Source organism: Cibotium barometz, chromosome 39 (assembly GCF_041138505.1).
Source record: "Cibotium barometz isolate CiBa-2024 chromosome 39, ASM4113850v1, whole genome shotgun sequence".
Lineage (NCBI taxonomy): Eukaryota > Viridiplantae > Streptophyta > Polypodiopsida > Cyatheales > Cibotiaceae > Cibotium > Cibotium barometz.
The window spans coordinates 33,880,045-34,024,223 of NC_141084.1; the positions used below are offsets into that span (position 1 = coordinate 33,880,045).

At 42.7% G+C, this 144,179-nt stretch overlaps 2 protein-coding genes across 4 annotated transcripts; both read left to right on the top strand.

Moving 5' to 3' along the window:
* The first annotated feature begins 5,033 nt into the window (after positions 1–5,033).
* On the top strand, positions 5,034–65,072 carry LOC147616011 (putative transcription factor PosF21). Of its 2 annotated transcripts, none has more exons than XM_086778639.1 (4): positions 5,034–6,341; positions 6,523–6,655; positions 6,841–6,925; positions 8,144–12,266. In XM_086778639.1, the coding sequence occupies exons 1-4, from the start codon at positions 5,461–5,463 to the stop codon at positions 8,230–8,232; spliced, it is 1,188 nt and encodes a 395-aa protein (XP_086634765.1). In that variant the 5' UTR covers positions 5,034–5,460; the 3' UTR covers positions 8,233–12,266. The 2 variants fall into 2 exon arrangements, with proteins under 2 accessions (XP_086634765.1, XP_086634764.1); XM_086778638.1 differs by lacking the exon at positions 8,144–12,266 and adding an exon at positions 64,512–65,072 and having other exon boundaries at positions 5,040–6,341.
* Positions 65,073–129,587: 64,515 nt separating this feature from the next.
* Positions 129,588–133,279, top strand: LOC147616012 (uncharacterized). 2 transcript variants are annotated; one of them, XM_086778634.1, is made up of 4 exons: positions 129,588–129,961; positions 130,993–132,303; positions 132,569–132,688; positions 132,857–133,279. In XM_086778634.1, the coding sequence occupies exons 2-4, from the start codon at positions 131,417–131,419 to the stop codon at positions 132,861–132,863; spliced, it is 1,014 nt and encodes a 337-aa protein (XP_086634760.1). In that variant the 5' UTR covers positions 129,588–129,961; positions 130,993–131,416; the 3' UTR covers positions 132,864–133,279. The 2 variants fall into 2 exon arrangements, with proteins under 2 accessions (XP_086634760.1, XP_086634759.1); XM_086778633.1 differs by having other exon boundaries at positions 129,591–129,961; positions 132,569–132,699.
* The last annotated feature ends 10,900 nt before the right edge of the window (positions 133,280–144,179 follow it).

Sequence of the window (144,179 nt, forward strand, 5' to 3'; positions counted from 1 at the left end):
TCCTAGCACAAGTTCTTGCACATGGAAGGAAAAGGGTCCATCTACAACTTTCCATACATGGATGGACTTGCACCACTCAAACCACCACAAAGATGTGTCCTACACATAGAAGGAAAAGGGCCCGTCTATAACTTTCCATACATTGACAAACCTGCACCACTCACACCACCACAAAGATGTGTCCTACACATGGAAGGAAAAGGGCCCATCTATAACTTTACATACATTGATGCATATGTCGGTTGTTTCAGCTCATCATCCTCACCCTAATAACCAATAAGCAAAGGACTCTTGGTCTTTAGCCTTAATGAAGGCCCCAATTTTCTCCAATAGAAAGGTCTCTATGCCATGGTCAAATACTTCCATGGCCACCACAAGGTGATCTTCAACAAAGACATGCCATGTATACTGGATTCTAGAAATCCTTTGATATCATGCGGTGATCGTCATTGGCTTTCCCCGCGTCATTATGTCCTTATACAAGACCAATAATATCTCGCAGTAATTCGATCATTGAATTTTCTGGTACATCCTTAGGACCAATGCATGTTGGTAAGTCTCACCCCCATGTCGGGCCTTGTCTAGTACTTTCCAATTCTTTATGGGCCCAAAGTCAGTATAAAATCCTTGTTAAAGAGGTGCCACAATAACGTGATAAATGGCAAGAGCCGAAGAAAGCACAAAAATAAGAGTTAAAGAAAGCAGACAAATAAGAGTCAAAGAAAGCAGACAAATAAGAGTCAAAGAAAGCAGTGTGTTGGAGTTTTCCATGGAAGGAAAGCACAAAAATAAGAGTTAAAGAAAGTAGACAAATAAGAGTTAAAGAAAGCAGACAAATAAGAGTTAAAGAAAGCAGACAAATAAGAGTCAAAGAAAGCAGACAAATAAGAGTCAAAGAAAGCAGACAAATAAGAGTCAAAGAAAGCAGACAAATAAGAGTCAAAGAAAGCAGTGTGTTGGAGTTTTCCATGGAAGGAGCTTCTACGTGGGCACCTCTATGTACACAACACCTATAATATACACACGAGCTCTGCATTTAGTAGAACACATTTAGCAAGCATAGGCACTCACATCTTAAGCATCTCCACTAAGCCTTATCATTGAAACTCAGATCTTAAGCATCTCCACTAAGCCTTATCATTGAAACTCAGAGATACATTTCTTGTTGAGATATTGAGGTCAACTGATAGGGATATCGAGCTCATACGCACCAACATCTCAAGCATATACACTAAGCCTCATCAATAGTCATAGGTACATTTCTAGTTGAGATATCTAGCTCAACTAATACAAATATAAATGACATGCAAGGATGACACCTCTCCACATGCCATTAAAATGATTAGTGAGATTACAATTAATATGCTGCTAGTGGCTTACAGGTTGTATGAACGCCACTTTGGTACTAAAGTTATGGCATAACTATAGTGCCAACTTATACAGTCAGGGGTTCACACTATGGACCTTATGTGTTTGAGTTGTTGAGTACTTTCCCTTATAGTATGTACTCTTATCTTTATGTTATGGCATAACTATAACACTAGCTCATATAGTCAGGTTCACACTATGGACCCTATGTGTTTAAGTTGAGTACTTTCCCTTATAGTATGTACTCTTATCTTTATGTTATGGTTGTAGAGAAGTGAAGAAGATAGTGGAAAAAATCAACCATCCATCTCTCCGTTACGTGCTTGTCTACTCTTATCGTTATGTTATGGTTGTAGAGAAGTGAAGAAGATAGTGGAAAAAATCAACCATCCATCTCTTCGTTACGTGCTTGTCTACTCTTGCATGTTTGTGTGAAGAAGTTTGCTTGTAAGGAGCTCAAGATCACCCTCTTCCCATGGTATCAGAGTCCCAATTTTTATAATGAGCTCAATTAGTAAGCAAAGGAAGTGGTACTACATGGATAAGGGTAACTCTATCTCTTGCCCTTTAATTTGGCAAAGGAAATCTTTGCAGGTAGTTGTTGTTAGTAGTTAAAGAACAACAACTGGCACAACAAGAGGGCACATTACTATATCTTAGGGAGCCCTATGTGTATACTGTGTTTGATGTTCGAAGGACTACATTATCGTTATTTTGGCCATCCAGAGTCATTTCAGAGTCTATTTTGAATGGGCTTAAAAAAGACTATGATCAATTTTGGATATCTATCAAAAGTTGAGAAAGTTTAAAGGAAGAGATTGAGGTGCAGGTTGATATAAAAACAAGAATCATGGACAACAACAACGAGATTCCAAATCACAAATAGGTGAAAGAGGCCACTCTAGAAGCCTTCTACACAAACACATGTAGAGGTAGATGTAAATCTTTATCAAGAGGCCGAGGTGTAGGCTGGTATAGAGACAAGAATCATGGACACCAACAACAAGATTCTAATTCACAAATAGGTGGAAGAGGCCACTCCAGAGGCAGGGGAAGATAGAGAGGCCAAGGTGGATGGTGAAGAAATTATAGTCGAAAGTAATATTATAGTAGTAAACAAAGGCTTGAGTATTGTCATACCAAAGATAATGTTGCTGATTTGTTTACTAAGCCTCTTCCTCGACCTACCTTGGATTATCTTCTTCAGCACGTTGGCGTTGGTCCTCCCATCTGGACCTGAAGAGGAGGTGTTGGATAGGTGTCATCTCCAGATGGTGTCACGCTAGTGGCACACTCTTTAGCCTCTAGGCATTTTTGGGATTTATAGCATTCATTTCCATTTTTTCCTATTTACACACTTTTTTGGGTGGAGGAACTTTCCTATATATATGAGGCATTGTAGTTCATTTCTAATCAAGTTGGCTAGTGGTTCATTGATGAGTTCTTGAGTACATTGTCTCTTCTCTCATCTCTTCTTTCTCACATTGTTTTCATTTAACCTTAGGATGTACTTTTTCCACCTTCTTATGGTAGTATAATAGCATCATGGCAATGTGTCACAACCGATTGAAACTTTGTAAGTGAAAAAAATTCCACAACCCTACTTGTGGTGGCGACTCGTGCCAAAGGTGACTCATTAAGTGATGATAGCAGTAGACTATAGATCTCACAATTGACTCTCTAGGAGGTGTAGTTGGAATTCTCCATTGGCAAGTTTGGAAGCATGATTGATTTTTGTCGCATGTATTGAACATTCTTGGGTATTCTAGACGTGAAATATGGCTAAAATTATATTACAAAACATTGGAAATGCCTCTAGTTGCTGCTGCTAAAATTAGGGATTCCCATCAAAAGTGATGGCAAGGGGTGTACTCATCATAGAAGGCAAGCCTGTTAAAAAAGGAAGCGATCGACTAATGGTGGGACGTGTGAACCTTTGGAGGGTAGAGTTCATTATAGGGCTAGAGGCTAGATGCCCACCTATGCCATTGACATGGTTGGTGAGATTATGGTTGATATTTGTCACCAATGGCTCTTATCTTTATGTTATGGTTATCAAGAAGGAAAGAAGATGGACATTGTATGTTTTAGTAGAAGAGTACTTTCCCTTATAGTATGTACTCTTATCCTTATGTTAAGTTTGTTGTAACATAATAAACAACCTAGACTAGTGGCCAAGGTTCTTGCCTATGCAAACGTGAACATAAGTTCCTTATATACAAGTAACTTTGACATTAAGTAATTCAAGCATTCCCCATTGTGAATTAAGTCTTGTGAGCTCTTTATTCTCATATCTCTTATCTTGTTAATTTTGTTTGCTTCCTTCTAATCTCTTCTCTTGTTGGATTTGATTCAATGCATCCTTGTTGATGATGGTAGCTTGCATGTAGGAGAGTGGCTTGAGGCTAGTCTTTGCTTCGAGATCTTCTCTTCCTCCTGTTGAGAGTAGTTAGGTAGCCATAGGAGAGATGACCATCTCTTGCCTCCATCTAGGTTGCATGAGCTCTCTCTTTTCACCCTAGTAGCTTAGGATCTTCTTGGAAGACGACATCAAACCGAAGCTAACACACCGGCACAAGAATGTTGCTTTAAGGCATTTTTAGATAGCATAAATTGACCAAACAACATGAAACTTTTTTAAAGCATATTGGATATAGGGTGTGGTGAAGTGTCCTCAATGACGACTTTTGATCCATTCAATTGTGCATTTAAGCAAGGTTAGAGAGCTTAACAAAGGGCTATTCCTACTATCAATTCATTTTTGAGATCCCCTCAAATAAAAGGTCGTTCAAAATGGATTTCTAGTTAGTTTTCATGTAAAAACATTTACATGTCAATAGTAGAATGGTTGAGATTCCCACTTCAACCAATCTCCTTTCATCCTTAAATTGGCAATCTACTTATAATAAAGTGGCAACCCCACCTCATCCTTTGAAATTTGATTTTTATCCTTGCAAAAAGATAGCTTGGATTTGGTATGATGGTGGGTTTCAATTGAGTCCTTTATCATGTATAATACCCACATGTAGTTGGGTTTTATTTTCGTTCAATTCTTGGATGTACTTTTTTCACCTTCTCATGGTAGTATAATACCCACATGTAGTCCTTTATCATGTATAATACCCACATTCATGTAGTTGGGTTTTATTTTCGTTCAATCCTTGGATGTACTTTTTCCACCTTCTCATGGTAGTATAATAGCATCGTGGCACAACCGGTTGAATACTTTGTAAACGAAAAAAACTTCCACAACCCTACCTGTGGGGGGGATTCGTGCCAAAGGTGACTCATTTAGTGATGGTAGCAGTAGACTATATACAGGTCTCAATTGACTCTCTAGGAGGTGTAGTTGGAATTCTCCATTGGCAAGTCTGGAAGACTGTCAAAAGTGATGGTGGCAGAGGGGTACTTGTCACCAAAGGCAAACCTGTAAAAAAGGAAGCGATCGACTAGTGGCGGGACGTGTGAACCTTTGGAGGGTAGAGTTCATTGTAGGGCTAGAGGCTAGATGCCCACCTATAAGATGGGTGATCTGACATGTGCCACGTGGCACACTATAAATGATTACAAACCTCTCTCGAGTTTGACTTTGGGTCATTAATATGCAAGTTGCAACACGTCCAATGAAGTGTCTTCCTTTTGTAGGGGTTAAAACCATTATTAAATTAGTTGGGGTCTATGCGAGGATGAGCATTGATGGGCATGGCAATATGCATGCATGATGGTGGGGAGGTTTTTGGGACTTCATTGAATGTTCTGTCATGTCTGTTGTGACGTCTTGCCAGAGAAGAAAGGAGCTCACATCATTGCACAGGAAAAACTGAGAAAGATCTTTTGATGAACATGGGGATGGGCTTTGATCTGCAATGCAGCTCTGTCCAGCGTTACAAGAAGCTTGGAGAGCGAGGTATGGAGAACTGTACCCCCGGAATCTCATCTCGCCATAGCTGACCAAGCTTCCTCCTTCTCCTGCATCGGGTTTGTCTTCGTGCTTACCTGTGTTTTTGGCCATTCTCCCGTCTGTTCTTTGATCTTCCACAAGCATTCACATGTAAAGCACAGCGTCCTCTCAAACCCTAGTGGAGCAGAAGAATGGAAGGTCTTGGCGAGGGTTATGAAGCCTTCGTAGAACGGCTGCAGTCAGATTTTGCAGTTTCCAAAAGCTCTGCGCAGAATGGTAACCCTAACCCTAGCATTAACCATAGCCATAGCCATAACTCCAACCCTAACGTTAAGGTTGGCGCAAAGCTGAACCGCAGTGCATTCCCCTCACATCTGCCTCCTTCCCATTTGCCACATCCAAAGTATGTAGGTTATCCATCTCCTGCAAACGCTTTTACTGTAAAAAAAGAGGAGTCTTCTTCCTCTTCGGAGTCCTCAATCAGGGGTGGGCGTGCCCTCGTTGATGTGGCCAAGGATGAGAAAGCTTCAGCTTTAGGGTTTCCTGGCATATCCCGCACCTTCAGCTCTGACCTGAACGAGGTATCAGATGTCCCTTACCACCACAGAGGCCATCGTCGAACCCAGTCTGAAATTGCTTTCCGCTTGCCAGATGATATCGCATTTGATTATGAACCAGGATTTCTGGAGTCTTCAGCAGAGGCAGATGAGCTAGGAGACGACTTCCTTTCGATGTTGGACTTAGAAAAAATGAATCTGTCCTCTCCATTAATGGCTTTGCCTGCAATGAAGACTGTTGGCAATATCAACCACTTGCCTGCTGCTCCACACCATGCTCGGAGTTTCTCAGTGGACCAAATGCTGGCAGGATTCAACAGTAATGAGGATGCATTTGGTTATTCGGAAGAGACTGTGGTAGAACGACCAAGGCACAGGCATTCTCATAGCTATTCTATGGATGGCTCTACAGCTTTTCCTAAGGAAGCTGGATCGTCTTCATCTGAAACATCTAAAACGGTCTCTGCTAACAAGCTGGCAGAACTTGCTCTGATTGACCCGAAGCGAGCTAAGAGGTTTGTCTGTCTGCAGATCATGCTAGCTTTTAAAGATTGTACTCTTTGTTTGAGAACGACTACATCAGTGATAGACTGTTTTGAGCTTTTTTTGGTTGTAAATGGTGTAATCAAGTAAGCAGCCTCATTGGAGTTGTGCAAATATACCCAAGGACTGATAGAAAGGGCATGGTTTGAATAGGATATTAGCAAACAGGCAGTCAGCGGCTCGCTCGAAGGAGCGCAAAATGCGATATATTGCAGAGCTAGAGCGCAAGGTTCAGACTCTTCAGACGGAGGCTACTACTCTCTCAGCGCAACTCACTCTTATGCAGGTGGTGGTTATGGTTTTTCTTCCACAATGCTTTGAGTCATTGAGCACACTTCTGAATACTAGTGTTTGCCTATGGGTCTTCCTGGAAGCTAAAGCATTCAGCTATGGCGTTGAGGCAACTTGTGCAAACATTTCCTGTACTACTGGGCTTGACGTTAGCTTTTTTTGTTTTGTTTGGTTTGACAGAATGATACCACAGTATTGACAGCAGAGAACGGTGAATTGAAGTTTCAGTTGCAAAGTCTGGAACAGCAGACACATTTAAGCAACGGTAAAAATGTCATTTGTTTTTTGCCCAGTTTTGCACTGATAAGTACACATAGCAGGTGGGATCTTACAAATGTAGGTGGCCCCTTTAATGCTGGGCCTGCCTTTGTCCAGTGTTCTCTAGCTTGCTGTCTTCTGTGTTTGCCATTGAGGAGGCTGTGCATGCACATGGCGGAACATAGATGCTGCTGCCTGAAAGCATGGTTGTCCTTGCATGCTTTTGTCTCGTGTCCCAAGCTCCATTCTATGTTTTGAGTTGACACATCCTCTCCTTGGCATGTAGTTTACATGTCACGTAGCTGAATTTTGGAAGGGTAATGAATCAGCAAACTAATTGTGGCGACAAATTGGGAGACAGAAGCAAGCAATTTACATACTATAGTTCCATTGATGAGGATGAGGTGGCTGAAGCCACAAGCCGAACGATGCTTGGAGTCTGCTGCAACAAGGGCTGTTATTTACTTTTGAGAAATGCACAAGTCAAGTCTGTGACTGTAGTGCCACATGCATCAATACTTCTCAGTTCCTAATGTTGAAATGGGAGTTGGACTAGAGCAGAGCAATGGTAGCAGAGATAAGTCTCTGTGTATCTTCTTGCTTTATTGCATTCAGGTTGTCAATTCAGCAGCCCAACTTGCAGCAGAGCAATGGGCTGTTTGGCTCCTTTCTCCAGCTTTCTGTGACTCCATAGAGAGGTTTTTTGATTTCTGCACAGTAAAACCTTGTACTTCTCTTTGGTTTCTGTCAGTAAAGCAAGCACTCAAAAAGGGGGAGGGGGGACTGGTTTTTGGATCAATGGGCGTGTCCTCTGTGCACTTTCTCAACTCTTAAGTCAGTAGTTTGCGATGATGTGTTGTTAAAATGGATTGGGTGCTTTCTTTCGCTATCAAATTGTTGATTTGCTTGCATTTCCTAAGGCTTTTTATATTGATATCAGATCAGTTGTTGGTGGCTTCCTCTCTCAGCTAGGTTGAATCAGATTTCTAAAACAGATTTGAAGGGGTGGCCTGCTCTGGTTCCGTTTGTCATGTTGCATTCTAGAATGTATTTTGCCATTCATCTTTGTGGTTTATGGTACACCTGCAATTTCAAACATTTAAGGTTATGATAATACCCAATCCATGCTAATGCTCAGGTAATTGACTAAGTATAGTTCAGTGCTGCCAGAGTGCTTTGTTACAAGCGGCCTTTTTCCATTCAACACCATCTTTGCTTGTTTTAGGAGATGTTGCTGTCCATGTTGCGGCATCAAGACTCCCAGGTGCGAAGACCAAATCGCCAAAGATCAGCAGACGTGAGTGGTGCAGTTAGCTTAAGGTCAGCACATGCAAGTCATTGGACTAGCCCAGCAAAGCTACACTTAAGTTGATTGGATGGCTGATTGCAGGCTGGAAGTTGGCACAGGAGGCTTAGGTGGAGTCTTTCTGTCAGTTTTGCATTTAGGAGGCTGGAAGACCATTTAGAGCCATAGGAATACGCAGCGGATATGAGACAAACTGCTGAGAGCATAACGTAGCAAGACACCATGAAGAGGATGAGCAAACGCAAGAGAACCACCAGCCTGAAAAACGCAGAGCTGTGTGGAGAAAAGCAAACGCAAAAGAGAGAGAGTGAAGCTGTATGAACTCTGCACTATATACAAGATCTGGTACAATACCCAATACATGAGGTGTGGGGGGCAGCCCTTCTATATATATGGTCCAGGGCTGCTGGTCGGCCAGCCCAAAACAGGCCGACAGCAGCCAGATGTCCACGACCAGCAAAAAACGGTAAAACCACCAGTCGGCCATAAAAAACGCAGTCGGCCAGAATATGCAGGTCGGCCAGGACATAATCAGGCGGCCAGAACTGACAACCCCCCCACGACGAGAACTAGGGAAAAAATACGGGGAGATGGGGAAAAATGAAAAAAGGTGCAGGGTGGGCACACCCACAACAAAGGCCCTTTGTGAGATAATGTACAGACAGGAGATGACTGCTAACACCCCCTCTCAGCTCCTGGATGTGGAACCAACCCCAGTGAGTTGGAGTGCTGCCGGAGCATATCCTTAGGTAGAGACTTTGTGAAGAGGTCCTTCGCATTGTCCTCCGTCGAACAAAACTCTAGCAAGATGTCATCAGCAAAAAAACTTGTCACCAACAAAGTGACTCTGGATGACCGTGGGTTCCGCTAGTGGAAACCCAATCTCGCCAAGTAACCTCTGCAACCTCACCACCTCGCAAGCAGTACCACAAGCAGCCTGGTACTCTGCCTCTGTAGACGACAAGGCAATAGTTGGCTGCCACTTGCTGCTCCATGAAACAGCTCCTGAGCCAAGGGTAAAACCATAGCCTGATGTAAATCTCCTCGTGTCTCGAGCTCCTCCCCCATATGAGTTACTCCAACCGCGGAGGCTGACTCCATCCGGCGTTCCCCCTCTAGTATCATAGCAGAGTCGAAGATCCTTCGTACGTTGCAGGAACTGCAAGATCCGCAATCCTGCATCCCAATGAGTCTTCAAAGGCATATGCAGAAATGAGCTCAACAGCCCCACCGGAAGCTCAAGTCCAATCTGGTGTTCAGCAACCAAATCAATGAACCAAACTGCTTCTGAAACAAAGAGGCATTAACCTGCTCACAAGGATCATCAACTGTAACTTTGGTATGCCAAGTCCTGGAACCTGCTGAAGACCATACAAGGCCTTCCTGAACCTAGAAACCACTCCCTCTGAACTTGGAACCTCAAAGCCTGGAGATTGCTCAACAATGAATATCCACCTCCACCTGCAAGTCACCATCTTCCACTTGCTTGGCTTTCCTACCAGTTCCTTGGGAAAGAGCTTCCTCAACTGTAAGAGGCTCTTCGTCCCGAATGAAACGAGACATCAAAGCATAGTTTACCTGTAAAGGCTCCTCTGATTAACGAACGCAAGAACTGGAATGTTCTTGCCTACTGCTACCAACATCTGGCAAGCCATCCACCATCTGGTCTCAGAAAGCTTGCTGCAACGTATCCACATTTAAGTGGTCACGACGAAACTGCCACATCACCTAATTGAGAACCTGTAAGAGAGAGTGCTGAGAGTTTGTAAATCCTATTCTCCACTCCACCTTCCCATACAACGTGGCCTGTCGCTTTGTCTTGGAAAGCAACAAAATGCTCCTCAAATTCCACCCGTGCACTAGGCTTGCAAACCTCATGCACTGACAATAGACGAAATCCAAGAGATGGGACAAAAAGAACTTGGGAGGAATGCTTCCCCCCTCTGCCATCGGGAACGATCTCTAACTTGCCCTCACTGTGAATAGGGGTAGTGGACTCGTCACCAATCAAGATGTGACCTGCGTGCCTCCGAAGATCTTGTAATAACTCCCGAGAAGGAGTTGTGTGGCTAGAAGCATCACTGTCTAGAGTCCAGTCCTCAGTGTTCCTAGCGGTGAGTCCAACCGCCTCTGTCCAATAATGGCCTTTCTTGCCGCAATTGTTACAGGTCCTCTTTGCCTTCAAGGTGTCACAATCCACGTCGGGCTCCCGCTCGGAAGACTTCTCTTGGGAAGACTTTCCTTTGCCCTTATTGCGGCCTTGCGACCGTTGGCCAGTCAAGGCCTCATAACCTCCTCCCTGGGGAGGGTTCGAAAAAATGCTCTTCTTGTTCCAAGACCATAGGCTCAGCACCATCCGCTAGCCAGTGAAGGCCTCAGAAATCCCACCCTGTGGAGGGTTCGAAAAACGCTCTTCCTGGTCCAAGACCATAGGCACAAGCTCATCCCATGTGATGGTGTTGAGCCTGCCACCGGTGACCAAAGAGGAGTCGAAAGCTGAGTACTGAGAGGTCAGATGAGACATCAATGTGATGGCCATGTCCTCTGAAGATATCTCCTTCCTAGCCTGAAGAACCTCCTGCCGAAGAGCCTGCAACTTGTTGATGTGCTCCCGCATCGTCGAAGACTTTGCAGGATCCATCATCTGCATCTGCACTTCCAAGGAGATCCGCGTCATGGGTGGTACCCTGTTATACAGAGAATGTTGCCAAATCCCTTTGGTCAGTGTCATATGTTTGATATGATTAATCACTTGTGGTGTGCAATTAAGGAAGATGAAAGAACGCACATGGGCATTGACACGATCCCACAACTATGCCTGAGCCTCCCGTTCTTTCTGAGTATAGGGTAACAACTCCCCGTCCTCCAACTTCGGTCGTGGAACACCAACCACAATGAAATCAGCGAAGTCATAAGTCTCCAATACAGACTCCATCATTACCTTCCGTATGCCGTAGTTGGTCCCGTCCAATTTTCGATCCACAGGGAACGTGGGGAGAGTAGGGATCTTCACGTGCTTCTCGGCCATCTCAAGCAAGTCTACCATCTTGGGGGGGTTACTTTGGTCTTGTGAAGGGAGGGGGAAAAAAAATGAAGAAGAGGCTGCAACTAATATGCAAGGTGGCTGTCCAACGGTGATGGCCGCCTTCTACCCAATCTCCAAGTCCCGAACAACGCAAGAGATCTCCAATCAGCACCAAAAAACCAGCAGTCCTGCAAGCTCTTCAAATCTCCCGCAAGCTCCAAGGTTGTTGCTAAGTTTTAGCAATGGTGGAAACAGCCTTGTGCAAATTATGGTTTGAAGATACAAACCACCACCCTAATTTAGCAGATATCATGCACCTCATCATGGATAAGATTTGGGTTTCCTCCCTCCCATGACCTTAGAGATCTGGGTATCTATATCAGTGCTCCACCCTTGTGAAATTTTCAATGTAATGTGTACAAATTGGGTTGATAAGGAACACCTCTGCACCTTCTTCTCCCCCACCCCCCTCTAACACACACACACACACACAAACTTTACATATGAGAGTGTATTGTCATGATTCGCTCGCTTTTCTGGTTTGCTCGACGAAACCCGCTCGCCTTCTCGTATAACTCAAATTGAAGACATCCACTTAGTCTAGGTCATCGGCCAAATTCACACCATTGAGCACCTCATTCATACGAGTGTCCATTACATGGAACGTCCGGAGAGCCATAGGTAAACTCCCTAGCTTTAATCTATTATTAAGCTGAAAATTAAATAGCTAATGAATCCCTATTAAAACTCATAGAGCACTGCACTAGGGCCGTTGCTCGGAAACCCCCCAAGTGGCTTCGTATTCATTATTGATCTTTTGAAGAGGTACAAGGCTCGATGGGTTCTCTATACCATGTGTTTTGCAGGCCCGGTGGGGGACTTTAAATCATAGTTATTGGAAACAGAACAAGGGGCTTGAAATGGGGAAACTCCATGTTAGCAAGGGAAACATTTCTTAAAACTTTTCCCAACTATTTCTTCAGGTGGAAAACATTTCCTTAATCGAAATGCATTTCAGGCTGCAAGCAAAGGGGGCTCAATTTAGCACCTAGATGCAAAAATAACTTTTCCTTTCTAGATGAACAGCTCAACTTGAGTTACAAAAAGTAATTGCCTTTCCTTTTTTTCAAAAAGGAGAAATATATTAAAAGATTTATGTACAACTTGGCAACTCCTAAAACAATGGGACTACCCTTAGAAAGCTTAAGTTGCTAGGTTTTAAAGGTAAGTTGTCGAGATACCGGACAAGCCAAAAAAAACATAGCTAAGCACAAAAGGCCTATCAGATTAATAGATTTTCTTTTGGGAAACATCAAGATTAACACTAGTTGAGTAATCGAGCCACAAAAGTGGCTGAAGGCTGATTTATGAATTTTGACGTCCATAAAAGGAAAAGATGCTCATTCAAGGTACCCAAGATCCCAAGCACTGCGAGACCACTTTGCGTCTAGTGCGAAGGCTCACATTCGATCCTCACCAAATTAGCACAAAGACTTGCAAACCAAGTTCTGCTTGATCCAAGACATTTTGCTTTTTTTTTTCCCCGAAAAAAAGATCTCTCTATTAGTTTTATGAAAAAACCTGAAAAGAAACTTGTGGATAACCAAGTTTTGCGTAATTCTAGCTAGGTTGAAATACAAGCACATATCCTCTAAAAGAGGGGGAAGGATACTCCCCTCCATGGCTAGCCGCTCTCAGAGGGAACTACCTTATAGAGAGAGAAAGGAAAGGAAATGAAAGCTGTATTAACGTCTACTAGAGGCCGAACTCGACCTATGAGACAAATCAATGTACAACTGTCAATGTCCTCTGGATGTCCAGAAAAAAAAAAAAGGACAAAATGAACATGAAATAAACTATGAAAGTGCTGAGCTAGTGGGTGGGTGTGATGGATGGAGCACTACTGCTAGAGGCTCAGTATGCAACCTATATGCGTAGGGTATACAAGAATGCAATGCAGATCTGTCTAGCTCCAACCAGTACCATAATGGGGGTGTAATATGTGATACATAGGCGATGGCGAGGCAAAAATACCTCGGAGCATGATCTTCGAGTGTGAGTGTAAGTGAGCTAGCTGCTCTTGGATATGGTGCTAATGTCGAGCCCGTATCTCTGTGATCTCCCTCTGATGTAGTCTGGGAGTCTGGTGCTCTCGGTCTCCGTCTGGCTCGGAGGTCCGGTCTGATAATGGTTTCCCAAGCAACTCTAGCCCTGGTGTGTGCATTTCCATTAGGCGCCCATGTAGCTCTCGCCTGAAGAGTACCGCTATACCTCAGATCCTCTCAATGTGCTCTGCCGTGTGGTCCCCCTGTGTGTAGACTCCCACTGATAACCCTCTACTTTGGGTAGCCCCCTCTCTGGGCTCTAGTGTGTCTCTGTAAGTAGTATGATGTCCCGTCCCTCCATGACCTCCTCCATCCTCCCAGTATGTGTCCAAAGTGCTCCATTGCAGTTCCAAACTGCTATGTGTATCTGTGAATTTGGATCCTCCATGGCCGATGTCCCATAGGCCGCTTGGCGCTAATCGGTGGCCTTGCCATCGATGATGACACGATCATCGCGATAGAATGGTCTCTTGCTCTCTTTCTAGGCCTATAGGACTCTCGGCATACATGTTTTCCTATGTTCTATCTGCATCCTTGTAAGGTCGTCATCTAAATAGATGGGATCTCCCTGTAATCCTTGTAGAATCAACCTCTTCCTCATGAAGGTGGCCCTTTCCGTCTTCCCTGCAAACTGTAGGATGAGGGCTCGCTTGCGTGTTGAGTCTTTCCCGGCTCTCCATGCTTTGGTGAAGGGGGGAGGGTCCTCTTCCCTGTAGCCGAGCTTCGTGCATAGAAGCTGTCCATCTTTCTCGGGAGTGGAGTTGGGTGACTTGGTTATACCTGTGACTCGAATGTTGAGGCGGTGGGCTTGCCTCATCTTCTCCTCTTCAATGGTGGTGTGAATGATTTGGTGTTCTTCCCTTTGAGTCTCCTCCCTCACCTCTTTATAGGTGTTCTTCACCACTTCAACCCATCCTGATTGCTTGGCTTCGAGTTTCCCCTCCATGTCTTTTGTGATCTCCTTGGAGATCTCTTCTTTGATGGCTGTGAGAGTGTTGCCATTGATCTCCCCTTCTTCCTTCTCGGTGTTCTTGACGGCTACCAGTTCCACTTTCAATGCACTCACCTCCTCCTTGAGTGCCGTGTTCTCTTGTTCAAGTTCCGTGACCCGTACTTCGAGGGCCATGATGTGCCGGTGTAACTTGTTCTCCACCTCATTGAGGTTGGAATCGAATGTCTTCTTGTTTTCCTTGATTAGTGCCTTCATTGCCGTCTCGAGGGCCTCGAGCTTCTCTTGGAGTCTCGGAGCCATTCTTCGAGATTACTCTGCAGTGCTTCCCACAGGCAGGCAAAGAGGAGCGAGAGGGGGATTGCAGGAGAGAGAAAGAGAGTATTTCTGGCAGCGCAAGCAGGCCAACACAATGTGAGCACAGCAACTCCAGGCGTAGCACAAGGGGTGTGCAGTGCAAGCAGGGCAGTTCGGGTGGGGATAGGCGTAGCACAGCGTGGACAGGGCAGCGCTAGGCGCAGCACAGCCAGGGTGCGTAGCGCGAGTAGAGCAAGACCACCAGCGCGAGCAGGGCAGGGCCACCAGTGCGTAGCGCGAGCAAGGAGAGCTTGCGTGACGTCACGTCATGGACCAGACGGCTTTCGTGAGCCAGGCAAGATCACCAGCGCGAGCAGCGAGAGGGTAGGACCACTAGCGCGTAGCGCGAGCAGGGAGAGCTTGTGCGACGTCATGCCATGGACCAAACGGCTTTTCGTGAGCAGGGCAGAACCACTAGCGCGTAGCAGGAGCAAGGCAGAACCACCAGTGCGTAGCGCGAGCGGCGAGCAAGGTTGGACGCCAGCGCGGAGAGAGAGAGAGAGAGAGAGAGAGAGAGAGAGAGAGAGAGAGAGAGAGAGAGAGAGAGAGAGAGAGAGAGCGTCTACTAAAGAGTTTTGTGAACTTAACTCTCTAGGTGGAGGAATTTATCCCAAAGAGTTTTGTGAACTTAGCTACACTGCAAATAATGACCATTGTTCTTTTTTGGACCTTAAGATTTCTCAATCTTGTGTTGGTTTAGATGTAGATATATATGAGAAACGTTTACAACTGGAGTATTCTAACTTAAATATCATAAGAATGCATATTGAAACACTTAAACATGGCCACAGCCTTAACATATATCCATCATCACTTTGCATGAAAACATAAAAGCTGGACAAAACATCCACAAATGCTGAAAATGGAGCTTGCACGTGTGACACCGCATAGAGGCCGGAATGGGCCAACCCCCCCCTTGGAGTATTTTATTACCCAAGGAGAATAATATCATGCACAAGCTTTGAGGGCCTTACTCTCCCCACGGGAGATGCCGGATTATCCATATACAAATGCCATAACACAGCCCAACACGAGGCAACCAAGCCGGAACATATGCTGTCACCAATTGGCCGACCATTTGGTCCATCTCCAGTTTTTGCGTCTCGTTCACTTGAGGCCAGGCCGGTGTCTCATGTGAAGAGGCCAGTATTTTGCTGACATGGACGGGAGCCAGACTGGTGCCACCCGTGTGTTAGCAGGATGGTGTCGTATGGACGGGAGCCAGACCAGTGCCACCCGTGTATGACCTGGACTGTGTTCGACCCATGGGATTGTCACGCCATGGAAGAGCCAGTATTCGTGCCGTGTTTTGCCTATGGGACAGTCACACCATAGGGAGACTCGTGCCTGGAACTGTGTCTTACCCTATGGGACTGTCACTCCATAGGAAGACCAGGTTTTTATGTTTTTATGTCGTGCCAGTTTTGTGCCGACAGATATTTTGTACTTGTTCCATGAACGGTAGATATGTCCATGTTACTATTTGCACATGCACACATATTTTGCATGTTTGAAACTGTTTTCGCATGACATGTATTTGTGTGTTTGCCTGCTTGACGTGTTACTTACTGAGCGGGGACGCCTGCCAGTGAGTCGTGAAGTCTGCTCTGTATTCTGACGAGTCTTGGTGCATGTGAACAGGTGGTAAGTATGTTACACATGTTGTTTTTAATATTTTATTCTAACCCCTTTGTTTTATAAGGTTAAGTGTTCACATTCATTTAAATGTGGGCACCACTTTGGGCACCCACTTAGGGGCCAAGGTGGGGAGCCCCACTTTAAGTGAGTGTGGGGGTGGGCATGGTCACCTACCCAAACTCCCCACCCACATGCAAGCGTGGAGTAAACTCCACTATGATTTTATTAAAAAAAAAGCTCCCTCCTTCAAGCGTAAAAAAAAAAAACCAATCGCTTCTTGCGTTTGTTCATCACCCGGCGATCATCCCTTTCGGCGCATGATATCTCACAGCAGGCGACTTCTATTGCTTCTCTTCAGGCTGCGCCTATCACGTTCATGAGGCTGCACGTATCCTCCAACAGGCGGCTGCCTCCTCTGCACAGCAGCTGCACTTCCTCCCATACAGGTGGCTGCGCCTGTTTTCCTGCAGGCTGCTTTGCCTACACAAAGGCGGCTGCTACCACCTGAAGGCTACACTTCAGCTCTGCTACAGCCGGCTGCTCCTCCAGGCTATCTCCTCTTCAGGCTACAGCCAGGCGACAGTACCTGCAGGCTGCCCATCCTCTACCAGCTGCACCTCCCCATGCTCCCCTGCAGGCGACTGGCTACTATTCATGCTTTTCTACTGTCTATGCAAACTGCTGGCTGCACATGAATTCCTACAAGGCGACTGTGCACTCCATCTCCAATAAGGCAGGAGGCTGTGTGCTCTAACTCCAGCAAACTGCTCATTCTCCCCACGTTGCAGCCAGGCATCTCCTCCCTTGCAAGTGGATGCTTCTTCTCTCACAGCAGGCGGCTGTACCCTTTGTGGTAGTGCTTGTCTTGATAGTTCTACACGAGGCAACTATTTCTTCAACAAGGGTGGCTTCAAATTCTACACAAATACCACAAGTATTGGTTTTCTTTCAACCATCTACAAGTAAGTGAATTTCAGATTTCAATAGAGTATTTTATGTTTAAATCTGATAAGGGATTCATTCCGCTGGGCGAACACCTGTTCGGTGCCGGGTTGTCCAAGCTATATTGGCGAACCTCGGTCCAAAGGTGCTGAGATCGGGAGAGCCAGGCGTTAGTACGAGAGCGCCTGTCTGTGCGTGGTCTCGGAACACCAGTGAGGCGCTCTCCGCGGAGTCCAGTGAAAGCACAGGACCGCAGAGATTGGACCACACTAGTGGTCGTACTGCTTCGAGCTTCTACATCAAGTTTCGACCTCGAGCCTACTTGTTTGGTACTGTTTTCATATGTACATGGACATTATCTGGTTCTTGGAACCCATGGAGCATTGTATTCATTAAATACTCCCAATAAATATATCATATATTGAGGGGGGGGTCGGCCCGTTCCGGCCCCAGTGCTGGTGTCCATCGTTCCATTTCATTTCATTTCAATTTCAAGTTGTATTAAGTTGTCCATTTCAAATTTGTGGTTTTAAAGTTGTGCTATTAAGCGTGTGGGTGTCCAACGGAGTCTTTCCCACTTGACGGGATCGGTTTCATTGGTATTCGAGCACGGTTGTTTCCCTCTTCCTAGTGGGGAAACCAACCTGTGTACTGGACATCCCGCTTTTAGCAAATGTAAAACACAATGGACAGCCAAGGCAACCCTTTGGAAGTGCCGAATTCGAGGGGTCCATCTAGTGCTTCTCGTGGGTCTGATGCCCTGCGTGGTAGGCACAAGCCCCTTGAAAGGGTTCTTGATAGTGAATCAAAGGGTCAACTGTCTCCAGGAAAGACAGTTATGCTTGAACAAGAGCCTGATGCTATGAGGGCTGAAATGGAACATATGAGAAAACTTTTGCAGGCTCAAGAGCAAGAGTTAAAGTTTCTGCATGAAGATCCCCATCTGCAAAGTGCTATTGAAGCCAGGAAGGCTGATGCTATGGTAGATGTAACTTTCAAATCAATGGCTCGCGAAGTGGGCAAGAAACCAAGGGAGTTGGCACTTGCCTACCTCCTCCGCAAAGGTGATATCAAAGAGGGGGATGACGGAGAGCTGAAATTCAGAAATCCACCTCATTTGAAGCATGGAGATCCCGCATCCCAAAGGCTGAAATCTTTTATGCAAAAGGAAGAGGTGACTGTCACCTCTCGACATGCATCTTCTCCCCAAGGCACTAAGCCTGATAGATATATGTATGCCAGTGCTCATGGAGGGCATGAAAGTCACATGCATGCAAGAAATGTATCTCATAGTGACAGGTCTACTTCCAGTAAAATTTTGCCTTCTGAGTTGTCTCATGGAGAGACCATGCCATATGCAGGTAAGTCACATACATCTGAGTTTCGAGTTCGTGGAGCACATGCCACCGTGCCCCATGAAGCTTCTATGACGGCCCATGGAGCCCATGCAGACAGGGCTACCCCGTTGGATAAGGGGAAAAGAAAAAGAGAAGACCATGAGCCTCATGCCAGGAAGCTCAAGGAATTCAAAGCAGGTGACAAATCTGTTAAATTTGATGCTTTTCATGGTGAACATGATGCTTCTAAGGTGTTAGCATTTGTGGCACAGTTCGACATTGCTTTTAGCGATGAGGATTTCACAGAAAAGTCAAAGGTGCGCCATGCTAGCATGTTTTTGAAAGGGACTGCTGCTCATTGGTGGATCGCTGAAAAGATCACCAAGGATCCCATTTCTACTTGGAAGGAATTCAAGGATAGATTTTATGCTCAATTCTTGCCACCTAATGCAGTGCAAACTCTCACTCAAAAGTGGGACAGGTTGGAGCAAAAAGATAATGAGAGTGTGCAACAGTATGTTAACAAATTCTGGAAAGTGTTGCTGGAAGTGACTCCCTTTATGCAAATCACTGAAGATGAAAGAAAGAGGAAGTTTCGTTCTGGACTGCAACCAGTATATAGATCGGGTATTGAATTGCATCCGAAACATACCTTGCAACAACTCACAGCTTCTGCTCTTGCTACGGAGCAATTGGTGCTGAAGATTAAGCAGGATCAAGGAGGTTCCAAGGGGAAAGACAAGGCTGTCCCAAATCAGCAAAAGGACAACCACCTAAAAAGAACTTCCGGGAGCCTTACAAGGGTGGTAAAGCTGAAAATAACACATCTGAAGAACAGGGCCCAAGAAAGAACAAATTCGGCTTAACTCCGGAGCAAAGAGAGCAATATGCCAAGGATGGAAAATGCTTTTCTTGTGGTAGCAAAGACCACATGTTTCGGCAATGCCCAGATCGCAAACCAAAGCACGAGGACAAGCACACCAAAGCAAATGTTCATGCAGTTCCTGATGTGCAAGGTAATACAGGTCATGATGCAAAAGAGCGTATGGTTTGCAAAGCTTGGGGGCAAATCAAGGATCAGCCCGCACTCTTCATGTTTGATGACTGTGCAACTGACAATTTCATCTCTATGCAAATGGCAGCTGCATTGGGTCATAGTAACCAGAAACGGCGTTTCCGCTGATGGAGAGAAACCTGAATTAGGGTTTAGAGTTCATTCATGGGAGACATACACAGAGAAGCAAGGGAGAGAGAGAGAGTTGTGGGGATAAGTCAACTCATGAAAAGCATGAGTGTGTGACTCCCCTATCACACATGTATATTGCACTAGTACACATAGTGCACTTAGTACATTAAAAGTACTAAGTGTACTATGTACTATAACTTATGGGCTTGTACACACTATAAGGGTGGGCATAACGCCTTTACCCCAACAACCTCCCACTTAAAGGCAAAGTGCCCTTAAGTAAAGGAAAAGAAAAAATCAGCATGTACATGATAATATACAAGGCCATATCAAGGCTGAAAATGGCCTCATCCAATGCCCATCAAGTGTCTGCAATGAGCAAACCGCTCCGGAGGCAAACTCTTCGTCAACAGATCAGCCGGGTTGTCATCCGTATGAATCTTAACAAGCTGAATTTGCTTGTTCTCTATCACCTCTCTGATGAAGTGATACTTCACATCCACATGCTTCGTCTTTGCATGAAAGACAGGGTTCTTTGCCAACTGTATGGCACTCTGACTGTCACAATGCAACAATGGAATATCCCCTGTATAGCCCAAATCAACCACTAACCGAGATAGCCATAATGCCTCCTTGCAAGCCTCTGTGGCTGCAATATACTCGGCCTCTGTAGTAGATAAGGCAATGCACTTCTGCATCCTGGATATCCATGACACAGCACCTCCTGTGAATGTAAATACATAACCGGTAGTAGACTTCCGGTTATCTGGATGACCGGCATAATCCGAATCCGTGTAACCATGCACTAATGCATCCTGTTTGCCAAAGCAAATGCACAAATCCTGTGTGCCCTTCAGGTATCTCATGACACCTTTCACTGCTTCCCAATGCTTCTTGCCAGGGTTGGCCATGTATCTAGAAACCACTCCCACTGCAAATGCAATGTCCGGCCTAGTAGCAACCATGGCATACATGAGACTGCCACAAGCTGAAGCATACGGAATCTTGGCCATATTAGCCCTGTCACTATCCGACTGTGGGCTGTCCATAGCACTGAGTTTCACATATGGAGGCAAAGGAGTACTAGCTTTCTTCCCCCCGTCCATATTGAACCTCTGCAAGACTTTGCCAATGTATTCCTTCTGAGACAAATACAACACATGCTGATTTCTGTCCCGAAGTATCCGCATACCCAAGATGTGATTTGCATCACCCAGATCCTTCATATCAAAGGTCTCATGCAGCCTCTGCTTCAAGGCATCCATCTCTTTACGAGATTTCCCGGCAATCAACATATCATCAACATACAAAATGAGAATCAAGAGACTGCCATCCAAAGCTTTCTTGGTGTACAAGCAGTGATCTATGTCACTTCTCCTGAATTTCTGTGATTTCATGAATGTATCAAATTTATGATACCATTCCCTTGGTGCCTGTTTGAGCCCATAAAGACTCTTTTTTAGCTTGCATACAAGCTTCTCCTTTCCACTCACTGCATAACCCTCTGGCTGCTGCATATATATCTCCTCATGGAGATCACCGTGAAGAAAAGCAGTCTTCACATCCATCTGAATCAAGTCCAGATCATCATGCGCAACCAAAGCCAACACAGCTCTAAGTGTGGTCATTTTGACCACTGGAGAGAAGATCTCATCAAAGTCCACACCATATTCGTGCTTGAAGCCCTTAGCCACTAACCTGGCTTTGTATCTTGGCTTTGCATCTGGTGCAACTTTGAGCCTGTAAACCCACTTGCATGGCAAAACCTTCTTGCCTGCAGGCAAAGGCACCAATTTCCATGTTCCATTTTTATGCAGAGAATCCATCTCTGACTTCATGGCACGCTCCCATAGAGCCTTGTCTGCCCTCTGTAAAGCCTCTTTGTAACATGAGGGCTCCCCACAGTCAGTTAGCATCAAATAGTCAACCCCTGGAACAAACCTGTCAGGGACTCTGGAGGGTCTAGTGGACCTCCGTACCCAATGACCATCATTTGCAGGTTGCTGTCCAGCCTGCATATCACCCATTGGTGGCTCCTGTTCCATGCCATAAGGCTGAAATATCATGCCCGGTATGTCCTCCAACTGTGGTATATCCATAGGGATATCTTCTGCCATGTCTGGCTGTCCATTTGGACCATTTTCAGCACCATTTAAGGGCTGGTTTTCCTGCTGTAATGGCTGATTTACAGCCCTTTGTTGTTGTCCATGATGTCCATCATCATCAAAGATGACTCTGCCAGGCTCCTGTTGCCTTGCAGGCTCCTTATACATGCATGTTTCATCAAAAATGACATCATTGCTGCGTATGATCTTTCTATTTATGGGATCCCAAAGTCTATACCCCATTTCACCTCTGTCACCATATCCTAGGAATATGCATTTATGAGACTTAGGATCAAGTTTGGTGCGCATTTCCCTGCGTATGTGCACGTACGCAACGCAACCAAACACTCTCAAGTGCTTGTATGACGGAGGCTTCCCTGTCCATACTTCTTCTGGCACTTTCCCACCAAGCCTCGTGTTAGGTGACCTGTTTATAAGGTGAACGGCTGTCATAACAGCTTCAGCCCAAAAACCATGAGGTAATGCAGCATGTGACAACATAGAACGGACCTTCTCCTGAATGGTCCTGTTCATCCTCTTTGCTGTCCCGTTTTGTGGAGGATCATAAGGAGTAGAGAGCTCCCTCTTGATGCCTTTAGCATCACAAAAGTCCTGAAACTGTTTGGACATGTACTCTCCACCATTGTCGGAACGCAAAGCCTTCAGTGTTTTGCCAGTTTGATTCTCAACAAGAGCAACAAACTTCTCAAACACTGAGAATGTATCACTCTTCAAGCGAAGAGGATAGACCCACACCTTGCGTGTGGCATCATCTATAAAAGACACAAAATATTTTGCCCCTCCCAAAGAAAGCTGAGGCATCTCACATACATCTGTATGCACAAGCTCTAACTGAGCATCTTTCTGTCCAAGAGCTTTCTTGTGGGGGCACTGTAGTTGCCTACCATATATACAATGCTCACAAAACTGAAAACTTGAAAACTTGAGAGAAGGCAAGTAACCCAAACGAGACAATTGCTCCATTCCCTTGACACTCATGTGTCCCAACCGGCTATGCCACATAGAGATTTCCGGCAGCTCGGTTGCATTTACATTAGCATGGTGACAAACACCTGCATGCATAAAGTAAAGAGTGTCCACCTTAGAGCCTCTGGCAACAACCAGTGAGCCCTTACTAATCTTCCACTTTCCACTACCAAATGTGGTAACATAATCAGCATCATCAAGCTGTCCAGTAGAAAGTAGATTCTTCTTGATCTCAGGCACATGCCTGACATCATGGAGCATAAAGCTGTGAGCCATCTGAAAATACAAGCCTCACATCAACTGGTATCAGAGCCCTGGTCTCTCCAGATTCTTCTTGAGTGCTGATTTCTGTCATTCCTTGCCCAGCCAGTAGGCGTGGGCTGGCTCAGCTGTTGCCCAGCCAGCAGCGTGGGCTGCCCCAGCTGCCCAGCAGCCAAGCGATGACTGCCCAGCAGCCAGGCGGGCTGCACAGCAGCCACGAGCGAGGAGGTCAGCACACGGCGCAGGCAAACGGCGCAGGCGAACACTGAAGCAAGGCGCTGGTGGCCAAAGAAGCGAGTCGGCTCAGCAGCGAACGCAAGCGTGTAGAAGGCGCACGGCGAAGCAAAGCATAAGCAGCTACGTGAGCGACTCTAATCAGCAAGGCGCTAGGCGAATACGTCAGGCGGGCGTTAAGCGCTAGGCGAAACTGGAGGGTGTGAGCGTGGAACGAACACGCGTGAGCAACGGGGGGCACCTACTTCCGACTTCAGGCGCCTACAACAACTGAAGCGCAAGGACAGTCAACGCAGCAGCAGCCACTTTTTTGCATCTGAGCGTGGAGCGAAGACGCGTTGGGCAGCACTTCTTGATCTTCATCGCTGCGCTCTCGGCCATTTGCTGCTGCAGACTCGTCAGGCTCGCTATGGTCCCTCCTTCCTTCGCATTCTGCCATTGCCCGCAACAGTCACCTGTGTAAAGGCGCCTCTCTTGAGCCCGACTACAAAGGTTTGCATGAACAGCAGCATCAGCATCAAGCATCAGCACCAAATTCATCAACCCGCCTGCAAATCAGAGAAAAATCCAGAAAATTCAGAGGTATTTTGCTTCAATTTTGGATTTTCCTTGTCAAATCAAGCAATTGAGCAGGTACAGGTGCCCAAATTGCTCAATTTTGAGCAAAATTAGCAAAATTGGGTGACATTGGTCACAATCAGGATAAATTTGCAGGAAATTGGTCAAATCAGGATCAATTTGCAGGAAATTGGATGTCGAAATTTGGGGCTTTTGATGTAATTGTGCAATTAAGCACTCATACATGCTGTATGATGTGAAAAATCGCACATTTGGGCAAAATCGCAGCAAATTGCAGCAAATTGCAGTGCAAATCAAGGGGCTTTTGTGCCGATTTGGTTGATTTGCATGCAGGCAATCGCATTTGATGCTGTGGTTAATGTGCTGATGCCTTACAAGCACTCAATGTGCCTGTAAATCAAGGGGCTTTCCTGTATTTGATGTATATGTGGCCAGGGGGAAGCATCGTGAACACTCTGGATGCCTTCATGTGCGTCAATGTACCATGCATGATCAGAAATTGATCTCAAATCAAGGGGCTTTTCAAGTTTGTATGCTTGTTGAGCTTGGCAAAGCAGCAGGCAAAACATTTATGCCTTGAATCCTCAGAAATCAGCTTGCAGTCAAGGGGCTTTTGCCCAATTTCTGTTCGGGACTGTTTTATGCAGTGTACAGGACTGTAAAAGTCTGATTTTCACTCATTTGGACAGCCAGGAGAGCATTTATTGCTATTGTACCTGTTGGTACAGATTTGGCACAGCTTTGTGCATGTTTTGGCATGGCTGTACACTGTTTTGAGTGATCAAAAGGTTCAAATTCAGCTGCTGAAATTAGCGGTACAGGTTTGGTACATCATTGGTGAGCACTTGGTACTGCTGTACAGTACTTTGGAAGGGCAAAAGAGCACATTTAAGGTGCTGTCCAAAATCTGCAGCAACCAGATTTTGGTGTTTTCATCACATAAAGTGGGAGAAAAGTTGCTTTCTTGCTTCCGCAGTGGGAGATAAAGCTTGGGAGAACATTTGTGAGCACTTTGTGTGCTTTGGGTGCAGTGTTTGCACATTTGCAGGGAGTCAGGCATTACAGGTTGCATTTTGCTATGGCAACCACAGGTGAGAGCTCTTCATTGCCTCACATCAAGAAGCTTGAAGGCTCGCATAACTATGATATTTGGCAAACCCAGTGCTACAATGTGTTGCTTCAGAAAAAGCAGCACAAGCCTATCAAAGAAAGGGGTGTGATGCCCGCTTCTCTTACGGCTGAAGAGTGGGAAGATATGGATGAGCTGGCAAGATCTACTATCATGTTATCTGTGTCAGACTCATTACTTTTCAGCATTCGTGAAGAGAAGACAGCTTGGGGAATGTGTCAGAGATTGCAGGACTTGTATGCCCAACAAAGTGCCTCAAGCAAAGTGTATTGGTTGAAGAAACTCATAGGTCTTCAGATGAAGGAAGGGGCTTCTATGACAGCCCATCTCAATGAGTTTAATGGGATTGTCAGCCAAGTCATTAATCAAAAGTTGGCAATGGACGATGAGTTCAAAGCCACTTTTTTGTTATGCACTTTGCCAGAGAGTTGGGACACATTCAGGACAGCCACTAGCAATTCGCATGCTATGCTGTCATATGCAGATGTTGAGGGTGCTCTTCTTCAAGAAGAGATGAACAGGAAAAACAACTCTGTTGGAAAGTCCAATGCAATGAATGCACGTGGGAGATCCCAGCAAAGGGGGAAAAGCCAAGAAAGGGGAAGGAGCAAGTCTCGCTCCAAAAAGGATTTGGAATGCCATTATTGTGGCAAGAAGGGACACATTAAAAAGCAATGCTACAAATGGAAAAATGATCAGAAAGAAAAGGGAAAAGGCAAAGACAAAGAGAAGGATGAAGCCAAAGATGTAAAGCCAAAGGGCAAAAGTGGAGTCAAGATCGAAGAAATCAATGTGTCACATGCAGGTGGCAGTGAGGATGAGGTCCTCTTTACGTCTTCACTTGATGCCCATTCACTTCTTACAGGTGGTCATGGTATGCACTCATGGATCATTGATTCAGGTGCCTCCTTTCATGTCACAGGTTGCAGAGACTTGTTTGTCAGGTATACTGCTGGCAATGAAGGAGTGGTTTATTTGGGTGATAACCATGCATGCAAAATTCTTGGCAGAGGTGATGTGAGGCTTGTATTTTCAGATGGCTCACAGCTTATGCTCCATGATGTCAGGCATGTGCCTGAGATCAAGAAGAATCTGCTTTCTACTGGACAGCTTGATGATGCTGATTATGTTACCACATTTGGTAGTGGAAAGTGGAAGATTAGTAAGGGCTCACTGGTTGTTGCCAGAGGCTCTAAGGTGGACACTCTTTACTTTATGCATGCAGGTGTTTGTCACCATGCTAATGTAAATGCAACCGAGTTTAAGGCGCAGGCAAACGGCGCAGGCGAACACTGAAGCAAGGCGCTGGTGGCCAAAGAAGCGAGTCGGCTCAGCAGCGAACGCAAGCGTGTAAACGGCGCAGGCGAACACTGAAGCAAGGCGCTGGTGGCCAAAGATTAGAGTCGCTCACGTAGCTGCTTATGCTTTGCTTCGCCGTGCGCCTTCTACACGCTTGCGTTCGCTGCTGAGCCGACTCGCTTCTTTGGCCACCAGCGCCTTGCTTCAGTGTTCGCCTGCGCCGTTTGCCTGCGCCGTGTGCTGACCTCCTCGCTCGTGGCTGCTGTGCAGCCCGCCTGGCTGCTGGGCAGTCATCGCTTGGCTGCTGGGCAGCTGGGGCAGCCCACGCTGCTGGCTGGGCAACAGCTGAGCCAGCCCACGCCTACTGGCTGGGCAAGGAATGACAGAAATCAGCACTCAAGAAGAATCTGGAGAGACCAGGGCTCTGATACCAGTTGATGGAGAGAAACCTGAATTAGGGTTTAGAGTTCATTCATGGGAGACATACACAGAGAAGCAAGGGAGAGAGAGAGAGTTGTGGGGATAAGTCAACTCATGAAAAGCATGAGTGTGTGACTCCCCTATCACACATGTATATTGCACTAGTACACATAGTGCACTTAGTACATTAAAAGTACTAAGTGTACTATGTACTATAACTTATGGGCTTGTACACACTATAAGGGTGGGCATAACGCCTTTACCCCAACATCCGCCCCTTGGAAACGGTTCGGCCGTTTCTGGAAACGGCAGACCGGCGGAAACGCCGTTTCCGTACATTTTTTTTTTTTTTTTTTTTGCAGGCTAATTGTTCACCCTCTTCTGTGAACCCTGCGCCTATCACCACAAGGGCCCAAGGCTCAAGGCCAAGGCCCTAAGGCTCAAGGCCAAGGCCCTAAGGCTCAAGCCTTTGCCCCCACAAGGCCCCAAGGCTTGTACTCTGCAGCCAGCAGCCTGCTCTCCAGTCTTACAGGTGGCTGCCAGGCAGCCCATTCTTCAAGGCTTCAAGGCTCAAGCCCAAGCCTCCAAGGGCAAGTATTCTCGAGGGCAAGTGCTTTCAAGTCTCACTATGCCTACAGATCCCTATTGGCAGTATGCAACAAAAGGGGATGGATATGTCGGAGGTGGGGGTTCCCGCAAGTGGAAATGTTTTTTGCATCTCTATGCATGTTTTTTGCATCTCTTGACATAAGTTTATTTAATAGGATGTCTCTATGCATGTTTTTTACATGTCTAAAATAAATTCAAAAGAAACTCCGTTTCTTGCCGTTTCCGACCTCGCGGAAACTCGGAAACACCGTTTCTAACCCGGTCCGAACCGACCGTTTCTGCCGGTCCAGGTTACTATGCATTGGGTATTGAGGTTGAAAACATGGGACCTCAGATTGAAGCCGAAGCTGCATTTATTGGTAAAGAGGTGCAGGTTACCCCTTTGATAGGGAAGTTGCGTATCCATATCCAGGGCTACCTTGACAATGAGCATTTCTTAGTTGCTCCACTGAATGGATGTGATGTATTGTTGGGCAAGCCGTGGCACCATAGGCTTGAGCCCCGCAAAGACTACAAGTCCAATATGATTTCTTTTATGCATAAAGGCCGCATGTATTTTATTGATGCTGGCAAAGAAGGGGATTCCATCCCAGTTGTATCACACATCCAAATTAATAAAGCAATGAAAAAGAGTCTTTCAGCTTACTTGGTTTTTGTGCGTGATAGTCTTGTGCCAAATCATCAAAATGTGGATGCTATGTCTAATGATAGGCTGAATTTTCTTAATGCATTCAACGACTGTTTTGCTGACTCATTGCCAGGTGAATTACCTCCCCAAAGGCCCGAAGATCACCGCATAGATCTTGTGCCAGGTAGTTCTCCTCCTAACAAACCCGCATACCGAGTGAGTGCTGCACAACAAGAAGAAATCATGAAGTAGGTAAACGAGCTTTTAGAGAAAGGTTTGGTTCAGCCCAGTTCCTCACCTTACTGCTCTCCTGTGCTTCTTGTTCAAAAGAAGGACGGATCATTCCGTATGTGTGTAGACTATAGAGCTTTGAACAAGCTTACCATCAAGAACAGATTCCCAATTCCGTGAATTGATGATATCTTGGATAAGCTCGATGGTTCGGCTTGCTTTAGCAGACTTGATTTGAAGAGTGGTTATCACCAGATACGCGTGGTACCACAAGATGTCCATAAGACTGCATTCAGGACAGCCTTCGGATTATATGAATTCTTGGTAATGCCTTTTGGTCTCACCAATGCTCTTGCTACTTTTAATCGTATGATGGATAGGATATTCCGACCCCATCGCAAGTTTACAGGAGTCTTCTTTGATGATATCTTGGTTTTCTCCAAGAATGAACAGGAACACAGAACTCATTTGGTCACAGTGTTCGAAGAGTTGCGGAAGCATAAACTTTTCGTCAATGCCAAGAAAAGTGAGTTTTTCCTTTCAGAGATCCATTATCTGGGACATATTGTATCCAAGGATGGAGTTACAATGGATCTTGCAAAGATAGAGACTATTCGGAATTGGCCCGAATTGCAAAACGTACATCAAGTACGTAGTTTTCTGGGATTATGTTCGTACTACAGGCGTTTCATAAGGCATTTTGCTATGATTGCCACTCCTCTACATGATCTTACGAAGAAGAAAACTGCTTTCAAATGGACTTCCAAGGAACAGGATGCTTTCTTGCAGCTCAAGCATGCGATCATATGTGGTCCAGTATTGATTGTTCCTGACTTGCACAAGTCATTCGTGGTTGAATGTGATGCTTGTGGTGATTGCATAGGAGCTGTCCTAAATCAAGAAGGGCATGCAGTTGCATACGAGAGTCGTCGTTTGCATGATGCTGAGCTTCATATGGATATCTATGAGAAAGAGCTCTTGGCTGTAATTCACGCCTTAAAGATTTGGAAACATTATCTTCTTGGGGCTGAATTTGTAGTCAAGACAGATCATCAAAGCTTGAGATACTTTCTATCTCAAACCAAACTTTCAGAGAAGCAGATGAGAATGGCAAACTTTCTTTCCATGTTTCATTTTCAGATTGTGCATACTCCAGGAAAGAAAAATGTGGTGGCCGATGCACTATCTAGGAGGCCTTATGTTGCTGCAGTCTCAGTGGCCTCTCATGGAGATCTATCTGCTATGAGAGATTTGTATCATTTGGATGCTGATTTTTGCCATATATGGACTGATTTGATGGCTGGTCATTCACATGCCTCTTATGTTATCAACGAGGGTTATCTTATGAAGGATAATTGCCTATGTGTTGTGAAGGATTTGCGTCCAAAGGTTATGGACGAATGTCACGCTCCACCATATGCTGGTCATAGAGGTATTATGCCTACTACTCGCATGATTCAGAGGTATTTCTTTTGGCCAAGCATGCGTAAAGACATTGAGGCTTATGTGCGTGCATGTATTACTTGCCAAAAGGTGAAATTTGACAGGCAAAAGCCTCCAGGTTTGCTTCAGCCATTGCCTATTCCCTCGCAACCTTGGGAAAGTATCACGATGGATTTTATTATGGACTTGCCTAGATCCCAGCATGGGAATGATGCTATTTGGACTATTGTGGACAGGTTTAGCAAGCAAGCTCACTTCTTGCCTGTCAAGAAAACCATCAAAGCTGATCATATGGTAAAGCTTTTTCTTGCTAATATTTTCAAGCATCATGGTATGCCTAAATCCATTGTTGGGGATAGAGATCCCAGGACTACAAGCCTATTTTGGAGGGCTTTGTTTGATAATATGGGTACTAAACTTGAGTTTTCATTAGCTTATCATCCCCAAACGGATGGCCAAAGTGAAGCTGCAAATTCAGCCGTGTTGGATTTATTGAAATGTTATGTGGCAGATCAAAAGACTGCATGGGAGAAGTATCTTCCACTTGTTGAGTTTGCCTACAACAATACGATCCATGCTTCCACGGGAAAGGCTCCGTTTGAGATTATTTATGGCAGAGTCGTCTTGCCACCCATCCTTCGTATAAAGGATGAGATTTTTGCAGCTGATGAATATGTTCGTGACTTGGATGTTGCCTTTGGTCAGGTGCGGACAGCCATTGCAAGATCTCAGGATAAGCATAAAATGGCTACTGGCAAGCATTGAAGGGACATGGAAGTCAAAGAAGGTGATTGGGTATTGCTGAAATTTGAGAAGGCTAGGCTTCATAAGAGGCCAGGACGAGAAGGATCATATCCTAAGCTTTCTCCTCGCTATTATGGACCCTTCAAGGTGATTCACAAGATCAATGAAGTGTCCTACAGGCTTGCTTTACCTAGTCATTGGAAGATTCACAATGCTTTTCATGTGAGTCTATTTCGGAAATATGTGGGGCCAGATCCTGATGAGCCTCACAGAAGATCCGCCAGAGATTGAAGAGCTTGAGGAGATCCTCCAGCCAGAACAGATTGTTTTTCACAAGGAGAGAAAGCTACCTGCAGGAAAGCTTTCCAGGAGATACCTTGTGAAGTTTAAGAATTATTTGCCTATTGATGCCAAGTGGGTAAATGAGGATTATTTTGCAGATTATTAATAGTTATTGCAGGCATATCTTGAGGCTTTTCAGTTGAGGTCAACTCTTTAGAAGCCCGGGGGGATGTCACCAATTGGCCGACCATTTGGTCCATCTCCAGTTTTTGCGTCTCGTTCACTTGAGGCCAGGCCGGTGTCTCATGTGAAGAGGCCAGTATTTTGCTGACATGGACGGGAGCCAGACTGGTGCCACCCGTGTGTTAGCAGGATGGTGTCGTATGGACGGGAGCCAGACCAGTGCCACCCGTGTATGACCTGGACTGTGTTCGACCCATGGGATTGTCACGCCATGGAAGAGCCAGTATTCGTGCTGTGTTTTGCCTATGGGACTGTCACACCATAGGGAGACTCGTGCTTGGAACTGTGTCTTACCTATGGGACTGTCACTCCATAGGAAGACCAGGTTTTTATGTTTTTATGTCGTGCCAGTTTTGTGCCGACAGATATTTTGTACTTGTTCCATGAACGGGAGATATGTCCATGTTACTATTTGCACATGCACACATATTTTGCATGTTTGAAACTGTTTTCGCATGACATGTATTTGTGTGTTTGCCTGCTTGACGTGTTACTTACTGAGCGGGGACGCCTGCTAGTGAGTCGTGAAGTCTGCTCTGTATTTTGACGAGTCTTGGTGCATGTGAACAGGTGGTAAGTATGTTACACATGTTGTTTTTAATATTTTATTCTAACCCCTTTGTTTTATAAGGTTAAGTGTTCACATTCATTTAAATGTGGGCACCACTTTGGGCACCCACTTAGGGGCCAAGGTGGGGAGCCCCACTTTAAGTGAGTGTGGGGGTGGGCATGGTCACCTACCCAAACTCCCCACCCACATGCAAGCGTGGAGTAAACTCCACTATGATTTTATTAAAAAAAAGGCTCCCTCCTTCAAGCGTAAAAAAAAAACCAATCGCTTCTTGCGTTTGTTCATCACCCGGCGATCATCCCTTTCGGCGCATGATATCTCACAGCAGGCGACTTCTATTGCTTCTCTTCAGGCTGCGCCTATCACGTTCATCAGGCTGCACGTATCCTCCAACAGGCGGCTGCCTCCTCTGCACAGCAGCTGCACTTCCTCCCATACACGTGGCTGCGCCTGTTTTCCTGCAGGCTGCTTTGCCTACACAAAGGCGGCTGCTACCACTTGAAGGCTACACTTCAGCTCTGCTACAGCCGGCTGCTCCTCCAGGCTATCTCCTCTTCAGGCTACAGCCAGGCGACAGTACCTGCAGGCTGCCCATCCTCTACCGGCTGCACCTCCCCATGCTCCCTTGCAGGCGACTGGCTACTATTCATGCTTTTCTACTGTCTATGCAAACTGTTGGCTGCACATGAATTCCTACAAGGCGATTGTGCACTCCATCTCCAATAAGGCAGGAGGCTGTGTGCTCTAACTCCAGCAAACTGCTCATTCTCCCCACGTTGCAGCCAGGCATCTCCTCCCTTGCAAGTGGATGCTTCTTCTCTCACAGCAGACGGCTGTACCCTTTGTGGTGGTGTTTGTCTTGATAGTTCTACACGAGGCAACTATTTCTTCAACAAGGGTGGCTTCAAATTCTACCCAAATACCACAAGTATTGGTTTTCTTTCAACCATCTACAAGTAAGTGAATTTCAGATTTCAATAGAGTATTTTATGTTTAAATCTGATAAGGGATTCATTCCGCTGGGCCAACACCCATTCGGTGCCGGGTTGTCCAAGCTATATTGGCGAACCTCGGTCCAAAGGTGCTGAGATCGGGAGAGCCAGGCGTTAGTACGAGAGCGCCTGTCTGTGCGTGGTCTCGGAACACCAGTGAGGCGCTCTCCGCGGAGTCCAGTGAAAGCATAGGACCGCAGAGATTGGACCACACTAGTGGTCGTACTGCTTCGAGCTTCTACATCAAGTTTTGACCTCGAGCCTACTTGTTTGGTACTGTTTTCATATGTACATGGACATTATCTGGTTCTTGGAACCCATGGAGCATTGTATTCATTAAATACTTCCAATAAATTTATCATATATTGAGGGGGGGGGTCGGCCCGTTCCGGCCCCAGTGCTGGTGTCCATCTTTCCATTTCATTTCATTTCAATTTCAAGTTGTATTAAGTTGTCCATTTCAAATTTGTGGTTTTAAAGTTGTGCTATTAAGCGTGTGGGTGTCCAACGGAGTCTTTCCCACTTGACGGGATCGGTTTCATATGCTGTAGAAATGCCGAGCCAACAACATAATCCATATGTCTCCGTGTGGGTATTGATTCTTTCCCAAAAACCACGGGTCTTCATGCAATAGAGCTGGTACAGCAAGTACAATGCTGCATTCAATCACAGAAGCTGGTAAGCTGGTACAGCCGATACAATGGGTGGTACAGCAAGTACAACAAGTACAAGGATTGGTACAGCCAGTACAATGGTTGGTACAACAGGTACAAAGGTTGGTACAAGTACAATGGCTAGAAATCATAATAAATGATTAAATACCCTTGCCTTTAGTATTTCTTCGTGATGGAAGCCTGCAAAACAGTCCCCAAGAGCCGGTATTCTTCATGGTCAGCCTTCAAGAGAGAGAGAAAGAGAGTAGCCATCATTAGGGCAGCCTGTAACGGTGGTAGAGGCTAGTGTGCAGCAAGAGAGCCTCTCATGAGCTAAAATGGCAAGAGAAGGCTACAATGACAAGTGGAGAGCCACACAATAGCTGAAGTGACAAGTGTGAGGCCACGTGTCTCACTTTGATCCACTTTCTAACAAGTGTCAGGCCACTTGTCTCACTTTGGTGCACTTTCTTGCCACATGTCCCAATCTAAGAGATGGGTCCTTCCATAAACTTTATCTCTAAAAATATCCCAACTGGTAGACATTCTGTCATAGGCACTTTGCCAACTCTTGGTATCTGCTCAATTCCAGATGTAATGACGCGAACAGAATTTCCATCGGAGTTGGGCTAAAAATAGCAACTCTCCTAAATTTTAGGAGTGTGGTCCTTTGTATTCTAGGATAATCCCCCATTCCCAAAGCTTGTACTTTCCAAATATTAAACATCCTGGAGTCCACCAGACCCCTTTCATATTGGGAAATGTCCAGGCTGGTGACATCCTCCCCAGCTTCTTAAAAGTTGTCCGCAACTTTAAGCTTCAGGCCATATATTCAAGATATAATCATGTCCCATGAAGTGGGCGAGACGAGACAGTCTCAAAAATCCAATATAACTGAAGAATCCATGTCCCAAAGAAATGGGTGAGACTAAATAAGTCTCCATAATACCAATATCAAAATCATGTCCCAAAATAAATGGGCGAGAATTCCATGGAAGATATGCTAGACACAGGCACAAGAGCCAATTGCCTCTCAATCACCAATATCAATGAGATAATCATATGCCAATGAAAATCGCCAATGAGGTGCTAAGACACTTAAATAAGTGCCATGCACAAGAAACTAGTGCCTCGCACAGAAACATGTGCTATGCACACAAACTGGTGCCATTCAAGAGCACAAACCATGGTGACAGAAAAGTTGGTTCTCCATAGTTCTGGCAATCCTTTCTCCCAATCCCAACAGTTCCCATGTTCTCCCATACAATCCCAACTCTTATCAACAAGCATGGTGTGGAAACAATGAAACACTCACTCCACAATCGCAACACGAATCCATGTGTATGGTGGAGTGTTCATTGAATTGCCCTCTCACAATCCCAACATGAATCCACATGCATGGTGAGATGAACAATGAATCTCTTGGCCTCTGTATGGGGAGATAGTGATTCTAATATAGCATAAAGATAAATAAATCCATGTCTCAAATAAATGGGCGAGACAAAACAATCCCATAAGTCTAGATATCATAATCCATGTCCCAAGTAAATGGACAAGACAAATCAGTCTCCTGTCAACAAGGCATCGGTCCACATGACCCTTGGCATAGACATAAGTCCCGTGCCAACCAGGCGTCATGTCCACTTTACCACTTGCACTCCGTGTTGGTACTTTGACCACACACCTTGGATGAGAGGTGGGCTCAAGTAACAAGATAAAACAATCACTCGCGCAGGCATAGATAACCTGGTGTTCCATAAGCATTTCTACTACACATAGTTTATAGGCATTTCGGCCACCAACTCACACTACCCTCTCAAGTGCCCATGTTCCCTTCCATCTGCTCTCTATTGTTCCACCCACACATGGTAGAAACAATCTTCATGAGAGCATGTAGGACAAGAGAACACTACACAAGGTATGTTGTGCTCGACACTACCCTCTGAAGTGCCCATGTTCCCTTCCATCTGCTCTCTATTGTTCCACCCACACATGGTAGAAACAATCTTCAAGAGAGCACGTAGGACAAGAGAACACTACACAGGGTATGTGAACCATCAGTTTCATAAGTCCAATGCATCCCAAATAAAGGGAGCCAAAAAGAATAATCCATAAACCTGAGGATAGATCCAAATTCCTAGAAAAGAAGTCCAAGAATCCATAGACCTGTATACCATATCTCTTACCACATACTCTGTGCTAACCACACACCTTGGAGTAGAGGTGGACTTTATCCATAAAAGCATCATATCCGTGAGATATCCAAAGATTTCTTCTCTATAAACTCGGACAGATTCGTCCATAGAAATTGCTTATGAAGCCCAATATCTATATAAATCTCGTCCAAGAAAGAAATCTCCATAGATATAATCCATCCCAATAAAGGGAGCCATAAACAATGTTTCCCTGAAACCATCTCAAGGCAAACAACACCACCTTTCTCCTTGCATGGCTATACAAGGGTTAGTGAACATCAAAAATACTTCATAGTAAATAGCCAAAGCACCAACTTTGCAAACTCAAAGTATACTTAGCTTTTCTTTGCCAGGTTGGTCATGAAGCCAAAAGAAATATCTCCTCACCATATCCTTAAGATATCTCGAGATATATCTCCATATAGCTTGCTTGTAAGCTTGATAATATAATCCACAATATCCATAAGGAAAGAGTGCTAAACGTGTGTATAGAAAGCCAACTCCATACTTCCAAAATAAATTTTGTGAATTCATACATCCGTAGACCAAGCTGTCTATTGCTCATGCTCTTGCTTCATAGGCTATGAAGTGGCTGGCCATGCTTAATAGCAATGATGGTAAGTGTGGTCTCCACTTGAGATCTTTTCTCTTCCTTATTGATAGAAGGAAGCCTCCCCTTCCAAGAAAGCCTATGCTCTGATACCAATGTAACTCGCAGCGGTGCCCGGGGGACTAGGGCCTTTGACACACTTGTTGATATCATCAATGCATATTAAAACACTTAAACATGGTCATAGCCTTAACATATATCCATCATCACTTTGCATGAAACATAAAAGCTGGACAAAACATCCACAAATGCTGAAAATGGAGCTTGCACGTGTGACACCGCATAGAGGCCGGAATGGGCCAACCCCCCCCTTGGAGTATTTTATTACCCAAGGAGAATAATATCATGTACAAGCTTTGAGGGCCATACTCTCCCCACGGAAGATGCCGGATTATCCATATACAAATGCCATAACACAGCCCAACACGAGGCAACCAAGCCGGAACATAGGCTGTAGAAATGCCGAGCCAACAACATAATCCATATACCTCCGTGTGGGTACTCATTCTTCCCCAAAAACCACGGGTCTTCATGCAATAGAGCTAAAATCAGCCCCAAGTTTCCTACAAGTTTCCTACCTATAAGTTTTTGCATCTACAAAATTTCAAATATATACTGTATAAAATATGTAAAAATAACACTAAATGCATAGAATACATGGAAACATCAATTTGAAGCCTGCAGTCTTTGAATCACAAATAACAAAAACCATATAAAATGTGCCCTTGTGTCGTATCATTTAGACGTGGACGGGTTTACTCCCAGCCTACGTACCTATATTTCCTAGAAAGCTCAACAGTTTGCCTTCATAGTCCAGAAGGCTTAGTTTCAGAGTCATTTCATTGTCTCGCCCCTCCGCGGGTGCGACATGATCCTTGGGATTCAGTGGTTCTACTAGTATGCCCCCATTCCTGATTGGAGGCAGGACACGTTCACTATTGTAGAAGGTTTGCCTGAGCCTAGTATCATTCGCAGGGATCGGAGCATTTAGGCTATTCTGCTTATTTCCCACCTTCAAGCCAGTAGAGCTATTAGAAAGGGAGCTGAGTGTGCGATGATCTATGTGTGCCCACGGTAGATAGCGACATTCACCGCGACTCTATTAGAGCCATAGATGCCAAGCCTCCTCTAGCAGTTTCAGGACATCACGTTGAGGGATAATCTTCCACCAAGACCCCCACTCTCTCGTTCTGAAGACCATCGTATCGATTTGGTCCTTGGAGCTAAGCTATCCAGTAAGTTTCCGTATTGTCTTTCCCAGGCATTGGAAGCTGAGTTGGAGACGCAACTTGCTTAGGTCTGGTTTCATCAGGCTTTCATCCTCTCCATTTGTTGCATTGTGTAGAAGAAAGATAAGGCCGCACGTGTCTGTGTGGATTATCGAGCCTTGAATAAGTTGACAATCAAGAATAAGTTCCCCATGCCAAGGATAGAGTACATTCTTGAAAGACTCAACGGTGCTAAGTACTTCACCAAGATTGACCTCAAAAGTGGCTATCATCAAGTCAGAATTTTCGAAGCCGATATCCCAAAGACGGCCTTTCGAACAGAACAAGGGCATTATGAGTTTGTGGTCATGTCTTTTGGTTTGACCAAGCACCGGCGACATTCATCAAGATGATGTTTGGAGTCTTTGCCATACTCATCTGTGTATGTCTTCATTTTTTTGGATGACATTCTTATTTTTTCTGCCACTGCAGAACATAACGAGTAGGATGTGCAGAAGGTGTTGCAGATTTTGTGAGACAACAAACTAGAAATCAAGGCAAAGAAGAGCATAATTGGAGTTCAAGAAGTCCAGTACCTGGGCTACATGATCGGTTTCGACGGCATTTGCCTTGACCCTGAGAAGATAAAGGCAATCCTCGATTCGGATGTTCTGAAGACAGCCCAAGAGATACGATCCTTCGTGGGCTTGAGCCTTGTGCCAAGCATATAGCTCACATATGGATCGGTTTTCTAACCTTGCAGCATCATTGACAGATTTGCTCAAGGGAGTAAAGGCTAGAAGACAAAAAGTTTCAATCAGAGGTAAGGCTTTAGAGGCGTTCTTTGCTCTGCAAAAGGCGACTTCCGAAGCGCCAGTCCTTAAACTCGCAATGTAATATGCGGAAGCTTCGGAGAAGGATCGGTACTTCAAAACTTAGAAATCAGCACTCTTTTCGCGACGGAATTAACGCACAAACTGAAAGGAGATGTGCAGAAAATAGAGAGAGAAGGGGAAACACAGTATTGGGTCCCAATTACCCTCTGTAGGGCCCCCACCACGGATAGTGTATTTGCTTTATTAGAATGATGTAAATCTGAAAACAAATACAGAAACTTGACCTTTTCTTGGCTGGAGAATCCTGCCCTTGACCTTCAGTCCTTCACCCCTTTGCGTTAGCAACCTCTTGGCTGTCCTGGCCCTTGTTTGCTTGGAGCACTTGGTGAATTATGAGATGACTTCAATGATTATTGGCTGGAGTATTTATACTCCCTTTATCATCCAGTCGGCCAGCTTTATGAAGCCTCACGACTAGGTCTTGAGAAATATTGTGTTTTCACACTTATTCAAGCTGCTGGCTTCAATGATTATTGGCTGGAGTATTTATACTCCCTTTATCATCCAGTCGGCCAGCTTTATGAAGCCTCACGACTAGGTCTTGAGAAATATTGTGTTTTCACACTTATTCAAGCTGCTGGCCACTCTGCGCATGCCTGTTGGACAGTGCCAGGCTGCTGGGCACTCAACGCATGGGTGTGGGACTGCCCCCTACACCTGGCCAACCTGCTGGATAGGGCTTTTATCCCTGTCGGCTGCCTGTCCAGAAGCTCTAAAGCTGGCTGACAGCCCTTCTAGCCCATGCCATGGCTGGTGGGCACAGCTTGGGCCCTCTTGGCCCCTTGGGGGTGGTTCTACACCTCCCCCATGCCCACACTAAGGGTGCAACTCTTCGCACTGGGGTAGCCCTATGGGCTGGCCCCATCTCTACATGCAAACCTATATGCCCACAGAGGTCTGGCATCCAGTTGCAAACTAGACACAGAACATCTGACATCATTCCAGAGGGAGACTCACAGCGCGGACTGGCACTGTTTCATGTGCAGGACAGTGCACACCTGACCTTGGACTCATGTGCAGGACAATGCACACCTGACCTCGGACGACTGAGATGGATCCCTGGCTGACTCGTCCCGGACTGGGCTCACATGGGACCAGTTCACCATCCCAGGTCCTTCACCTTCTGTACAGAAATGTCTACGTGGCATGCAAGTGCGGGATGCACGTGACACGCAATCATGAAATGATCCCTTTGAGGCGATCGCTAATGCCAATAATCTCACCATAGGAGGAGTTTTGCAACAAAAAGGAGCGTATTATAGCAGAAAGTTAAAGGATGCAGAAAAAAATATTATGTAGATGACAAAGAGTTGCTAGGGGTTATCACAGCCTTGAAACAGTGGAAACCTTTTCTTTATGGAAGGGAATATACTGTGAAGACAGACCACCAGGCCTTGAAGTGGTTACAAATTATGCCAAGTGCCCAGTGGAGCGATTGATAGGCAGCACCGGTGGAGTCAGTTGTTCCAACAGTTTGGCGGAATGATTGAGTATGTTCTGGGTAAGCACAACCTTGTAGAGTAGACGCTCTGAGTTGTAAAGGTAGTGTTCTGGGTAAGCACAACCCTGTAGAGTAGACGCTCTGAGTTGTAAAGGTAGTATTCAGACAGTATAGGAGTCCACTGGGTTGGAGATACAAGGAAAAGATTTAGACAGTATGAAGACACAGTATATAGATTGTCTAGAATTTGGAACTCCTTGCAGAATGGCCCTTACTCAAAATTTGGTTATTATACCATTCAAGATGGTTGGCTCTATTATACAAGGGTCGACTCTGTGTTTTCAGGGAGAAAAGACCGGCGCTCCTCCATGATGCCCATGATTCACTTGTCGGTGGTCATTGCGGGATCAACAATACTTTGGAGAAGTTAGAAAGATTGTTTTATTGGCCGAAGATGTGCAGGGATGTATACAACTATGTTTCCGCATGTTCCATATGTCAAAAAGTGAAAGTACTCATACCAAACATGCAGGTTGCTTTAGCCATTGTCCATTCCTAAGGGTCCATTTCACTACATTTCGATAGATTTTGTTGGACCCCTTCCCGCATCTACTAGATCTTAGAATACTCAATGTATGGCGATAGTTGACAGATTTAGTAAATTTTGTATGCTTATACCATGCAAGCAGACGGCCACAATAGAAGATATAGCCCCGGCCCTCTCTCTTTGACATTGGTATCCGGTTTGTGGTTTGCCACGAACCATTACTTCAGATCGGGATCCAAAGTTTATAGCTCACTTTTGGCGAGCTGTGTTCGACAACTTTGGTCCCAAATTGCAATTGTCCAATGCATTTCATCCCGAGACTGATGGCCAAACCAAGATGTACAATCAGTTGGCTTTCGATGTGCTTAAAGCATACTGCCATGATCAGAAGTCAAAGTGGGAGCTTCATCTCCTGTTGGTAGAGGCAATTCTCAATGACACACTCATCCAGTGTTGGCAGAACTCCGTATGAGGCAGCCTTTGGACGAAGATTTTCATCCCTTCTTACACGGCTGATCTCTCCTTCCTTGGAAGCCAACAAGACGACATAAACCTTTTCAGCCATCATTGAGTCACTCAAAGAGCGTCTTACCAAAGCTCATGAGATTTTGTCGTATGCCGTGACCCTTTTGTGAGCCCCAATGCGGGACATGTCAGGCACAAGCTACTTAGGTTAGTCTCCCAGCCATAGAGGTCAGTGTCAGGTTAGTCCTCTTAACCCATTGTGGAGAATTCAGTAGGTGTTCATCATGTAGGTGCATGTAGATGTTAGCCATAGGAGTAGTCTGCATTTAAAGCATTTAATTGCACTTCATGTAGTAGGGGCCAGCCCCAAGGCAGCCCCCAACCATGGGTAAGCCTTGCAAGGGGTACTTAGTATCCCTAGCCACCCTATAAGACCAGGCGGCAGCCTATATGGCCTAAGCATGCAGTCGATCAGGTCAAGGAGGGTCTGGACAGCAGTTAGCCAGTGGTAGACTGCTGTCGGCCAGATGTGGCAGCAGTCGGCCAGCAACCCGACCAGCCACACAGCCAAGAGGGCATTAAATGACATTGCATCCAGTCGTGGGCTTCCTCTGCAGGCCGACAGCGTACTAGGGCAGCCGACCAGCTCCTTGCGTCCATATAAAAAGGCAAGCCACAGTCAGACCCACAAATCATCAGATAAAATCAGAGATATGAAGCAAATTCAGTCAAGCATGTGTGCATAGGCTCCAGGCTTTGCGTATTTACAGCCGCTCTTGTGCTTTCAGCCCAAGGCAAAAGAAGCCCAGTCTCTTCAAGAGTGTTCAGCACACCAACCCTTAGTCTTGGGCCGGTGTATCCTCTTCGAAGATAGCTTCAGAGTTGCCTATAGCTTATGCACAGTTCTACCCAGCGTTTGGTTGCTTTATCCTTGCGTTTGGCGGTCCATCAGTCAGTTTGTCCGCTCAGTCTTGTGGACACAGTTCAGCTTGTATTCATTTCTCTAGAAGACAAATACTCCTTTTTTTGAGGGGGGCCTTCAGTGGTGGGTAATTCGGGACCCCATCTGGTGTTGTCTCTGCCAATCTCTTTCAGATTCATGTATGCTATTTTAAAGGATTGCAAAAGACTCACTAAACTCAGGTTTAAAGAAGGCTTCGTTGTTTCACACGGTCCTAGGTCGGCACATGCTACAAGTCCTCAGGCATCCGCAATTGAGAAAATGAGATTTGGACCTCCAAGAACTGCGAGAAGGATGTTGTGGTGCGTGAAAGTTCCCAGCCATTGGGGAGGGGGGTGGATCTTTCAAGGGGGTCAGCAAGCTGTGGGGGATGGCTGAGTCGATGGTGTGGACTATCTGCTCTCTGCCTCAGATCTCAGCGAGTTGCCTATCCAGAGCCTCAGAGGCGGTTCCAAATTAAGTGTTGTCAGAGTCTCTCCTTGTTCGAGGCCGGGGGGGAGCTGCTGAAGAGCCAGCTTGAGGTGCCCCCAAGCTCTCATCAAACTGGCTGCAAATCTGTCCTCAAAAGTGGTGCTCAGGCCTTGGGATTGGGCCTCTATGAAAATCCATTGTACACAAGGAGTTTAGGGGCCGTTAAGTGAGGGGGTCCAAGCTGAAATCTGATCAATCAGAAAAGCCTTCTAGGGCTCACCATTTGGCAGAGGCCTCTAATGATCAAATTGACCAGCAGAGCCCTGCTTTGTACAGCTGGGTCAATGATCTCCAATCCTCCACGAGCCCGCGGCCGAGTATCACCCTCCAAGCCACCTTAGTCCTAGCCGGTCGGCCATCTATCCCGGCCCTCAGAAAATTCCAAATAAATTGTTGAACCTGACCTAGGCATGCCCTAGAAAATCCCTAGCAAGATGTGATGTATCACATGGTGGCAAGTAGCACATGGTTGGCCATGATCACGCGGCCCAGAGAGGGAGAGGCAGGCAGTGCTCGAATACAATAGCTTCTTGCGAATGCTCAGCAGAAGGGGGGCTAGTTGCTGCACGACTGATACGTCAATCCCAACTTGGCATCCGAGGTATCTGATCGGGGTGCCCTTGGGTATTCATTGGAACGACTCAATTGGGCACCAAGCCAGGGTGGCTGAAGATCCCACCCAAAAACCAAGTGACTTGTGCCAGTTGATCTGAGTCGCAGAGGATAAGGTGAAGGTCTCGATGGCGAGGGAAAATCTCTGAAGGTTCCCCTCCTCTCCTGGGATGTAGGCGGCCGTGTCATCTACGAACTTTGATTCGAGAAGATCTAATGGGGGATGTAGACCGTGGAGTCTTGTCTCATGTGCAGAGAGAAAACTACTCATTGCCTTTGCTATGAAGAGGAAGAGGAAAGGGGTGAGGGAGCATCCCTGCCCATCTGATCCGGAAATTGGGACTTGTCCCCCTTGGCCCCTTGGATGAGGACCTGGCTATGAGTTGCTGAAGAAAGGGCAGAGACACCTCTAATCCATTCCGTTGGAAAGCCCATCCTAAGCATGGTTCCCTCCAAGAAAGCCCAATCGAGTTTGTCATAGGCCTTCCGAAAGTCGAGAAGTAGAACTGCCATGTCCTCGCTCTATGAAGCGTGGCTGAAGTTGTTGCTTCCCAGAAGGTGAAGATATTATCCAAGATGCTCGTCCTGGATGAAGCCAGTTTGGGAGATGAGGTTGCAGGTGACGACTGATGGCTGTAAGCATTTCCTAAGAGGGTGATGTGGCGCCACTGGTGAATCTCTAAGCGGTTGTCCCTCAGCATCCTCAGCCAGGCACTTGCCCCGCGGAAGGCCACGAAGTGATATCCGCAGCTCGATGAGAGAGAAAGGGGAGCACAGGAGGGCCTGGAGGGTAGTGGCTACCACCTCTTGTGTATGCTGCCAAACACTCTCCCTCGCTGCCTCCACCTGCGGGGTGAGGGCATGTGCTGAAAGGAGATCTTTGCAGAAATTTGTGGCTATGGCCTGAACTTGGGGGGAACCTACCTCAATGTTATCCTCTCATCCCCTTAATCTCTAAATCCCGCCTTTCGGATGGCGGGGCCCTACAGTGTCAAAGAAATCACGGGTGACCCTGTCTCCTGCTTGTGTCAAAAGGAGGCCCCTGGCATGGTACCGATATTCCACCCTCCTCTCCTCGATTGCACGGATCTCCGTGCGGGTGGCCTTAAATTGGCCGTGGGCTGTGTAGCATGCAATAGGTTGACCGTTGTAACATGCAACAAAGCCTTCTTTAAACCTGTGAGTTTATGCAGTCCACTTTACTTAAGAGAGAAGAGTACATGCGGAATCTATGTATCATTTGCCTTTTCCCAAAGACTCTACCATGGATTGATGACGCTTAGCAAACAAGTTATGGGTTGTCTTCTTCTTTTCTCTCTCCTTCTGTCAAGACATAATTCCCTTGCTTCAAAGTGCCATTCCTAATGTCTCTTTGTTTTGAATAGCAATCTCGAGTCCGATGTCCTGTCTTGCCACAATTGTTGTGAGCATCTTTGTTGCTTTGTCCTCTTCCACCTGTATAGCATCCTCGATCGGAGGATTGTCTTCCACCTCGTCCTCTTTGAGTGTTCCTTTGACTCCTACATGTGGAGTCGTCATGGCTATTGTTAAATTGGTGTCTTATCTCTTTGGCCTTGACGTCCTCATCCTCGTCCTCTGGCTTTCCAATATAGAGCGTTTTCATCAATTCAATGTGCTTTTAATGAGCTTCCCCCAAGTATTTGTTCTTCGAGAATCATCTTTGCAACAAGTTCCTCAAAGTTCGGCAACCTATCTCGAGACAAGATAGATGCATATCTCGCCCGTCCCTTCATCTTAAACTGGCTCACCAATCTTGGTCCATTGATCACATATACCTTGTCACACTAAAGCTTTGATTCTCTTCATCTTCAACTGGCTCACCAATCATGGCTCGGAATGGCCATGCGGTAGCTTACATGTCTCATAAGTTGCTACTTGCGGAAAAGATTTTCTTTCTTTGAAAACAAGATCCATCTCCTAGTTAATAGAAAAATAGCCTCAAAAGACTAGATACAAACTCGCGAGTGTTTTGGGAGGCAGCTCACTGGGAGATGGGAGCCCGGTGGAGGGATGCTCTAGTGCCCGTTGGGGGTGTTTGTGGTGCTTGATGGTGATGTGTCTCCTACGTGCGTTAGTCTTCCGTTGCGCATTCTGACATGGTATCAGAGCCTGGGCGTGTTTGGTCCTGGGCGGCTGAAGCGTGTGTGGTCTTGGGCGACCCCCTCGCGCCTCGGTGGCTTGCGGAGCTCGAATCGAGGGAGGGTGTTGGAAGGTTGGTGATTTCAAGCGTGTGATCTATGGCTAGAAGGTGCCTTCGATTATCCCATAAGTGGAAGCATGGGAAGTTGAAGAGCCATATATAGGCTACAGTGGCACCTTGTCATAGTCATCTCCTCCGGCCGGTGTTTTGGGAGGCAGCTCACCGGGAGATGGGAGCCCGACGGAGGGATGCTGCAGTGCCCGTTGGGGGTGCTCGATGGTGCTCGATGGTGATGCGTCTCCTACGTGCGTTAGTCTTTCGCTGCGCATTCTAACACTGGATCCTATGGACAAGCCGTGTGGTGTATGCAAAAATTGGGGTACTCGGAGTCTCCTCCGTGTGTGCAAGATCACACCAAGTCCACTCCCTAGGTCGTGTTGTGAGGGAAATCCCAAGCCCAATCCCACCATGATGTATAGGAACATATATTGTATATAGGATGGTGTATAGTTGATCCTAAGAGACAAAAACAACGCGTGGCGACTGAAGTGGATAAGTGCGGGTGCAAAAAACTAAAAAGGAAAGAATATGGGTGAACAAAGGAAGCGGGCAACACAACCTTCCAGAAGGAGGCGAGGCGGTGACGGGCCTATGAAGGGGAATGGAGAAGATTTTCAACGGGGACAGAGAAAAAAGAAGAAGAGTGAAGAGAGCATGTGAAGTGACTACATTGAAGAGACTACCTGCAGACAGAAGGTCTTATAGTTTTCGAAGGTTATAGAAGTGAAATTCAGTGCAGCAAAGGTGAAATTGGTTAAGCCAGAGCAGAGAACGTGCCGTGGACCAGAGAATCATGCAGGAGGTGGTTTCCCTATGATTTGTGTGTGGCGACTCTGTTAGAGACATGACTTAGTCGAGTCTTTCTTCAATTGTAGCTGTTGTCAGTCAGCTGAGTGTTGAGTTGTGTGTGTTTGGGAAAGACCTGCTGTTTGTGGTTGTAGATTCATTGCAATTTGAATAGTCGGTGGGGTCTATCAGTGGAAGATTCCCAAGTTTTAAGTGTTTTCTCCTAACATGTTTGAACCCGTGTGTAAGGGGTGTTGAGACAAGGTTACGGTTTTTTTCTGTGAAAAAGGCTGAGTGTTCGGAGTTTGAATGTGTTTGGTTTGATGAGATTTTATGATATGGAGTTCTATTTGTGGTATTTTGATTAAGTTTGTTGAGATAGAACAACTATGGGTGTATGTTTGATGTCCTGGGAGTCAGAGTTGACTCATAGCTGAATTAGTCATTTTGAGTTGAGAGGATATGATCAGATAGGGTAAGAAAGGGGTCAGCTACAGTCAGTCGTGCATCAAGAGTGATCGGCTAGAGAGGTGGAAGCGTAGATATGATCTTGTTGGGTTGAAGGGAAGAAGATTTAAGTCTAGTCTGACAGTAGGAAGACTATCAGAATTCAGTAGTCAGTTCAGTCAGACCAGTCAGCTATAAGTCAGCTGTGGACAGCAAAGAGTATTTTGATGTCATATCTCTATGACACTAGAACAACCTAAGGGTTAGGGAGAGCCAGCGAATAAGTAAGAAATAGTTTCTAATTCAGTTAAGGCAGCTGAGTCGGCTGGGCCTGTATCGAACAGCTGAATCAGTATCCGTCAAGATCAGTCGGATTGGTGTCCGTAGAAGGTCCGAAGAGCATCAGGAAGGTGTTCAGCGAGGTTCTGGGGTGGAGGGATTGAGGTTAGCTGAACCTGGAGCACAATAAGAGAGCTAGGAGGACTCATATCGGATCGGAGTGAGTGTTAGTCTTCCGGATCAGTTTACAGTCAGCTAGGTTAGATCGGTGTTAGCAGGGATTCAACAAAGGAGTGCTGAAAGTTTCAGTGAAGTTTCGAGGCAAGTATTTGAAGATTGCTGACGTTGGAAGACATTCTCGGAGTCAGACGGACACATTTCTAACAGAGGTCAGCAGCACGCATCGGATTCAGTCTATAGTCAGAATTTGATCAGTTGTGTGTCAGCTGGGAAGGATTTCGGTCAGTTGCTTGTCAGAGGAAGTCAGATGAGGCTTTTAGGCTGAAGATCAAAGGTTTTGGGAGTTAGATTTCATTTGAGAGGACAGTTAAAGGTGTCAGCCTAGTTGGATTGAAGGGAGTTAAGGTGTCCGTTTGTGTCAGTTGGAGGTCAGAGAACCTATCTGATTGGTGCCTTTTGAGTTGGGATCCTAGTGTCCCCTAGGTTTGATCCTTGTACATGTTCTTCTTGTGTGCTTGCTCGTGGTGTTGTAGAGGCCATCACGCAATCACCACATAGCCTGATGGCCCGGCTCTCCCAAATCTATAAATGCCAGAGTCTCCCTGGCCACCTTGGTTAGTGGTGGGTCAATGTGCTACTCATGTGCATGGAATCCGATCACCCTTACCCTCTATAACGTGCATCCCGTGAAGTACACCAAGGGGGGCTTTGATCTCACTAATCTACCATAAGGTCCAATCGAAAAGGTGAGCAAGGTGGAGATCTCATCCACACCATGAACTGCCACGAGAATATCATGCCTGGTAAACACTCCCAACCACTACGGGGGAATAGGGCCAGGGTGGGGTCGGCCACTCTGGAGGAATGGTAGAGTCGATGTTGAGGCTAAGTTTGTCTTTGCCCTGGATCCAAGTCAAGCTTCTCTCATGAGCCACTCACGTAGTTGTGTGAATGCAAGTCAATCTCCAAGGGACCTAGTAGGACTCGTGCTTAAAGCTCCCTAGGATACATGGGCCGAGTCCCTAGCATGTGACCACTAGGTAAATGGATCATGGGGTCCCAAATAAAGGGCTGGTGGAGATGCTCCTGACAGGCTACCGGAACTATTTGTTGGAGGGCTGGCTTGAGGTGATCCCAAGCTCGTAATAAACAGGCTGCAAATCTGTCCATAAAAAGTTGGGCTAAAGCCACGAGCCCACATCTCCGTGAAGATCCATCTAGTGCTTTGAAACAAACCCCCAACCACCCCCCCCCCCCCCCCCCCCCCCCCCCCCGATTCGCTGAACGGGCAGATATCCTAGCGAGGAGGAAATCCTTCCATCACTCGCCTCCTAGAAGAAGCCATCTAACAATCCGCTTGCCTAGAAGGGCGTGCCTCTAAATGGCAGCGTCGATGATGCTGCGGTCCCTCTGTGGTGCCGCTGTATGATCACTCTCTAGGCCACCCTGGCTCGGGTAGGCCTCCCGTCGGTGCCAGCCCACAGAAAGTTGCGGATCAATCGTTGAATGTGACCAATGCAGGTGTGTGAGAAAGTCCAGCAAGAGTAAATTCCACATGGTGGCAAGAATCTCGCTTGACACCACCACTCGGTCGGCTAAGGAAAGCCTGGTTGAACTCAGGTATAGAAGCTTCTTCCGAATGCTCAGAAGAAGAGGGGCTAACTGTTGCTCTGGGGACATATTGATGCCCACCTAGCATCCAAGATAACGGATTGGAGTGCCCCTCGGGATCCACTGGAAAGCCTCAACTGGACGCCAAGTTGGGGCGGAGAGCCAACCCAAAATCCACATGACTTGTCCCAGTTGATTTGCGTGACAGAAGATCTCTATTGCCTCTGCAAATCTCTGAAGATTCCCGATTGTCTCTTGATAAGTATGCTATTGTGTCATTTGCGAACTCTGAGACTAGGAGCTCCTCCTGTGCACGGATGGGAAGATGCAATCTCTGGAGCCCAGTCTCCTGAGCTGAGAGAAAACTGTTCATGGCTTCTGCAACAAATGGAAAGATATAGAGACCTAAGTTGAAAGAAAACCGAGTCTCACCTTGGCCTGCATCCAAGGTGCTTGCGTCAGATCTTGAGATAAAATCTGCTCTATCCTACTGCATATCTCGGAGTCTTGGATGAGGCTGTCAGGGACCCGAGTGCTCCTGTGTCTATCCTGCTTCTAGGAAATTGTAAGAGACAAAATAACCGGATCGTGATCGGAGAAAGTAGTGCTTGCCAAAATACCGATCATGTCGCTATGACTGTAAGAGCACTCATCCACATAGAATCTATGAAGTTTGGAAAGATTGGGGCCGGTGCTTCTCTTGTCAGACCTCGAGAAGCACAGACTCTTGGGGTTGGGTCCAAACTCTGGTAAGTGCCAAGGGTCCTACCCCTAAGAGCCATGATTAGCACCTCCCTAGCAGAGTACTCTAAGCGAGAAACTGTAGCCATGCCTCCTCCGAGTCTAGCTTCTGCTGACACTATCATGTTAAAGTCCCTACCCATGCACCAAAAGTCGGCCTGTGGGGAAGGGACTGGCAAATTGTACTCCAGAAGGTGGCTCTGCCTGCAACAACATTCAGAGCATATACATTTAAAAAGGCCACACAATCCTTGCCAATTGTGATGGTCGCCCATTGAGCTCGACCAGTGTCAATGATGCTTGAGTCAACTACTGCTGGCAAGAGCTGCTTGTTGCTAATAGAAATACAAACTCCGCGTCCTAGAGGGGCCAAATGAGGGAGACCAGAAAGTGTGACTCCTGCATGGTGGAATCTTCCCGCAGCGGTATGCCCCTTTGAAAGATGGTGCTTTTGGAGGAAGAGAATATCAATGTGTTCCGCAACTGCTGCTCGGTGAAGCTCTCCTCTAAGCATGCCACGCCTTTGAAAGCACTGAGGCCCTCCCAAACCTTGGATGTTCCATGAGGCAATCCGCATATCTAATCTTTGTGGGAAGCGGAACTGTCGAAACTGCCCTCCACTCCAAGAGTCTTGGGATCATAGGCAATCCTAGGATGAGGATACACTAGGCAGGCATGGATCCTGCCCTCCATGTGACGCCACTTTGTCCGAGCCTAGGAATAAGCATAATTTGGTCTCAGCTTGTCGCAATGCAGGTATCTGTAGGAGGGGGGAGGGGTACTGCAACTGAGATATGAACACAAAGAGCAACACCTCCAGGTTCAAGGACACCACCTCCCCGTCTTGATCTCTGTGGCATGAGCCTCCCAACTCCATCCGAGCCAAGGGCCAACGATGGGTAAGCACATCGGTGATCCACAAATCATGCAAATGATGAGAGAGCTCGATCGCTTGGCAGCAAACATCGACTCTGTATTCCATTCCGTCCTCGGTGCTGCACTCAACGGGGAGGAGGAGATCATTGCGCCACTCTCTTGACGTGGAGGGCCCGGAGTGATGAAACACCACACAAATCCAAATGGGAGCCACCGTCTCTTCGAAAATACCAGTTCATTTGACAAGGAGACATTGGAAAAAACTATAATCCAATGGCTGCCCTAGAACCTTAGGGGGGCCGCCTTGTGTCTCTGGTGGGAGAGCCCTCACCGCAGAGGTAGTGATGGTCATCTCAACCGGCTTTGAGAAGCGATGAATCAAGCAGCGGACTGAACTTGCTGGCTGCCTCTGCTTCGGGTTTGGCGTGGTTGAAGGGTGGCGGGAATGCTCAAGAGAGGCCGGGGGGGGGGGAGAGAGAGAGAGAGAGAGAGAGAGAGAGAGAGAGAGAGAGAGAGAGATCAAAAGGAGACGAGTCAGGGGGAGCTGTTGAGAAGAGAGCCGGAGACGAAGGTTGGGGAGGAGGGGGGATTGGAGGAGGCGGGGGTGGGGGAGGTGGGATGAGATAACTTGGGGTGGGAGAAGGAAGAGGAAGGGAGTAATTTTCTGAGAGGAAGGGTGTGAGAGGGGGTCCGCCTAAGGCTCGGTAGGGCGAGAGGGCCTCACTAGAACTTGGGAACTTGGAGAGAAATCTTGACGAGGTAACAGCCTCCAAATAGGAGTGGTTGGAGGTGGGTTTCTTGAGTTAACGGCCGGGGGGGCCCCGGGGGGGGGGGGTGCAATCACCATCAGGTGGCTGTTGAGATAAATGCTCAAAACGGTTCTCTAATGAAACCGTATCCTCTTGTGCTTTGCCAACTCGGCGTGCTCGGCGGTGTTGCTCAGCTTTGGAAGTGTGCTGGTGGCTCTGTCTCGGGTCAATGGTCTGCCACTCACCAACATCAATATTGGCCGTGGCAGGATCCTAGTGCTCTATTACTTGGGGGCCAGCTTCCCTCCCACTCCCGTGAAGAGGATCTAAGTTGGGACCGGGGGCCCATTGGGGGCGGTCTCTTGGACTGACGAGACGAGGACAAGCTCATTGGCATGGGAGGCCAGAGTACTCTACTCTCTGTAGAATAGGGGCTCCTCGGAGGCAAGGAAGAGATGGCATGTGGCACTGTCTCTGGAGAGGCTATGCAGATATAAAAGGATGGAATCCCAGCCGCTCGAGCAAGAATCGAAGCGACGGTCAACGGGGATTCCATCACTCTCCCGATAGCGGTACCTATCATCAGGAGGAGAGGAAGGTATTCCTTCCTAAGGCCTAGGAAGTAGGTCGTCACGGGAAAGCCTGAAACGCTAGCCAGAGGGTCAGATGCTCGATGGTGGGTTGAAGCGGTGCTGCCACTTGGCAAAGATACGCAGTGTGATGGCACGACTCTGTCCAACATTGTTGGCGAGTCAAACTCAACCTAGCAGTAGCCATGTCCCAAAGGATGAATATCAGTAATCTTTCTAGGTGCACCAAGGAGGCTAGCTTGTAACAGATCCTTGAGCTGTCCGCGCGCCGGGTGGTTACCAACAGTCTTGCATATACTAGTGGAGGCCTCTAAGGATGCGACTGTCGAAGCGAGGAACTAGAGGTCCACTTCTGAAAAGGAGAGGCAAGGGACGACAGCCTCGGTTGGGAATGATGGAGCGGTTGCCATGGAGTCCTCCTGGGGGTTCAAGACTAAAAGAGGCTGAAACTAGCCGGAAGGAAGAGCTTCCTGAGAACTGAAAACTTGCCTTGAGAAGCACTGAAGGGGGGAAGGCGAGAAGGGGAAATGAGGAGCAGGAAGGTGGAAAAAGAAAAAACTAGAAAGAGGCGTTGGATGGGGAAGAGGAGAGGGCGGATGGGAGGCGGGAGAAGGGGGGGGGGGGTTGGACGAGGAGGACCGAGGGCGGGAGGCGGGATGAGAATGGGGGTAGGTGGGTGCAGGCGAGGCGAATGGGAGGGAGCCAACACACAAGCGAGAGAGAAGGAGAGGGCGGGCAGTAGGTGCAAGGGGTAACACGCAGATAGAGGAGTGGAGAGGGGGTGAAGAAGGGGGAGGGGGGGGGGGTCATAGCTCTTGTTCGATCATCAGTGTGATCATGATTTGTGGGAGGAAAGTGGAGCAATCGTGGGGGGTGCAGGCGAGGCGAATGGGAGGGAGCCAACACACAAGCGAGAGAGAAGGAGAGGGCGGGCAGTAGGTGGAAGGGGTAACACGCAGGCAGGCAGAGGAGTGGAGAGGGGGTGAAGAGGGGGGAGGGGGGGGGTCATAGCACTCGTTCGATCGTCAGTGTGATCATGATTTGTGGGAGGAAAGTGGAGCAATTGTTGGGAGGGGGAGGGGGTCATAACTCTCACTCGATCGTCAGTGTGAGCATGATTTGTGGGAGGAAAGTGGAGCAATTGTGAATCATTTCCCAAGGGGGGTCAGACTTATCAACAGTGATGCAGGCCCTGAAACATTGGAAGCATTTCCTTTATGGGTGACACTTTGAGGTTCGCACTGACCATGAGGCATTGCACTGGATTAGACAATGCCAAGTGCACAATGGAGTGATTGTCAACACCGCTGGAGCCAAATTTTTTAGCAATTTGGTGGCATGATCGAGTACCTTCCATGAAAGGCCAACCTTGTGGCCGATGCTTTGAGTAGGAAGGGATGAGTGTCTACGATTTAGACCACTAGACTAGACTTTGTTGGTATGGGACTAGAAGATATGAAGCACACGTACGTAGCTTCCGAGGAATTCGGTACAGAATGGGAACATGCATTGGATGCCATAGGACCATGCCACTTTTTGATACTGTAGGCATATGCTCACTTATGGTAGTGCTATTTGTGAACAGGGCTTAACCAAGTTCCCATGTGGTTTTTTTCCCTTGGATATCAAGTGTGAAAGGACACTCTACATATAATATTTTGTACTTCTATATTATATGGATGTGGCACACATGCAAGGGTTGACTTGCATTTTGTGGTTACCACACTTTTGGCTCTCTCTCTCTCTCTCTCATTTCTATGTGTGAGCTTCTCCATCCCTAATGTGTAGGTTTGTGTGTGTGAGTGTGAGAGTCCAACACCAACAATTGGTATCAGAGCTTGGAGCTGCCTGTGGATTTCTGCCCCAGAAAATTCTGCAGCAAACTGTGATTTTCTGTCGGCGGATCTGTCGCCTGCAGAATTCCGTCAGCGCTGCAGATTCCGTCCACCGCCTGCATTCCAATTTCCGGCGCTCAGCCTTGCCGGCGGCGTTACTGCGCAGGTGAACACCTCCGCCCCGCCCAGCCGGCGGCGGCGCTAGTGGAGAGCGAACCACCGCCGCTCAGCCCACGAGCGGCACCTCCCGTACTACCAGGCTCCTCCGCCAGGCGGCGCTACTGCACAGACCTCCGCCACCGCCCGTTCCGCCCAGCGCCTTAGGTGGCGCAACTGCGACCGTCCTCGCTGCCCTTGCTCCCGGCCGGCACCTCCGCTGGCATCAGGGCCGCCGCCGCCCAGAGTCTCCATCCGTCGCTGCGTCGTCTACTGAAACCAGCCCAGGGCCTCTGCTTCGTCAGTCGCAGCTCAGCGCCCATCGCCTCCATCCATCGATTCACGTGCCCAGCAACACCCCTGGCTGCCGCCTGCCTTACATGTCTGTGCCATCCGTACTGCAGGTACTTTTTTGACAGAATTTTATTCACATGAAAATACAATTTTGGCAACCACTTCAGTGTAGGTCAGATTCAAAGAAAAGTTGTAGGTAATACAGGATTCAGGCAATTTGGGGGATTTCTCAATTTGAGGCCAAATTGGACAAATTGGACATGCTGATTTGCTTAGAATTTGTGGGTTTTCCAAATTGAGGTCAAAATCAACAAATTGAGCATCTTTCAGTTACAGCAAATTGGGGCTTTTGTGAAAATTGGTCAATTAATTGCAAATTGAAGTGACTAGAGTGCATAAAAATTTGGGCTTTTCAGATTGGAGCATGTAATTGGGCATTACAGCTGTGATTTGTCGCCTATGTATACACATTGTGTGTAATTGGACAATTTGGTGCAGGTTTACACTTGCTTCAGTTTGCAGGCAAACATTTGCACAGGACATTTGGTTGCGTGGCAGTGCACATTGGTGTTTGGTTTGCTTGCAGGTATATTTTGTTGACATGGCTCAAAATGCTACAGATGTATTTGGTGTGCTCACCCAGGAGGACAAGTTGGATGGATCTAATTACTCCCTCTGGAGTTTCATGATCCGTAATTTGCTGGTAGCCAAAGGGCTTTGGGGCATCGTGTGTGGTGATGACACACGCTCAAAGAGCTCCTCTGAAGTAGAACCTGCTCCCACACAAGAGCAGAAGAGATGGGACTCTAGAGATGCACATGGCATGTCATTGATAGCCCTTTCAGTGAAAAGGACTATTATTCCGCACATTCGTTCTTGCAAGACATCGAAGCTTGCATGGGACACATTGGAAGCAATGTATCAGGTACGCAACGAGGGAAGAGTTGCCTACTTGAAGAGGCAATTGGATCTTCTTTCTATGGATGAGGGTGATTCCATGGTAGATCATCTCACCAAAGTGAAAGATTTGCAGGAACAATTGCTCAACATTGATGAGGTTATCCCAGACAGACAGCTGGTCACCAATACTCTTCATTCTTTACCACCTTCCTACTTGGGCTTTCACACCTCTCTCAACCTCTCAATGAGAGGAGGTGGTGATCCCGTCACTTTTGAAGAGCTGGTGGGTTTACTCTTGCAGGAAGAGCAAACAAGAGCAAACTTATCGAGCAACCATGGTGGAGACAAGGCATTTACAGCCAAGGATAAGGGTAAAGCAAAGAGGGACAAGAGTCTAGCAAGGCTGGTCATGGACAGCCCTCTTCTGGTTGTGAAAAGTCTAACAAAGGGGATGCAAACAAGCCCAAAAAGAAGGGCAAATGTCACTACTGCCATAAGCCTGGACACTACATCAGCGAATGTAGGAAGCGGATTGCAAAAGAGAAAAGGAAAGAAGCAGGCAATGCAGTAGCAGACTCTTCTGATGACAAAGCACAGCAATCAGCTAATGTAATTCAGGAAGAGTACACTTTTTTGGTCACATGCACTAGTGACACACCAAATGCTTCAGACAAAGATATGACTTGCATTGCATCTGACAGACAGAATGTATCATGATATATTTATATTGGTGCTTCGAGCCACATCACTTCATGCAGAGATGTATTTCAGCACTTGGTTTATGCGTCAAATGGCCGCACTGTATCATGTGCAGATCATACCACATTTCCAGTAAAGGAAATTGGCAATGTCATACTTATTGCAGCCAATGGTGCCAATATATGTATGAAAAATGTATTGTATGTTCCAGGGATAAAGAAAAATCTGCTCTCCGTCTCAGCCATAAACGACCAAGGTTTAAAGGTTGAATTTGAAGATGGGAAGTGTTTGGTAAAAGACCCATCAAAGGGTTATGAAATAGTCACTTCTGGAACACGATACAAAGGCTTGTATAAGCTGGACAGCTATGACAAGCGTACTTATGATGCAAATACAGTGGCTGCCCACACTCCTGCTATGCATGATGCAGAGCTATGGCATGCTCGTTTTGGGCATGTAAATTTTAGGAGTTTGATGCTTTTGCAGAAGCATCATTGGTTGATAATATGCTGCCTCTTGAGTCTCCACCAAGACATGTATGTGAGGGGTGTATTTTGGGAAAGATGCAACAAAAACCATTTCCCAAAGATGGAGCTGTTAGAGCTGAAAGTAAATTATAGCTTATACATAGTGATGTATGTGGTCCAATGCGGACACCATCCATAGGGGGGCATCTTTACTTCGTCACATTCATTGATGACTACTCCAGGTTTGCTTGGGTTTACCCTTTAAAAGCGAAAGCAGAGGTGTTTGCATGCTTTCGACACTTTGTAGCAATGGCTGAAAATATGTGTGGATGTAAAGTGCAAACACAGCATTGTATGGGTTAAAGCAAGCTCCAAGAGCTTGGTATGATAAAATACATGCTCATCTAACCAGCCAAGGTTATGTAATTAGTCGAGCTTAAAGCACATTATATGTGAAGAAAACCGGTGCCGATATTGTCATAGTCATCTTGTATGTAGATGACATGCTCATTATTACAGGTACTAGCAAAGCACAAATTTCAGATTTGAAAGCTGATTTGAAAGCTGAATTTGATATGTCAGATTTGGGGCCTTTACACTACTATCTCGGCATACAGTTTATGCATACAGATGATGGCATTGTTATGCAGCAAACTAAGTACATAAAAAGTTTGCTAAAAAGGTTTCACATGGATGAATGTAAGCCCATTTCTACTCCGGTAGAACTAGGTGTACGGCTTACTATTATGCATGATATTGGAGAGCCTTTTGAGGCCGGCATTTAGAGCCAGGCAGTGGGATGTCTCATTTACTTGTGTAACACGAGGCCAGACATATCTTTTGGGGTGTCTTTGTTGAGCAAATTCATGCACAGCCCAGGCACAAAGCATTGGCAAGCAGTCAAACACATTTTTCGTTATCTTCAGGGTACCCTGGATCTTGGTTTTCCTGGGGGGGCAGCTTGCAGCTTTATGCATACAGTGATTTAGATTGGGTTGGTGATTATGATACTAGGCAATCCACCAGTGGGAATTGTTTTTTTCTTGGCAGTTCATGCATATCTTGGTTGAGTAAAAAGCAACCCACTGTTGCCACATCTACTTGTGAGGCTGAGTACAGGGCAGTCTTCACAGCTACAGTAGATTGTGTATGGTTGAGGAGATTATTGGGTGATCTTCGTGAGTGTCAGCAGACACCCACCACCATTCTCACACTGATAGCCAGAGTGCTATGGCTGTGGCACGAAATCCAGTATTTCATGCACGTACCAAGCACATTGAGATTCATTATCACTATGTCAGAGAAAGGTTACATGTAGGGGAGATCAGTTTATCTTACTGCCCTACACAGGATAATGTTACAGATCTATTCACAAAGGCTTTACCTCGAGAAAAGTTTGAAGCTTTCAGCAAAGCTTTGGGCTTACTCTCAATTAGAGAGTGATCTGCTACCTTGTTCAGGTTCACACTTCCACTACAGGGGGATTTGTAGGCATATGCTCACTTATGGTAGTGCTATGTGTGAACAGGGCTTAACCAAGGGCACTTTTCCCCATGTGGTTTTTTCCCTTGGATATCAAGTGTGAAAGGACACTCTACATATAATATTTTGTACTTCTATATCATATGGATGTGGCACACATGCAAGGGTTGACTTGCATTTTGTGGTTACCACACTTTTGGCTCTCTCTCTCTCTCTCATTTCTGTGTGTGAGCTTCTCCATCTTGCACCTAACCCTAATGTGCAGGTTTGTGTGTGTGAGTGTGTGAGTCCAACACCAGCAGATACGAGATGGCTAGCTTTTCTACAAAGGCCGCCTTTGTGTCATGAAGTCGTTTAGGGTAGCTCTTCTCCACAACGCCCATGATGCCATCACCGGTGGTCACAGGGGCATGAACTCGACTTTGGAGAAGTTAGAGCGGTAGTTTTATTGGCCAAGAATGAGGCGAGACGGGTTCACTCATGTGCAACATTGGATATCAAGTGTGAAAGGACACTCTACATATAATATTTTGTACTTCTATATTATATGGATGTGGCACACATGCAAGGGTTGACTTGCATTTTGTGGTTACCACACTTTTGGCTCTCTCTCTCTCTCTCTCTCTCTCTCTCTCTCTCTCTCTCTCATTTCTGTGTGTGAGCTTCTCCATCCTGCACCTAACCCCAATGTGCAGGTTTGTGTGTGTGAGTGTGTGAGTCCAACACCAACAGATACGAGATGGCTAGCTTTTCTACAAAGGCCGCCTTTGTGTCATGAAGTCGTTTAGGGTAACTCTTCTCCACAACGCCCATGATGCCATCACCGGTGGTCACAAGGGCATGAACTCGACTTTGGAGAAGTTAGAGCGGCAGTTTTATTGGCCAAGAATGAGGCGAGACGGGTTCACTCATGTGCAACATTGTGAGATTTGTCAGAAAGTAAAAGCGTCTCATGAGAAGAAAGCAGGGTTGCTTCAACCGCTACCTATTCTCGAGGGAGCTTTCCAATATATATCTATGGATTTTGTGACAAATTAACCTCCAATTCCAGGTAAGCATAACACGCAATGTTTGATAGATTTAGTAATTTTGTTATGCTTATTCCATGCAGGGTCAATGTGACCATTGAGGACGTTGCCCACTTGTTCGTTCGGCATTGGTACCCGACGGTGGGATTTCTAGGACCATAGTGTCAAAATATGATGCCAAGTTTACCAATTATTTTTGGAGGGCGATGTTTGACAATTTTGGTACTAAATTGAACTTTTCCAATGTGTTTCACCCATAGACAAATGGCTAGACAGAAATTTACAACCAGTTGGCCTTTGACGTGCTGAAATGTTACGTCCACAATCTGCAAGGTAAGTGGGAATCTTATTTGCCTCTAGTTCAAGCAGTTTTGAATGATTATTTTTCTTCAGTTATTGGTAGGATTCATTATGAAGCTGCATTTGGAAGACCATTCTAGTTGCTCTTGACCAGAACCTCGCCTTCAGTCCCTAAAGCGAACATATTGACTGAGTCTTACCAGGAGATCTTGGAATCAGTCAAAGATAGGCTGGCTAAAGCGCACGAGGCCTACACTCGACATGCCAAAAAAGATAGAAGGGATGTGAAGTTCTTGGAAGGAGATTGGATATATCTTCAGATAATTAAACGACGACTGAAACATGTGGGCAAGCGATGCTTGAAGTTATCTTTCAGAAGCTTCGGACCATTTTCTATCCCAGAAAGATCAATGAGGTGTTGATGAAGTTGAAGTTACCTCCGAGCTGGACTATGCACGATGTGTTCCATGTTAGTTGGCTTAAACCATATGCAGGTCCAATCCCTTCAAAGATTAAAGACGAAGCGGAACTAGACATTATTGACTAAGTTGAAGTAATGGTTCCCAACCAGATCCTTCTGCACCACTTCAAGCACGGTTGTAGCTGAAGACAAAGATAAATCCTCAAGAAGTTTCAAGACCGAGGGACAAGAAGTGGTTTCGCTTTGACATAGAATTTTTTAACGACTATGCAGATTTATTGATGGACTATCTAGAGGCTATGTAGCTTCCGTCAAGCTAAGTCACGTGCACCCGCACTTGGATGCCATGTGGACATATTTGTATAGCAGGTGCAAGACCTAGATTGGAAACTAGTCCCATGTGCGCCCCAATCCGGGACGAATCAGCCAGGGTTCCACTCTAAGCATCCAATGTCAGGTTTACAAGTCTTGTACATAGTCTTGGTCAGGTTTACAAGTCTTGTACATAGTCTTGGTCAGGTGTGTAAGTCCCACAGATGAAGCAGTGCCAGTCCGTAATGTGAGTCACCCTTTGGGATGATGACAGGTGTTCCGGGTGTTTGACTTGTAGCCAGATACCATGCATCTGAGTAGGAAGCATTTAGTTGCATGTAGAAGGGGGCATCCCTGAGGGCCCACCTAGAATAGGGTGTGATACCCTTGCCTAAGAACTGGGTAGGCCTTAGGCCACCCTAAGGGTCCAAGAGGCCCATGGCCATTAACCTACAGCCCAAGAAAGGGGCTAGGCTTTGGTTGGCCAGTCCTTGGGGGCCTGGCCAGCCTGTCGGCCAGCCCTATGGACTGGGTAGCCAGACTGGTGGTGGGCGGCTAGGGCACAGTGGCTGCCCAGCAGCCAGCCTAGCCATGCGCAGGGTGGCTAGCACAGTAGGAAAAGGCGGCCAGTTGACAGGTGTGAAAGGTGCCTATTTCGGGCATTTAATTCAGGTCGTGGGCTTTTAATAAACAGGCCGACTCTGTCTAGAGCAAACTGACCAGCATAAAGGGTGCTATATAAGCATTGCCTAGAGAGTCATTTCCGCATGTTACAATCCCCAAGGGGGAACTAGACAAAATAACACTAAAGGGTTGCTTTGCTTATATAGGCCCCAAATGCTCCAGTTGGCTAGGTAAGGAGCTGTCGGCCAGATCCGTCCTCTAATATCCAGCATTAAATGCATCGCTTTCACATGTGAACTGCCCCAATGTTGCCGACTAATCCTCACTCGTGTAGAATGCTTCTTGGCTTTATCTGTAAGCCTATACAAAGCCTAAATGAGGTCATAATCTGGCTGCAAATCTGAGACTAGGCATGTCCATGAGCAATGCACATGATATCCCCCTCTACTAAACTTGATGACAGGCTTCCAGCTTATCTTGGCTATCTGGTCGTAATGATGGCTCGACTGTTCATCAATAGTTATCTGGGCTATCTGGTCGCAATGACCGCTTGACTATGAAGTCCATGATATCTAGCACAAAGGCCGTCCAATGGGTCACCCAAATGCAAATCTTGCTCCTTGGGCTATTTGGCATCGTTGCCACCGAAACTAGAGCATGCCCAAGTAATCATTACATAAGCAAGATAATCATCAATTCCATTCCAATAAATATATACAATGAAGAGGGTAGAGGTACAATCCCTCCCTCTTGAATCTGTTTTGTTCGCACGACGTCTAAGCCTGTACTTCAAATACATCTGGACCAATCGGTTTCTCATAAGCTCGAAGTATATCTGGATAGTCCTTGAAGTACTTCTCTGGCATCCATTTCGCATTCAAAGGCGAATAATTCTCGAATTTCAAGAGAAACATTCTGGCCACTATCTTTTATCGCTATGCCCGGACCAAACACATAGAGATACAATATTACTCTTTCGTGAGAAGATCTTGGCTGGTGACATCTTGCTTCTTTATTGTTCGACGGAGGACAATGCAGTTGACCTCTTTACGAAGTCTCTACCTCAAGATATGCTCTGGCGGCACTCCCGCTCACTGGGGTTGGTTCCGCATCCAGGAGCTGAGAGGGAGTGTTAGCAGTCATCTCCTGTCTGTACACTATGTTAGCAGTCATCTCCTGTCTGTACACTATGTCAAGGCCTCTGTTGCGGGTGTGCCCGCCCGTATTTGGTGTCTTCCCATTTTTCCTCACTCTCTGTATTTTTTCCTATTTTTTCTGGAGCTGTGTGTGTGAGTTGTCGGCTGCCCCCAGATGCCTGCCCAACTGTGTTTGAGCTGCCCGTCTGATTTGGTGCTGCTCGACTGTACTACAGTGCTGTCCGTCTACCCTTTTGTTGGGCGACTGGGTATTTTACAGGTCGTGGGCTACCCGGGCAGCTGTCGGCTGACTTTGGGTTGGCCGACCAACAACCAAGGGCCATATAAAATGGCCCCTTGCCCCCACACTCCTTCATTCTATTATTTTGGGATTTATTGGTGTCGTCTCGCTGGTCTTCATCAGCCCTGCATTTGGCATCCTTGGCCCTTCGTTCATCATCAAGTCGAGCTTCTTTGGCTCTTCCTTCTTCATCCCTTTTGGCTTCTTCTTTTGTCTTTGTTGCTCCATGATGAGGAACAATCTTTCAAGATCTAAAAGTTCTTTTTTGGCTTTTCATCTTCTTTGATTGCTTACTTGGCTTTTTAGCCTCCTCTTTAGCTTTTTTTTTAATGCCTTTTTTTTTTGCATCTTCTTCTTTAGACTCAATTTGTCGCCTGTTCAATCTGTTTTGCTCCATAATTGCTTTGACGAAGTCTTCATTGAAGTGCGGAAGTGTTTCTTTGGTCGTATCTTCTTTGTTGTTCTCTTCTTCCATGTTTTCTTTGTAGCTTTCTGAAGAAGTCTCTCTTGACGTTGTGGAGGCCTCCGTGGTTTTTCATGACCACAATTTTACTATCCACGGAATGCTCTCACTTTTGGGTAGCTAATTTGGGTGACAACTTGAGCTTTGATACCAATGTAGCATGCAATAGATTGATCTTCGTAATGCACTCCACTTGACTTTAAGAGAGAAGAGCAGAGAGAGAGAGAGAGAGAAGATGATAGGCGACACCAGATTGGGTCGCAATTACCCACTAAAGGGCCCCTCTTTGCAAGTAGGAGTATTTGCTTGTATTACTTTGGAGAACTGCTCAATGATGAGAATGATGACTGTGAACTGCTGAATGCAAGGGCGAGGAAGATCGAACACAGGCTGAACCAATAGCACTGTAGAAAACTCTATGAAGCCACTTATGCAAATCGAGAAATGCTGAGGATATGCACATATGCTGGCTAAAAATGAGAGGATCTTCTATGCTGCCTTGGATTGAAGCACGGAGTGCTTGAGGCTATTTGTAGGCTCCAAGAACCTCGAGGGAACTCAAGCATACATGTTCTCTTTATCTGCCTGCTGAAAACTTGATGAATGAACGATTTATGCAAGGGACTAAGGGTTGCTTATATAGATGTTTTTGCTGCTGGTCGGTGGTACCATGCTGCTGTCAGCCTGCTGCATGAATCGTTTCAACACTGAAATGTGAAACAAGTTTCAAAGCCACTGAAACGAGTTTCATGGTGACCATGCTCTGAATGCTAGCTGACTTGATGATTAAGGGGTGTATGGTGTGTGACCACCATCCACTGGGCATCACCCAAGGTAGGGAGCTTTAATGGGCTGGCCCACGCCCTAGATGATGCTTATATGATTTTATATGCATTTGGCATGCAACTATTGGGCTGACTTTGACATGCCTAGCCTCAGATGACTTCTACATGCTTGTTCTTCTAGTGGGTTAAGGGACTGAGCCTAACACCTACGGCTGGGAGATTGACCTACGTAACTTGTGCCTGACATGCCTCGGACTTGGGCTCAAAATGGGGCCACGACATTCAACAAATAATCCTAAAAAAGGTATTAATGAAGTGTAATGTTACATGAAATGCTGAGCTGAGGTGTCACATAGCACCACAGTGTGACAACCCATAATCTCCCAACCATGTCAATAGCAAAAGTGTGGATCCTCCATATCTGCACTAGTTGAGCTCGATGTCTCAACGGTTAGATGTGATGAAAACTATATCGTTTACCAAGTTCTTTGAAGCAAGAAACGCCCTTGCAGTCCTTTCCAAAAGCTGGTGTAATGGGAAGACTTGGATTCATCTATGTTAATCGTTGTTGTTTGGGCCTAGTCTACTTCTCTTCATGTTTGATCTTCTCTCCCTTGGCTAGCTGCATCAAACAACTTATGGAAGATGTTGTAACATGGGGAAAGAAGAGTCCTATATATGGAAAGTATAGGCCAACGAAGTAAGCAAACTAAGTTAACTAACTTCTGATTAATTTGCATTTGTTGCTCCAATTTGAAGTTTGCATTTGTTGTGCCCACAAATTGGTGAATAATCCTTAATTTGCAGAATTACAATTGCTAAGGAAAAAAATTCAATTCCTTAGAAAGGGCTCACTTTTCAATTCGCCTCGCTCTTCAATTCATCACCCAACCCATAGAATGGTCTCTCTTGCACATTTCTTTCCTTGAAGTCCCTGATCAAGTATTGTGGCTTCTATGCGTGCTAGACCATTCTTTCTGTTGAATTTGACGTAGAGACAACCGATGAGTTCAATGAAGGGCATTTTTTTATCACCTTCCCAGCAGACCTTATACTGAATAATAAGTTTCACAGGTGCAACTGGACAGTGTGTCCACAACCAGAGGCCATGCATCAGCCCAATGGACATACCTGAGGTCCTGATGGGCCTCTTACAGGCACAGTGGATTCCTGTACAGGATGGGACCCACGCATAGGTTTCCTTCATATCTATGCCTCAAACTCATTAAGGGACGGGACTGTTTTCTAGATCCTTGTAAGGGGATCCTCTAGTTGGACACATGTTGCATAGGGGGACACTTAAACATGATTGACTTGCCTCCTGATAGGTAAGGAAGTGGCACAGTGACCTCGTTTCTGGGAGACAAGCGGGGACCATGGGGAAAATTATGTTTGCAGTTGGAGGGCAGAATGACTGGCAACTTCTCGAGTTTGCTGTACCCCTCAGACCCTTGCCTTCTACTGTTTTGATTGCCACCACCACTCCAATTTGTGGGGCTAGATTGCTTCTATGTTGTTGAGTGGGCCAGTGACCTAGTTGATGGGCATTCTAGCCGCCCGGCTGTCTTGGACCACACACTTGTCCTGACGTTGGATGACTCATGGTAGGATGGCCAGAGCCTTCCTCATTGCCCTAAAAATCTAGGTGAAGCTTGAGATCAGACAGTTGACTTCTTTTGAGTCAGGCATGGCAGCCTTGGGAGTCGGGACTAGATCTAGCCCCCTCTGAGATCATCCACTTCCTTCAAGAGGCCACTGGAGCTTGCTGCTGGCCTTCAGCCCAGCTTTGTTTCAAGGTTTGCAAGAACAAAACCCTAAGAACCCTTCGAACGGTTCCTATATGCAGATTACCCTTACAACTGCTAGACCATAGAGACTTTGAGGATAGCGTACAGGTACACCATGCCCTGAACCTTCATTATCACCCTTATTTTTTCCATCAGTGTTATTGGTGTGGTTTCAGTCAAATCTTCTGACTCTTTTGTTTCGTCCATTTTCAAAATCAAAACCATTCTGGGTAACATGTTGGCAGCTAGCGTGGTTTGTTGACTGTGTGCGTATCTATACAATCCTACCTTGTTGCCCTGTACACTTGAGGTGGTGACAGTCTTGTTTGTTTGAGTTTTAGCAATTTTACATAAAAAATTTGATGCCATAATATTTGGATTGATGAAAAAAAGAAACTACTGTAGGTGATGCAATGGGACTCCATTCATTTTTTAGCTTTTGGTTCTTCTGGCTTTTTACAGCTTTGAATATTGTGTTGAAGGAGGAAGTGCAAAGGCTCAAGATAGCAACTGGTGAGGTTGGCAATAATGGGCAGATGAGGAGCCGTGAAGACCATCCGCTTTTGTCTAGCAAACAGTTCTATCGGTCACAGCCAACAACCGACTCTCTTCTTGCAGGACACCTTCAACAATTGCAGTCAGCTCTAAAAAAGCAGCAGATTGCAAAGCATCAAAATATCCTTTAGCATTTCATCATGGTCGGCTAGCAGAGCCACTTGTTTTCACGCCACTGCGCAAAGCAGTTCCCTTGAGAAGTTTGGATACAAACTGGCACTTTGTGCAGGTATAGCTGTTGTTTCTCTTTTACAGACCTGTGCCGCTTGTGTCATGGTGAGGCAGCCCCCATAGAATAGTTAGATGGATGGAGTGCATTCCTATCTGATAACTGATTTTAATCATGACAAAGCTTGGGTTTCTAGACTATTCCAACTACGCCACGCTTGACATCTGTTGATTGCTTGGTTAAAAGAGTTGGTGAATTCTTGCCTTGAGACAATTTATGAATTCATGCTTCCTTGTTTACTATGAGTTGTAACTTGTTTGTTTGGTGCACTCCCAGCTAAACAGTTGGAACAAACAGCAATAGAAAATGACCGTAGTTTTTTATATGTTTGTATTGCAAAGCCATAAATGCCTTCAAGCAGAGACCTACTTACACTGTTTTAGTCTCTAAAAAGCAAACAATTGTATAGACTCAACGCTCACAAATGTGTGGCCATTACTTTCCATCACCAAGTAAGACAGTTTAAGGGTGGGAAAGAGCATAACCCCTTGCTTAGAAAGCTCCCAGATAGTCACGGCTTGATGGCTGAGTATATTAGGACTGTGCTGTATAAAGGTCATTAATGTCAGTAAGTTTGTCATGGGAGGAAGAGCTTATGCGAGAGCTAAGTCTGCTAGTTCATTTATCTCCCACTTAGTTATGGCAAATTGGAGAAGTGACATTTTATGGAAGGGCCACCAAAGTTATATCCGTAGTACTCAAGCGTGCATTTCTTCGTCTTGGAGCAACACTGAACAGGAGTGCTTGCATTCAGAAGTGAAATTTACATTTAAGATTTGGGCATGCTTCAAAACTTTGACTAGCAAGAAATCATTATCATAGTGTTGTTGATTGCCTTTGATGTATCGACAATTTTTTCATTAACAAATGCAGTTGTGGTTCCGATGTGCATTTAATGATGTATTACAGCATCAATTAACAAGATTAAAAAACTTATGACGCATGAATGATCATGTACAGTTTCTACTTTTTACTCACATGTGATGCTCGTTTTAGAAATTAACACGCTATTGCAGCTCGTCAAATATATGACGTTCTTAATGCTATAGGCTTCGGACCTTTTTCGGGTTTGGGGCATTGTTAATGAAGGGGCATAATTTTAAGAAGCAATAGACTTAGCATATGGGAGGATTAGAGACAGGCTGGTAGACAGCTAGTTTGACACCAGTTGAAGCCGAATATGATAAATGCACAGACTACAGGTGGTGTCCAATGGATCCTTTCCTCCATCTTTGGAACTCTGGCAACTTCCTTCTTGAGGATTCTTCCTTCTTGAGGATTCCAACGGTCTCTACGAGAGCGCCCTCTACCTCCTTTACCTTAAATAGAATCGCCTATCCTCATGCAGCCATGTCGCCTCAGGCTTCTCTCCTTTGCCTGTGGAGTCTCATTCTCTTCATAACTTGAGGATCTTTATACTAAAATGATGGTTTGATAGTTTTAAGGCGAGCCTACAGTAGTCTTATAACTCCTTGGAGATAATTTAAAGATGGTACAATTATTTCAACACGTCAAAAATAATGAGATGCATGTGTGGAAGAGTTGCAAAGTGACTTGAATACGTCCACTTACTTGGCGTGCTTCCATAATCTGTAGCCATTAAAAAACGCTCTTTGTATAAATGAAGCTTTGTAGAAAACTTTGATGGGGTCAACAATGTTCGATACATATGGACATGGATCAAGTCTAACCAAGTGATGTGGTTGGTCTCCTATCTAGTGAGATATAGAAAGAGAAAATATAGAGTAGTGTAATCAAATGGGGGTGGGCAGACCATGTGAGGTGAAGCATCCAGTGATGTAGGAGTACCAACATCAAAGAGGGGATTATACTCATTAACATGGATTATACACATGAAGACTCATGAAGGGATTCATCACCATGAAAACTTGCATTGAGTAAGAATTTGAATAATAAAATGATTATCCAAGATTTAATTGTGAGTAGGACTTACAAGCTCACTTATATAGTGGCTACTGCCCATTTCGCACACTTACTACTGCCCATGCCCAAACCTATGAGTCTAGCCCCACTCCTAGTGCTAGCATGTACGTATGAGGTCATAACCATGGACCAATAGGGACCCCATAATGTTCAACAACATTTCAAATGATCCCCACCCAATAGGTTTCTCCTCGAAACCATATGATGATCAATGAATCATCGACTCACCTTTGGATGTATGCAACACCATTCATGAGAGAAAATCATCCTCATATAGTTGTAAATTGCATGTAATACTCTCAAAACAACCCATAACAAGTGGCCCATAGTTGTATACACGAATCTCTCAACTCTTGTTCATCCAATTCCAATATGAATCCATAAAATTTCAACAAGCATATTCATTGCTTTTATGCACCATTCATTCTAATGCATCCAACAAGCCTTCATAACCTTTCAACATGGAGGTGGGCTACCATGAAGATTCTTCATTTGATAAGGTATTCTACCAATGAATGGTTGCAAAGTAATCCCCAAAACCCTTTTTGGTACAATACTCAATCAAACCTTCCTCATTCATTGGAGGTAGCTCATCATATGCTTGCACTTTCAGTCCAACATATTCCTTCAATTGATTCACATGAGAATCCTTGGGGTTGAGAGAGGAAACTATTGATAAGTCACTTCACCATCTCTCCTCCACACCGTTTATTGACCATAGTAGCGATGAGCTAACTTGGTATTAGTGTTGCCTTTACGAGAACCATATCTTGATTCAGGGATTCTCAAAAACATAAAATCCCCTTCTAATGGTATTCTATGCGAATCCTCATAATGCTTCATTCTCTCTTGAGCATATTCATCTTGGATTCTTGAAGAAGAGCTTTCATCTTCTCAACTTCTTCTTTTTCATTTTGATTCATACCTTGCGTATAGTGACCATCATTGGTACATTCTTTGTACCCATACAATGCCTCATAGTAAGGTGACATACCAATACTCACATAATGAGTGCTATTATAAGAAAACTTGGCTAAAGGCAACCATTCCATCCCATGTATGTTAAGTATCATTGCAATAGTGCCTCGTATATGCTTCCACCCACTTATTCACCCTTTTTGTTTGGCATCGGTTTTAGGATGATAAGTGGTGCTTGGAGTTAACTGGGTTTCCATCATCTCAAACAAAGTTCTCTAAAATGCACTCATGAAATTGACATCCCACTGATCACTAAAAATTTGTTGCGGCGGAATACCATGCAATTTGAACACAAATTCCGCAAATTGCTTTTTAACCATAGATGCCATGTACTTGAACCTTTGTAGGGATAAAATATGCCACCTTACTCAACCTACCCACCACAACATACAAGATGTACCAATCTCTCTTTGTGTAAGGAAGCCCCATGATAAAATTGATAGAGATACGAGTCCATTTCCCATCGATAATGGGTAAGGGCTAAAGCAACCCCCTGGACTTATGGGTTGTATCCATGTTGAGTTGACAAGGTAAACACACTTTGACATAAATGCATGCATGTCTTTCCACATCTCGTTTCAATAGAAGCTCTTTCTAATACATCCATAGGTCATGAAAAGACCCAAGTGCCTCACCGTTAGGGATGAATGCATTTCTTCCATCACTTTTTGCTTGTATGTTGACATAGGCACAAGATAGAGTTTCTCCTTGTAGTATATGAGACCATTTTGAAGCATAAAATAATATAAATCTTTATGAGAACATAATATTTATGAGAACCATGCTATAATCTTGATGAGAACTATGCTATAATTTCTAAACCATTTGTGACCTCTCTCATCCACGAGATACTCCTCTTGAATGATGTCCATGATCCAATCCTTATGCACTTTGGAGATAGTTGATAAAGTGCATGCCCACATCCTTGATAAAACATTTACCACCACATTATCTTTCCCTTTTTGTGTAAGTAATCTCAAAGACCTATTTTTACAATGTAGCCAACCACCTTCTTTGCTTTAGGAGATAGATTTGGTTGAGAGAGGACCAACACTCTATGATCACTTCTCACATAAAAGTGACTACCATAAAGGTAATGATTCCACATTTTGATAGCATGCAAGATATAAACCATCTCTTGAACATAGACATGCATTTGCATCTCCTTCTCATTCAACTTACAGCTCTCATAAGCAAGGTTTTGTGAAATCCGGGCATACCGAAATAGGACCTGAAGTGATCATCCTTTTGATCTCCTCAAAGCTCTTGTTTGCAATAGCGACCTAGAAGAAGGCATCTTTCTTGAGCTTGTTAATAAGAGGGGCTACAATTTATGTATACCTCTTTATAGATATCCTATAAAAAGAAGATAAGCCCAAGAATCCTTTTAGTTGAGGCCACTTCTTCAAACATTCAACCTTATTAGGGTCCATTTTGATGCGTTCTTTGCTCATAATACAACCAAGGTACTCCACCTCATGAGCAATGAATACATAATTGCTATCCTTTGCATACAAGTGATTGTCCCTCAACACGTCAATAACTTCTCTTATTTGCTCATTGTTCTCTGTGCTATAGATAAGAATGTCGTCCAAATAGTACCAACACGAACTTTAGGAGGAAGGGTTAGAGTGCTTTTTTATTTATCATTCTTGAAAGGTTATGGGTGCATTGCATGACCCAAATGGCATAACCAGGAAATGAAACAACCCTCCTCTTTTCTAAAACTGTCTTGAATTCATCACCATTATTCATGCGTATTTAGTGCTATCTCGACCTCAAATCTATCTTGGAGAAGTATTGATGAGCATCATTAAGCTCATTAGGAAGATCATCCACACGAGGTATTGGAAATCTATTCTTGACAGTAATCTTGTTTGAGATCATAGTAATCCCCAGCAGGCACATACGGAATACACTATCTTTGTTCTTCACCAAAAGCATTACTGAAGCAAACAGTGATTGACTTGGCTCAATCCACCCCATGCCCATAATATCTTTCACTTGCCATACTACTTCATCTTTCTCCACCTTGGAGAGTCTATATGGTGGCTTGTTAGTGTTAGAAAAGATGAACCCTCACCATACATGCCTAGCTTAACCCTAATTATTATGATTAAGAAACACTAATCTTATGGTGGGCGCGAACTGATTAACAACATAATGATGATGAAAAGATTATGCTAACTAAGCTTAAGACTCAAGCACAATTGGGTTACAAGATTGAGACTTGTACTCATAACAAGGCTTGAGAGCTTGCTTCATGTTTCATCGCTCTTGAAATGGCTCCCTTTTATATGAGGAGGTACACTCTTGTGCTTGTACATCAATGTAGGATAAGTGTCCACTCTTCTCTCTAGCTCACATGTCACCTCAAATCTCAACACCCCCCCTTGATGGTGACTTGACCTATCTTTGAGGCCTATAGGTCATCTCTAAGAGTGAGGTCTAGAGGTCTCTTGATAGAGACTTGACCTATCTTTGAGGTCTAGAGGTCTCTTCTAAGAGTAGGGTTACAAATTTTGGCTATTTCTTCTACCTTAGCTACATCATTGGTGCCAGAGGGTAGGACATATAATGTTTTTAGAAAAGATGTTTGGAGCTAGAGAGGCATCATTTTTTGCCACAAAGTGACCATCTTCCACATAGTTATTTTCTTGATTATGTTTGGAGTAGCAATGTTCTTCCAAGTGCCCAATCCTTTCACAAGCACTACAAATGTTTTTTGGTTTATTTTTGAAATGACAATTTGCAAAGATGTGACCAAGCTTGCCATAGTGATTACATTTGATGGCTTTTCCTTTTCCTGCATACAAAGCATTTTGACTGATTCCTTGAGTGACATTTGATGTGTTTTTGAGTTTATACACGTGCTCAAGTAGTGAAGATTCAACTTCAATCAGAGTTTTGTCGACATTTTTGAGTGTAGACACATAAGAACGTCATAGGGGATTTTGTTAATGATGTTAAGGAGAACTGCAACCACTTCATCTTCTTCTTGATTCTTGCTAGGTTTTTCTTGAGTGCCTTGAACTTGTTGATGTGATCAGCCATTGTGTTAGCTTCTTCTTTGTCCAATCTGTAAAACTGCATCAAAAGGTTAATCTTGGAGCTCTTGGTTTCATTTCCAAAGACTTTGTTGAGTTCATCCCATGGCTTTTTGCAATCGTATGCCTGCAATGTGATGTATAAATTCATCTCCCAAACTCTGAGCTATTATGTCGACTTTGTAATTGTTGAATGTGTTAAGTGATGTGCTATCATTATCTTCACTAGGCTCAATTAGATCCCATAGCCCTTTTCTCATCAATGTGTACATGGTTTGCATTTGCCAAGTGTAAAAATGATCTCCATTAAACTTATTTTGTTCTAATGTGAGTTTCTCCATCATGTACGACAAGGGGTCTTACAGATAATATCGGCAGTGTCTATCCTTTTTTATAATATATACTGAGAAGGTCGAGAAGTTCTTTGCACGTGATAATGATTTATGGTGGCGAGTGTCTAGTTCCAGTACAAGAATGGCAATGGAAAACTCTCTTCAATTGAGTAATGCAAGAGGATGCAATGAATTTTGATGTAAGAGAGAACTTTCGACAGTGTATTGATACTCTAATTATCCAATTTTAACATTAGTTTGGCCTAATTTTTCTAATGATGCACTAATAATAGTGATTAGTGCTAAAAAATAGTGATTATCAACAACAAACTTTGGAGGGCAAAATTGAGCAAATGCAAATGCCTTTTGATGGGGCTTTCTTCATAGCCTTAGAACCCTTGATGAGGATCAATGCCCTAAGGGAAAGATTCAGCTCAAAGCTACTAAAAAATGGTGGAATTTTGCCTATTTCCAGCACCTACAGATCAACGTCTCTTGGGTTGTGTACCAAAGATCTTGATACTTAGGCTGTGTAGTCCTTGTAGTAGTGGCTAACTATCCCTACAAGGGCTTGATCTAATATTGACTACACATAGTGAATGAAGCATTTCTTTAGCTGGCGAAAATGTGCAAAAAATTATGAGAATTTGACCTGAACCCTTGGACATGTAGAATAGCAATGAGATAAAAAAGATACACTTAAGAGGAATTTGTCAATAGTGAAGTGGGTGTGGAGAATCAAGCTAGGAAAATTTAGGCCACAAGTGGGAGATATGGATAAGGTTGAGAGTAGTGGATAATTAGGTGATTAGACTAGTGTGAGCTAAGGCTAAGCTAATGGAGAGGGGTGGCTCTGATACCATGTCAGAAAAGATGAACCCTCACCATGCATGTCTAGCTTAACCCTAATTATTATGATTAAGAAACACTAATCTTATGGTGGGTGCAACCTAATTAACAACATAATGATGATGAAAAGATTATACTAACTAAGCTTAAGAATCAAGTACAATTAGATTACAAGACTGAGACTTGTACTCATAAAGAGACCTGAGAGCTTGCTTCATGTTCCATTCCTTGAAATGGCTCTCTTTTATATGAGGAGGTACACTCTTGTGCTTGTACATCAATGTGGGATAAGTCTCCACTCTTCTCTCTAGCTCACATTTCACCGCAAATCTCAACAATTAGATCAATTTAGCATTTGGTTTTAAAGCTCAATAATACCATGGTCCACATCTCTTTTTGATGGTAAACTCTTAGGTATTTGGGATATATCCTTGTACTCATCCAAGAGCTTAGACATGCCCTCATGCATAACTTTCTTCTCACTTTCCATACCCTCATCTTTTTAAAGCTGTAATGCATATATACACCTCATTTTCTTGAGCTCTCTCATGAATTTGGTCACATTAATGAACTTGCCAAGCAAGATCCCCTCAATGTAACATTCTTCTCCTCATGCATAAAGCTCATGAAATCTTGTTGTAAATTCATAGAGAAAGTCCCAAGGGTGAACAACCAATCACACCCCAATCAATGGGGATGATGTCCAAAACTATTAATTTAGGTTTACATGTGTACTCCTTTGAGAGCATGATATCCACCTCATTGCAAACCATTGTATAATCCATCTATGCAGCACGAGCTGACCATGAGCAAAGTGGACAAGGCCATAGTGTTAACCCATGGCGGACATTGAGACGTACTATGTTTTACGTCATTAATTTAAATATTCTGAGTCATGGGCCGAGCTTGTCGGCACCATATGTTAAGGATAAAGGGATTGGGTGATCGCCGATGAGAGGCGCACCTTGGATATCAGTAGGATAAGGGTTAGGGTCGGCCGACCATGTATGGGCGCCCAAGTGTGAACGGCCAAGTCACCTATAAGAGTCAAATGTAACCCTAAAATCCTCATTCTCATGTGTTGTGAATACAAGAGTGCTCTTGCCTTATCTCCTTGGTTTTCTTCTCCTGTGTGTGTGAGAGAGAGAGAGAGAGAGTGAGAGAGCGATCGAGCACTGTGTAGCGGCACGGCGACGGAGAGGCGGTAGAGCGGCGACGGCGGCTCCTTCTTCACGGCTGCGACGCAGGAATCCTTCAAGGCGGCGATTAAGCGGTCAGTGACACACCTTTTGCATTCTGTTTTGAGCTTGCCTTACTGGTTGTATGCTTGCAGCCATTCGTGGCTCGCATACGGTGTCCGGCAAGTCCCCACCTACGACCTGTGCGGCAAAAGCGCACATTTTTGGCGTCGCTGCCGGGGAGTTGCCCTGCACCAAGCTCCAGTTTGCAGCTCGGCTGCTGCGTGAAGTTTAATCTACACTGTAGGAAAGCGACTGTGTGTTTGTTGTTGAGTTGTTTCCGTTTTTTGCAATCTGTTTCTATAATTTGTCTTATGTATTTCTGTTATTTTTCCGCTCCGCGTGTGGACGTGTGATCTGTTATCTGGTTTTCTGCGTGTGAGGGGGGATTTCTGAATCCCCAGACCTGTGCTGTGTGCGAACTGCGCCGCGGCTAAGGCTGAACCCTAGATAGAAACTCCAAAAAACTTATCCCAAACAAAAAAAAACAGAAAATAAAAATTAAAAAAATATAAAAAATCAAAAATAAAAAAGTAAATTTTATTTTTAAAGAAAGAACCAAACATGTGGAGAGGAAAGATTTTCTAATTGGAGAAAAATTTTTTGAAAAGAAAGAACCCCAATTGACCCACGACCCACGACCCCGGCCCCGCCGGCCTCGGTTTCGGTCTCGGTCTTTTGATATATATATATAGGAGAGTGAGCCTCCATAGCTTTCTTTCAAGTGAGATCTTATGGAAAGTTGTGCCCTATATGTAGCCCACTCCCCAAGGAGTAAAGTGAGCATGTGGGATAAAGCCCTCACCCTTTCCTCCACAAGCAAATAGGCTTTTGCCCCTTCCCCCCAAAGGAAACGGACTGTTTTGAGGACTACAGGAGCTCTAGATAGGCGAACACGGTGCTGTAAAGCACACTAGGACCCTTTGAACGATACGCTCGTTTCGAGCTATCACACGCCCTAGTCCAAGTTCGACCGTAAGTAAGGGGTCAAAAACGAGTTAAAAACAATCTAAAAACAATCTAAAAACAAGTAAAAACGGGGTGCAAAACACCTAAGAAACCACTTGTGTGAGTTTCAAGGGTAGTTACCAACGCACGTAGGGTACCCACGTCACATGCATCTACGTTCTGGTCGGGTGCTAGAGCCTGAACCACTAGAAAGTGTTTCAGTTTACGCAGGCTCACACCATCCCTCCACGTTGGCATCTTGGCCTTCGGCTGGAACCCAAGGGAGTGCGACCCAAGATCCACGAATAGTGGATAGTGACTCATCTTCTGACTCAGAAGCCATGGAAGGACACCCTACCAAGAACCCTGAGGAGACAAGCCAAAACATGCCAGTGTGGGCCCCACAACCCGGATCTAGCATGTTTCGTCGTCTAATAGAGACCTTTAGTAGAGCTACACGCTCTGAACATGCGACAAGCGAAGTAAATGAAGAAGGAGGGGTAGTGGATTCGCCATTCACATCTTATGTAGACCCTACCCTCCCAAAGAGTGTCCATGTGGATATTCTACCCACTTCGTTTAATGAGGGCCCTACTGAGCTACCACCTTCCGATACTCTTTCTAAAGTAGAGGTCCCTAGAAGCCAATCCATAAGAAGTGACATTGCGTCCACTTCAAGAGAACCGTTTGGCACACCAAGTCTAGATGGGATATTTCTCAATGAAAATTGGGAATATGATCTACACACAGAGACTCTAACGGACCTATACACGGGTTACACATACCATGTAGGTTGGTTAGAAGTCCTACGATCTACATCTAGCGCCACTAATCTAAAAGAGCAACAGCAAATGATATGTGATGTTATTCATAGAATTATCCAAATTGAGAGGCAAAATAGGGGAGTGGACCTAGTTTTTCCACTGGCCCTATGAGGTTTTTGGATACGGGCAAGGCCAAACAACCAACCCTATCACAATTGGAGACTCCCTCGGTGAGTCCCATAGACCCTTCATATGTTGTTTCGCCTGGAGTCTCAATGCAGGTTGAGCCCACGAGTAGTAACTTTAGCTTTCCAACCTTGGCTCAACTTTCCATTAGGGAATCCGCAATGCCTACCCCAATGATGAGCATAGCTGAAAGTGCACCCGTTACTGCTGTAGTTAGTACGACACCGCTACCTAGTGGAACAGTACCTACAACAGTGCGTGCCAGTGCCTATCGACCCTATGTACCTATCGCTACTCATGCTGCTCAGGTAGCTCATATGCCTCTTAGTATGCCAATGGCGTATGCTCCACGACCGCCTTATCACCACCCTTATCCAAGAGGAGCTAGGCCTAGCCACATATCATATCCTACGTCATTTGCCAACCTACTCAGACCAACGCCAACTCCTATCAGCCAGGCTATCCCAGAAGTGTCTCCACCAGTTATGCGCCTGCTCACCTAGGTGATCTCGCAGCGTTTGCTCAGACGATCGGACGACCCATTGCGGAAAACATGCGGGGCATGCCTGAGAGAGAACCTAGAAGCAAGGCAGTACAAGTGGCTAAGCTCACTCAAAACTTCAGTGGTAACGAGGATGTTAGGAAGCACATTGAAGTCTTTGAACATGTGTGTGATTCCTTGGAAGAGCACAATGAGTTGCATAAGTGTAAAGCCTTAGGCTTAACCTTGAGTGGGAAGGCCGGAGATTGGTATCGAACCTTAAGGGTTGAAGAGCGCACTCACTACCCCACTCTCAAGAGATTGTTCTTGAAAGAATACATACGTGAGGGTGTGCTTTGGGGAGTAGCATCTCAACTCCAAAAAGCTGAACGCGAGGAAGGGGAGTCAGTGAGAGACTTCATAAGTCGATTGAAGCATCTAAATTCTCGCTGCACTCCCGATGAACGCTTCAATAACAACCAACTCCTCGATAGATTCATCCGAGGATTGTGCCACGAGGACATTTACAATGGCCTAGTCATTAGAGGTCTTACAACGTGGGAAGCAGTCACTGCCAATGCAATCCAGTTAGAAGACAACTTGATGATTGCAGGTAAAAAGGTGTCTTCGGAAACAAAATCCGTTAGTTCACAAGTATCTGGGCACGAGCCAATGACGGTAAAACCTATTGCCAAGGAGCCCAAGATATCTGAAATGTCTGTGAGTGACCGATCTTACTAAGGCTCTCCAAGAACACTTTAGGGGTAATCGAGCTCCTCAGAATAGCCATATGTACCCAAGGAGAGAGCAACAATGGTGTTCGGTGTGCTTAGGACCACATAGCACGAGTGAATGTCCCACATTCAGAGTCAAATTCAATGGGCATTGCAATGCATGTGGTAAGTATGGCCATCAATCTAAAGATTGCCTAGTACTTAAGCGAATGTTGGCAAATCAGGCACCACTAGCCTGGTCAAACACACCTCAAGTACCTGCGCTAATGCCTGCACAACCTGTCGAGCAACCGTCACAGCATATAGTTCCAAGGAATCCGAATGCCAGTTTGTGCCATTACCACCGCCAGTGCTAGGACCACAACCTCCACATCCAAGGATTACCCCAATAAACCAGATGGGTTGTGAGTCACATAGTGCGTGTGGGGATTATGAAGAGGAGATAGACCCCACTGCTCCATATGGGATTGATACGTTTGAAATGATTCCCCAGTACTACATGGAGGATCATTTCGGGCAAGTCAAGCCTGTATATCAAGCGGGTGCTCTCGCCACAAGAGGGCAAAACCTTAATACCTTGGCGAGGAGACCACCTCTTCAATGCTACGATTGTGGTGGACCACATCGTGTAGCGGAGTGCCCTAATAGGCTACAAAAGATCACTACTCAAATGCAGCCAAATCAAGGGAGCACATCGGGAATGCCGGTACTTACATGTAATCGTTGTGGCATAGATCATTTGATTGCTCAATGTCCACATAATCCTAATGCACCCAAGATTACGCCATTGAATTTGGTTGAGGTCACCAACCAAGCACGAGGAACCACACCCGTTGTACCCGCGAATGTAGTTACACGGTCAATGCTTCAAAATCAAAACTACATTCTTGAAGAGAGGGATACTGCATCAATCGCTCAGGCAAAGAAAAAGAAAACACGATGAAAGAGATCGCTTAATGCCACGAGCTCCAAACCTAGTTCAAAGACTAACATAGGGACAGGAGACGACCCCGTGTATATGAATGATCCTGAAGATGATTCTGATTCAATAGAAACCATGGGGACCAAAGCCACTACCTTAAGGGAGGAACCCACTCGGGAGCTCAATGAAGGAGAATCAAGCGAGTACCTAAATAAGGGAAAACAAAAGGAAACTTCCTCGGCCCCACAACCAAGTCAGTTAATGCCCTCTCGACCACCCAAACTGACTGAGACTCCTCAAGACAAGCCACGTGGGCCAAAAACCCTCAAGAAAAAGATTGGAACTTACCCGAACCCAGTTGAGGAGATTGAACAAGTGCAACACTTAAGGGGTTTGGTGGAAGAAACACAAAGAGAACTGGAGCCAAACCCGAGAAAAATCAAAATTCTAGACACAATGTTTCCTACGCAAGTTCAGCCTCACCGGAACCATAAACCGTTAGCTATACCGAGTATCATTCGGGAAGAAAGTGAGGATAGGACATCCGGAAGTGGGCAAACACCCTTCTTGCTGGAAAGAATGTTTAGTGAGGGAATGCCTGACCCCATCGAAGAGGAAGTGATTCCATCTTCACCAATCCCTAGTCAAGGGGCGATGTCTCGAAAAGTACCGTTGTGAATGTGTCTAAGCTAATGGATTTCATGTCCTTTGAGATCAGAACCACGATCATATCCAAATTATACGGAGATCCTGAGCTATTCTTAGCTCTTCGGGCATTTCTCAATGGAGAACTAAAGGCGGGGCTACAACAATTTGCAAATATGGATAGACCCGACACACTTCAAGATGAAGGGGAGCATTGGGATCTACAACCCAACTTAGATGAAGATTCGGTCGTTGAAATACCTGTTAACAAGTTGGGACAGTACTTTGAAGGGGACGAATCTAATGCCACCCTCCCCATTACTACCAAGGGATTAACTCTAAAGGGAATCCTTGATGGTGGTGCTGGAGTGAGCATTGTGACTAAAAACTGTTGGGAATCCATGGGAAGACCTCACCTCGAAGTCACAAACATAGTGGTTAAGATGGCAAACGGAACCATAGCTAAACCTATTGGAATGTTAAGGGATCTTAAGATCAAGGTCCTGGGATACAAGGTAAAACATACCTTCATTGTAATGGATTTCTCCAAGCATCCTATGTCATATCAAATGATCTTAGGGCGTCCTTTCATGAGGGAAGCACAAATGGTGCATGACTGGTCGAAAAACCATGTCTATCTACAATTCCAGGACTCTGTCATTCGAGTTGATCTTGAGAATGGTCGTGCACATCCTTTAGGAAGCACAAGGTTATCATCGATAATCGATCGGATACCACTGTTCACTCCGCCCCATTAAGGTATTGCTATACATGAAAAAAAGGGACTGATGATGGGAAGGATTCTCCTTACATGGATGTCCTACCGGGTATGACTGAGTCGGATAACGTGGATTGGGTACACTTAGCGGCAACCATAGACACATGGGGAAATAGAGGCACAAGTTGGGTAACACCTGAGGGGCAAGATATGCCACCATTAGTGCCAATAAACATGATAGGTGTTATGCACTTGACTCCTGATGGCAAGAAAGTGGCGAACTCCAGTGACACTGACAGTAGTGAAGACTCAGACCAATGCAACTCTGAGTATGAATCTCAAGAAGAAACTGACTCTGAGCCTGATGGGGAAAATGAATCAAATATTCACCCAAATGTGGAAGCAAGGTGCTCAAGGCCTAGGACAGTGGCCCCCTGCAGTTCATCCGAAAGTGAAGATCGACCAAGTGAGTCCGAATCGGATAGAAACAAAAATCAAAAACTTGGTAAGAAGAAAACGAGACATAAGCGCCAACGCTATCGAGCTAATGTACGAACTGCAATAAATAAGGAGAGATCCATTGCAGAATGGCTTAGTTATGTAGGAGCCATTGACGCTCATCGGAAGATAGCGGATAATTGGGGACAATACCTCCAAAGTGTCATGTGGTGTATTCCGCAACCTCATGACGTTGCCCAATTAGAAATCGAAGAGAAGCCAAAACTAAGTCGTACAGCAAGAAGGCGACAAAACCAAGAGTTGGCTCAGCAGCAAAAGGAAGCGGAATTGAAAGAAAAAATCCTTGCACAACAAGAACCAGTAGACTTACACCCCGCCCCCAAGCATTTCAAATCATTCACCACAGGGGAACGTAAAGTAGTCTACACAAAAGCCCAACGAACGCCTACCAATGGGAGTAGCGGTGTCTACGATGGCCCTGCGGTAGTTAAGAAGATAGACTTAGCAGATCCGGGTGAGGAGTCTAAACCAGTTTTTATTGCTCAAGACCTCACCAAGGCGGAAGAAGCTGCACTTACGAAGCTTCTTAAAGAATTCAAGGACATATTTGCATGGACATATCATGATATGAAGGGTGTTCCACCCTCGGTGGTGCAACACATGATTCCAATGATTAGCACTGCTAAACCAGTCGAGCAACGTCCCTACCCAATGAATCCTAAGTATGCAAAGATTATACAAGAGGAAATTGAAAAGCTGGTAAAATGTGGATTCATATACCCAATTGAGCACTCAGAATGGGTTTCTCCGATAGTCATCGTGCCAAAGAAGAATGGGAAACTCAAAGTGTGTGTTGATCTCAAAAAGGTTAATGTAGCCACCAGAAGGGATCATTACCCCTTGCCATATTCTGAACATGTGCTTGAAAGAGTGGCAGGCAAGGAGGCATATAGCTTTTTAGATGGGTACTCGGGTTACAATCAGATCACAATTGCAGTCGAGGACCAAGCTGAAATAGCATTTATCACGGAGTTTGGAGTGTTTGCTTTTCGCGTCATGGCTTTTGGCTTGACCAATGCACCTGCAACATTCCAACGATTGATAAACACGGCCTTTAAGGAATATCTAAGGGACTTTTGTGAAGCTTTCTTAGATGATCTTTGTGTTCATTCCTCTTGGGATGAGCACTTGATGTGTTTACGAAAAATATTTGAACGGTGTAGATTATATCGCATCTCCTTGAATCCTTTCAAATGCCAATTCTGGGTTAAACACGGAGTTATCTTAGGACATATAGTGTCCAAAAATGGGATTTCCACGGACGAGAGTAAAATCAAGGTCATTCTGGAACTGCCACCACCCACCAACTACAAGGGAGTCCAACGCTTTATGGGCCACGTTGGTTATTATATCGAAGGTTTATTCTCTTCTTCGCTGAGATTGCTCGACCATTGTATAAGCTTCTCATCGAGTTTATTTGGACCGAAGAATGTGACCGTGCCTATGAGCTATTAAAGAAGGCCTTGGCAAGTGCTCCAATCTTGAGAGAATGCCTAACTGGGATTTACTCTTCCATGTGCATATTGATGCATCAAATTTTGCTATTGGGTGTGTGTTAACTCAACCTAGAGAACACAAGCTAGACTACCCCATTAGCTTTGCCAGCCAGTTGAACGATGCTGAGATGAACTACACCACTACGGAGCGAGAAGGGTTGGCAATGATATATGCAGTAAGAAAATTTCGTTATTACCTTCTTGCCACCAAGTTTGTTTTCTATGTGGATCATCAAGCATTGTTGTATCTGGTAAACAAACCATGCTCCACAGGAAGAATCACACGATGGCTATTGATTCTTCTTGAGTTTGATTTCACTGTTGTTGTGAGACCTGGCAAAAAACATATTATGGCTGATCATTTGTCTCGCATACCTAATGGTGAAGCTCCTACGGGAGTTGATGATGACTTACCTGACACTTCCCTGTTCATGGTGGAGACAATGCCTGAATGGAGTGAGAAGATTGTTAACTTTTTGGTTAATGGCTTTCCACCCAAGGAGCTTCGTAAAGATCTAGCTCGAAAGCTGATCAAAGAATGCGAACCCTATTGCCTGATAGAGCTGGGACTCTTTATAAAAGAGGAAAGGATGACGTTCTTAGGCGTTGTGCCCGAGAGGACGAGTATCTATACATTTTACAAGAGGCACATATGGGCGTAGCCGGTGGTCACTTCTCAGGAGACTTAACTGCGCGATCTTACAATCAGGGTATTGGTGGCCCACTATGTTCCAAGATGCATCACTCTTTGTGAAGGGTTGCGATGAATGCCAACGATACAAGAAACCCCAGAGGAAAGATCAGATGCCCCTACATCCAATCAAAGTAAACCAACCATTTGAAAAGTGGGGTTTAGACTTTGTAGGTCCAATTAGTCCAGCGGCCCGAAACACACAATCTTGCTATATTATTGTGGCCACTGACTATATGACCAAATGGGCTGAAGCGAAAGCGACACGTAAGGCAGATGTGAGGACAACAGCCAAGTTCCTCTTTGAAAATATAATCACACGATTCGGTTGTCCTTTGGAACTTGTGAGCGACAATGGTACGCATTTTATAAATGAAGTGATTAAGGAGCTCACAACAAATTTCATGATATCCCATCATAAATCTACTCCTTACTAATGGCCAAGCCGAGAGTACCAACAAGACTTTAATCTCTATTTTGACAAAGACAGTTGAAGCTCATCGCACGGATTGGGATCTAAAGCTTACGACAACTTTATGGGCCTATCGTACTGCGTACAAAGTGGCTATTAATTGCACACCATTCAAAATGGTATATGGCCAAGAAGCAGTCATGCCGTGGGAATTTGTCATTCCTAGTCTTCGTGTTGCTACTCAAGAGGGATGGGATGGTAATCCCTTAGCAGAGCGTCTGTATATCCTTGAGCGGCTAAACGAAGAAAGACAATTGGCTGTATACAATGCCCTTGTGGAGAAGGATAGAAGGAAAAAATGGTTTGATCGCCATCTAAAGGACAAGGACATCAAGGTTGGGGATAAAGTCCTGATGTATGGAGTGCGAAACGAAAAGAAGAAGCTCAAATATGCTGGTAAGGGACCATATAGAGTATGTGAAATTACCCCGCAAGGTACCATCAGAGTGGAGACTCTCGACGGAGTTGAAACCATTGGATTCCTTAATGGGAGTAAATTCAAACGATACTATGACCCCCTGAGCCAAGAGGAGTTACATGCAATCCATCAAAAGAAGGCAGCTAAAGAACAGACTGAGCTTAAAAAGATACAAGCAAGAGTCGAAGCTAAAGAATGTCAACAGCGTGCTAGGAGACAACGAGAAGCCAACTTGGGAATTACGCAAGTATTTTTCGAGGAAGCAGAGGAGGATGCACTGGAATCTAACCCACCTCTAAGATACCCAATTGAGTTACAGAGTCCTTACGGGGAGGTGCTGTATAATGCATTATTGGATACAGGAGCTCAACACAATTTGCTATCATATGGCGTGTGGTGTCAACTGGGAAAACCGCCTTTATCCAAGAGCTCTATCCAAGTTCAAGGAATCAACAAGAAGAAAACCCTTGTCTCAGGAATTCTGCACACTTCGGTTGCTTATGACAAGGGAACCATAATTCAAATCTTTTTGGTTATGCCTGCTAGTACCATGGAAGGGACTGTAAACTTAGGGCGCAAATGGATGATGGCCACCAAATGCAATATCGATTGGGCAACCAGACGAGTCACGACGCAAGAACCAACACTAGGTCTGACCGCTCAAAATCTCGCTCCTAAGCCATCCACTCTGGACAAAATGATGGGATAACGAAAAATCACCAAGTCCAGTGGCAAAACCATCTTTGATTGTTTGCCACCCCTCTAACGCTTCAACGCCAAGAGTGGAAACAGGCAAGGTGGTCCCTAAAGCTTCGCTTACTATGCCAAAGAGTACATTCAGATGGGTCCCCAAAGCTTCATTAACAGCTACTTTCCCTGCTCAATCTCGTTCAGCCACCAAGAAGCCTCGTAAAAGGAAAGAAGCTACCCACCCGAGAAAGGGAAATATAACATCGCGATGGATCCCTAAAAAATTATTAGTAGCCCAAGGGTACTACAAGGGAAATGACCAGATTTGGGTCCCTAAACATAAGCTGAATCCATCTACATCACCTGTAAAACTTTGCAAACCAATTGTTGCCACCCCAATGATAATTCAAGATCGTGGTAAGGGAAAGGTAACAGAGTGCTCCACACCACTTCTTCCAGAGTTAGTTTGGATTCCTAAACGATATCGATCATTACCACCTAGCTCAGGAAGGGGGGAGCCACATGAAGCTTCTAGCTCCTCATGCCAGGCACACGCTGATATAGAAGTTTCTCCATGCTCTACACCTACTCTTGCCAACACCCAACAAAAAACCGATGAGTCTACGTCTCCCCTTGTAATAGTATCGTCGGAAACCATTTCCTCCATTCGTCAATGGGAGCGTACACTACCATCTCTACAATTAAATGTGGCCACAAGGGTCATAAAAAGCTATCTGCCCACATCCCAACCTATGACCCGCTGGACAAATTGGTTCCAAGAGGCTGCAACGTCATTGCAAATAATATGATCTACCCAAGGAAAGGGGGAGCATGTACTCACGCTCGACATTCTAATGCTTCCTCCTTAGCCTTCTCCCCTGACCATGTAATTGCCAAATTCAAGGGGATGTATATATATAGCTTCATACACAGAAAGACAAAGAAAAGAAAAACAAAAAATAGTAAAAAGAGCAAGAGCACAAAAACAAGAGAAATATCCGTATACAATCAAGAACTAGATTGACCTGTCATAAACCTACTGATGCTATATCTGTGTTTGCAGATATGGCAGATGCCCGATCATCATACACTTCATCCACTCCTACCTTTGGTGAGAGGTATCATATGTACCTTTCTCAGATATTCCACATGTGCTATCCTGTAATTGAAACTGAATGGGATCATATAGATGTACTAGCCAGAGAGGAAAATGTTGAGGAATTAGAATGGCTAATTTGCCTATTGACCATGACTGACCCCTACTCCGTAGAGGACATATCCCCGATAGCCCAATGCTTTCCTTTTCCACAAGATGACTATCCTCGCATGGTTACATTCTTGATGAGTCTATGTGGATGGGAAAATGAAAAGGAAATATCTGACAATGATGAATGGACGGATGAAACTCATGGCACTACTGAGGTTGATTTTATTTATTTGGATGATGCGGATAGAGGCTTAGCCTTAGGGCTAGAGCCAGGACAATACAACATCCTCTTACCGTATCCTCAGTAGTAGTGTGGTGACTGGTAGGTAGGTTAGTGTTTTTAAGTTTTTTCTAGTCTAGATTCCTTAAACAAGTCTTGAAATTTTCACACTGATGTGCCTCTCGAGGTATAGTGCTTGTTAGTTGATTGTACAGGTTAAAAAAGTTTGAGGTGGGTTCGCTTTCAAGTCCTGAGACTGCCGCAACGTTCATCAAAAAATTGCAAGCTGTCTCATCGAATCAAGGATATCTCCAATTATAGGTGTAATTCTTCCATACCCACTCTCTTTCGTTTTTACTGTTCAATTAATTGCATAAACTATAATGCATGACCACATGGAAATTGTCAATGTACTACTTAGTTTTTGAAGTTGCTTGCATGCTAGTGTAAATCATTAATGAGCTTAACTTTATTGGATATATTCCTGAGAATGCATGACGTCTTTAGTTAACCTTGGAATACGATTGTCTTAGGTCTAGGATCAAACCATCTTAATGTTTGACACCTGGCTGTGTGTGTGTTGACCTCTAGGACATAGCTTTTACCCCTTGTCGAAAGGATGTAAGAACACATTTTAGTTCAGGAGCGAAGATCAAAAGAAATTTAAATAATTAAAAAAAAGCCTACAATAAATGGTAATGCAAGTATATGATGTGCTTTAATGTTGGCCTATCGCCTTATTGATACTTGGTAGGCGAGGAGTATTCTACTCCAGACCGATGCCTTGGTCGGTAGGGGGTAGCCTTGCCTAAGGTGAACTAATAGATTCCTGGATAATGCCTTGTGTTAAACATGGTACCAGGATCGATGTTAGTTTTACCTTAGGAAGGTCGCCATTGTGTATAAAAATTATCACGTGCGTGAAGAAATAAAGGCAAAAGGCTCCTGTCACTCTAATGTTTCTTGTGTCCCTAGGCTCATGGTATAAACTTGTTCTTAGAGTAGACACAGTGTGGTCATCTGTTTATTTATTAAGCTTGGTTTTTTTCCTTGACTTAGGCCAGTTTTATAAACCTTGAATTACCTTTGACACCTTGCTCACTCTTGATTTACTTTCAATAATTTTAAACTCCTGTTAATTTGCTACACTAGCTCATTCATGTGAAACTTAAACTAATTCTCATAGCAACATCCATTGTGGTCTAACATGCTTGAATTTCTACACTTTATATCTTTTGAATTCCAGCATACTTTCACTCTACTTCCTTGTTTTGCAGACGGTCCACCACAACAACCCTGTCGAGCTTACCATGCCATAGCTTCCGAGGACGGAATCTACATTAGGAAGGGGGGCATGTTAACCCATGGCGGACATTGAGACGTACTATGTTTTACGTCATTAATTTAAATATTCTGAGTCATGGGCCGGGCTTGTCGGCACCATATGTTAAGGATAAAGCGATTGGGTGATCGCCGATGAGGCGCACCTTGGATATCAGTAGGATAAGGGTTAGGGTCGGTCGGCCGGCCATGTATGGGCGCCCAAGTGTGAACAGCCAAGTCACCTATAAGAGTCAAATGTAACCCTAAAATCCTCATTCTCATGTGTTGTGAATACAAGAGTGCTCTTGCCTTATCTCCTTGGTTTTCTTCTCCTGCGTGTGAGAGAGAGAGAGAGAGAGAGTGAGAGAGCGATCGAGCACTGTGTAGCAGCATGGCGGCGGAGAGGCGGTAGAGCGGCGACGGCGGCTCCTTCTTCACGGCTGCGACGCGGGAATCCTTCAAGGCGGCGGTTAAGCGGTGAGTGACACACCTTTTGCATTCTGTTTTGAGCTTGCCTTACTGGTTGTATGCTTGCCTTACTGGTTGTATGCTTGCAGCCATTCGTGGCTCGCATACGGTGTCCGGCAAGTCCCCAGCTACGACCTGTGCGGCAAAAGCGCACACATAGGATGCAATTTGAGATTGCACAACAATCTTTTGTTCACAAAACTATGTGTATTGCCTCTATCCACCAACACATGTGCCACTTTTCCATTGATCATAGATTTAAGCCTCAGAGTATTTGCACCTTTGCAACTTGCATACATATTATAATAAGGAGTGCATAGTACAACATCATGCCTTGATGCATCCATAATATAGAATGTTAGAGGGTAATCATCATCATAATAATCCTCACATGATTCACTGGGATCAAAAGGGAAATCACCATTAGGATCATGAACGTAGTCAACTTCCTAATGCTCATGGTAATCCACAAAATTCAGCTTCTTCCTCAATTCCTTCATCATCTCATCCCATGGGAATCATATTCATAAACCTTCTTTTCTTTGCATGATTTTCAGTGGTCTTTGTTCCACTTTTCTCCACACACTTGAATCATAAACCCTTGGCCTTAAGCTCATTGATACGATCCTCCTTAATCATGATACTCTTATTCACACACCATTTGTATGCTTTCCGTCCACTAGGGCCTTTAGAAAAAGCATTACCATCTCTAAAGTTTTCCTTTTCACCCCTACCATAGATCATGGGATATCTAGGAATGGTAGAACCGTATGAGGGTTTCACATGTGAAATAGTAGTCATTTCAATCCTTAAAGCAGTCTTGAAGTGACAAACATGAAGGCATTTCTCTTCATGGATGTATGCTAACATCATAGCCCCCTTGAGAGAAAGAGGCCTTTGTGCATTCACATCAGCACCAATGCTAGACTTTAATCCTTTGATGTACTTGATCATTTCTACCTCTCACTAAACCCTTCCAAATGCAAAAAAAGCTTGAGAAGATGGTTTGAATACTCTTTCACACATCCTCCTTTTTGCTGCTCTAGGACATTCCACATGCTAATGACCTTATTTGTTATGTAACTCCAAAGTTAAGGTCTCTCTCATTTCCTCTTTGAAGGTTACCCATGTAGTAATTCCATACCCATTGGAAGAGAGATGTCTCCACCAACAAGTGTGAGCATATCCTTCGAGATATAGAGTAGAAAAATAGACTTTAGCTGTTTCGCTCCTTGAATTGAGTTGAGAATACATGTCCATTTTTTTTACTCATTATTCAAACTCTTCATTGAAGTTGCCTTCACCTTTGAATACCAACTTGGCTTTAAGGCCTTTGAATTCATCAAGATCCCCTTGTAGGTCTACCAAAATTAAGTCTACTATTCCAAGTACCATTCACCATAGGATCTTGATAATCCTCTTGCCTCTTCCTTCCATCCTTTGTTGTTAACCCTAGGGTGATAGATTTTCCTTGCCTTGGGTACCATGAATTCTTCTTCTTCATAGGTTACCAAGCTAGGTTTCTTTGAAGTTTTCCCACAAATTGTCCCTTCACGAAACTTTAAAGGAGGGCTTATGGGTTGAAGAGTCTTTGCTTGCCTTGTGAATTCTTCACCAAGAAATGCAAATCCAATCTTCATTTCTTGTGCCAAGAGATCTTCTATTCTCTCAAGGAAATCAAACATGCCTTCGATCATGGACTCTTGTCTTCTATCCAAGTGGTCAAACATGCCTTCATCAATCCCATGACTTGCATTGACAATATGACCACTTACAAGTCTCGAGATCATGAAAATTTTGAAAGATCCCTTGCCAATGTTTTATATGTGTCAAAAATGGCAAGAAGCCCTTACAAATGCATGAATAATGCTGAAATACTTCAAATCTTGAACCACATAGCTTGCTATGACCAAAGATTCAAGAAAGTCCTTGCCTTCAAGAAAACCGAAGAAGCAAAAATATTAATATTTGATAGAAACTCCATTTGAGGCTTCAAGACTTCAAGATCTTCATTCCCAAGCTCCCATGAAGTAGGTGAAATTTGAAAATGGGCTTTGGGCTACGAATTCATCATCGCGCATTTGGAGGTAAAGAGGTTAAAGAGATTTTCCTCTAAATGCTCCCAAAGGGCCTCTTATTACTAGACTGGGAATCAGAGGAGAGCCTAGGGTTTGTGAAAATTGGCCAAAAAGATGCACAAAACTTTAAGAAATTGGGAAAATATAAAAAATGCAAAAATTAGGCTTCAAAAATGCCATGAAAGTTCTCATGTTGCTTTGCTCCAAAATTGAACCTATGGCTGGATCTAGCAAAGATGGAAGCATTGGGAAAAAAAGCGTTAGGGATTGTAATTTTTTTCAAGGATTTTCAAAAATTAGGCAAGAAATGGATCAAAGATAACGATTTGATACCAATGAAAGAGAGGGGATTATACTCATTAACATGGAATATACACAAGAAGACTCATGAAATGAGTCATATGAAAAGCTTGCATTGAGTAATAAGTTGAATTGTAAAATGATTATCCCAAGAGTTAATTATAATTAAGGATTATAAGTTTACTTATATAGTGGTTGCCCATTTCACACACACTTGGTGCCCATGCCCAAATCTATGAGCCGAGCTCAACTCCTGGTGTGTAATTATGTATATATGATCATAACTATGGATCCATTGTGACCCCATAGTTCTCAACCTTACTAAGATCTACTTTGCCTCTTCTCTACAAGTTTTTTAGAGGAGCTAAGTGCCATCCTCTGAAAACCTTTGAAGTGAATCCTGTATACAAGTGATGTATATATAAGCAGGCATCTAAGACTAGTGGGGCATCCTTGAACTTAACTAGCACCACCTAAGAAGATGCCATATGAGAATGTCTACTAGTATGTACTCAATGCCTGCCTCTTAGTATCTATGTTTGGTGCAAATTTGTAAAGGCTACCATTATGAGGAGAACCCAATGGTGCACATGTCTTTGGTGGGAATTGTAGCTTAGATACCAATGGAGTTTTTTTGTGACTATGATGAGTAGGAGGGGTTCGAGCGTTAGAAGTTGGGGTCCAAGGGAACAGCTGGGGGTCCCCCCTTTGGTAAGGATCCTTGGTAAGGATCCAAGGGCAGGAGCTCTAGGCCTAATGGTATGGGTTCATTATTACTAGGTGGTGGTTGGTTGGCCGTTTTGACTGCGGTGATCGTGTATATGCTGTGTAACCATCCATGTTATATATACACACCTACTACACCACCTTGTATAGCATTATATATGGACATAGTTATCATAAGCTTTGGTATTCAATGCTTGTGAGTATACACACTCTCTACACTAAGTACACGACTCCATCCAGAGTCTATCTAGATTGCCATCTAAGCTCTACTTGAGAGCACATGACTGGATAAAACCATCACATTGTACCTATCTTAGAATTTTAAATTCTCTCCTTGCATTGTCTATTGCACTTTGTTTTTCTATCTATCTTTTAACTATGCTATATTCTTATATGGTACCGTAGCATAGTTCTTTGAGCAGAAACAGTGTATAGTGTCTAGTCTTTCTTCATATAGAATACTAGGAGTGATGGTTTCTACCTCGATTGGTGTCCTGCCACACCGGTTCTGCACATTCCTTCACAGAAGATAAGCTTGATGGGATAAACTATACTCTTTTGAATGCACAACCAGTAGGAACCGCTGACCCCAAGAATAGCACAAACACGGGAGGAGATAAATTGAAGAATAAAAGAAAATCCCCCAAAATTGAGTAAATACTCACATAAGATGAAGGAGGAGCCTATTTCACATGTGTGGATAAGTTTTAAACTCACAAATAATGAGATATTTTCATCTCTCCTCTCTCCTGTTTCTACTAGATCCAAAAAGTAAGCTAGAATGACCTACAAATGGTCAAAAATTGACCAAACTAATATGGAAAATTCTAGAATTAGTTTGCTTCTTTTTCCTATAAATAGAAGCCTCCCCCCTTGTAAAAGGTTAATACTGTTTATGCACTATTCCTCTACTCCTCCCCAGAGTCAAATACATTGAATTCACTTGATAATTCAATTGTTTTTGACTAAATCCTCTCCAAAAGAACTGGTGGCCACTCTTGTTGCAAGCAAGAGTAGAACCCTCAATCCTGAGAAGTGACCACCGGCTACGCCCATATGTGCCTCTTGTAAAATGTATAGATACTCATCTTCTCACGCACAATGCCTAAGAACGTCATCCTTTCCTCTTTTATAAAGAGTCTCGGCTATCAGGCAATAGGGTTCGCATTCCTTGATCAACTTTCGCGCTAGATCTTTACGAAGCTCCTTGGGTGGAAAGCCATTAACCAAAAAGTTAACAATCTTCTCACTCCATTCAGGCATTGTCTCCACCATGAACATGGAAGTGTCAGGTAAGTCATCATCAACTCCTGTAGGAGCTTCACCATTAGGTATGCAAGACAAATGATCAGCCATGACATGTTTTTTGCTAGGTCTCACAACAACAGTGAAATCAAACTCAAGAAGAATCAATAAACCATCGTGTGATTGTTCCTGTGGAGCATGGTTTGTTTACCAGATACAACAATGCTTGATGATCCACATAGAAAACAAACTTGGTGGCAAGGAGGTAATAACAAAATTTCCTTACTGCATATATCATTGCCAACCCTTCTCGCTCCGTAGTGGTGTAGTTCATCTCAGCATAGTTCAACTGGCGATCGACTGGCAAAGCTAATGGGGTAGTCTAGTTTGTGTTCTCCAGGTTGAGTTAACACACACCCAATAGCAAAGTTTGATGCATCAATATGCACATGGAAGATTAAATCCCAGTTAGGCATTCGCAAGATTGGAGCACTTGCCAAGGCCTTCTTTAATAGTTCATATGCATGGTCACAATCTTCGGTCCAAATAAACTCGATGAGAAGCTTATACAATGGTCGAGCTATCTCGGCGAAGAATAGAATAAACCTTCGATAATAACCAACATGGCCCATAAAGCGTTGGAATCCCTTATAGTTGGTGGGTGGGGGCAATCCTAGAATGACCTTGATTTTACTCTCGTCAGTGGAAATCCCATTTTTGGACACTATATGCCCTAAGATAACTCCGTGTTTAACCCAGAATTGGCATTTGAAAGGATTCAAGGAGATGCGATATAATCTACACCTTATAAATATTTTTTGTAAACACATCAAGTGCTCGTCCCAAGAGGAATGAACACAAAGATCATCTAAGAAAGCTTCACAAAGATCATCTAAGAAAGCTTCACAAAAGTCCCTTAGATATTCCTTAAAGGCTGTGTTTATCAATCGTTGGAATGTTGCACGTGCATTGGTCAAGCCAAAAGCCATGACGCGAAAGGCAAACACTCCAAACTCCGTGATAAATGCTATTTTAGCTTGGTCCTCTACTGCAATTGTGATCTGATTGTAACCCGAGTACCCATCTTAAAAGCTATATGCCTCCTTGCCTCTTGCAACTCTTTCAGGCACATGTTCAGAATACGGCAAGGGGTAATGATCCCTTCTGGTGGCCGCATTAACCTTTTTGAGATCAACGCACACTCTGAGTTTCCCATTCTTCTTTGGTAGGATGACTATCAGAGAAACCCATTCTGAGTTCTCAATCAGGTATATGAATCCACATTTTATAAGCTTTTCAATTTTCTCTTGTACAATCTTTGCATACTTAGGATTCATTGGGTAGGGACGTTGCTGGACTGGTTTAACAGTGCTAATCATTGGAATCGTGTGTTGCACCATCGAGGGTGGAACACCCTTCATATCATGATATGTCCAAGCAAATATGTCTTTGAATTCCTTAAGAAGGGACGTTGCTGGACTGGTTTAACAGTGCTAATCATTGGAATCTTGTGTTGCACCATCGAGGGTGGAACACCCTTCATATCATGATATGTCCAAGCAAATATGTCTTTGAATTCCTTAAGAAGCTTCTTGAGTGTCGCTTCCTCCGTCTGGGTGAGGTCTTGAGCAATAAAAACTGGGTTAGACTCCTCACCTAGATGTGCTAGTTCTATCTGCTTAACTACCGTCGGGCCATCGTAGACACCGCTACTCCCATTGGTAGGCATTTGTTGGGCTTTTGTATAGACGACTTTACGTTCCCCTGTGGTAAATGATTTGAAATGCTCGGGTGCGGGGTGTAAGTCTACCGGTTCCATTTGTGCCAGGTTTTTTTCTTTTAATTCCGCATCCTTTTGTTGCTGAGCTAACTCTTGGTTTTGCCGCCTTCTTGCAGTACGACTTAGTTTTGGCTTCTCTTCGATTTCTAATTGGGCAATGTCATGAGGTTGCGAAATACACCACATGACACTTTGGAGGTATTGTCCCCAATTATCCGCTAACTTTTGATGAGCGTCAATAGCTCCTACATAACTAAGCCATTCTGCAGTGGATCTCTCTTTGTTTATTGCAGTTCGTACATTAGCTCGATAGCGTTGTCGCTTATGTCTCGTTTTCTACTTACCAAGTTTTTGATTTTTGTTTCTATCAGATTATTCGGACTCACTTGGTCGATCTTCACTTGCGTCCCCCTCACTTTCGGATGAACTGCAGGAGGTCACCGTCCTAGGCCTTGAGTATCTTGCTTCCACACTTGGGTGAATATTTGATTCATCCCCCCCATCATCAGTTTCTTCTTGAGATTCAGACGACTCAGAGTTGCATTGGTCAGAGTCTTCGCTACTATCAGTGTCAAGGGAGTTTGCCACTTTCTCGCCATCAGGAGTCAAGTGCATAACACCTATCATGTTTATTGGCACTAACGGTGGCATATCTTGCCCCTTAGGTGTTACCCAACTTGTGCCTCTATTTCCCCACGTGCCTATGGTTGCCGCTAGGTGTACCCAATCCACATTATCCGACTCACTCATACCCGGTAGGACATCCATATAAGGAGAATCTTTCCCATCATCAGTCTCTTTTTTACATGTATAGCAATACCTTAATGGGGCGGAGTGAATAGTGGTATCTGATCGATTATCGATGATAACCTTGCTTCCTAAAGGATGCACGCGACCATTCTCAAGATCAACTCGAATGACAGAGTCCTGGAATTGTAGGTAGACATGGTTTTTTGACCAGTCATGCACCATTTGCTATTCCCTCATGAAAGGACGTCCTAAGATCATTTGATATGACATAGGATGCTTGGAAAAATCCATTACAATGAAGGTATGTCTTACCTTGTATCCCAGAACCTTGATCTTGAGGTCCCTTAACATCCCAATAGGTTTAGCAATAGTTCCGTTTGCCATCTTAACCACTATGTTTGTGACTTCGAGGTGAGGTCTTCCCATAGATTCCCAACAGTTTTTAGTCACAATGCTCACTCCAGCACCACCATCAAGGATTCCCTTTAGAGTTAATCCCTTGGTAGTAATGGGGAGGGTTGCATTAGATTCGTCACCTTCAAAGTACTGTCCCAACTTGTTAACAGGTATTTCAACGACCGAGTCTTCATCTAGGTTGGGTTGTAGATCCCAATGTTCCCCTTCATCTTGAAGCATGTCGGGTCTATCCATATTTACAAATTGTGGTAACCCCACCTTTAGTTCTCCATTGAGAAATGCTCGAAGAGCTAAGAATAGCTCAGGATCTCCGTATAACTTGGATATGATCGTGGTTCTGATCTCAAAGGACATGAAATCCATTAGCTTAGACACATTCACAACGGTACTTTTCGAGACATCGCCCCTTGACTAGGGACTGGTGAAGATGGAATCACTTCCTCTTCGATGGGGTCAGGCATTCCCTCACTAAACATTCTTTCAAGCAAGAAGGGTGGTTGCCCACTTCCTGATGTCCTATCCTCACTTTCTTCCCGAATAATACTAGGTATAGCTAATGGTTTATGGCTCCTGTGAGGCTGAACTTGTGTAGGAAACACTGTGTCTGGAATTTTGATTCTTCTAGAGTCTGCTGACTCCAGTTCTCTTTATGTTTCTTCCACCAAACCCCTTAAGTGTTGCACTTGTTCAATCTCCTCAACTGGGTTTGGGTAAGTTCCAATCTTTTTCTTGAGGGTTTTTGGCCCACGTGGCTTGTCTTGGGGAGTCTCAGTCAGTTTGGGTGGCCGAGAGGGCATTAGCTAACTTGGTTGTGGGGCCAAGGAAGTTTCCTTCTGTTTCCCCTGATTTATGTATTCGCTTGATTCTCCTTCGTTGAGCTCCCAAGTGGGTTCCTCCCTTAAGGTAGTGGCTTTGGTCCCCATGGTTTCTACTGAATCGGAATCATCTTCAGGATCATTCATATACACGGGGTCGTCTCCTGTCCCTATGTTAGTCTTTGAACTAGGCTTGGAGCTCGTGGCGTTAAACGATCTCTTCCGCCGCATTTTCTTTTTCTTTGCTCGAGCAATTGATGCAGTATCCCTCTCTTCGAGAATGTAGTTTTGATTTTGAAGCATTGACCGTGTAACTACATTCGCGGGTACAACAGGTGTGGATCCTCGTGCCTCGTTAGTGACTTCAACCAAATTCAATGGCGTAATCTTGGGTGCACTAGGATTATATGGACATTGAGCAATCAAATGATCTATGCCACAACGATTACACGATGCGGTCCACCACAATCGTAGCATTGAAGAGGTGGTCTCCTCGCCAAGGTATTAAGGTTTTGCCCTCTTGTGGTGAAGAGAGCAGCCGCTTGATATACAGGTTTGACTTGCTCGAAATGATCCTCCATGTAGTACTGGGGAGTCATTTCAAACGTATCAATCCCATATGAAACAGTGGGGTCTATCTCCTCTTTATAATCCCCACACGCACTATGTGACTCACAACCCATCTGGTTTATAGGGGTAATCCTTGGATGTGGAGGTTGTGGTCCTAGCACTGGCGATGGTAACGGCACAGACTGGACTACATTCGGGTTCTTTGGAACTATGTGCTATGATGGTTGCTCGACAGGTGGTGCAGGCATCAGCGCGGGTACTTGTTTGACCAGGCTAGTGGTGCCTGATTTGCCAACATACGCTTAAGTACTAGTAGGCAATCCTTAGATTGATGGCCATACTTACCACATGCATTGCAATTCCCATTGAATTTAACTCTGAATGTGGGACATTCACTCGTACTATGTGGTCCTAAGCAAACCGAACACCATTGTTGCTCTCTTCTATTTTGAGGAGCTCGATTACCCCTAAAGTATTCTTGGAGAGCCTTAGTAAGGTCAGTCACACAGACATTTCGGATATCTTGGGCTCCTTGACAATAGGTTTTACCGTCATTGGCTTGTGCCCAAATACTTGCGAACTAACAGATTTTGTCTCCGAAGACACCTTTTTACCTGCAATCATCAAGTTGTCTTCTAACTGGATTGCATTGGCAGTGTGACTGCTTCCCACGTCGTAAGACCTCTAATGACTAGGCCATTGTATATGTCCTCGTGGCGCAATCCTTGGATAAATCTATCAAGCAGTTGGTTGTCATTGAAGCGCTCATTGGGAGTGCAGCGAGAATTTAGATGCTTTAATCGACTAATAAAGTCTCTCACTGACTCCCCTTCCTCGCGTTCAACTTTTTGGAGTTGAGATACTACTCCCCAAAGCACACCCTCACGTATGTATTCTTTCAAGAACAATCTCTTGAGAGTGGGATAGTGAGTACGCTCTTCAACCCTTAAAGTTCGATACCAATCTCTGGCTTTTCCACTCAAGGTTAAGCCTAAGGCTTTACACTTATGTAGCTCATTGTGCTCTTCCAAGGAATCACACACGTGTTCAAAAACTTCAATGTGCTTCCTAATATCTTCGTTACCACTGAAGTTCTGAGTGAGCTTGGCCACTTGTACCGCCTTGCTTCTAAGTTCTCTCTCAGGCATGCCCCGCATGTTTTCCGCAAATAGATCGTCCGATCGTCTGAGCAAACGCTGCAAGATCACCTAGGTGAGCAGGCATAGCTGGTGGAGGCACTTCTGGGATAGCCTGGTTGATAGGAGTTGGCGTTTGTCTTGGTATGTATGCAGTTGACGTAGGATATGATATGTGACTAGGCCTAGCTCCTCTTGGATAAGGGTTGTGATAAGGCGGTCGTGGAGCATACGCCATTGGCATACTAAGAGGCATAGGAGCTACATGAGCATGAGTAGCGATAGGTACATATAGTCGATAGGCGCACTGGCATGCACTATTGTAGGTACTGTTCCACTAGGTAGCGGTGTCGTACTAACTACAGTGGTAACAGGTGCGCTTTTTGTCATGCTCATCATCGGAGTAGGCATTGTGGATTCCCTAATGGAAAGTTGAGCCAAGGTTAGAAAGCTAAAGTTATTGCTTGTGGGCTCAACCTGCATTGAGACTCCAGGCGAACCAACATACGAAGGGTCTATGGGACTCACTGAGGGAGTCTCCAATTGTGACAGGGTTGGTTGTTTGGCCTTGCCCGTATCCAAAAATTTCATAGGGCCAGTGGAAACTAGGTTCAATCCCCTATTTTGTCTCTTGAATTGGATAATTCTATGAATAACCTCACATATCATTTGTTGTTGCTCCTCTAGATTAGTGGCACTAGATGTAGATCGTATGACTTTTAACCAACCTACATGGTATGTGTAACCTGTGTATAGGTCAGTCAGAGTCTCCGTGTGTAGATCATATAACTATAGTACCAAATGGGTTTGGAAAGCTACACTTAAATATAAAGCTAGGTTGGTTGCACAATGATTTTCATAGGTGGAGGTTTTTGACTTTGCTGAAACCTTTTCTCCCATATCAGTACTTTCCTTGGTTGCTTATAAATAGTGGCTAGTTTTTCACATGGATGTCAAATCAACATTTCTGAACAGACATCTCAAAGGAGGAGGTATATGTAGCTCATCCACTAGGTTTTGAGTTGCTTGGTTTTGGTGCTTTCTCTTGGACCAACAAGAAGAAGCCTATAATGGCACTTTCTTAATGGCACTTTCTTCTATAGAAGGTGAGTACAAAGTAGCTTGTTTTACTACTTGTTGTGAAGCCATATGACTGAGGAGGATTTCAGTGGACATGGGAGATAAGTGGAGCTATAGCCTCATAATGCAACAAGTACAGCTGTATGGCTATTGCTAAGAATCCTGTGTTTCATGCTCAAACAAAGCACATTGAGATTCAATATCATTATGTGCAAGAGTTGATTAAGGATCAGATAGTGGAGCTAGAGTACTATTCTATGGACCAAAACTGTGTCGACATCTTCATCAGGCTCTTGGGAAGGACCAGGTCACTTGGCATCTTCATAAACTTGGTGTTGGGATAAGAACATAATTTGTCTTTGGCTAGATATTAGGGGGGGGGGGGGTGCTGGTATACACTCAATGCCTCTTAGTATGTATCTCACATCTATGCTTGATGCAGATGTGTAAAGGCCCCCATTCTGAGAGGAGAAGCCACCATTGGGGTATGTCTTTGGTGGGAACCCCAGCCTGGATGCCAATGGGGTCGTTATTATGATGAGTGATGGTTAGGAAATGGCGAGGGGTTCGAGTGTTAGCTGGGACCCAGGGCGGAGCCCCAGTTGGGGCTCCCACTAGAGGGTTTGGGTGCGGAGCCCCTAGCCCAATTACTAAGCAATGGTCGGTTGGCCACATCATTGATGAGGGCGGTGTAATCATGCCTACAACACTATATATAGACATAGTTATCACAAGCTTTTGTATCCAATGCTTGTGACTAGCCACACCCTCTACACTTAGTATATGCGCCTCCATCCAGAGTTTGTCTAGATCACCATCTAAGCTCTACTTGTGGGATCGGATGGACAACACCATCACATTGTACCTATCTTAGAACTTTAAATTCTCTCTATTCTCTATCTATTGCATTGTCTATTACACTTTGTTTTGCTATCTATCTTCCCGGTGTGCTATATTCTTATAATGTCATAAAATCTATTTTGCTCCAATCCTCCTTCCTTGAATCCATTCCCCAAAAAAAGATCCATACATCACATGAAGACTCACTTGTTAAGATATCAAGCTCAGCCTGTGCAGATATGGATGACACACCAATGACACCTTTGCACTTATGCCACTAGAATGGATGATGAGATTAGTCCACCTTATCATGTCCAAGAAATTATCCTTTCGTGCATGTCGCATACTCTATCCAAGGGTGATGATCATTTTTTTTTTTCATAGTTGCCATTGCACTACCAACTCGAGCACATGGAAGCTCATATACTACATCCCCATCATAAAATTTTGGAAGCTCCTAAACCTAGAGGCATTTGAGAATAGATAACTACAATGTGCCACTAAAGGAAAAATGTCTAATCATAGTTAAAACTATCTCTTACTTATTATTCTACAGTGTAGTATGCGAAGAATGCAATGGACTTGAATTAGGAGGTTTGTAGACTATGTGGTATGTTTTTTGAAGCTCCCTTGTAGCTTGTACCCACAATGATTCCATCCTTTGCATCATCACAATCATCATGTACTAGATTAAAGGCAAGGTTTTGTAAATCATAATACTCTTTTAACTCACTTACAAGCAGCTTCATAGAATGTAGAGTAATAACATATGGCTATAACTTTTTGTGCGCCAACATATGTTAACACAATAGTGGATGGCATGATAACCTTAACATAGAAAAGTTTAGACAATATTGATGCTTGGATTAATAAGGAAACCATATAAGATCCCCATTATTATTGCTACTTTCTTAAATTTTTTCAAAAATAATAAGCACTATTAAAATAATTCACTAATTTTCATTTGTGTGTCATTATTGCATTTATTTTGCACGTCCTCTATGTCATCCCAAAAAGGATTCTTAGTTAGTTATGTGAGGATTAAAATAATAAAAAATTCCACATATTGAATACTCATGAACTAATGTTTAAATTCCCAAAAAGGTCAAGTTAAAAATATAAAAAATAAATGTATTAGGATAATTGTATATGATAGGTAATTGTTATGAGGTAGAGTTTTAAAAAAATGCTTTAAAACTTTCCAACCACTATGTAAAGAATATTATTGCCTTATTAGTTTATATCAAACTTTAATATCGATGTGTATCAAGCACAATCATTTAAATATATGCTAACTCTTTTAATCATTCACATTGTTGATGGGTAATTTTGCATAGGGTATATGAACGGTCAAATGCTAGTGTGGATGGAAAATTTTGGATAGGGTAAACGATGGAAAAATGGTAGTATCGATGGTAGAGTTGGGTAGGTCAATAGGTTTTCCTATTCTCTCACCACCAGCAGCCACATCAACAACATGAAAGAAGATTATTGCCACACCAACAACATTGCAGAGGTAAGCTATGATAAGCTATAAGGCAGCTATAAGGATGTTTAACAAAGCTCTCACACAACGCAAAATTCTCTACTCTTCTGGACACATAGGGAGGATTACTACTTATTATAGTGAGTCACATCTAAATTAGTGAGATTTGTTAATTACTAGCTCACACACAAATTTGTGATGCATTGAGGGCACTATGGTGATGATGATGTGATGCGTTGAGGGAATTGGTCATGACGGTGAAAGGGGGGCCTATTGATATGACCCCTATCTAAGAGGTTGATATTTCTCAAATTTGATGAATGAGTTAAGTAGATGTTCCTTCGTTATATCTTGGGAGAGCTTTGCAATCTCATGCAATGGCTTCTCTTCGTCGAGGTGGGCTTGCTTGGTCAAGGCATACATAGAGATGCCTTGGTTGCAAGATAGGCATATCTACTTCCATTTTTGAGATGTTCCCCTGGGATGTGCATCAAGACACATTGTTAAAGGTGCCAAGCTAGCCATAGCATTCCATTGTTAGAGCAATTGAAAGGGGGGGTCATATTGGTATGACCCCCTTTGCAAGAAGGGGGTTGTATCAATATGAACCCCCTTATAATGGTGCACACACATTGTTGAAGGTGCCCAAACTAGCCATGACATTACATTATTATCCATTGGAAGGGGGGGTTGTATTGATATGACCCCCTTTGTAAGGTGCCCAAGATAGCCATGGCATTCCTTGTTAGCCACCATTAAAAGGGGGGTCGTATTAATACAACCCCCCTTGAGTTCTTCATTGGTCTACAAGGAACATGCCCTATATATATGATGTCATCCATGCTAGTGAAGGGGGTCATATTGATTTGAACCCCGTTGTGTTCTTCATTTGAATAGGGTTGACACTTCCCTATAGTGTCAAAGACCAACCCATATACCCACCATTGTGAGTTTCTTGTAGAAACCCTCTACTTTCTCTCTGAATTCTTTTTATGATCTCTAAAGTGCATGCGTAGCATGCCCCACCATTCCCAAACACCCATTGGAGATGACTATTTGTTTGCTCATAGCAAGGGGCCATGCAACTTTATGACTTTAAAAATCAACCATGGACACACCAATTATTCATTAAAAATACACAAGAAGTATATATTGTACCTTGAATGTTCAATGTGTAATGTTCACATAGTACGATTTAGCTTGCCTCAAGAAAACACTTTCATGGAAAAATGACAATTTAAGAAGTTTAAATGACATAATTTAGCTTGCCTCCCTTGTATTGGGAGAGGATCGTGATATAACGACCCCAATTTTTTCCCTTTTATCTTTATGTAAAAGGTGGCCGTTTGGTATAAGAGCAAGGATATTTTTTTTAGGGTTGTGTGCTTTAGAAATAGGTGCCATGGCCATGATTACATAGTCATTATTATTGCCATCACTAGTGTAGTACGAGGGGTCATGACATGACATCATGATGTTATAAAAACCTTGTCTTCATGGCCCTTGTGAGGGTCATGATGTTATGAACCCCTTTATACTTTGTTGCCAGGGATGTCATGGCCATCGGATTAGGCATTAGTTTTTTGAATCAAGTAAAAAGAACTTGTGTTGTTTTCAATATAGCACTTTGCTTCTTGTTGTTGCTTTTGATTATACTTTTGCTCTTGCCAATTGGATGTTCTTGTCTGTTTTTTTTTTGGTAGCAAGAATGCCACCAAAGACAAACAAGACTCATCTTAGAAAATGATCTTCATTAGATATTCTTCTACTTTAGATGTGGTAGTAGAGATTACTCTTATGTCTTTGATCAATGGTAGTCGAGCCACAGGGAGAGATGCAAATAAAGGTTACTTTGGAAAAAAGTGAATCAATGAAAGATATTGATATTGTGAAAGGTGGGGATGTGATCACAAGGTGTAGGTTGGTGGATCTATCTTCTTGCCCATGGGTTCCTTTGTGTAGGTTATTTCCATTTGCACGGGTGAGAGGACTTAGGCATAATGTGGTTGCCCTTAGAACTCCTATTTATTATGAGGGATTTGTTTGTAAGAAGGGGATGTTTATCATATTTGTGTGTTCTCATGACGGGAAAGAGATATTGGTGATAGATAAAGTGAGGTCAAGTTAGAATATGCACATACAAGTCATGTGCACATTCATTGATCCCAATGGGAGAGGTAGTGAGATCTCCTTATTTAGCTGGGCTACAACGAATGAGATCTCCTTATTGGTTGGGCTACAACGAATGAATAAGTACATGTTTTGCTCAATGTGAATGACACCATTACTTTTTATCTACACTCAATAATTGTTCAAGCTTTTTTTTTTTAAAACATCTATTGAAAATTCTCATACTTAGCCTCAAAGAACATGGTGTGATCCTTTCAAATCTGAAAGACATGCTAGTGAATGCATCTGCCATATGCAAGTACAACACGGAGAGCTATTTGAAGGAGTTACCTAATGATGAGGCTAGAAATCTGGAACTTCAAAGGAATATTGAGTCAAAGCTACCAACACATGGTACCCTTTGACAAGGGATGACTTCGAACAGCTAGTGTATCAAGTAATCTAATTTCTTCATGGTATTTGTGAGTGAATAAAAAATATGAATTCATTTTGTAAGTTTTTGTTGCTATAGTTTGACACATACTATTCCTTTGCAAACTAACGGTGGAGTATCTATCATGTCAATGAAAAGATGGCCCAAATTCCCAAAATTCTAGATGTAAATACTAGAGGAGATAAGGAGAATAAGACAATCAAAGAAATTTAAAGGAAGTATGGAGATATGATGACAAAGGTGGCCACCCTACTACCATAACATAATGCTTGCTTTTTTAATGTGAATTTGAGATAGATTTCTTGTCTAGGCTATATCATAAGACCTACTCTAGGGGATGAGAACAAAACTCTAATCTCTTTCCTTTGAGAGGGAAGATTCATGGCTTTAGTTGGAGAACCTTAACTTGATTAGTATTAGTGGGGTGCCTATCAAAAAGAAGATAATGTGGTTGACTTTGTTGGAGGGATCTAAAGCCCTTAAGAAAATGTACAATATTCCCAAATCCATAAACCCATGTATTAGTGGGGTGCCTTAACTTGATTAGTATTAGTGGGGTGCCTATCAAAAAGAAGATAATGTGGTTGACTTTGTTGGAGGGATCTAAAGCCCTTAAGAAAATGTACAATATTCCCAAATCCATAAAGCCCTTAAGAAAATGTACAATATTCCCAAATCCATAAACCCATGTATGCTCAAGGATTATGTAGTGTAATTCTATTTGATGTGTGTTGTTTATTTAATTGCTATTTTTGTTAAGTTGGCTTTCTTGAGAAGTATTTCTTGAGATGATTAAGAAACAAGCCAACCGATGACTTCATGATTTAGTGGAGGTCACTCAAGATTCTAGACCTTTAGTGATACCACATCAATACAATTTATGTGAGTACTTCAAGGAGGTGAAGATGGAAGGCCGAAAACATTTATATGTATCACAAAAAGGAATACTAAGTCAAAAGACATGGATGGAAATCTAGAACCACCACTTCTTAATGAAGCTACATATATTCTTCTTTTATAGGTAGTCTACAATTTATTAATTATTAAATGAATCTTTGGTGTTTGTGATGCATTGCTATTATGATGTGGTGGTATTTGTTTCTATGTCCTGTGGGTAGATTTATTTTATTTCTAAATCGTAAGAGTGCCCTCAAGGAGTTGCCATTTCATTAAAAGGGTGGATAGAACCTACCAATAAATAAGCTTGCATTGTACCCACATCCTTGGGCACTCTAACTATATATAAGTCATTGCATTACTCATGCTCGATGGATATGCCAAAGGGGCAATTGCTTGAGAGAGAGCACGATGAATACAATGCCTAGAAGGAGAACCTATACATTAGAACTCTTTGATGATTTGTCTCGCAAAACATGCACCACAAAAGGGAGGTACATACCTTGGAAGTATTTCTATGTGCTACATGGATATTTTAGCATCTACATTCTCTATATAACAATGTAGAGATTGGTCCCATTAAGTTTGTTAATACCTATCAAATCCATAGTTTTTTTTTTGTCCCCCTACACCGCCTTCATTAAGCATGTTATAATGTGGCATAGCTTTTCCTGGCTTTAGCTCCTATGTTCCCACTTTAGAGATAACTATAAAGAGTTTTCAATAAATTCTGCATGTCAATTGGTGTTCCAAAGAGGAATGCTATTAGATAGGATATGGAGGTATTTTGTCGCATTATTATGCGAAAAAATACCACATTGTTATGCAATCTTGCATCGTTATGAGTTCGGCCCTCTAGAAGGTAAGGCTACAAAATTACAAGAACACCAGATGAGGACTGACAGAAGCATATACGCTTTGTGGTGGAGATGATCAATCTCACCCACAAGCCATACTGCATGTCAAGAAAAGCCTTCAGATTGGTAAAGGTAGTTGAGGTGGGAATGAAGGTGGCTCGTTTTTCATATGCACATGTCATTGTGTGTGGATTACATATGGAGGTGAGCTACACACCTACATGCTAGTTGTGTGTCCCTTATTGAGATGCAAACACTATAAATTATTGCAATATTTTGATTTGGTATTTGAGAATTGATTTAAAAAAAACAAGTGGATTTATTTATGCCAGATATGCTACAAAGGAAGATATATAGTCCACTTCTTTGAGTGGTACGAGTAAGAAGCGATTTGATAACATGGGATTTTACTTCTCTCATCACATCATCCCCAACTTCTTGCCTCATGGTATTAGGTGTGTAGGTTCTTGTTCTTTATCAGTAGTCAGAAAAGCATGAGCTTTGTGCAGTGCTTCCTTGAGCTTTTGTGCCCTAACAAAGGGCTTGTTGTGGAGATAGGGAGGGGAGACTATACCCTCAATGATGTCGGCATCACTATCAAAAGAATAGCATGGCTACCTGGCATGCTCTCAAAAAGAGGAGCTTCCTGCTCAAGTGGGCATATATCCATGAGGTGGCATTTGAAGTGGACGAGGATGATACGATAAGACCCCTAGGCAACCCTTCTGACTAGTATTGCACTCCATGCCCTCTATTAGAACTTGGACTATTATGGATTGTCCGTCCATCCCTCAGTGGTTAATTGGGGACACCTAATTACCACTATGTTCATAGCATGGCACTTGGGTGATTTTGAATATTCCATATGTAGGACATATTAATTTAGGGATGGAATGGCTGGAACTAAGTGTTGGATTTAATGCTTATGTGCTATTGTGTATTTTTGGTAGATGTTGCTAATGTGAAATGTGTTTGAATGGACAACCTATAGGTTGGTGAGGTTGATGAGCCTTGTGCTCATAAGCCAGTATGGCTAGGACATGATGGCGGTGATTTGGCGCGTGAGCTATTACATAGAAGGTTCTCATTTTTTGTATTTTGTCCATAGTATTTACTATGAGATATTTTGTATTATTTTTGGCTACCCACTTTTGTTATACATGGGTGTGGACCTATTGATTTTGTTGCACGTGAATTAGCCCTTGGGGTTCTTTATGTATTTTTCCTTTAGTGGTTTAGATAGGAATAATTTATCTAAGCTTGTGTTGAAAGCAACTCTGATTTTTTGTAAAAGGGCAAGCCCATGCATAAGCGTGCAACTATTTTTGGCATGTGGGATATTTTTATGAATAAAAGTCATAAATACCCAAGAAGGGTGAGGATGTTGATACTTCTTGGGAGGGTAGATTGGACCCAATACTGTGTTCAAGGTGATGTCTACTCTATTTTCTTGTTTTTCTTTCAATTTATGCTCATCTTATCAATTTAAATTCAATTCTATGGTTTAGTCTTTGTTGAATTTGTGAGTTTTGTATTATTCTTCAATTAGACACTTCTTTTTAGAATTGTATGATAATTGGAAAAAATTTAACCAAAAGGTTGCCTTCCTCAAGTTTGAGGAACACTTGCTATAAATATCTTTTGAAGGTATTTATAGAAGCTTCAATCAAATTATGCCAAAATAAAATGTACAAGTTTATTTTGTTTGGCCTAGTTTGAATTAGAGACATTAGAGGATGTGTAAGAAATTCTTATCATGTCCTCTTTGCATACATGTAAGTTCTCACATATGGAACTCCAGTAACACTAGTCCATGATCACAACTCTTTCATTAAAAGGCTGTACAAACCCTAACTCCTCTTAAGTTTAGAGACCTTCATGATGACCTTAAACACTCACATAAAGTCTTTTATTTTGATTCACAAGAGAGACTTGACAAGAAATAATTAAATTCATTTTTTTAATCAATCAAGATTGTTAGAAGTGATGATAGTCATTAATTATGTTCATGTTTATATTGTGCTTAAATGTTTAATGTATTGAGGAAAGTCAATTTGTCTATTGTTTATTTACAATCTAACATCCAATCAAACAACTCCCAAATGAGACCAAAAATATTTGTAAAGCACTACGCCAACCAAAAGTGTAGATTCCCATGGATTCTCTACTATTGAGAAGTTCTCACTACCAAAATTTTTGTGTCTATAGCATTATGACTCCCACTACCCTTATTCACATTTGGAACTCCTACAACTCATGGCAAAGTGTAGCCATCTAGTATATTTATCTGAATGGAATGGCTCCCTTTTTCAACAAATTGTTACTGGGGATCTTCAATAATCAACAAGATGATGAATGGTCAAAGATTTGGACTCGTGACCATGAAGAATGTTTCATCATGATACCTATTAATAACACGATAATTTTCACTTCAAACATCCGTTTTTGTCACATCATGGAGCAAATAAGCACCATTTGGGGATGTAGCATAGAGGATGACTCATCAATATCTGATGAGGAATTTGTTACTTGACTTTATTACCTTAAAACTAAGTTACGGCCTGAGAAAATAATTGTACCTGATCATATACGCATTATTAGAGGATTGTAAAGTTTATTATTAAACTTGTTATACTTATTATTTTCATCCATTTAATAGCAAATGACTTTTCAACTCAAGGTAAGTTTCTCCACCTTGGATATCAATAATCACCTTATATTCTATTTTTATGATGTCGAGTTTCTCATGAATTGTGTTCAAGTACTATTTTAATAACAACTCTTAAATTCTAACCTTAGTTGTTATTTCTCTTCTTCTTTAATATTCATTTTTAAATTAAGAACTTTATATTTTGCATGCATAGAGATTATAAAGTTGCACATGTCTTTGGAGTGTTAAAATTATTTTTGATAGATTTTTAACATTACAACAATAAGATATGCATTCTCTCCCATTCTTCTCATCACCAATATTTGTTATTTCTTTAGTTTCAACTATGGTAGACTCACCACACAACGCCCTACACTTCAAGAACAAATTGACTCTATTCGCGAGTTCTTATATAAAGAACATAAACTTCAACAGAAATTCTAGAAGAAACTTTTTCAAACGACTTAGTAGAAACATTACAAAAGAACTAAGAAAAGCTATCAACAACACTCGTAACTCCATTGCTAACAAAAAGTGCAAGAATTCTATCTTTACATGTTACATATGTCGTCAAAAAGGTCATTATGCTAAAGAATTTCCAATGAAAAACAAGACCACCCTCTTATCTACTCTCATAACTGATGACAAAAATCTCAAGCAGGAGGGTATCATCACCAATACATTATCAACCATCTGGTCAACCATGGAGGTATGTGTTGACGTTATTTTGCAAATGCTTCACATTTGTTTTTACATTTATAATTTTTATCATTTCTACTATCTAAAGACTTAAACAGTAAACACTAGCAAACCATACATTCAACATTCAAATTAGATTAAATTGGAAAAACTGAAGAAATATTTAAAAAACCATATTTAATTTTATAATAAGTTTTTGAAAATAAATTCATTAGCTTATTATTAATTTCTCAAGTAAGAATAGATTTTAGCATGCATAATTTAAATATTTTCTACACTTTAGCTATTAATTAAACAAATTTAAGATAAAGAAAATTTGTGTCAGAATTTAAATTTCAGAGGAGGGAACTGGCTACTTTATCTCAAACTTCTATTCTGAAGGAGTGATGTGTGGAGTTAATATGGTGGTATGGGACATCAGATTCATTTCATGTACTTACATGAGACACATTTATGTCTTCTATCTTTTACCATCTTGTGTGTGTATGTGGAATGTGCCTTTGTGGTATGGGACACTTAGACTCGTTTCACATATGTTCATTTGATTTGTTTGTTGCATATATGCATTATTTGTTGATCAAATTTTCCTAAGTGGTTTTTTTGCACCTATCCCAAGCTCATGCAATCTTACTTTCAAACATGCGCCAGTTGATATAATGCAGACAGTTGCTATCCCAGGAAGGAGAGATATTACGGATTGTTTGTCCGTCCCTCTGTGGTTAATTGGGGACGCCTAATTACCACTATGTTTGTAGCATGGCACTTGGGTGATTTCAAATATTCTATGTGTAGGACATATGAATTTAGGGATGGTTGGAACAAAGTGTTGGATTTAATGCTTATGTGCAATTGTGTAATTTTAGCAGATGTTGCTAATATGAAATGTTTTTGAATGGACAACCTATAGGTTGGTGAGATTGATGAGCCTTGTGCTGGTAAGCCGCGTGCTGGTAAGCCGGAGTATGGCTGGGACATGATGGCAGTGATTTAGCGTGAGCTATTACTGGGAAGGTTCTCATTTGTAGTATTTTGGCTGTATTATTTACTACGAGATATTTTGTATTATTGTTGGTGCCCACTTTTGTTATACATGGGCATGGAGTTATTGATTTTGTTACATGTGAATTAGCCCTTGGGGTTCTTTATGTATTTTTTCTTTAGTGGTTTGGATAGGAATAATTTATCTAAGCTTGTGTTGAAAGCAACTCCGATTTTTGTAAAAGGACAAGCCCATGCATAAGCATGCAACTATTTTTGGCATGTGGGCTATTTTTATGAATAAAAGTCATAAATGCCATCACTTCTTGGGGGGGGGGGGGAGATTGGACCAATACTGTGTTCAAGGTGATGTCTACTCTATTTCTTATTTTTTTTTTCAATTTATGCTCATCTTGTCAATTTAAATTCAATTCTATGGTTTAGTCTTTGTTGAATTTGTGAGTTTTGTGTTATTCTTCAAAAAGTATTTTAAGGTCCCGTGTCATGGAATCCATGACATTTCTAGAATTTTACCATGCTACTTTTTGGAATTTTATGATACTTGTCTATTATGTTTTGATATGGTAATATAAATTATTAAATCAGCTTGCTTCTTTATGTATTTTTTCTTTAGTGGTTTAGATAGGAATAATTTATCTAAGCTTGTGTTGAAAGCAACTTTGATTTTTGTAAAAGGACAAGCCCATGCATAAGCGTATAAATTTTTTTGGCATGTGGGCTATTTTTATGAATAAAAGTCATAAATACCCAAGAAGGCGGAGGATGCCATCACTTCTGGGGGGGCGAAGATGGACCAATACTGTGCTCAAGGTGATGTCTACTCTATTTTCTTTTTTTTTTGTTTAAATTTATGCTCATCTTGTCGATTTAAATTCAATTCCATGGTTTAGTCTTTGTTGAATTTGTGATTTTTGTGTTATTCTTCAAAAAGTATTTTAAGGTCCTGTGTCATGGAGTCCATGAGATTTCTGGACTTTTCCCATGCTACTTTTTGGAATTTTATGATACTTGTATTATGTTTTGATATGGTAATATAAATTGTTAAATATGCTTGCTTCTTTTAAGAGATATTCTAGTTTTTGTTATCAAGTATGGATTATATAAGATGAGAGATGGTCTCTACGATGTTGGAATTTTTTTTTATATGTTGAGTGTGGTCAATTTGATTGATATGGTAAAATGAATTGTTCAATGCACTAGCTTCTTTTAAGAAAGATTCTAATTGTTGTTATTAAGTATGGGTTATATAAGATGATAGATGATGTGTGCAATGTTAGATGTATGTCATGTTCAGTGTGGTCCATGGGTAAATGTTGTTCACCATGTGTTTAATGAGGCAACGTTGAATAATAGTAAGATGTAGAAAGTGTGAGAGATTGTGTGTTCCCACCTGGTCCAAGCTTGCTTAATTTTTATCCTCGCTCGATCCATGCTTACTCGGAGTTTTCACTACCTTGTTCACACTATGGACCTTGTATATTTTAGTAGTAGAGTAATTTCCCTTACAGTATGTACTCTTATCTCATGTTATGATAATATAGAGAAGTGAAGAAGAAGGAAGAAGATTCAGCCATCCATGTCCCTTGTGTGCTTGTCTACTCTTGTGTGTGTGTGTGTGTATGAAGTAGTTTGCTTGTAATGAGCTCAATATCACCCTCTCCCATGCATTCTTCTCATGGTATGTGAGCGTCGGTTCATGTAACGAGCTCAAGAGGAAAGCAAAAGGGAAGCAAAGGAAGCAAAAGGGAAGCAAAGGAAGCATTACATGGGTAAGGGTAACTCCATCTCTTTCCCCGTTTGATTTAGAAGCAAATCTCAGCATCATATAGTTAAGGACAATGGCAATAGAGTAGGCATAATAGGAGGGGGCACTGTAATATCTCAGGGATCCCTCTTACTTTGACTAGATGTGTGCACTCTAATCACACATGCGGCTCTTTGTGAACACTCTATATCAATTTGTTTTACTTTGACTAGATGTGTGCACTCTAATCATACACGTGGATCTTTGTGAACACACTAGATGTGTGCATCATGCATGTGGGTCTTTGTGAACACTCTAGTATTTCCCATTTGTTTTATTAAGACTAGTTGTGTGAGCACACTATTTACGTATGTGAGCTAGTTATGAACACTCTAGTCTTATCTAGTGTGCTTTTAGAACTAGTTGTGCATACTTTAGTCACATATATAGGCTAATTATGAACACTATAACTCTTATGTCGTATGCTTGATGCCATGATCTAAGACATATTTTGACTATGTATATAATAATTATTTTTCACCAAAAACAATATATACATTCTAATCTTGAGTGCTTTGTTTGATAAAGTCAACCTCACACATCATGTATGCTTGAAGCCATGATCCAAAGTGCATGCTTTAGTAATGCATATAACTAATGTTTCTCATAAAACAATAATCTATAAATTCGAATCATTCACTTTCTGAGTGCTTTGTTTGCTAAAGCCACCCTCACTCATAAAAACAATCTATAAATTCAGATCATTTACTTTCTGAGTGCTTTGTTTTCTAAAGCCACCCTCACTTACTTATTATGTATTTTAACAAGTTTTTATAATAAAATATTAGTTTTTATTTTTTTCATACATTTACCCGATTTTTTAATGTTTTTAATTTGTAGATATAATGGCCTAGTCTATACAGCCAAAGAGAGAGTTAAGTAAAATCGACCAACATCATTTGACATAATCAATTTTATTATATTGGATGAGCATGTCTGAAAAACTCCTCATAACTTTCTTCAATTTGGCTGAAAAGAAGTCTTTAGATCCTTTGGCTGAAAAGAAGTCTTTAGATCCTTTGGCTGAAAAGAAGTCTTTAGATCCTTTGGATGAAGATTTGGCATCAAAGGGTTTAAGATCTCTTTGCGAAAGATTGCCACAGCTCTCAAATCAACATGTGCTTCTTTCCTTAGGAGTGGTGCTCATGGAGTGTCTTCGTTTGTTGGGACAACTTAAGGCAAGCTAATGTGCATAGCAATGTAATCTGAGTATTTCTCGCTTACCTAGATTTAAAGAAAGGATTACCTTAGTAAAATAATTACATGCTTCCTTCAAGGGAAATAAAGCTACAACATCTTCCACATTGGAGGCCACACAGAATCCTCCTCACGCTTCACAATCATCAGTAGTTTTTTTGGTGGAAGCAAGTCAAGGTGCTATATATATGCCCTTAGCTCTGACACTAAAGTTGTTGCAAATGAAGCAACATGTCTTTCTTGGTAGCTCTACAAGATTGGGTGAAAGAAGCCTTTACTCAAGTTTGCAAAGTGAAAGTGTCTGAAAAGACATTCACAAATGAATGCTACATTGCTGAATGCATTATTAAGAGTGATGGCATGATTTAAAAGGAAATGCATGCGATGAACAAGGTGACTCAATTGCATGTATATCATCACAGGATCATTGGGTTGCTTAGTTAAGTGAGGCATAAGGAAGAGGTCCTCATAATCTATAGGTATTGGAATGGAGACCACTAAGACAAGTGGATATTCTTGATGCAATCAGATGGGAGATATCCTACACCAAGAGATGTCAAGTACATTCCAAATGAGGTTGAAAATATGGAGCACTTTCAACGATACATTTTTACCATTATTATTGGATTGATGGTGGAGACAATGGAGTTTCTTCATGACAATGAGTTACTGCACAATGATCTCCATGCGAAGAACATCCTTGTTCATTTTTTAGCCCATTCAGATAATGTGTATGTAGGTTTGATTGATTGGGGGATAATCACCTCCAAAATAACCATCAAGCATTATCCAACCCTTCCGGATGACAAGCAAGAAACTTGGAGCGAGCAACGCAAAAAGTATAAACATATTGCTCAAGAATGTTTCAACACTCATCCTCCTACCTTTACGTGATCACAAGACATATATTCTTTATGTTATCATATGTGAAGCACTTGTTGGAATATGTAAAGGTAGAGGACACAAATGACCTACATTTCTAAATATTGTGAAAGCTTGTAATAGCAATCTTGCCCAAAATCCCACTAAACAACCCTAGACCTATGAACTCTCAGCATCCCTAGCTAGTGCTTAACATTTTGGTGTTCAAATCTTAAAGGATTCTGGGCTTTGTCCTCATGACAAATAAAATACCTTATTTTGTATTTTTCAAATCTTTAATGATACAATTTTAAAGATCTAGTGTTTCTTTAAATCAATGTGAAGTATGAATATGTGATCTCTTACTATGAATTTTAATTTTCAATATTCACAGAATGTCATTGAAATCTCTCAATGTAAATATGTAAATCTTTTAGTGTGAATATTCATAGTTTGACACTTGATACTATGATATAAGTTTGTCTTATCCATTGTTCACGCCATATCATTGAAATCTTGAAGTTGCTCATTTTTGTTTACTCCAATACCAATATGCAATGTTAACATATAAACCATGTAGTGTTAATTATCAACTTCTTTTTAAAACTCATGGTCATATCTCTAAGTTCTTGATTTTTGGGTGGTATATTTGTATTGAATATGGCACAAGAAGAAGAAGCTAACGTACCTTAGGCACCACAACCTCCTCAGCCACCTCCTCTTCCCACTGTTGCCTATTGTTTGCCCAATGAGATTGATCATTGTTGTCAATCTCAATGGATACTAAAGGATGACTACTTGCGGTTTGGTTGTCAAGGCTTGTCACAATTTTTTGGAGAACAACAAGATGATGATAACTTGGAGGGTCCACCACTTTCTCTCAAAGAGGTGAAGAAGCTATGTCCGAATGATTTTGTTCATGATACATTGTTTTGGATTTTTGCCTGTGCAAAGCCTAATTCACCATTGAAGCTATTAGATCTTCAACACATATAGGCGCATGTAAGAATTTATAAATATAGAGAAGACCTTACCCAACAATCGTTAAGTTCCTATCTACTTTGTATAGTAGGTCTTTGTGTAAGAGATCCTATGTCGTGTGAGAGTGTTGGCCATGGTAAAGGTCACCCTCAAGAGAGAGCCACTGCGTGAAGAGGACACTATAGTAGAATGGACCAAACTAGCACATAACATTATCACACTAGCAAATCAGGTTATGGCATTGATGAGCCAAGGTCATACTGCAGAAAGTGCTACTCAAACCATAGTTCATTTGGAGGGCCAAATTCTTGAGCTAGAGAGATAGTTGGAGCGATAAATGGCACTTTTTGGACCTCTTCCCTCCCAATATAAATACTCTTGAATTTAATATAGATGAAATAACTCATGATATAGCAAATAATCCTCTTTACTGATCAAGAACTAGTTAAGGATATCATTCAAATGTAATTTCTTTGAGGAAACATCTTTATGGACATGTAATTGATTTTATGGCCAGTGTACTATTTTTTATGAATTAGAAGTACTTTCACATGATGCAATGAATTTATCTATTTAATACAATATGTTCTTTTTAGTTATGATGTGTTGTCTTTACAACTATATAATGTCACAAAGTAAATGTTTTGATATGCCACTTGTAATAAACATATGAAAAAATATAGAAAAATAAAGAAATACAAAAAGTTTTAATATTCATCACAACAAAGAATAAAAAGTTGTGCATCATTATTCTTTTACTAGCATGGGCCAAATCATCAACTTCTTCCATATTTGATGAATTTGATGTGATGTCACTTATCTTCATCTTTGTTTGCCTCTATCTTCAGTCACTACATCATGTGTTAATTTAGACGACATCTTCATAGTGGCAGCTCAAGTTCCAATTATATGAGGCATGTATATCATGCACATGCTGCAATAAATATAAAACCAAGTCTGCAACACGTGATGCTTTCAATATTTTATACCACTTTGTGTGAACAAAATTAATGTAGAACAATTTCTTTCACAACTACTAGAACCCATATTGTAACATGTTATGACTCAAATGTCTCATTGCCATATTCTTTCCACCACATTAGAGCTGATTCCTCATTTTAATTGTATCTACAAGATATAACAACATAATAAATTGCTTTACAATACTAACTATCATATTTATATTTCGTCAAAATGTAGATGAATAAATCAAATTCACATGCTCAGTAAGCGATGATAATGATCGCATGATTTGGATTTATAGCCACCCATGCATCCCATCTCATTGCCATATTATTTCCACCACATTAGAGCTGATTCCTTTTTTTTACTTGTATCTACAAGATATAACATCGTCAAATTGCCATATTCTTTCCACCACATTAGAGCTGATTTACAATACTAACTATCGTCTTTATATTTTGTCAAATTGTAGATGAATAAATCAAATTCACACGCTTAGCGATGATGATGATAGCATGATTTGGATTTATAGCCACCCATGCATCCCATCACCTATCTATCTCTTTTAATGCAACTTGACCCACTATCAATCTCTCCAAAATGTAGTATGTAGTGGCAAACCTTGTTATACAAAAAATTTAAAAGCATTTATGTGATCACATACAAAACAAGGCATATGTGAACTTATGCTCTCTAATGAACTTTACACAAGATACAAAAGCATGTGTCCACTTTAAATGCAACTCAAGCATATTCTATCTTTCAAAAGCTGCATGCAATGAACCTTTCTCTTTACAATGCTTCTTAGTAGGTTTTGAAGAAAGAGGTGCATCATTCAATGCATGTTCTCCTACTAAAGTATTATTTGGAGTGTTAAGTGATTCTTTATTCTCCTTAGTCCATTGTGAAGGTGATGCTATATACATAGATGACATGGAAAGCCTTCTCTTTGTTTTCTCCTTGGACTATAATTTGGCATAGTACTTATGTAAAGTGACATGCAGATTAGAAGGAGCCATTGTGAGCAATGCTCTACATTAGTTTCAACTTTGCTTAAATGCTGTTTAATATGTATGGCACTACTGTGAAAAATGTGACCATAACTTTTACATCAAACATGCACTGAAGTCGCCTTGCCTTTCTTCAGTTTGTCTTCGACATATGGCCACTCTAGACCTTAAACCATACTATAATACTATATTATAATAAAAATAATGAGTATTTTATCCCCATTAAACAACACTAATCAATCTAGTAAATTATAATATAAGTTAATTTTCAATACATCATGAGCAACTTCACAATTGTGCAATAAGTTTCAAACACACATGCCCATGCCCATTTTATATGTACTGAATCCTAAGCAACTCGACAATTATGAAGTAGAATTCTACTTAAGCTTACCTAAATAATGAGGAAATCTAAGTATATTTCTAACTTACAAGAAACAAAAAACACATTTAGACATAAATGACCTACAAGCTATGAAATGAAATGAAAAAAATTAATAATTGATATTAAGCTATTTTTATAGTAAGAAAAGGCAATGTCTTAAGCTCATGCAAAATTACATTTACTATAATCTTAAGTAACTTGACAAGTCTGAAGAAAGATTCTAACACATAATCTCACTACTAAATGATTCTAAGCACCTTGACTAGTGTAAAACAACCTTCCAACACATGATAGTATATTTCTAATTTATTCTAAGCAACTTGTAAGCTTCCAACGCATTACACATTACTAATACTCTATCCTAAGCAACTTTTGCAAGTGTGAAGAAAAAGCTTCCAACACTTGCCAAGTTACTTCTACTCTATCCCAAACAACTAGCAACAAGTGTGAAACAAAAACTTCTAACACACGCTAAGTTACTTCTACTCTATCCTAAAGCAATTTGTAAGGGTGAAGCAAAAGCTTCTAAGCTACTTCTATTCTATTCTAAGTAGCTTGTAATTTTGAAGCAAGTTTCTAACACATGACAAGTTACTTTATCCCAAACAACTTAATAGTAAAAAGCTAACTTTTAAGATATACCAATTTAACATAAACAATAATTTTTTTACTAACACAAAAATAAAATGTACTAGATTTTAATCAATACTAAATATTTTTTTTAATATTATGCTTTTTCTTTAAAAAACATAAGATTACTTAATGTATAAATATTCTTAATATTACATATATATTATCCTATTTAAATTTAAAATCAAATTTTAATTTTTTAACTTATTGAAGGTACATAATTTGTTTTTTATTCTCAAGGTTTGATGTGTGTAAACCAAGAACAAAGTAGAAAACAATGATAACATAAGCTCTTTTATAGTGAAAGCTTTTCGATTGAAATGTAACAAGTAAAATGTAAAATCCATTATACGTAATGTGTCACCGTATAATACATCCATATAAATATGTTAAACATATTAACAAACATATTTATGCATAAACATATACTCAAATAATGTATAATGCAATTTAGACAATGCTGCATCAAATCACCTGTAGGTTAACATGGTTTCATGTGTCCAAACTACCGTAAGGCGCTTCGCCATATTTTACCTACTTGAATGAGCATTTCTCTTTTGTAAGACGATTCTAGAACATACAAAGCATCCTCACCATGTGCTTTATGTCAAATAGGGAAAGTCTACGGCCTTTTATTTACCAAGAAAAACTTGGATTCAATTATGCAAGATTGCCTAGGAGTGTTAGTATCGATACCTAAGATTCATTTACTCTTATGAACAAGCCTATATAAACAAGCACTTTGGCAATACCTCAATATTTAGTAAAAGCACTTCCTATGCTTCTTTAGGAAACAATCTCGAACACTTGAGAATCCCCATCCCTCAGTGGGAAAGACCCTTGCCACACTTTTAATAACACTTATTAGCATTGAGACTAAGTCTACCACTCTTAAGAACAAGTGTTACTTTACTGAGAAAAAAATGGAATCAATCCCCTTATTTGAAATCTTTCTAATCATCTTGGGAATTAACATGAAGTTTACTTAAAGAGCATAGACAACATTATATACTATGGGTTACACGATCTCAATTTTCATTTAACATTTCACGAGACTTTACACTAATTGATCTAAGGCCAACCATAAAGTTTCAAGAATGCATACTTCTATGAGGGAAGTAACCTACTATTAAACCCACTTGATCACCTCTCTTATTTGTCTTGTAAAACATTACTTTATGGGGAGAAAGCAAGATTTTAAAGATGATACGGAACATCCCCTAACCTTCCATTCACACAAAGTTAGAGAACCTGATAAGAATTGGTCCAATATTAAAGAATAAGTACCCACCTTTTAATAGACATGCCTCCACTAATGTACAAGCTTCTTAAAGGAAAAAGATTTAACCTTGATATCATCTTCTTAAGTACCCACCTTTTAATAGACATGCCTCCACTAATGTACAAGCTTCTTAAAGGAAAAAGATTTAACCTTGATATCATCTTCTTAAGTATGTTCAATGTAAGAATTGGTCCAATATCAAAGAATAAGTACCCACCTTTTAACAGACATGCCTCCACTAATGTACAAGCTTCTTAAAGGAAAAAGATTTAACCTTGATATCATCTTCTTAAGTATGTTCAATGTAAGACATCCATTTAATAAACACATTATAACCAATAGGAAAGCCATATCTCCAATCTTCCCCATCTTTCTAAGATAACCCTCATCGTTTGTTGAGTTTTTGACTCACAAGATGGAGGGTTCTAACCACATAAATGGGCAAGAACACAAGATGTTTTGCATGCTTCATATGAAAAGTAATTCATGGTTCAAGTGTAATAAGGTTTTCAAATGGTTCCCAAATTAGATTCCAAGGTCCAAGCTTAAATTCTCATGTTTTAATACCAAGGTCTTCAACCCGTCCAATTCTTCTAGATTCATTGTGCTCCCTCTTAATCTTGGTTCTCGCTATTTTTCTTGCTTATCTAGGGTCTAATATACATGGGTATAACGTACGAGATCCATAGTCTGTACAAATTGTTCTTAGGATCCACATGCACATAGGATGGGCCTAGGCACATGGGCTTAGGATAATTTACATGTAGGATTAGGGCACATGGGCCTTGCGACTATAAAAGGCACGCGCTCCAAGAGTATTGTACCTTTTGAACCTTTTGATATACTTTTTGATACTCATTACACTTTACTTTCCATTTTGCTTAGTGTTAATCTCTCTAGCTTTTTTCTAATCCAAGTTAATTAGGATAATCCTAGGCTAATCTAGATGTACCTTTCTTTCATTGGTATCAGAGCTCTTGGCTTAGATCCTTGCTTAGGTAGTGATTAGTGATAATCATTTCTAGATTATGCTTATCAACTACTAAGGAAGAAGCAAATGTCATTGGGTCTGATGAGAAACCAGAGGAAGCCAAAAAGCCTGAAGAAGCTCAGAAGCTTGAAACCTTGACTGTTGAAGAAGAGAAGAAATTGGAAGAGAAAAGGTTTGATTTATTCTCTAAGATTGTTGAAGAAAACTAGGATCTTCGCGAGTTGTATGTTGACAAGTGTAATTCTGGGACATTTGAGTGCCTAGCTTGCCAGAGTGTTGATGCTAAAATAAGTGAGAAGTTTGGGAATTTGATGAGTCTTGTCATGCATATCAATATTGCTAGTACTGAAGCAGTGCATCGCTAGATCACCAGCGTGGAACATGGGAGCAAAGGTTTTCTTGAAGTTTTTGGTACAACTCACAGCCACAAGCAGCACCACATGATACAGCAACAAAACACTGGCGAGTGTCATAGAAAGCAATAGCTACCATTTTCACACAAATCAATGACTCTCCATCTGAATCGACATAGGGATACAATGGATTTTCTAGATAACAATCTGTGATGTAGACGAGAGGCAGGAGATGCATGTGACTGCCCTTATGATGATGAAAGCTAGCTAGCAGCGTCGAGCAAAGGACTCTAACAGGTATTGTAGTTCTCATTTGTGCACAGGCACCACCACATATTTAAGAAGAAGAAGAAGAAGAAGAAGAAGAAGAAAAGTGCATCATCAAGGCAACTTTGATTACAAGCAGATTTACTAAGCATTGGCGGTGGTGCATTCACAAACAGGTGCATCATTCTTCTCTTATTTGTCATTCTACTATCAACAGGCGCAAGTGCATCATTTTTCTTTTAAAAAATAGAGAGGAAAAAAAATAGCATATCACCAAGCTCTCAAAGATAGACTCACTACTAGATGTTGTGGTAGGACATGAGATATACTCATTTTTGGATGGATTTAGGGGTTACAACCAAGTGCACATGGCTCTAGAAGACAAAGAAAAAATAGCCTTTGTAACCGAATGGGGGTTTTTGCTTCTAATGTGATGACCTTTGGACTGAAGAGAACACTCCAACCACATTCTAAAGAATGGTGCAAGAAATATTCTATAAATATTTTCACGAGGGTTTTTGTGGACGACTTCAGTGTGTTTGGGAGAAAAGAAAACCACATAAATCACTTGATGTTGTGTCTGGAAATGTGCAAGACAGCCAGCCCGGATAAAAGTGTGCCTTTGTAGTCACAAGTAGATTTCGAAATTTGAAATAGATGTTGTCTTCAGCACCAATTCTCCAGCAACCAAATTTTGAGCTAGAATTCCATGTGTTCGTCGATGCTTCTGACTTCACCCATAGGAAGTGCTTTAATGTAGGAGTCACATGAAGGCTAGTTATGTCCGGTGTATTATGCAAGCAAAAGACTATCAAAGCCAGAGAGGAATCATTCTACCATGGAAAAGGAATCAATGGGAATGATTTACTCAATCAAAAAATTCAGACATAATCTATTGGGTAAAGTTTTCAAATTTCATGTGGACCACAAGGCACTCTTGTATCTGGTGAACGAGCCAGATTTAGTAGGCAAGTTAGCTAGATGGATACTGTTGTTTGCAGGAGTTTGAGCTCATCATTAATCACTTTGTTGTCTAGGACCGGAGTCCAGAGAAACTCTACATGGGGTGGAGGATAATTTCCAAATGCACACCTCTTCATCATAGATGGAGAGAGACCAAGTTGGTAGATGAGATGCTACAATTCCTTTTTGACTTTTTTCTGGAGTACATGTCAAGAGATCAGAGGAAAAAGAAAACTCTTCGTAGCAAGTCGTTTATGGTGGTGGTGGCAGGACAATTATATAAAATGGACATCGACCAAATTTTGAGAAGGTGCATTCCTGAACATGAACAACAAACAAGATGTGCTGGCAGAGGAATATCAAGGGATCAACAGAGGCCACTTTTTTGGAGAAATCACAAGAAGGAAGGTGTTCCAAGTAGGACTGTGGTGGCCAACAGCATTGAAAGATGCCCATAGATTTGCAAAAGAGTGTGACATGTGCCAAAGGCTAGGGTAGTCAAATGATTCAAATAGAATGCCTCACACCCTGATACTACCACTTGAGCCATTCTAGAAATAGGGCCTGGACTTTGTAGGCCCATCCAAGCTCACCGCTTAGAGAACGGAAAATAGGTATACTGGTTGCCATAGACTACTGCACGAAGTGGGTAGGAGTAAAAGCTTTGAAAGATTGCAATGGCAAAGTTTTTGTATGAAACAATCATGGCAAGATTCGGATGCCCAATTGAAATAGTTAGCGATCAAGGAGGCCACTTCCTCAATGATGTGATCAAGAGGCTGATAGAGCAACACATGATTATGCACAAGAAATCAATAGTCCACTACCCACATGCTAATGGATAAGCAGAATCCACAAACAGAAATTCTAACCTGACAGTCAATGAAAATAGGTTAGATAGGACACAAAATTGCATTCTGCATTATGGGCATTCAACATGACTGCGGCACGACTTATGCCATTTAGCATGGTGTATGGGATGAAAGCAGTAGTGCCCATGGAATTCCTCACACAAAGTCTCACAATAGCCGTGTGGCAGAAAGATTATTTCTAGAAGAATCGAAAGTTCATAGAATTGAGCAACTCCAATTGGATGAAAAAAGACTATATAGTGCATGGACATCTGAGATTGTGCAGAAAAACTAAAAATCTTCGAGGAAGGAGACGCAGTCCTGCTACACCTCACCCAGGAAAGCTAAAGATGAGATGCACATGCCAATTCAGAATCATTAGGAAGATGGGAACAAGAACCTTTGAACTGGCAAGCCTAGATGGAGAAAGGTTAAAGAAAATGGTGAGCGGATATAGGCTGAAGCCTTATCATGGAAGGATGCCAGAATAGGAAGGGACACAATCAGGATAAGCACATTAACCGAAAAGCATCCAAGGAGTAGAATCCAAATCCAGTCAAGATTAGGAATGGAAAGCGGGATAGGATTCTAGAAGGAGAAAAAAGGGGAAAGCATAAGATCTAAAAATAGGAACTATTGATGTAAATGTAATTGTAGCATGTGTAGAAAGCAAAGAGCCAGCTGACAATTGCATGGAGGTGGTGGGAAAATCGATGGTGCCACCCCGTAAAAGGATGCATGGATGGAAAGGGAAAGGTGTCACATCAATTTTTCCCCACCACTCCTCGGCTATAAATAACTTTGTGGCTTTTGCAATAGGCATTGATGAACAATATTTGAAAAGAATTTTGAAAAATCATGAAAACATAAGGTGATTATGGCCGTACCAAGGGGAGGCGTACGACACGATAAAAGCCAAGAGAAACTACAGTTTCTCACTCAAATGCCCATTGTGCTTGGTTTGCGTTTCTCTCTATTGTGCAATAGCTCTATTCCTTATTCTCTCTTTGCTAAGATTTGCTATGCTACCTACCCCCACTTTGCTAAACTTTAATGTGATTCCTGCCTTCTCTCACCCTCCTCTAGCTATTTGTTGCCTACTAGGATGGTGGAGTTCAAATACTTGTTGTTATCCACCCTGTACAAGGAAGTAGACAAACATGCAGAATGGTTGGAGAATATGGACTTGAAGAAGTTTGCAAAGCTACCCTGGGAGGAGCTCCAACATAACTTCAAGGCAAGAGAATAGTCAATGTTCTAGCGTCATCACAGTACCCTCAGGAGAGAAGAAGGAGTTCAACCCCTTGTATGTGTCTGAGGTGTTCCACTTGCCAAGGAAGAAGATGAAGTTGAAATCAAGCATGTAGAAGGTGATGACCTCATTGCAGAATTTGGCCCGCCAAAGAGTATAAAATAACCAGAGCTGGTGTGATGAGAACAGGAAGAAGCAGATGAGGTTTGTGGTAGAAATGATAAACCTCACTCACAAACCCTACTGTATGTCCAGGAAAGTGTTTGGCATGGTGAAAGCTATAGAAGTAAGCACACGGGTGACATGGGTAGAAGTGCTCTACCACAATCTCAAAGAGCAGATCGGGAAGCTCACTAGGCCAAACACAAAAACAAAAATTGGGCCGTATCATGATGCTCTCATTAAAGGTAAGGTTCCATTAAGAGCAGAGAAGGAAAAGGAGGAAGGCTCAAAGGACAATGCCCTTGGAAGATCTGAAAGCTCAAAGCCTTTTGGAAAGACTCAAGAACCAACCACCATAGGTCAGCGCAAAAAAAGGCTGTTTGAGATTGGGGAGAAGAAGACGAGTTGAAAGAAGGGGAAAATCTCTAAGGAGGGTTCCAGTGGAGGAGTGGAGGTGCCAAAGCGGCCAACAAATAAAAGAGGATCTGGTTGTGCTAGGCCGATCCATGTTGTTTCCCTAGAGGCTAGAGCAACAGTAGGAAGCATCCTCCACTACCACGCTACAACTGTAAATGCAACCTCCACTACCACGCTACAACTGGAAATGCAACCTCCATAGCCGAAATCCTTGGTGCCCAAATCAGCCCTGATTATGCCGAGCCAGAGTCCAGTTTTTTGGAGACGATAAAGATGGACTGGGTGCAGGGATCCTTAAACTACTTGCAAAGATGCATGAATGATGGGCTTAAGAAAATGACCAAGCTGCAAACAATCATCAAGGAGAAGGATGATGCATGTGCTCAGAGCACAAAAGCACTATAGGACCTGAAGAGCCAACAACAGCTATTGTTGGAAGACCTATGCAAAAGGAGACAAGAAGCTAGCTAGGTAGATGATCTGCAAAGGTGGCTAATGGAGATCCAACAGGCCAACAAAGGGCTCGGGCAGGAGGTGGAAGAGATGAAAAGAAACATGGCTTGAAGGGACTAGGAAACCCAGCAGATGTAGGATGATCGCAACAGGGCCATAGAAAGGCAAAGAAGTATGGAAGCACAGGTCACCCTGATTAGGGAGGAACACCTAAGAATCATAATGGATGTCGAGAACAAAGAGGATAGAGATAAAGTTGATCTAGTGAAGGCGAAGGCACACTTGGGAGGGTTAGATACCGAGGAATATCCAGAAGTGTATGAGCTAGAGGTAGAAAGGATGGAGCAATCATAAACTTATGCAGTAGAAGACCTCAAGGAGGTGTGGGGTGCATACTTGAAAAAGTTGAAATCAGTAATGGAGACACCCACACCTGCCTGTAAACAAATAATTCCTCATCAGCCAAGAGACATGAATTCGGATGGAGGGTCAAGATATCCAGATCCGGCTACATCCTCGGGCCCAGATTAGGAAAGGCTCTGGATAGTGCCGAGTGGAGATGAAAAAGAATCAAGTGGTAGTAGAGGCGATGGGCAGCAGGACTGAAGAACCATAAAAAGAGAATGAGGAGCTACGACATGAAGTGGAAACATGGAAGAAGAAATTTGCTATCTTGAAAGGAGAAGGAAAGAAGCAAGCAGTAGAAACAAATGGAAAAGGTAAAGAAATAGTGTTGTGGACCGGCTCTACATTGGATCATATCTTGACAAATAAGCTAAAAGAGCATGCATGGGCAGCCATAAAGAAATTCGAAGAGAAAGGAAATGATGAAGCAGCACTACATGTCTAGGTGGAGGAGCTAGACGTGCTCATCGATGAGGAATATAAGGAATAGTAAAAGCAAGATGGCAAGACCATTAAAATAGTAATGAATGAAGTAGAGGCAGCCATGCCCACAAGGATGACAAGGGGCAAGGCAAGAAAAATGAGTGTTAATGAGCTTAATGTGGCACTTACAACTGCCAATGCTGAGATTAAAAAGAGAGCAGAATAGTTGGTTGCCACCATGAGGAAAAAGATTCAGGATTTCCAAGGGTGGGCCAACCGAGAAAAAAGGGCCAAATAAGAGTGGAAGCTTAAGTTGCAAGAGGAGTTGGGTCAAAATATCATGAGTGCTTGGAAAAAGACAGCCCTACAATGTATGCAGCAACAATAGGTAGGAGCCTTGAGGCCTTCCAATTGGGACGACATATCTAAGTTCATGACTACGTTGGAAGTGCCTACAGAGGCAAGACCAGACCGCCGGATCTAGAGCTATGTGGGGAAGAAGTGGTAAATCATGACTAGCGGATCCAGGTAAGGAGGCAACGACTCAATCAAAGAGCAGCACTGTTAGTGCCCCTCACCAACAAAGTAAGGTGGTAGACTCATTATGGGGTGTCAGGGTTGAATCAGCCTGCCCTATGGGTGGAAGTGGAGCTGGGGTAGTAGAAGGAGCACGAGAAAACCAGAGAGAGAACCAGAGTATACAATCTTTGAAGATGATCCTATATGTCCAGAACATAGAGAACCCCATGCTTTCGCAGTCGACACGGCGATGCAATGATGCGAGCCAAGGCCAAGTATTCGGATGCACAGCCTATTGAAGTGCAATTCAGAAGGGTTGATGAGAGAACAAGGCTAGGCCATGCTTCAGTAAGCAGCCGAAAAAGAGCATATGAGCCCAGGTACAACCAAACAACGGACAATTCAATTTGTATCACGGGGCACCACTGATCAGCCCAAACTCGAGGAGGAGGGAACCAGCCGTAAAGTGTCTGGATAGCATGGTCCAGAGTCAAAAACATAGTCTGGATCCAAAAAACATTGAAGATTTTTCAGAGTGCTAGCAGAAAAAAGTGGGCTTTGCTATTGATGCAGCATCCACCGTGATTGCCAGGTGTTGGCAGCCAATCAGCCCATTTGGCCCCACTGCCAAAGGTCTTCCCTTTAGTAATAAATTGATCATGTGTCAAGTCTTCTTATTTTGTAACAACCTTGTAACGGCTTCTTTGCAAACGCGTAGTACCCGAATGAATGTAGGAGCGAAAGGGGAATTTCCCAGAGATCAGGAGATGTCGGAGTGATGTATGCTTGAGAGTCTGAGCTAATATTCAAGAATGTCTTCTAGGTTGGTCTCTCTCTTGTTGCTACTCTATATTGCTTGATTCTGTCTACTTTGTATCACTTGCATATTTATCTTTGTGTTAACTGCTGCCAGGAATCATGAAGGATCTGGGAACTAAGCCATATATAGTTATAGTCAACTCCCCTAAGCATGGGCAGACTGGCAGCTCAACACTCAGCATTGGCTTGTCACATTGGGCACAGTTGAGTTAGTCGTCGCTCTGTAGGAGCTGACTAGGTGGTCCGAAATGTATGTATGCTCATGTGCATGGTAATGTATGTATGTGCATGGTCATGTGCATGTGCATGGCCATGTATGTATGCATATCTATGTCATGCATGTCCATGCCATGTCACATGTTGACATGGACACATCAACAAAACCCGTACTACTAAAGCTCGCCAAAATGAAAAAGTTTGCGATCAAATGCTTGCCGAAATAATAACTTCGCATGTATTATAATGGACTATGTTGCATTTTTTAATGATATATTTACTATAGCTCCCCTTTGTTTTATGTAATGTATTTTTTAAATGATATATGTTACATTTTTTAATCATGTTTTTTCTATATCTCCCCCTTGTTTCATTCGATGCATTAAAAAACTACCTTATAAAATAAAATGTTAGATGCACTTTCTACACATATAAACAACTTTTAGATTTTTAGATGCACATTCTTCACATACAAAGACTTTTTGCATTTTTATATGATGCATTTTTTTCTAGTATATAGTCTTATGAAACTTTGGTCTTTTTTTAATATATGCAAAATTTTCAATATCTTATGAAACATGTTTTTTCACTATATAGTCTTGTGAAACAAATTTTTAGATGCACTTTCTACACATACAAACACTTTTTGCATATTTTTACACATATATTTGTTAAAAATTTTATGTACAAACATTTGTAAAAAAATTTACGTACATTCTTGAATATATATAATCCTAACTCGTAATTTAATACAAACACTTCATAGTTTAAATTACTATCACAAGGTCTTGTAAGGTTTCATATTGAATCTTTAGATTTGTATCATAGCTAATAAAATAAAATTATATGTATATGTGTGTGTGTGTGTGTGTGTGTGTGTGTGTGAAGAAGATATCAAAGCATATGTGAAGATGTCGAAGCATACATACACTTGTAGCACTTCAAGTTAATTGCATATGGTGAAGTGGAATATAACATGAGAACTATAAGCTTATTATTATAATATGGAATAAAAATGATACATTGAATGCAAGGGCTATTATTCCCACTTTTTATCATCTACCTTTAACAATGATGAAAGAGACCTAGAGCTAAAAACATGATGGGTTTTTTTCTTGACTTTTTGTTGTAATTTTTTAAAAACATGTTTCTTTTTCTAAGATCAAAGTATTAAGCTTGTGCAAACACACTATAGGTGGAAATGGCAAACAATGGCTATAGAATCAAACTTAAGTAAATTATTGGCAACACAAACAATGGCTATAGAATCAAACTAGAGTGAATTATTAGAAAACTAGTATATGATAATGTATTGTGTAGAGGATAGCCACATGCACGCATGCACATGCACATGCGTGCGCACGCGCGCGCGCACACACACACACACACAATGAGCCTTGTAAACTAGCACACAATTTTTGTCAAAGACATGTATAAGTATGCTGTGAAGTATGTAAATGAACTATGTGGACAAACACTCCCTTAGATATTGTTTCTTTCATGGATTGAGAACAAGTACCACAAGGTTAGAAACTTGGAAATAATCTCTTTGATTCTCATGATTTAATGAGATATCCTTTGGTAGACCTCCATTAAAAAGGATGCAATAGGATAATAACTTTAGATATTTAAGATAAAAGAAGCATTATCCCACTTACACAAATTCTGCACAACAAAGTGTGAACATGCTTTAAGTTGTTTTTAACTTAAAAGTCTTAATTATGTTAAGTATGCACAACAAATACAACACTAGAAATAAGGTGAAAATTTGTGAAAATATAGACATTGTCTCATGCACATAATGTATTCAACAAAAGTAAAGGCCTGGTACATATATATGAGACTTAATGGTCTAAAATTTAGTCAAGACTTTTGAATAAGTGGGCTTTAAAAATCACATTTGAATAAGCGAGCTTTAAAAGTTACATCTTTTGCTAGCATGTTTTAGTTTCCTATGGAAAATGTTTGGTTTCCTAAGTTAGAGGTGATCCATATGCTTTATGTCAACACATGGTGCACCAAAAAGCTAATGTTTAACTAGATCTTCAACTAAAAAGAGATCATACACTATCACAATCTCATTAGAAAAAAAAGACTTATCAAAATTGGTAAAATGAGATGTTGTAGACATCTTTTTCAGATTAATTGAAGTAACATATAGTTCAATCTAACAAGTCCATAAATAAAACTTAAGCCAACACCACAAACTGGTGGAATCATATGAATGCATAAACATTTGTATGCATACATTTTATATTTGCTTCAAATTGACTTTATGAGTTGTAAGGAGCCATGGAGGTGCCAAAGTTTCGCATAGAAGGTTCCAAACTTTAAAGTCATTAAATGAATATATATCATGAAATGATTCTAAATAGGGCATGATAGTTTGGAAGTTTTTGTGGAGACATTATAAAATAGTGAGTGCGGTGTCCAAGAAGTATATTGCACAAATGTCTAGGAGAAGGATAGGAGAGCGATAGTAGGACAATGGTAGGTGAGCAATGGCACTACATAGAGTAAGTTGTATGAGCATATGGTGACAAGTAAAGGGAAATGACGTGGGAAGCAAATGGTTTGCAATTGAGTGGAAGAGGGCACAAAATCATTGGTTGAATGGCGGTGGTGTGCACATTTCCACAAGTTTTTTGAGCTAAGTGCGATTCTATACAAGAGAGACTCAACAAAAAACTATTTATGCTACCTTGCAGCGCTCTAGAGAAATCATGGAAGATATAGAATAGCAATGTGGCATAAAAAAAGAAGGCATGGGGTGTTTTAACAAGTTTCTAGATGTAGACGTGCTTGAAGGGGGAGGTTTTATAATTGATCGCAAGTTACAAGGTGATGCTACTTTTTAAAATAAAGTTCAACAAGAAACCCACATGCTTGGAGTCAAAGATACACGGTCTTCCTCCTTACAAAATTTAGGTCGTGTGTGTGCTCATGTTGAACAAATGCTTACTTAATTTTGAAAGAGCTAGAGGCAGCAAGGATGGGAATGTCAAGCATACATGCCCATGGAACAATAAAGTTCAACAAGAAACCCACATGCTTGGAGTCAAAGATACATGGTCTTCCTCTCTACCACATTTAGGTTATGTGCTCATGTTGAACAAATGCTTGCTTAATTTTGAAAGAGCTAGAGGTATAAAGCATGGGGATGTCAATCATACATGCCCATGGAACATGAGTGCATTACTTCTACATGCATGTCTCCATGCACTAGTGTACCTTACCCTTATCATGTATGGGAGGCCTTTGATGCTTAGTTTAAAATTCTATGATAAGGGTTTCCAATCTTAAACTTTTTTTCTCCAAATAACTACATGTAATGATGTCTTGCCATTGGAGGCCAATTTCTTTCACATTCTCAAGGCTTGTGTTGAGCAATTGATCATAGAGTGGTTTGACATGTACTTGAATTTTAGCGAATGAAAGGTAGAACTAAAGGTGGCTAGAAAACAATGTATAATTAAGAGAGCTACTAATGCTAAAAAATGTGTATGGATGACAAACATACATGTGTGTTCCTGGTAAGTGAATACATACCTACTCTACAAGTAGCATTGCTCCTATTTTCAAATCGAGCTTAGAGAATGTTGACTTAGTTGAGAAGCTTTGTGTCAAATAATGTGCGATACTTTTTTTTGACTTTTGAAAGGCTAGTTGGTATGGTTGTTACAACAATCATGATGATAATACATTGCATCCCTACCCTCATTTCAATGTTGGCAAACTTGAGTTTACACATATGAATGCTACAAGTGGATGCATGTGTACGTGAGTGCATCATAGTTGCTTTTTGATGCGTCACGCTCGTTTTTGAGCTTTTCGGGTAAAATACTTGCAAAATTTTAAAGTGCCCATAAAAGATTACACTAAAATACAAGAAAACTTGCTATATTTTACCAAACCCGTCAGTTTTGAAGGGCAAGGCCCATCAAAAATCAAGCCTAATGTTTATGTGCGTGTATGTAAGTTGGTTTGTTTTTGCATAAACAACCTATTCTAACATTACACGTACCTATCATGGGGACGTATGCAAGCGTGCGTGTGCATTAATTAGTTTGCCTAAGCAACTAATGGCACACTATTACATGTTACCTACCATTTCTTTTATCAAAAGCTCGTGAAATAGCAACAATCATCAATCTAGGCAACTAATGGCACACTATTACATGTTGTTACCTACATTTCTTTTATCAAAAGCTCGTAAAATAGCAATCATCAATCTATGAATGCCTCAATCTAACAACGCCACACTTGCTACCCCACGTTCATAAATTGATGTAAAGGTACACATTAAGTGTGAATGGTGTACATAAGAGTGGGAGCGTGTACGCCAAATTGTAATGGGGCCAGCCATCCATACATACATACATACATACATACACACACGCACATATACATACAAGAGCTTGCTTAGCTATCTGGCTATGGCGATTCTTATTCCTCTTTCTTTTTTCGACCTCTCCTATGTCCCAGTTTCTGATCAGTTCACCTTTTCCAGATAAGGAAAGCTTGGCAGCTCGCCATTCAAACGACGACGACACCAACAAGCGACACTACAATCTGCTTGAAGCAGAGGAAGCGTCGCTTGCAGTAGCGCTTCTTGAACGAAAAGCAAGAAAATCTAGAAAACGAAGACATCAGAGAGATACCTTCTAAAGATCTGTCTTCAGGAATCCTAGAGATGTATGGAGAGCTCTGTGTTGGGTAAAAGGCCAGTTTCTCCAGGATAACTAGGTATGCAGTTTCTCTTTTTCTGTTTATGCATTGTGTGTGTGTACGGGCGACGGTGGGGGGAGAATTTGTTAATGTTGGATGATTATAGCCATGATTTGGAAAGCTTGAAACTAATCATGGTTTCACTTCATCTTCATAATGCTTCTGTGTGTGTGTGTGTGTGCGCGCGTGCGTGCGTGCGTGCGTGCGTGTAATTGAGTAGAATTTATTAATATTTGATGATTGTAGCCATGATTTGGAAAGCTTGAAAGCAGTCATGGTTTCACTTCATCTTCATTATGCTGAAAACAATCTGCGTGTGTGCTACTGCTAAAAGAATGCTTCCATGCAAGGGTATAGGCCGCTTTCAGCATGGAACTCAAGTTGAAGGCCAATGACAGGTTTCCAGTTTGTTTGCAGGCTGATTCCGGCTGAAAGGCAGCCCTAGATCAATCCTGGCCAGGTGCCCAAGGCCTGGATTTGGGCTAACCATGCGAAACCCCACCTCCCCCCTTTTTTTTTTTTCTTTTTGGGGTTCCCTGCAGTGTGCTGACAGGCTGACTAGCTCATTCTGCTCATTCTGCCTTATTCCAGCCTTCAGCCAAAGATTCAAGCTCTGAACCAACAATTTTCTTTTAGCCGAAGTATTGTTTAACCTTTTGTCAACTTGCCTAAACATTTACAATCTCCCTTTGGCAAGCCATTTTGTATACTACAAGAGAATTGGTAAATAGGGTTGCAACCATCACTTTCATGGTTTTGCACTACACCATCAAGAAGTGTGAGCCACTATGAGAATAAGTTTCTCATACTCCATTGACCTACCTATGGATTTCTGACTGTCCTATGTAAGATTACCTCCGTCTCTGTTATGCCCTCAAATGGGAACTCTCAGAACTTGTATTTTCAAGGACATTATGCTTACATGGCATTTTTTATCCGTTTTAGTCAATTTATTTTTCCAAAATTCCATGGTTTCACATGGTTTCTGAGACGTAGGATACTTGACACACTTGTTCCTGCCTTACGTTTGAACTGGATAAATTGCGCAGATGGTGGCAGTGATTGGGTTGAACTTAAAGTCCATCAATGTGCTAATCCTTAGAAAAGGTTGCAACTCTCTAGCAATACAGACTCACTGAACAATGTGATTGAAAGCGGTGCAAGCTCAAGGTTTAGAGTGCTGGGATATCTATGGCAGCTTGAGTTAAGTCGAGGGCAATTCACGCTCACTTTTTCTTTTAGCATTACTTACAAAGGAACATGGCTATGCAGTTTGCAGTTTGAAATTCGAAAGGAAACTGTCTACATATAATTCTGCAAGAAGAAAAAAGCCGTTATGGCAGAGAAGAAGAGGTACCATGAAAATCAAGTGTAAGGTCTTTTTGATATTCTGTCTGGGTCTCAGTCAACGTCCGCCTTCCAATTGAAATAATTATTAGTGTCAAGCTGAGAAAAAGTCCAGAAAGAGGCTCGATGGATGCATCCAATGCAAAACCTTCATTCCTATGCTTTTTGCCAGAATTTCAGGGTAAATCTACCAATGTACTTTATTTGAATGAGATTAATGAAAATAGCAGTATCCAACACTTTTCTTCTGGATCCAGTCCTTTAACTGCTGCAAGGAAAAAGCTTCAAAATGGGACACATGGTTTTCCAAACAGAACTCCAAATGCCACTGTATACACTGGTTTAAGCAATGGATACTGTAACAACAGAGAGTTAATGCCTGGGAATGTTTGTCAGAGAGGGGTGTCAGATGTTAGGAGCTCTGCTACAAACATGGAAGAACGCAGTAATGGACATGAACAACTTGATAAGGCCACAAGAGCTGCTACACACTGTGCAGATAAGGGAGAATCTGGTAGTACCAGAGTTGCAGAATCTGAAGTGAATCATGCTCCCATTAGAGAATTCATAGAGGAAGAAGATGAATTGGCCTTCGAGATCACTGAATATTTCAAAGCGTTTGAAGATGGCCAAGAGCATACTTTTGTGATACTCAGAGAGAAACTAGAGTTATCCTCTACTGAGAGTGTTTCAGATCAAAAAGGTGCTGAATTGGAGTCCATCTCAAAACCTGCATTAGTGGATGTTCTATTAAGCTCTGATAAAGCGGGTATAATAAGAGATGAAGAATGCATTGATGATGGGATTTCAGGCCACATGAGTAGTGCTGGCCGATCAGAGAAGTGGAGTGGGTATCTCGAAGTTGATTCCATTTCGACAAGTCTGTCTGGGCCTCTTCCGTTCTCAGGACCGGTTTTTTACTCTGGCCATTCGGGTCACGTACCATATTCTGGAAGTCTCTCTCATCGGTCTGACAGCAGCACTGCCAGCACCCACTCGTTTGCTTTTCCAATGTATGTGTACCTGTGGACCTGTTAGATCTTATTTTTCAGGCTGGTTACATATGGGGGTGGTGTTCCCGTCAGCAGGGGGCCTATCTAGAATGCCTGCCAAGGATGGGTGGGCAATCTTGCCTCATCCAACCCCTCGCCTGCCCCATGGGCATAGGGATTTGTGTAACCAGCCTCAGTTGCATTTTTGTCTTCAGTATCATAACGGCCATCTTCTATGGTCCTTTCATGTACTAACTGAGAGCTTGGCGTTTGATTAAACTGGCAGTCTGCCTTGTGAGTGGAATAGCAGCCCAGTGAAGATGGCACAGCCAGACCAAAGGTATACACGACAACGGTGGAAGCGGCGTCTGTGCAGTTTCTTCTGCTGCAATAGTTCTACAACTCTGTATGACTAAGGTTCCTCTAAACAGCCAAAACTCACTTATATGCTGTCAATCGAAACAATCATTACAAATGTTAGCGTGTTGGTGGTAGTTGCTAAAGTCTTAGGTTTGCTACAGAGGCTAATTATTGTGCTTTGTAGTTTAACATCAGCTGCCTTGAAACTTTGCAGGTTATGAGAAAAAACAAAAACAAAAATCACCATTCTCATATGTGACTTAGATGTGGCCTACATGTGTATCAAAAATGGAATCTGGAAAAATAAAAGTGGCATGATTTCCTACTAGAATTTGCAAACTTGGAGAGGTGCGTCCTTTTATCAGTAAACATTTTCAGGAGTGGCAAATTATACTGATACCAAAAGGTTGATAAGCAGTGCTGACATTCGTTCGATACTACATGATCACATACAGATGCAGGGCTGATGTTCAAACAGCTATTATAGAAGCTTAGTTCTTGTGTGTAAACTGGAATGAGTATGGGCTAGAGTTTGGGAAGAGGTGATGAGAAGATCATTAGCATTTTGACACCAAAGACGTTGAAGTGTTATCGGTTGTAAATTAGTTGAGAGTTACAAAATTTTCTTCATTGATTCGTTCTTACTGCCTGGTCTTTCTACCAGAGTAAAAATCAAATAGATCTCTCTTTTTTAACTGATGTTGTTTACACTCTGGTTTTGGGATTCTTAAAGCCTGTGTTATATTGCGGGGTATATCTTCTTAAAGCCTCTCTTATATTGCGGGGTATATCTTCTTCTCACAACCTCTACATGAGAACGCCCAATAGGGTAATGCTATCCCTATGGCTACTAATGTTTTCTTAATAAACTTCCATATTTTCATGTATAAACTCACAGCAGGTGGGCCCTTGCAGAAGTGTTGAGCAATATTGCATGTGCAAGCTCAAGACCTCCTTACCCATCGTCAGATATTCAACACTCTTAATGGGTGGGTATGTGTGCAAGACCCATAAGAGTCCATGTTTAAAGACCCTTGGATTGCTTCCAATCATTGCCTAGTTGCTGAGTCCTTCCTAACTGGCTTCAAGTTTGGATGGATTGCTTCTTGACATTTCTAAATCATTAGGTTCTTTGTGAGGTGGAGGAAGTATTTATCATGTTTCTTGCATGCTTAATATGGGAGGTATTTTTTCATCTATGGCACATTTGTCCTAGGCAATAGATGTCTACAATCAGAGTGTGGTCATAAAAGCATCGTAAGATGCCTCACATATTCAAGTACTGTTATGGACAATAGAAAACTAGTTACCTCATAACTTGTACTAGTAAGGGTGCTTCACTTTGAAGCTACCAACCTTTTATAATAATGAAATTTCAAGAGGCATAAAGAAAGCTTGTAAAGAAAAATAGTTATTAAGAAGTGCACCATAGTTTTCAAGTTGGCAATAATTTTCTGCTAATTCATTGCATTGGTTGTTTTTTTTTAACATTTTCAGGAAATTGGCTAGCTATACTAGTTATGACCAACTTCTCTCAGCTGGAGGCCCTCCCCGTCTGCCCCTTTACACGTGCGCCTCCTCTCACTTCAGCCTTCTCCGCCTTCCATCCCCCCGTTGTTGCCTTGTCCTTCCGTTTTTGCCGCCACCTCCTCCTTTTACCACCTTGGCCTTGCCGTTCCTTTTGTCTGCCCTTTTCATGGCTCCTACACTGTCTCCTTCCCCTTTGTTGGAGCACATTGTGTGAAGGCAAGGGTTTGGTTTTTTCCCTTGTGTGGTGCTGCCTCTAGTCCTTTCCCTCAAGAGGACTTCAGGGTTGATGCTTCAACAACCCCGATTAAGGCCACCCCTCCCTACTCGTCCTTTTTTGAAGCAGACCAACTCCTCTCAGAGACAGTCGCTTCCCTTGAGGCCTCCACATTGGTGTGCAAGCTAGTTGGTAGTCGTGCAGTGTGTGGATAGCTCAGGGATCTTTTTTGCAAGCTAGCCTCATCGGCGAACCTAGAAAACTAGCATCTTGGACCTCATGAAGGAGGCGTGGGAAAAAATGAAGGGAGATGGCTCCATTATTTAGCCCCAACGAGCCCCATATGCATACATAACCACTTAGATAAGTGGGTACTTTAGCCCACCATACAACTACAACTATAGTTAATTGAGTGCACTTGAGGGAATTGTGGACTCATCCTCACGGTTGATTTTAACTCAAGATCTTGTGGGCTAGGCTTGAGTTAATTGTAGGCTAGACTAAAGGCTTGAGATATGCATGAGCCCCTTTTGCTAGAGTGAAACTGATAGAGGTACGCACGACACCCAATTTTAGTGAAAACTTACCACTTACCGCTCCTAATTACTACCAATTTACCACTCCTAATTACTAGAGTGAACTAATAGAGGTATGTATTACACCCAAGTTTGGTGAAAACTACTTACCACTTACCAATTAGCACTACTAATTGCTACCCATGTTTTTTTCACTTTTCACCTAACAAATCCATCCTTGAGTTTCACCATACCATGGTTTTGGAATCTTAGTCTATTTAACCTTTTATTGATGTGCATTATTGATGTGCACATCTTTGCGCCTAAGGTGGGTTTTTATTTATGTTTTGGGGATAACCATAATATGTTATGCTAGCTATTAATACTAGGGTAATTAGCATGTGTTGAACTCATTTTTGGAGTCTATTACTTTAAATTCCCTCATCATTAATTTATACCTACTATTGCCAAGGTTGCACACATGCATGTGCACACAGGCTCCCAAAGCTCTATTTAATTTTTTCGAGCTAAAAAAGCTTAGTACACCCAATACAACTAATTTTTATAAGCTAAATTTATTTTTAAAACATTGAGAAGAATTTGTACATCAACTATTAATAATTTTAACATTTACTCCCATGTTCTCTCTCTACAACATCACATAGATTTTACTAATTTTTCTACATTAATAAAATGCAAGGCAAGAGGGATCTTACAAATTAAAATTTTAAACTCTGTTACTCTTCCAAGATTTATTAACTTGTGCGGACTAAGTACCTTAATGTAGGGTGTTCTCTCTTTTGTATGGATATCTTTATAATTTCTTAACCACATAACAAGGTTCCATATATTCTTTTTGGTTTCTTTAGGCTTATACCCTGTGAAACATTCTAGAATACTCTAGTGATCAATATTAGAACATGAAAGAGCACTTAAGATCTTGCCAAGGTCATATATCCTTTTCTTAAGACTCATATACCATCAATTTCCAACATGTCCTTTAAGGATTTTCGTATCACAGAATTTGTACCAGCTACAATTTCTAAGAAAAGTATTATTCTTATTATTGGGACATTAAGTATATTGCCTAATAATTACACACCAACCTTGTCATAGGCTATTTCATTATAAAAGATCGTTAGGCTTATTTCAAAAAATTTGAATTTATGAGCTTAGTGCAAGCATTACAGACGTGACTCCATAGGTGTGAGCCTATATCCATGAGTCTACAAAGGTGAGTCTAGAGGTGAACCTAGAGATGTGATCACGCCTATAGGTATGAGCCCACCACGTGTGACCTGAGTCTAGATGTATATGAACTTATTTCATACAAAAAAGGAATGAGCTTACATATTTGATTCTAGAGGCACAATCCCACAAACATGAGCCTACATATACGAGCCTAGAGATGTGAGTCTAAAGACGTGAATCTAGAGACACAAGCCATGAAAAAAAAGGTTTTAAAATTTTTAAAAAACTCAACCTTTAAAAAAAATAAGCATAAGTGAGCCGAGGAAGCATATAATCCCTATAAGTAGGAGCTACCACCACGGTCCCTCGAACCCTAGATTCACATTCTAGCTCTAAAAATAGTACCATACACTTCATGAAAAGGGTATTAAACCAGCCTATGTTTGGGCAAAGCTCCAATGAAGGAGAGCAAGAAAAGGACCAAGAACCTCAAGGTTTTCTCCCTCAAGGAAGTGATGAGACCATGTCGAACACCAAAATGTTTCAAAAATTTGGTGTCAATCTTGAGCTGATCATAACCCATAAGCAACCCAATAACTAAAGTTACAATAACTGGGACATCTTTTACTAGACTATTAATGACAAGCATTCCACAAAACACCCAACAAGAACATACACTACAAGCAGGAGTCCCACTTTCTACATGAGCCCATTATATGAGCTCTTTCACCATGGAACCAATTTTAAGTTCCTCTCCATTCGAACAAGTAATAAGGACCATGGGAGGGCAAAGAGACAATAACAACATGGACTACCTCAAACCCTAGGGATCCGCAAGGGCATGCACATAATATGTCTTCAAGCCTGCAACAATAAATGCTAGGTTGGCATAGGACAAGTGCCATTAGAAATCACACAGCCCAACCCCATGGGGCAAAAAATTCCAAACCTTGAAACATGCAACACTTCCTTATGTTCCCCGTCGCCACATGAATATGTAAAAGAGATGCTAAGGATGTCATTTGAAATGGGAAGGGAGACTGTTGCCAAAAACGTAACATACCTAAAGGGAGTTGCCAAAAACATAACATACCTAAAGGCTTAGAGTTGGGCAAAACAAAGACAATCCATATCTCAAGAATGATGAACAAATTTAATGGAACTAGAGATCCCATTCAACCTAGAATAGTTTGATCAAGTTGCAAGGCCATGGGAAGGATTGATGATCCCACCAAGATCTATTCATTTAGACTTTACCTTCAAGGTAAAGCATGCCAATGGTTTAGTTCCTCCACAAAAGGCCAGCCTATGAGATATTGAGACACACATTCATTATGTGATTCTACTCAATGGATCTAGATGGATACCATCACACAAATTTATAGCCTCAAGCAAGATGAAGGAGAGACAATACGAGAATATATTACTAGAGCCAAGTATCTCCACATGAGAAGTACCCCCCTCCCCCTTGGTGTTGTGAAAGACTATATGATTTATTGCTCATTGATTGATTTATTTCTCATTGATTGATTTATTGCTCATTAATTTATGATAGGTCTTAGCAGGAGCAAGATGCTTCATGACCATCTCTACAGGTCCAGACACTACATCTATGATAGAGTGTTACTACTATGAGTCATCATCCACGTGAATCAAGAGATAGGGGACACATAATTCAAAGCCTCAACAACTAAGGGTGCCCAACTAGCACCACCACAGCTAACGGTGTGCCCAACAACAAACAATGTGCCCAACCAACAATAGCTTCGGCTAGAGTCGTAGTCAAGGACATGAACATGGATGAGGGGACACATCATTCAAAGCCTCAACAACTAAGGGCCTAACTAGCACCACCACAAAAAACGGTATGCCCAACCAACACTAGCTCCAGCTAGAGTCCTAGTAAAGGACATGAGCTTGGATGAATTGGTACTAAATATACCAACTTGTTTAGCACTAGCTAGAGTCCAAGTTGAGGACATGAGCATGGATGAGTTGGCAAAAAATATTCCAACCATTTAGCTCAACAGTGGGCAGGGCCAACCCCAAGGGGAAACCTCAACACTAGCCCCAACCAATTCCTCAATGCTAGACCTAGCCGATTCTTCAAGTAAGACACCCACACCTATTTCCACGGAGAGAAATGATTTATTGTATAATTTATTACCAAAACTAAAAAGTACGGAGTGTCAAACATTGAGGCCTAGATAACAATAGTATTATGCTTATTTGTAGCCCCATGAGAACTATGAAAAAACTCATTATTGGTACCAAGGAGAAACCTAATATGGTGGTAAACCACATTCACCTTACTATCCTCACTAGTCAGCCGTACACAAACTCTGGTGCTACCACCTCAACTAGTCCCTTCAAGAATTGCACACTAGTACACTAGCACGACAATACTTGTTAACTTTATGTGGAGAGATAAAAAAATCCAGGATCAAGAGAGCTATGAGTCATTCTAAACATATGACTATGATCCCTACAAGTATAATATGCTTCAGCCACCATAGACTATCTCTGGAAGCCATGATGCAATAAAGAGCGAGAGACCTCAATAGTATATGGTATGCATGTAATGCTTTCGATGAAAAGGCCCACCCCACTTACGGAGTGTCCTTACGAAGATCATACACCAAATCCCTTGAGTGCTTGAGGCACTCCAAATCCCATGTTTAATTCCAATGCCATTTCTTATGGAGGCACATGTTATAAGTGCGAATTCACATGTTGAATTCCAATGCCATTTCTTATGGAGGTACATGATGTTATAAGTGCGAATTCAACCACTCTGAAGGATTATCCCAACATGCCTTAACTTATTGAGTGTACAAGGAGGACTTATTCATACAGTCTCCCTTAATGTAATTACAAGGCTACAAGCCAAGACAAGGAGAAACAATCCAAGGGACCCAACATGATGGCATCCTCAGGTATATGCATCCCAAAGAGACCAACTACTAGATGAGTTTAAGTAAGCTAAAGCTAAAGAAGGCTAAAGAAGCCCAAGCCATTTGTGCGGCTAGCCGATTTACAAAGGAGTGTGTGATGGTGCCCTCACAATAACCAAAACCCTTAATGATCTCTATGGGAAGTATATAATCAAGCCACCAAACAGTCTACTTAAGAAGTAGCCTAGTACCAAGAACTCCTCCACCACAGAGAAGCCTTCATTCAGTTGATACATCTAGTCTATCAAGCCTTCATTCAGTTGTGATACATCTACTACCAAGAACTCCTCCACCACATAGAAGCCTTCCTTTAGATGATACATCTATTCTATCAAGCATCATTAATCTTGGGTATACAGTGAGGCTTTTATAACCAAATGTTAAGGTAGTGAGTGATGCTCTTTAATAGCCCATCCTAATGTGCCCTATCTCATAATAACTTTTGTTGCATTATTACCCATCGTGAATGTGATTACCTAGGTTCTTGAATGAGTATCTCTTAGGTGACGGTTTATTGCTAGGTGTGTGTAGCCATCTTTCTTTGGGTTATTTCCTATGATAACACCTATCCTCCCCTTGGAATCATTGTGAGTGCACATCTACCAAGATGTTGTTCACAGCATACAAGGTATACCATTTCAAATCATACAAATTATACTCAATGTGAAGAAAGGTTGTTATGATGAGATGTGTGATTCCCAAGTTCTTTGTATACAAGGCAAAGGTGCAAGTATAGTTTTCTTCCTCTATTGATTGAGGAAGATGTTGTGGGTTCCATAAGCTGGCCCCATATGTGAGCCACCGAAGGAAAGGTAGTGTTGGTTAAGTTTCTCATAAAACTGGATGAGCAAGCAAGCGTCAATAGGAGAAAAACTTGCTGTTGGAGGGTGGCATCAATAGTGAAGAGGCAAGGGAACTGTAAAAAAAAGAAAGAAGAAAAAAGGGTTGGTGGCCAGAGCTATAGTGGGGGCAAAGTCGTTAACTGCAGCATGGGTAGTAAAACTGAGAAGGACGTTGTTTGTAGGAAGAAGAAGAGGCTGGTGTTGAGCGTAGCTAAGTAGGAAGAGGTGACAGCGACTGAAGCTGCGAAGACAAGGAAGGTCAACTGCCTGGAGGTGACGAGGAGAGAGGGGGTGCAGCGAAGCCAGGGAAACGGAGGAAACCTTTGTCGCCGTATAGCTGCAGTAAAGAAGACATGGTGTCGAAGAACAAAGCCAGGGGAGAGTAAGCAAAAAGGGTGGAGGGTGGCTGCCTGGGATAAGGAAGGCTGGCGATAGAGCAGGCTCTGGAGAGGCGGGTACTTTGTGTGTGGTTGCCGCCAGTTCTATGTGGGGTGGCGGGTGATGCCAGATGGAGTTTGAGAGGTGTGTACCTGGTTGAGTTGCCTCCAGTTGCGCTGCAGTGTATGTTGCTTTGTCAAGCCCGCCAGTTGGAAGATGGTGTGTTTTCTTAGCTTTTTTCTATGCCATGAGCAAATGAGCGGCTCTGCAGGAGGGTGGTCGTGGCTATTGTAAATACAGGATTGCTGCAGTTGTGTGGGCTTTGTGGGCTTTTCTTAGAGTGTTTTTTTTGCCAGTATTACTACTGCTGGTAACGAGCAGAGCTGTGAAGTTTTGCAGGGCGCTGCTTTTCTCTCTCTCATGATCAGACTGTTGTGGTTAGAAGAGGGTCATTGTGCTGTTTTTTCTAGTGTGGGTGGTGTGGTGAATTGTGTGAGAAGTGTTCCAACCAGTGTGCTAGTGGTGCCCCAGGCTCTTGGTATTTCCAAGGCTGTTGGATGGACAGCTATAGAGGCAGGTAATTCCGTGTCTGAAATTTTCGACAGCTTTTGCCCCCACTGAGGAGGACCAAGCTCTTGCCTACGAGGGTGTATGCCCCAGAGTAAGAGATTGAAGGAAGGTATTTCCAGCTGTTTTTCTTTGGTTTGAAGGTGAAAGCTAGACAAGATGATGTCGTATCCGGAATTTTTTGGTGGACCCAACGAAGATGTGATAGATTTCTTTGAAAAGATGGAGGTGGCTTGCATAAGTAATCATATTGAGGAGCCTGCTCAGGTACTCAGGCTATTGAGCATCTGTTTGAAAGGGGATGCAAGGACTTGGTACAGAACTTATGAGGAGTCATTGAGAGTTGCTATTCCACATATCGATATGACTGAGAATGGATTGAAGACAGCGCTTAGCAACAGGTTTAAGAAGGTAGAAGACCCCGACAAGGTTTGGCATGAGGTGCAAGCTCTGACACAGGGTGAGTTGGAATCAATTGATGATTATGTAAAAAAAATTTCTTTGTTATGGGAGACTTTGTGCAAGGCTTTGGGGGAAGACCAGGTGCCCCCTGACATGATGAAGAAAAACAGGTTTGTAGCCGGGCTTAAGAGAAGTATTCGCTGGAAGGTGGAATTGAAGAAGCCCAGGTCTTATGAGGATGCGGTAGAGATTGCTAAGACAAAAGATTGGAAGTTGCAACGAATGAATCAGCTGGGGATGATTCCAGTTGTAGCATAGCCGGTGAGTCGTAGAGTGGAGGCTACACCTATGAATGCAGTGATTGAGAGAATGAAACCCGCTGAAGCCCAGGCTATGCAAATGGTACCTCAAATTAGTCAAGGAGTACCTATGGTTCCTATAGGTTCTGATGAGGGATTGCGACAAGATATGAAACAGATGGTCGATCTTATGAAGAATTTGAGCTTAAGTTCAATGGGAAGTACAGGTAGTGGACGTGGTAGAGGTAGAGGCAATAATCAAGAAGGGGGAGATGGACAAGCAGGGTATGGACGTGGTCGTGGTAGGGGCCGTGGTTTCATCCCTACATGTTGGAATTGTGGTGAACTTGGACATCTAAGTACAAATTGTGATAAGCCTCAGCGAATGGGTGGTGATATGTACCCACTACCTTCACACTTATCTGACAGGTCAAACGACTATGGTATTGATATCAAGGATCAAGCGGGTCCCAGTGGAATCACAGTAGAGGAGAAGGGGAAAGCAAAGGTTGTGAATGTTGTTACTCTAGAGAATGTTCAGGTGAAGGAAGAAGGGGATGTGATGCCCGTTGGCAAGAGCACAACGGATGAAAGAGAAGGAAAAGGAGTGGCTGGACCCAGTCGTAAGAAGGGGAAGCAACAGGAAGGAGAAGATGTGAAAGCCAAAAGGAAACGGAAGCCTCGTAGAAGGTTCCAGGTGTCAGACTTTCCACTGGGAGATGGGCAAACGAGCTATAGCCTGAAATCTAATATGGTGAACAGGAAGGCTAACATCACCTTGGGGCAGTTGGTGGAGATGGTGCCAAAATTGAGAAGGTAGTGGAAGGGACTTGTGAATCCAATGGAAAAGGAGTCAGAGAAGAGGTCAGTCAAAGTACTATCTTTAGAGGAGCTTCCAGATATTTGCCCTATTGTGGAGGTGTGGAGTAAAGGTAGGAACCTTGGTCAGGCATATATAGACGGAGGAGCTCAAATCTGTGATTACTCAATCATGTGTGGAGCAGTTAGGCTTGAGAGTGTCTGGGGTTTCTGGTTTTCGAATCAGGATGGCTAACCATCAAAAGGTAAAATGTCTTGGCATGGTAAAGGAGCTAGAAGTTAAAGTCTTTAATGTCAAAGCTATTGTATATTTCCATGTAATGCTTGCGGGTCTTGGTGCATTTCCAATTATTCTTGGACGACCTTGGTTGCGAGTGGTTGGTGCAGTACAAGACTGGAGGTATGGGACTATTTCCTTGCATAATAAACGGGGTAATAAAAAATCTTTTGAGATGCATAGTAGAAGATCTTTGAACGATGTGTGGGAAAGGCCACAGGATTCGAGTGAAGAAGAGACTACCACCAGTTCTTCTGAATCGGCGGAGGCAAATTCATCGACTACTGCATCTAGCGAAGAAGAGGCAGATGTGGTTTTTTTAGTATCAGAGCAACAAGGTAATGAGGATGAAGAAGTGTATGAAGTGGGTGCTGAGGGAGAAGATACTTTGGGGTCGTATGAAGTGATCGAGGAATTACTGCAGCCAAAGGTAGAAGTGAAGAAGAAACAGGAGCTGATTGAAAGAATGCTGAGTCCGGATCTCTCGAATGGAAAAAAGGTTAGGTATGTTAATATGCTGTCTCATTTTCCAGAATTGTTCATCGCCTCTTATAAGGAGATTCGGGGATTTAAAGGGCCAGATTTGAGGATTGAATTGAAAGGTGTAAAAATAGTTAGGCAGAAGCTTCGCAGGATGGGACGAGAGCAAATGCAGGCCTTGAGAGAGGAAGTTGATAAGTTGTTGAGTGCAGGTTTCATTACACAAGTGGACACGGTTGAGTGGGTAAGTCCTACAGTGGTGAGTCCAAAGAAGGATGGCAGGTGGCGTATATGCATGGATTTCAAGCCTTTGAATGTTGCTACAAAAAAGGATCCTTACCCCCTACCCTTTTTGGATGAGATCTTGGATACTGTAGCTAGATATGAAAGGTACAGTGTTTGTGATGGGTTTTCAGGCTATTTTCAGTTAAAGATTGCAGAAGAAGATCAGCGCAAGATGCTTCTGCTCTACAAAGTCCTTCCTTTTGGGTTGATGAATGGGCCAGCCTACTATCAGAAAAGGGAAAATTGGGTATTATCTCCTTTTTTGGGCAAGTTTGTCAAGGATTTTATTGATGATTTTTGTATATACAGCTCCAGGCAAGAGCATTGTGACAGGCTAGCTACAGTTTTTCAGCTTTATGATGAGTGTGGTGGTCAATTAAATCCAAAAAAGTGTTTTTTGGCTCAACCAAGGGTGAAGCTCTTGGGCCATGTTGTTTCAGAGAATAGTATTGATCCAGATCCTGATAAAGTCAAGTCTCTTCTTCTTCTTCCTACACCAAAGAATACAAAGCAATTGACTACTTTTGTGTAAAAGGTGAAGTATATGGCTCGATTTATCTCTCTGTCTTCATAGTTGTTATATCCTTTGCAGCAGGCAGCAAAGCTTGATCCTTTACATTGGTCGGAGGAGTGTGAGGTAGTTTTTCAAAATGTGAAAGAGGTGTTGGGTGCTATTCCTACGATGCAAGTGCCTATAACTGGGAACAAGTATTTTATGTCAACCCTTCAGTACGTGAAGATGTAATTGGAGCTATGTTGTTACAGAAGGGGAAAGGATCACATT

Coding starts and splice junctions, on each gene's coding strand:
- LOC147616011 (XM_086778638.1), top strand. CDS start 5,461: ATGGAAGGTCTTGGCGAGGGTTATGAAGCCTTCGTAGAACGGCTGCAG. Junction 6,656..6,840: donor CGCAACTCACTCTTATGCAG/GTGGTGGTTATG, acceptor TTGGTTTGACAG/AATGATACCACAGTATTGAC. Junction 6,926..64,511: donor GCAGACACATTTAAGCAACG/GTAAAAATGTCA, acceptor GGCTTTTTACAG/CTTTGAATATTGTGTTGAAG.
- LOC147616012 (XM_086778633.1), top strand. CDS start 131,417: ATGGATGCATCCAATGCAAAACCTTCATTCCTATGCTTTTTGCCAGAA. Junction 132,304..132,568: donor CACTCGTTTGCTTTTCCAAT/GTATGTGTACCT, acceptor TTAAACTGGCAG/TCTGCCTTGTGAGTGGAATA.